The sequence below is a fragment of the Carassius auratus genome, chromosome 19 (assembly GCF_003368295.1).
Source record: "Carassius auratus strain Wakin chromosome 19, ASM336829v1, whole genome shotgun sequence".
Taxonomy (NCBI): domain Eukaryota; kingdom Metazoa; phylum Chordata; class Actinopteri; order Cypriniformes; family Cyprinidae; genus Carassius; species Carassius auratus.
The window spans coordinates 370698-514876 of NC_039261.1; the positions used below are offsets into that span (position 1 = coordinate 370698).

Here is a 144179-nt window from a genome sequence, read left to right on the forward strand (position 1 = left end):
CACATCCACCTGATCCTCATCACCAGTCTATCACCGCAGCACTATAAAAGCCACACACACACGCATCCAGACATTGTCCGGTCACGTTCACGACAAGATCATTCCTGTATGCTTACTATAAGGACTAACTCCTCTTCTACTCTCTCCAGTGATCCTCTCCGAAGACCCAGATCCCCAGTGTGCGTGTGTGTGGTTCACTAAACCAACAACATGTATGTTAGACCCTATTCCATCTAAGCTCATTAAAGAGGTGCTTCCAGAAGTCATAGATCCTCTTCTGACTATTATTAATTCCTCATTGTCTTTAGGATATGTCCCCAAAACCTTCTAACTGGCTATTAATAATCCTCTCATCAAAAAACCACAACGTGACCCCAATGAACTAGATAATTATAAACTGATCTTGAATGTCCCTTTTCTGTCCAAGATACTAGAAAAGGTAGTATCCTCACAATCATATTCCTTAGAGAAAAATGATATCTGTGAGGACTTCCAGTCAGAATTAATACCATATCATAGTACTGAGACTGCTCTCCTTAGAGCTACAAATCACCTGCTCTTATCATCTGATCGTGGTTGTATCTCTCTATTAGTGCTATTGGATCTTAGTGCTGTGTTCGACACTATTGACCACAACATTCTTTTGCATAGACTAGAACACTTTGTAGGCATTGATGGAAGTGCATTAGCATGGTTTAAATCATTCTTGACTGCCATCAATTCATAGCAGTGAATGAAGAGGTATCATATCGATCACAAGTGCAGTATGGAGTACCTCAAGGCTCAGTGCTAGGGGCGTTACTCTTCATGCTTTACATGTTACCCTTGGGAGATATCATCAAGAAACATGGTTTTAGCTTTCATTTTCATGCTGATGATACTCAGCTCTATATTTCTTCGCTGCCCGGCAAAACATACGCATTTAAAAAAATAACGGAATGCATAGTCGATATGAAAAACTGGATGACGAGTAATTTCTTAATGCTAAATTCTGAAAAAAGGAAGTGTTAATTATATGACCTAAAAAATCTGCATCTAATAACCTAGAATGCTGTCTAAGACATGATCGCTGCTCTGTCAATTCTCCGTCATCAGTTAGGAACCTAGGTGAGTGCAAGGGAACTTGGTGTCCAGTGCTCGGGTGACAGGCTGGTCGATCCGCAGCTTTCTAGAGGGACAAGAGACACAACGTTAGTTTCAGTCATCTGAAGATCCTCTCTTCCTTGTGTCACCTTCAGCCGCAGCGTTTATAGTCCTCTCCTCATCCGCTTCAGCTGGGACCGATCAGCCCGCTGTGACTGCGTGCAGGTGAATCTCCCTCGTTGCCAGGGCGATGCTGATAGGTGCCCAGGACACGGCTCACACTCCCCCCCCCCTAAGCGTCGCTCTGGTTCCTCGGGCGAGGGGGGAGGTGGGGGCTGGGGGAGGAAGAGTACCTGACAGACCTCCGAAAGCTGTCCACAGGCAGGAGAGTCCATCCGCATTGGCGTTGGCGGTTCCAGCTCGATGTCACATGTCAAAGTGGAAGTCCTGGAGTGCTAGGAACCACCGCGTCACCTGGGCATTGGTGTCCTTAGCCCGGGCCATCCACTGTAACGGGGCATGATCGGTGAAGAGGGTGAATTTCCGTCCCAATAGGTAATATTTCAGCTCCAGGACTGCCCACTTGACGGCCAGCACCTCCTTCTCCACTGCCGCGTATCGTTGCTCGGTGGTGGACAGCTTTCGGCTGATGTAGACCACCGGGGGCTCCTCACCGTCTTGCACCTGGGACAGGACGGCTCCCAACCCGGTGTCGGATGCGTCCGTCTGCAATAAGAAGGGACAGTTAAAGTCGGGAGCGCGCAACACTGGCTCAGATGTGAGCGCTGCCTTTATCCTTCTGAATGCCTCCTCTTCCGGGGTTCCCCACTTCACCTTCTCCGGCTGTCCCTTCTTAGTGAGGTCTGTCAGGGGCGTCGCTAGGGAGGAGAAGTTGGGTATAAAACATTGATAATAACCCGCCTACCCCAAGAAGGCCCGTACCTGTTTCTTGGTGGAGGGCCTCGGGGCCAAGAGAATGGCCGTCACTTTTCCCTGTTGCGGACGGATTAGGCCCCGGCCCACCTGGAAACCAAGGTACTGTGCTTCAGGTAGGGCGAGGTGGCATTTCCTGGGGTTGGCAGTGAGCCCTGCCCGCCGCAAGTCAAGAAGCACCCTCCGGAGCCGCTCCAGATGGTCCTCCCAGGTCTCCGAGTGAATGACGATATCGTCAATGTAGGCTGCAGCGTAGGCTTGATGGGGTCTCAGCACAATGTCCATCATCCTCTGGGAGGTAGCCGGAGCCCCGTGCAGCCCGAAGGGGAGAACCCGGTACTGCCAGTGGCCAGTAGGGGTGGAGAAGGCGGTCTTTGGTTTGGCGGTCTCTGTTAACGGTACCTGCCAATAGCCCTTGGTGAGATCGAGCGTGGATATGAACCGGGCTCTACCCAGCCGCTCCAGCAGCTCATCCACACGGGGCATCGGGTATCCGTCGAACTCGGAAACCTCGTTCCAGATGGACTGCACAGCCTGCCAGCCAGGCGCGATTGGGAGAGGGTGGTGGCTCCATGGGCATCGGCTCATCCTGCATGCCGGGAACCGCTGACCTGCTGACTGTGCGCTGGGTGCCCTCTGGCGTGCGTTGCTCCTGGTACACCCTCCGGGGAAATGGCGGTGCTCGCTCCCCAGCTTCTCGTCATCATCTCCCCTAGCTCCACGGCCTCGACGAGCTCTCCCACGGTGCGTGGATTCCTCATTCAGGCAGGGCGCACAAATACCGGTCCACGACGACACGGTTCGGCCACTTGGGCGGTGCTGGGGCTCCCAGCGAGCAACCAGTGATGGGCGAGGCGGTTGAGTTTGCCAGCTTGGGCGGGGGCTGGCAACCGACTATTATACTCCCAGGCTCGGAACAATTGGGCCGCGGCGATGGGGGACAAACCCACGCGCGCCAGAATTTCCTTCCGTAGTTCATCATAGGATTCCTTTTGGTGGGCTGGCATGGAAAAGTAGGCCTGTTGGGGTTCCCCGGTCAGCAACGGTGCCAGTATCCGCGCCCATTTTTCACGGGGCCAGTCCTCTCGTGCGGTGATGGATTCAAACATGCCCAGATAATGCTCTATGTCGTCGTGGGCGGTTATCTTCGGCAGGAGCTGGGTGGCTTGAGTGCGCGGGTCCGACTTCACGCTCCATTTCGCCTTGGTGAGCGGCCATGTGCTCGACGATCTGCTGCTGGCGAAGGCTTATTTCCGTCAGGTGCTTGAGAAGCTCTTCCATAGCTGGGGAGAGAGTCACCGCCTGACGAGGAAGCAGAGGGGGAAAAAAAACTTGGTGAGTCGGTAATTCTTCAGTAAGCTGCCCACATTCTCCACCAGTGTAACGGGCTGAAGAATCACACGACAGGGTTTAGTGCAAAGTGAAGCCCCGGAGGGTGTATTTATTGAACGGTGCTCTGTGTAGTGCTGAATCCTGTAGTGTCCAGTGCTCGTCCTCTGTGCCACGTGATCCTGTTTGCCGGCCGGCTGAGTGCAAGGGAACTTGGTGTCCAGCCGCAGCGTTTATAGTCCTCTCCTCATCCGCTTCAGCTGGGACCGATCAGCCCGCTGTGATTGCGTGCAGGTGAATCTCCCTCGTTGCCAGGGCGACGCTGATAGGTGCCCAGGACACGGCTCACAATATCTAAAATACGGGCCATGCTCTCAATAGCCATGTTTCCACTGTCAAGCCTAAACCGGGCGTGCTAGTGTGTGCCAGGGCCAGTCGCGTTTCCACTGTCACTTCCAGGGCTTGATCGTGCCACGCCATGGCTTCCTCAGGGCCAACGGCCAGGGTTTTTTGGTCCGACGAAAACCTTGGGCCAAAGCGGGCCAGCTGGGGCTAGAGGAGGGGGTATGAACAAAAGCGGATTTTTCATTAAAGAAAGATAACAGCTTGAACACCAGTATTAAAGACTTTTTAAAATAATTTGAGATCAAAACTCACTCTTAGTCAGCAGCGAGTGTTTAAAATAACTTGATCCGATGAATATTGTGGAATAAGTTTTATCTGGTTTCCCAGTAACACCTCTTTTGGCTTGATTGACCAATAACAAGGCATATAGTTTCAGCGGGAAAGTGTTTCTTTGTCTCAATGACAACTGATTTGCAAATTGCATGATGAACTGGTTATCTGGTAACCCAAACTATGGTACAAATAGTATGATGCATTTTAGGCTCACATAGTAGAGATATTTAGCTAAGGCAAACCAAGAGGTTTAATTAGATACCAAGAAAGATATGCAAGGAAGATAGAAACATAAAGATACATTCTAATACCTAGAATATCAAAATCAACTGCGGGCGGCAGATTCTTTTCCTATTTAGCACCTAAACTCTGGAATAACCTACCTAAAATTGTTAGGGAGACAGACACATTCTTGCAGTTTAAATCTAGTTTAAAGACCCATCTCTTTAACCTGGTTTATACATAACACACTAATATGCTTTTAATATCCAAATCCATTAAAGGATTTGTAGGCTGTATTAATTAGGTAAACCGGAACCGGGAACACTTCCCATACCACCCAATGTACTTGCTACATCATTGGAAGATTTGCATCTACGCTAATATTAGTCTGTTTCTCTCTTATTGCAAGGTCATCGTAGCCACCAGATCCAGTCTGTATCCAGATCAGAGGGTCACTGTAATCACCCGGATCCAGTACGTATCCAGACCAGATGGTGGATCAGCACCTAGAAAGGACCTCTACAGCCCTGAAAGACAGTGGAGACCAGGACAACTAGAGCCCGAGATACAGGTCCCCTGTAAAGACCTTGTCTTAGAGGACCACCAGGACAAGACCACAGGAAACAGATGATTCTTCTGCACAATCTGACTTTGCTGCAGCCTAGAATTGAACTGCTGGTTTCGTCTGGTCAGAGGAGAACTGGCCCCCCAACTGAGCCTGGTTTCTCCCAAGGTTTTTTTCTCCATTCTGTCACCGATGGAGTTTCGGTTCCTTGCCGCTGTCGCCTCTGGCTTGCTTAGTTGGGGTCACTTCATCTACAGCGATATCGTTGGTTGACCTGATTGCAAATGATTGCAAAGACACTATTTAAACTGAACTGAGATGATGACATCACTGAATTCAGTGATGAACTGCCTTTAATTGTCATTTTGCATTATTGACACATTCAATCACACACACACACGTTTTCCTAATTAATGTTGTTCAGTTGTTTTGACGCAATCTTTTTTTGTTTAAAGCGCTATATAAATAAAGGTGACATGACTTGACTTAACAGTGTTCTAAAGTGTTACTAATTATTTAACATGATATTTTTCTAAATGTCGGAGCAGCTCTGGTCTTGGAGGGCCACTGTCTCGTAGGGTTTAGCTCTAGCCCTAATAAAACTCCGCTTTTAGCTTTCTAATTATCCTAGTAATTTGGATGCAGTATTATTTGTAAAGGTTTTTATCCCACTTTGTATTCTCACTAACTCTGAGTTTCTGTATGAGACTGACCCCTAGTGTATATTTCAGTATGTGAGTTTTCAGATTTACAGACACACTTGTTTTGCACACGTCTCTAAAACACAGAACCAGGAAACTCAGTTAAAAGAAACTGAAACTGTTCTGCTGTTGAGCTGTTGTTTGTGTGTCTGTATTGCTGTAGACAGTGAAATGGCTGAAGCCAGTGTTTTTTCAGTCGAGCAGTTCAGCTGTCCAGTGTGTCTGGATCTCCTGAAGGATCCTGTGGCCATTCCCTGTGGACACAGTTACTGTATGAGCTGCATTACAGACTGCTGGGATCAAGAGGATCAGAAGAGAGTCTACAGCTGTCCTCAGTGCAGACAGACCTTCAGTCCAAGACCTGCTCTAGGTAAAAACACCATGCTGGCTGAAGTGGTGGAGAAACTGAAGAAGACCAAACTAAAAGCTGCTGTTCCTGCTGGATCTGGAGACGTGGAGTGTGACATCTGTACTGGAAGAAAACAGAAAGCTGTCAAGTCCTGTCTGGTGTGTCTGGAGTCTTACTGTAAAACTCACTTTGAGCGTCATGAAGAGTTTCGTTCTGGAAAGAGACACAAAGTGACTGATGCCACTGGACGACTGCAGCAGATGATCTGCCAGAAACATGAGAAGCTTCTGGAGGTTTTCTGTCGTACTGACCAGCAATGTGTTTGTGTACTTTGTATGACAGATGAACATAAAAACCATGAGACTGTGTCAACTGCAGCAGAGAGGACAGAGAAAGAGGTATGAGCTGAAATCACACATTTAATGCTGACCCTTCAAGTGTTTCTCCTCACTGCAGTCTCCAGCTGATCATGAGTGCATCATGTGATCTACTCTCCCATTGAGAGTTACTACATGATTCTGTGCATTAGAGCAACTTTACTCACCTTTGACACATCGCTCAAGATTTCTGTTATAACTGTACATGCATCATATTGTTTTTGTTCATTCCTTCACATGCAATCTTGATTGCAGAATAATTATGATAATAAACATATGCCCTCCTTCATATGTGAGGACTTCATGGAAACTAAATTCAATTAATTATCTTAAAACTCTGAGAAACACTGTAGAGAAGATATTATTAATCAAACAGGCACAATTTTACATGAGTTTGTGATAGCTTTGTGTGTGATTTGCTGTTTTGAATGTGTCCTCCAGAAACACTTGAAGGAGACACAGAGTGAAATCCAGCAGAGAATCCAGCAGAGACAGAAAGATCTTGAGCAGCTGAGAGACGCTGTGGAGTCTCATAAGGTGAGTTTGGAGAAGAAGAGAAGTTTGAGACTCAGTTTGACTCCTCTTTCAGTCCCACTGAAGCCGCTGTGAGGAAGCAGTAAGAGCTGATTGTGATGTGTGTCTAACAGCGCTCTGCACAGACAGCAGTGGAGGACAGTGAGAGGATCTTTACTGAGCTCATCCGCTCCATTGAGAGAAGCCGCTCTGAGGTGACACAGCGGATCAGAGATCAGGAAAAGACTGCAGTGAGTCGAGCTGAAGGACAAATGGAGCGACTGGAGCAAGAGATTGAAGATCTGAAGAAGAGAAACACTGAGCTGGAGCAGCTTTCACACACAGACGATCACATCCATTTCCTGCAGGTAACCCAACTGTAGAGCAGGTTATTGAGGACAGTGTGAGATAATCAGGTCTTTGAGTCGTGTGTGTTGTTATTCCTGCAGAGTCTTCAGTCTCTCTCAGCTCCTCCTGAATCTACAGAAAACATCTCTGACAGTTTCCTCTTTTCTTTTGATGGAGTGAGAGAATCTGTCCGTCAGCTGAGACTCAAACTGGAGGATTTCTGCAAAGAGGAGATGAAAAAGATATCTGGTAAAATATTAGAGATTCATCTGCTCTCTGTAACGAGACAAACATCATCTAATATCATAAAGAAAATGTGAGAAATGTCTAAGGAATAGATCCAGGTCTCATTTTCTCTCTGAGTGTTTACATCTGTTATTTTCTCAGTCAGTAACATTGTTCCCAGGAGCAGAGAGGACTTCCTACAATGTGAGTCACTAACAAACACAATCACACTCACTTTTAGTTCTGTTTGACAGAAGATACATTCATACTGATGTTTACTGTGAAATACTCCCTTTATTTTAATCTAAAGCTGTAATCAGATTACTTTATTAATAATAATTAACACTCATTTAACAAACCAACAAACAAATTAAAATATGATGCCCTACAGTTCAGCCACCAACAGCAGCATTACAACAACCAATCCTGTACATTTCTAAAAATACAGCTTGATATTTGTCTGTTCTGTCCATGTATCTACAGCTTTCTGTGCTTGTGTGTGAGGCCTATATGTGAATGTGTTTGCATTTCTGTTTATGCAAAAGAAAAAAAGAACGTATTACTGAATAGAATTAATCAATTTTTGATAAAAATCACTTTTTTCTTTCAATCTGAAGTGTTTTTACAGTTCAGCTACACAAAAAGATAAAAAGGGATTTTGCTTCACTGTTTTCACTGTTTTCACTGTTTGGCTTTCAACTTTCAAGAAAGTTTGGATAAACATGAAAGTAAGTTGAGAGAAGCAAAATCTGGACATGAAACACTCCAGATGCAAACTTTCAATGTGAGAACAGTTTTTGAAGTGAATTCATGAACATCATAACACAACTCTGATAGATCAAAACACTCTTTAAAAATAAATACATTATTTTAGATAAGATATGAATAAGATAGAAGCTTAACTTTTACAGTTCTTGATTGCAGTGTTTTGTTTCTTCATCAGATCGTCATCAGTTCACTCTGGATCCAAACACTGCACAGAAACGTCTCTGTCTGTCTGAAGGGAACAGATTGGTGACTTACACTCACACAGTTCAGCCGTATCCTGATCATCCAGACAGATTTGATGGTTATTATCAGGTGTTGTGTAGAGAGAGTGTGAGTGGACGCTGTTACTGGGAGCTTGAGTGGAGTGGGAGTGTTGTGAATATATCAGTGTCATATAAGAGCATCAGCAGGAAGGGATCTGGTAATGAGTGTGTGTTTGGAGGTAATGATCAGTCCTGGAGACTGTTCTGCTCTTCCTCTAGTTTCTCATTCTGGCACGATAACAAAGAGACTAAACTCCCTGTTTCCTCCAGCTGCAGGAGAATAGGAGTGTATGTGGATCACAGAGCAGGAACTCTGTCCTTCTACAGCGTCTCTGACTCAATGAACCTCATCCACACAGTCCAGACCACATTCACTCAGCCGCTATATCCTGGGTTTATTGTTTGGGATTCAGTCAAACTCTCTGATCTGACAACATAAATACAGACTGATTCTGTCTATATTGTTAGATTGACAAAATGTGAGCAGAGGTCTAATTACAAGCAGTATCTTCAATAACACACAGAAACAGTCTCGCCCCTTAAAACAGCTCGTTTTAGACAGAATAAGGTTTGAAAATAATAATTATCTACGTTTATTTATTTTTTAGCAAAACACTTTATTAACATTACTAACAGAAGTAAACCTTAAGGTACATACTGACAAAAGTGAAAAATCTCTCTTGACCCTTTAAAACAAAACTAGAGCTGAACTTCTGTCATTGATAGTAACATAAATCACACAATACTATAACTGAGCGAATACTTTTTCATCAGATTAATCTAATATTGATTGTAAAATTAGTCAAATTCTTTGTCTCTGGAATGGCTTTGTATTTTCATAATCTGATACAGCTGTGCTCTTATTACACACAAGAAGAGCTTTAATAAGATGGACTCAACATTGAAATACAGAAATCTGCATTTTAATAATTGTATTTTTAATCTCGATCATTCAGAGAAATGAGGTGCTTCTGAACTGAATTCAGTCAATGTGACACTGTTTTTCTGTTTGTTCTTTCTTTCAACACATTTGCAGTCATCACATCTGATTTTCTGTCATTATGATGTATGGAGTGTAGATTGATGTGAATGAAAAATAAAGGATTTTAGCATTAGACTGCAACATTAAATGAAGGCGTCTGAATATATTTCAGTGACAGATGCTGCTGAAGTAAAACCATCTCACTGTTTGATTTTATTCTACAGCAGGTTTAAAGTCTCCAGACTGGTTAAAAACAGCAGGCTGCTCAAGAAGACACTGTTCACACAACATACTAAACTTGATTGATTAATGAAAGTCTCTGTTTCACATTTAAGACATCAAATGCAAAAATAAGGAATAAAGAAAGAGTAATACAAATGTACCAACTGCTCATTCTCAAAAAGACAAATCAAATTCCTCCCAAACTGTGGGAAACACAAGAGGACGAAACTCTTTCACATTTCTGCTTCAGTATTCACGCTGTGAGTGTTTTGTGTGTTCAGACTCTTGTTTGTTGAGCTACAGAAGCCCCTGTCGCTTCAGATCCTCATAAGTCTTCTTGTTGACCACGTTTCCGCTGGAGTCTTCATATTCCTCCTGCAAGATCAAATATACAGATATTTTCTCTCTCTCTGAACTCACAAACATCCAGTCTGAAGATGTTTCAGCTTGAAATCTTCACTAATCACTAATCTCTCTCCAAAAGGATCAAATCAAGCCTCTGAAGCAGAGTTTAACAGCTGATGAATGTTGGTTGAAGCAGATGCTTCAGTTGGAGCAGAGCTGAATGTGACTTCACTCAGTGTAATGTGTTTGAGAAGAACTCACCTCTGTGTCCGGCTGCCAGCGCTCTAATGCTTTCTGTGACTTCAGCTTTGACCAGACTATACAGAGAACAGAGAAAAATACATTTAAGTTCAAGAACAGATACCATTAGGACCATTTTTTAGAGAACTTTTGGTGTTGATTATTAAGAGTCATCGATGTTCATTTTGTCAAAAAAATAAAATAAAATAGTATCTGTTTGTACCAACAAATAGCTAATACTGTCATGAGTTTGAGCAGAAGGATAGAAATGTCCAACTACAACAAAACTGTTGATTCTGTTAGCAGTTAAATAACAGCATGACTGGAGATGGAAGAATGCTGTGTGACAGTAACAGTAACTCATACTATACACTGCATGAACTGGGTGGTTTGTGTATATCTGTGATGAATTACTGTACTCACGGGACACTGCGTCCTCAATCTGGGTGACGTTGGCAAAGTGGGCAGTGTTAGGAATGCCCAAACAGCGCATGCCATGAGTGTGACGCCACTCCTGCAACACAAAAAACCGGGAACACCACAGCTGTTATAGGCTTTTCAATACACAAACCAGTTACACGTACTTGTTCTTTTACATTTCTGTTTATACTCTACTGTGTAAGACACTAGCAGGTATTTTATTTTACTATAAGAGTAGATCTCTCATTAAAGGTATCAGAAAACATCTGGAAACTGCAATAAAAGTCAGTAAAATCACTAAATAAATTGTAAACTGAGATCCTGCTTGATTGATACATCTGCTGGAGGAGGATCATTTTTCTTGCAAACTTCTGCAAAGTGTCTCTGGAAGGCTTTGGGTCCTCTGTATGTGTAATTCCCACAGATCTCACAGTTGTAATTGATGTTCAGGCCGTTCAGCTTGTACAGCCAGTATGGAATCGGCTAAAGACAAAAAAAGACAAGGTTAATGACACACTAGAAGTGTTTTAACACTAGAGCTGTGTGAGGTTTGAAATAGTGAAGAGTTAAAATACTAGAAAAGTTATGTACAAAGACCCAAGTCTTAATGATCACTACTGTTTATTATGTTTTTGGAGGGTCTGGTATTATCTGAATGTCTAATTTGAATTAAAAAAAAACAAAACAGTTTTCTGATTCAATCTCTGATGAACACTATAAATAACTACAACAGATCTAAATGCACCTTTCCGTCCCAGCCGAGCGGCAGGTTTTTGGGGTTGTATATGATCTCATTGTCTTCGTCTTCACTCTCGCTCTCGCTGGGCTGCTCTTCATCCTCTTCGTCTCGCTCCTCTCCTGTGCGCGCCTGCTTCCTCTGGACGTTCTCATGGGTCAGCTGCCTTTGCTCCTGCAGCACACAATGAAAACACACACACGCTTCAGCATCACTGCAGACTATTCACACCAGCGGCACCAAGCCAAAACCACTCGTTAAAAAAGACAATTAGTAGAGAAAACACTGAAATACATATTGAAGAGGATTTACTCAAAAATAACAAAAAGATCTGACACTAGATCTATTCCAACAATTCAATGTGGTTGAATTTTCTATTTCTAATGGAAAAAATAAACAATGTTTATGATTTATCACCTCCCATCAATGTTTAACATCTTTTGCAGGGTCTTTATTTTATAAGACATATCTAAATATGGATTAGAAAAGATTTACATACTTGCTTCCTAAGATATCACACCTATTTACAGATGCCATTGTAATGATATAATCAATGTTATTCACTTCATCTCTCAGTGGTTTGTAATGTTGTGAATGTGTATATATTCACTGTAAATATTTTACAAATATTATAGTATAATGTGAAATGAGAGGATACTAAACATAAAACTACAGCAGACAGACAGCTTAACGCGAAAATCTCCACATATTCATAAATCTGAGCTTCAAGAAAAGCAAATTTTATTTTATTTATTTATTTATTTTATTCCAAGTAATATCAATCAAACTGCAGTTGGGTTGCATTGATTAAATAATAACTTAAAAATTATAGGTGACTTACAAAATTAAAGTTCATTGAAAGTATGTGTTTTTATATAGCCTATCAAAAGATCAGACATCTGATTGATCTGGTCTCTCAGCTGATGAACAGAGACAAGTTTATTTATCAAATAGACAACAATACAACATGAAGCATTTATTACGGCCAATCAGATGTTATCATGATCATTTACATAAATTATGCAATGCTTGTGAACAAGGCAGAATTTACTAAAATATACAATCATGATAATAATAAGTAATCATATCAGGAATATCACCTTTTTTCTTGCTCATTGTTACTCATTGCGCATGGTACTGTGATGACATGTGTCTAATGGTAAGACTATATTTAATTGTACATCATTAGCCTTGTTTTAACACCTGCTAAATGTCTCCATGTAAATTAAAATATATCTTCTAAAGGTACTGTCAAAATAAATAACACAAAGTTCCCTCCTCATAAAGAGCATCTGTTTTGTGAGCTCAAAATGACTGAATCGTAAGTCAGTCGTAATGACGACATATTGCAGTAATAAAGATATACTCATAAAAACCGGCTGCATAGGCATGGGGCAGATGAGGTCTCAAACCCCCTCCCCTATTCAAAGGGGCTCCACCTTTACATGATTCACTTCCTTTACACCTCTTTCAAACCACCTCTCTTCTCTATCTAGTATTCTCTCTTCTTGGTCATGACAACTGTAGACTGCAGAAGACTGCCAGATCCTGCTCAGAAGAATTTATACATCTATGCTGCACCATGCGTCGATAAAGCGGATGTTGTGTTTCTACTATGTATAAATCCTCACACTCCTCACTACACTTAACAGCATAAACAGCATTACTTCTTTGATGTCTCTGGTGGGATATGTAACACACTGTCCGTATTTTCGTAGTTAATGGGAAAGTTTTGCTTTATTAAATTCCCAGAGAATGCTTAAAACAGAGTCCAGATGTTTTGTCTTTCTGTCTCTGTGATCTGATCAGCAAGTTTCTGTAAAGCTGAGCTCACATGCGCTTGCGGAGGAATGTAAACACTCACAAGAATGATTGAGTGAAACTCCTCCAACGAATAGAACAGCTTGTGCTTCTAGATCAGGACAGCACATCTTCTTTTACACAGTTACACATCTATACACCACCTTTCATTGAGGTAAAAGCTCTAAACAGCTGAAAGCCAGGCAGATGGAGCACACTGTCTGGAATGGCTTCATTCAGCCAGGTTTCCGTGAAAGACAGAACAGCAGAACTGAGAAATCCTTATTTGTCCACGAGAACAGAAGAAGTTTGTCCGTTTTGTTGGGTAGAGAGCAGTGATTTGCCAGATGGATGCTAGGCAATGCTAGGAAGCGTTCAAAATCCAAGCTTCCTGAGCTTGATGAGTGCGCCAGCTGTCTTCCCCCGTCTGCGCTTCCTGAAGCATTTGATCAGCACCACTGCTCCACCAACTACAACGTTCAGCAAAACATCAGAATAAATGAAAACTGATCGGAGATTTTGTGGCATGTTCTGCCGAATGTTCAGCAGTATTGAGTATGAAAAACAAAAACCAGGAAAAAATGACAAAAACAGCAAAACAACTGGAGAACAAAGCACCTCGGCTGCCATGTGCGGTGCCATCAGGACACTTAATCAATCTCCTCCCTTCTCTTAATCTTCACCCATGTATCGTCCACAAATCTGAAGCAGTGGCTTGGATTCGCCCCACTATACGTGGCCAAAGTTTTTGTTCCACTTCCTACATGTAGGGATCGGCCACTAAATGTGATACAGGGGGAGCAGTAACACCATCTACTCTGGCATGTGTTACACATCTAATCTCGTAATAATATGATTGCTCACTCTAGAGGTCTATTGGTCATGTGACTTTTGTGGATATATTTGCCAGAGTAACTTCCTGTTTTTATAACTGATAATGGTGTTTGGATAAACACCGAAAAATCTTTTTAAGCTTTTTTTAGTCCAGTGATTTTAATAAAAATATATATATTTTTGGAATGTTTTAACACCTAGATGGTTTAGTTTATCTACACAGACAGATGGAAATATACTGGAAAATATAATTCAATATATTAATACATTCCCATAAATGGGAAACTCATGCTTATGTTTTTCGGTATATTGCAATATATTCATTCATGTGGCTGCATATTGATACAAAACACAAATATATATATATATATATATATATATATATATATATATATATATATATATATATATATATATATATATATATATATATATATATATATATATATATATATATATATATATATATGTGTGTGTGTGTGTTTAAAAACACATATAGCAATGAATAAAATGTTTACATGTAATAGCTTTAATGAAACACTCAATTAATTTCTCAACAATTAATTAAATAATCAAAGAGTAAATACTTGATTTTATATAAAGCTGAACGGCGAGCGTGATTTCACCAAGTACAACATGTTCCTGGATCAACATTCAAATCAACCAATCAGAATTGAAATTGAACTTTTCATGAAATACCTGTTTTAGGTTTAAAACCATAGTTAGGTGCTTCTACACCTTTGTCAATCAGCTGTCATTTCCAACTGATTTTAGAAATAAATTATTGGTAGGGTTATGTTTAGGGGTAGGCACTGGGTTAAGTCTATATTTCTGGACAATAATGTTGATCCAGGATCATCAGAAGATGTTGATCCAGGAACATATCTTACTGTTTGCATAGATACACATTTGGTATATGAAAACATGTATGATGATTTATAAGAAAAGATACCTGAAAGATTTACTAAAACAAATATAAGAAGTTTTGTAATTTTAGATAATTAGATGCCTTGTTAAAGTCATGGCAACATGGTGGGTAAAAAAATGGGATTTGACATTTATAACATAATTGTGTGCTTTATGTACTATGAATAAATATAAATACATGTATGACAATATATATTTTCGTCATAACTGAGTACAAATAATTATACATACATGTTTCCATATGTGAATGTATGGTACATATAAGTTCCAATATATCTACACACACACAATACCATATTTTATTACATTTACATTACGGATGGCACGGTTCACAAAAAAAAAAAAAAAAAAAAAAAAAACCGAACCGTTAGGTTCACCACACACGGTTCGGCATGTGCTGGGACCAACTTAAATCTGACAATGCATTTGTAATATGGTTTGCTATAAATAACCTGTAAAACAACAAGGTTTCAGCTAATATATGTTTCTGTTGATGCATGCGCATCCTGGATTCCCAGACATAGAAAAACGTGGCCAAACCACGCACTCATGTTCTATGTGAATGCCTTTTGATGGAATATGAGCTGTCATTTATTCTGTCATACACAGATGAGACCTGAACAGCACACGTTGATATCTGTGTTTAAACTAAATTCATTCAACCTTTGTCAGTTTAGAGCCAGGGGACGAGAGCTTGCATGTGCAGTGTAAAGATTTGTGCATGCGCTCATCCGTAGTCCGATAACCCACCTCAGAACACGCGCAAAAATAAGCTTTGTCTGAATTATAGTGATTAATTAAAATGGACAAATTCTCACAAAAATTATGTCAAAATGCCAATTTTGGTAAGTACACTACAGCAGACATAGCCAGCTAAACATAGGCCTACTGTATCAGTGCACTGCATCAGTGCATTCTCTTAAAGGGACAGCACTTTTTTTTATATTAATCAAACAGCACTAACAAAGAAATCACTCACTGCTGTTGATTAAAAAGCTTTTGTAACGTTAATAAAGAACAATATTTAATTTATACAGTCAAATATGTGATGCTGTTTTACATTTGATTACTTTTTTCAATTTCTGTACCTAAAAACTAATGCTAGACCTCCCTAAATAAATAAAAAACTGAAAATCACTGTTTATTTTATTGGTATATTTACTGTATTGTATTTATTTGTGCTGTTGCTTGTAATTACAATAGATAGATATATAGTTTCTCCATAAACATAGCACAACCATAGCAACCATACCGAGACCGTGACTCTAAAACCGTGAAACAAACCAAAATATGAAAATGTTGAACCGTTCTACCTCTAATTTACATCTATGTTTTATGAACGATATTATTGAATATAAAATTGCATATATTTCAGTATATAAGTAAACATTGTCACATATTTTTCAATATATAAAAAGTAGCAAATCCTTATGTATTACTCTGTTGGAACATATTAACAAAAATATTATTCAGAAAATGTTCTATATGCAACAAATGATTTAATTTATTGTTTGTTATTATATGAGGAAATATTTTCTTTATGTAAGGGAAAAATGTTCTGTTTAATGCAGTTTCATGTAAACTGTCACACTGTTTTATTCACATCTCCGGTGTATAAAAGTGTCACTAATAGAAATAACTTAGCACTTTTGTCTTTAACCAAAGTTTATTCAGTATCTTCAGAATATATCATCTTTGAATGTGTTTAAATATTCAAAGTTTTAAAGATACTGTATAAAAACAGAGAAACTTGAAAGGATGGTCAGATGTGCAGCTGGCATCTCAGCTTTGTTGTTTTCACCAATAAAGTTTAATTTTGGCATCTGGAGCTCTTTGATTCGAGCAATTTATGCAAATAAGAGAATAGTTTTCTCCACACTAGGATCAGTTATTTGAAAGCTATTGATTGTTCTCAGCCTCGTAGAAGCTATCAATGACAGTATTAAGTGTGTTGCTGAATAAGCCAAGAGGTGAAATAGTGGCAACCAAAAAAAAAAGGCTTTGCCCTTTCCTTGATTTCTGTGAGTCACAGATGCCTCTCTGTAACAAAGAGGACAGCCATTGCATGACTGATAGCATGAGCCATTTCTTTGTTTGTGCAGAGGTTGAGATCCGTCTCTGAATCTAATCTCTCACCATGGTCCAGTCTTGCACCCCATGGTTCTGACCTGCCTCTGTCTTGGCCTTGCCTTCCAAACCAAATGTAACTATACAGGGCTTAAAAAGAAAGGTATCTTCCAGTTGTGCTTCTCTACTGCATCAGTTGTTTGTCGATTTGTGCCTGTGATTCTTTTTGTGACTTTTTTTTTTTTGTGCGGATATCATGGCGATGACTGTCCAACTTGTTTGCCTGGGAGGTATTGTGTCAGGTGTAGCAGAAATGAGTCAAATCAGACAAATCAAAGAGTCTATCAGAGCTGTGTGCATTGAAACATGAGCTGAATTCCTCAGGAAGTCATAAATCAGTTCTAGTGCCACAGGAACCAAACAAGATAACCAACCAACCAACTTGTTCACACAACAGCTTTCAACATTAACACCAATAGAACAATTATTGACAATTTTAATTCAAAGAAGAGATTGTCAAATTTATTGTTCGTGATTGGAATGCAACGCTGGACATCACATGTAAACCCAGGAGATCAAGTTAAATACTTGCATTGACTTCCCCCCCCAGCCAGTGAAACCAGACTGAAATTCCTAAGGGGGAAGGGCTTTAAACCTTTGTCTTCACAGAAAAGTCCTTTGCCAGAGAATGGCAAAGAAACCCTTTTTATACATTATATATGGACCAGAATGAACTCAAAAAAGACTTATGAATGAATCATTCCATTGCTTAACTCCATATTCATTTACGTGTAACCCAAACATTTGACTATCATGTATAATCACTTATTGTGTATGTCTTTTGATAACTATAGGATACCTAGTCATGTCTAGTATTCAAATAATCGCATTTTCTTGCTTGATATTGTCCTGACAATCATTTATTTGTAAAATATATCATAATCATGTTATAGGAATCATGTCCAAAATTAGACCCTGTGAGGCAAGAACCACATGCTTGGTAAGATAAACAAATGATTTATGATACCCAAGACTCAAGAACATATCTGATTGGTCAAGGCAACATTTGAGGGGTGGCCAACAGGAAGTTTTAAATACTTTGGACACGATGTAATTTTTTTTTTTTAGTCATGCCTTGCTTTTAGTCTGCTTTTTAGTTCTAGTCTAGCTGCTGCTATTAGCCATGTCGGCTTTTAGTCTGCTTTTAGTTCCAGCCTTGCTCGTGCTATCAGTCATGCCTGCTCTTAGCTTGTAGCTTTGCTACCTAGCTTTAGCTTGTAGCATCTAGCCATGTGGTTAGTCATCATGGTTCTTTGAGCGCGGTTCCAGCGTGCCTGCCTGCTGCTACTTATGCCACAATGAGAAGGAACACAACCTAGTCTCGTCAAACTTTATTTCTTTTCTTTTCCGTTTGAGAGTTTCGTGTTCTGAGTTAAGTTTTGTAACATCCATTCAACTTCAACCAGCGAACACGACTCTGCACTTTCAGCCAACGCCCAACAACCACGGGCTTCCCAAGACGTCACTTCAGAGACTGAACTTCCAGCCAATCAACGACCTCGGGATAGCCCTTTCACCGAGGCTCCTTCTTCACAGGAGATGCAAGTAACTTTACCTCCAGACTGTGACCTTTACTGGTGTATCTAATATAATTTTAACCTCATTGAGGAACTCAATGCGAGCGCTAATTACGTGATTGATGGTTGTTCATGTCTATGCAATTTAACGTATTGCTGTTAACTTGGGATTCCATATTTCCATTCTCTTAAACTCATCTTTCCCTAACTTTCGACCTTCCTGCAACTTGTGTGAATGTGTGTGTACGTGCGTTTATGTGTTAGATTAGTTTATATGTCTTAGATTTATCTAATAAAGCCTTATTCATATTGAAAGGAGAAGTATCTTGTGTTTTGTGCTTACAAGTTAATGTCTTAAACTGCCGATCTTGTTACTGTGCTAATTGATAGTGTTTTCACTATAGTTTGGATATTAGTATCCAGCGCAGATTTGATGTTAAACGGCTCGTTCACTGAACCGCAGGCGCGTCTCCGTGAACAGCCGTGAAACAGTGATTCTGTTCAAATTCCCTTTAAAATCTTAAATGATTCCCTTTGAGCTAAATTGACCTGTTTCCCTTACATTTATTATGGTGGAGAATGATTGCGGGCAGTTTAATCTAAATTGTGAGCATAAACCAAGTTATTTAATCTTTGATTTTGCTAAAGGAATGAAAGATGAGAAGCTTGCGAGACGTGTGTGTTTGAGAGTGTGACGTAAGCAGCGCGCGCCCTCCCGCTTGAATGAAAGGAGCTAGAGGAGACTTTAACTCGAGTCCGTCTCCCCTTTGTTAACAGCAGTAAGTGAACTTAAAAGTAAACATCTGAGATCGTACAATAAGGTAGAAATTGAGCGTGTTCCTCATTTGTGTAATGCCTTGTTTTATAGCTGATTTGATTTCACTGCGTGTTCCAGTGTCTCAAACGCTATCTCAGTCACTGTTTGCTGAACGGAGCTAAACTGTTAGTGTTTCAAAAGGGATATAAATCGGTGAATAAAGAATAGTTTTGAGCGGGTTCCTCAATCTATTTATCAAAGTCCCCATATTCATATTTCATATAGTTTGATTGCCAGTGCGTGTTCCACTGCCGAATCAAATTTGATATTCGACTCCCCTACGTTAACGTTAAACATTAGAGAACAATGTTTGTCCATTTGTATCCGTTCACAAAGTGAATGCAATCTCGCGTAACACTGCGTGTGTCCGAGAGTAATTTGAATGGGAGTGTTTTAAAAGCTTGATCAAGTAAATTTTAACTGTGTACCAACAGCGAAGGAAAACTTTTATGTTTGTGTCCAGAAAAACTGGCACGGAGAATCAAATTGCTGAGATTGATATAATAACTACAGCAGGAAGCTGCTATTTGAATTAAGATAAATTTAACTCTATACAAACTGAGAGTTTAAGTGCCACATCGCAAAACCAACTGAAAGGCGGTGTTGTTATTTGTACAGTGTTGAAATGAGCCGACATTTCATGTAACATGCTTAACTGTATTTGCAACAATGCAACGATTCATGTGCTGATCCACTAGAATGTGTTTTGGTTGCCATAGTGACGACCGTGACCCGGAAGCCTAACGTACTTCCGGAGCAACTCTGAACTGTGCACGCGCAGCGCACAAACTCTGCGGTGTCGCTAAGCTAACGAAACCATTGTATTTACATTGAAGTCTATACTAAAGCCACTAGCCTCAAAGGTTAGCCGTTAGCATTACCATCCAGTGGTAGAATAATGTGTGTTTGGGCAACGCTGACGTGATTTAACCATTTTCAACATCTTAACTAACACTTGTTAGTCTCTTTCTTTTTATCGCTCTGTTTTCTCACTAGACCACTTATTTTCATTTTACTAGAAAGGGAAATACTGACTCACAATTATTAATTGTCAAATTGAAATTTAATTGAAACATTAAATTTATTTGGAAGCATTTAAAATTTCCCTCTCAGATCATTTCATATGATCTTTTATTTCTAGTATTCTCTTTTGGGTCTAATTATTTTAAGAATGAATAAGCCTTGAACTTTGGAAGTTAAAGTAAACTTATTCTTCCTAATTTATTTATTACCCATCTGAATATATGCTATTCAGACATTTACTTATTTGAATGCGTTTTAACCCTCTTCCTGTTTTTGGTTATGCACTTAACCACTATTGTTTTACGTATTTATTTCCTCTTTTTAATTTCCTTTTTGCATATTTTGCCCATTTATTAATTTTTTTTAATTTTCCTATTTCTTACCATTTCTTTTGTGTATCCTAGCCTGGGAACGACAAACCTGAGCCCTAAAAGGAGACATTGTTATCCCTCACTACGAGTTCAAAAAAATTAGAAAGACAACTCTCTTTCACTTAAAGTTTATTTTGTTTGATAAGTTGTGCAGCAACTAACACAACGCTCTCCTTGTAGTTCAGATAACCGCTACTGAGACTTACCATCTCCGTCCTCTCTCTCCTTTACTTTCCTCTTCTCTTTTTACATTTGTAGGACATGTAAGAACCATCAATCAATTCTAAGTGAAGTAAATACACAATCGTGCCAAAGACGACGAATTATCCTTATGAATTTGATTGTAATCATCCTCTCATTTGTTCTTCCTAACCTCCCTACATTTGGAAACGCAATCCAAGTTTTAGCATCTCATCCATCGTTGAGATCAATTTAATAGATACGTGTTGAGCAACTGTCGCCTTCGCTGACTCCCTGGTGAGCGGTCCAACTGAAAGGTGTACGGTGTCAATCCTGTCAGACTAAGAAAAGAGATATCAGAATTATTATTGTATTCTTTTGTCCAAAGCAAGAAATATAATAATATTGTTTATGTTTTTGATAACATTTAATTGAAAAAAATAATTTTCCTCATTTGAAAAACAGAAATTTTGCTTGTCATTTGAATTTGTTTTTCACCTCTGTCTCTCTTTTCCTCTTCCTCATTAGAGTGACAAAGTCTTCGCATCTCTAGTCTACTTAGACACCCTGAGAGCAACACAGTCATCACCACATTTCACTAGTGGTTCACAATCACTGATACAACACTTAGTTGTCCCACCACACATAGGCTTTTACTCCACACAGATCTGTGTCAGTCTCTCTTCTCCCCAGCGTGCCAACATGCCGCAGACTGCAGACCCCATTGCCCATGGGGAAGATGTGAACATTTGGCTGAGAGGCATAACAGACAGCCTCACTCCAAAGACATTTGAACTGTTATTATTTTTAATAATAATCCTAATCCTGAGAAGATTCCTGACACAAGATTCAAGCCAGAACAACAACCATGAGGAGCTAGTCAAGATCACGAGCTCACTAAGCTATGCCTTCACAACCCAGCTGAAACTGAGCGACAAGCACATCACCCACCTTCAAGAGGAGCTGACACGTGCTCAACGTCGCATAGACAAGCTGGAAGTGAAAGTTCAAAATCAACTCAAAGCACCCAGCGAGAGGGAGCAGGATACAACAGAACAAGTTATGAAGCTCCAAGCAGCCCTGGCAGCAGCTCAGCTCGACCAGCAACATACAACGGCTGCTCAGAAAGACCTGGTAAACAGACTCCAGTATGCCGAACAGCTACTAGAGAAAGCCAAGATAGACATCAGAAACAAAAACTCTGAAATCAGTGCTTTGAAAGACCACCTTGAAAGGTACAGAACTGAAATGGACAATCTGACCCAACAACTAGATGATACCAACGATGAGCTCTACATGGTCAGAAAAGAACTCCAAAATGCTTACAAGCACAAACTAGAGCCAAGAAAAGAGAAACATCTCTTAGCCTCATCACTGCTGAGCAGAGCAGAGTCCCACGTCCAAGAACTGGCATGTGACGAAAGGAGCGAAGGGCCACAACCCAAAACCTCACCTGCCTTCGCCACACAACCCTTTCCTGCCAACGAAAGAAAACCTCCCGTCCAAGGCCTTGAAGCTGCACACGGGATGACAATCAAAGACCTCAACAAGCTGTCTAAAAACATCAGCAGGTTCAACCCGAACTCCACAGAAAGCCCCGACATCCAAGCTTACCTGCGAGATATCGAATTTCACCTGGAAGTGAGACCTCATGTGACTGACAGAGACTGGTTATACCTCCTTAGAGCCACGTCCAGTTCCGAGGTACGAAACTTTCTAGATCGACAGCCCAGTCAAACCAAGTCAAACTACCAGCGACTTCGTGAGGTCCTGATTAAAGAGTTTACAGACCCAGAGTCTGAACATGGACTGTTAACTGCCTTGGAAACCAAACAAGGTCGTCAAGAGACTCCACAAGCTTACTACAACCGACTCCGACAATCCTACTTTGGTGCACACAACAACTCTGACCTTGAAGAGGATGTGAACTTCAAAACCCTCTTCCTAAAGAATCTGCACCCCGGAGTCAGTCACCATCTAGGTGTCATGGCCTGTCCGAACTCCATGACCATCCAACAGTTGCGTGACCTAACACAGAAGGCCTATAACAAGCAGAAGTTGGCCTCAAAGAAAGGTAACAAAACCTCCACACTCTTGAACTCTGTCAACAAAGACTCAAGCCTTGCACTGGACGACACCCAGCGGCATCACAACACCAGAGTCTTCCATCAAGAGCACAGAGAACGTGACGCCCATATCCACGACCGCTTTCAGCCCAACTGCTGGAAAAATCCATGGGACCAGCCACGCTTCTCAAGAAACCAAAAGGATAACATCTGGAAACCTAACCAGATATCCAAAGGTAATCACCTGACTCATCCAAGAGCAACTCGTGTGGGTAAGCGACAACCAAAACCCACCTCAGCACCACTCAGACATGCACAGTGCTGAGTACTCACAAGAACATAACCGCTTACCATTAGAAGACACGGAACAAGTCATGGAACAACTAAGAGAGTTCCTTCAAGACAATTTACATGCAGGTGACCACAAAGTTGAGTCATGCTCGCTGTGACCAGCGACAGAACGGAAGGCCGGTGATCACCTGGTGCACCGCATCAGAGATGACAAGCACCTGTTCAACAACAACCCAGAATGAACAAGTCTTTCACGGCCAACTGTTGATGAAAAATCTGAGGTACTAAAGGACATCACCTCAGTCACTAACAAACTGTCAAATGAACTCCAACTCCAAGTACCACATTCCCTGTCTGTGCAACAGCAACCACCAGAGCACAGAAGGTCAGAAAGTCTGCTACAGCCAGAAGGCATCACAAGAAGAATGCAACATAGGAGACAAGTTTTGCAACTCAGCTTCACACAGCCATGCCAAACTGCCTCCGACTGTCTGCTAAAGAACTTCCTGCCTTGCTGGACTGACCCCTCATTAGACCATGGACACGCCCTCATCCAAGCCAAGGATGCTGAGAGCCAGTCTTAAGTGACATGCTAGAAAAAGGGGGAGACAACACAGACTTGAACAGATCTGACCACACATGCACTACACCAGTAATACACAACATTACCTACACCCAGAGGTAAACACATCTACTGATAACACAGTCAACAAACATATTCTTCCCACAGGTAGAATATCCAACTTTTAGCGTAACAAAGTTACACATACCCACCATGAAGAAACGTGCAGCCATCCTCACAATAGGTAGAACACCTGACACTAAGTTAAGGTTCACGACACACTAGCTGCACCTGACATCCTAGCTCAATAGTTGATGTAACCCATGCTAGGAAAACCCACAGCAGCCTTGTTTTGTTTTGTTCTTCTTTTACCTATCCTTCTCCTTCCCCTCTTTCCTGAGTAGGTGAAACGCCTAGACACCCTGCGAGGGTCGAAGGTCTGATATTAGGATTGACTCGCAACACCTAATATCCGCCAGCCACTCTAAACTGAATGGAAGCCAGAGAGCTCCATGCATGATAGGTCAATTCATTGAATTGAAAATGAAATTACTAGAAAACTAATGGTAAACATGTAAAGTAAGACAACCTAGAAGAACCAAACAAAGTTAACCACAAATTTGATTGATGAATCAAAATAAAAACAATTTCCAAGACCATCTAAACTATCCTCAATGTGCTAAACTACATTGACTAATTGAACTTAACCACGTGTACCTAAATAACCTGATGCCTGCACCAGTACAGTAACTGTCATGGAGGTGTTGTCTTGCTGTTTGCTGTGTTTGTCTGCTTCTTCTGCCTTTGTTTCTCCAGCGATCGACGATGTCTTCACCTAAACACCTCGCCGATCGAAAGGGGGATATATGTAGCAGAAATGAGTCAAATCAGACAAATCAAAGAGTCTATCAGAGCTGTGTGCATTGAAACATGAGCTGAATTCCTCAGGAAGTCATAAATCAGTTCTAGTGCCACAGGAACCAAACAAGATAACCAACCAACCAACTTGTTCACACAACAGCTTTCAACATTAACACCAATAGAACAATTATTGACAATTTTAATTCAAAGAAGAGATTGTCAAATTTATTGTTCGTGATTGGAATGCAACGCTGGACATCACATGTAAACCCAGGAGATCAAGTTAAATACTTGCATTGACTTCCCCCCCCAGCCAGTGAAACCAGACTGAAATTCCTAAGGGGGAAGGGCTTTAAACCTTTGTCTTCACAGAAAAGTCCTTTGCCAGAGAATGGCAAAGAAACCCTTTTTATACATTATATATGGACCAGAATGAACTCAAAAAAGACTTATGAATGAATCATTCCATTGCTTAACTCCATATTCATTTACGTGTAACCCAAACATTTGACTATCATGTATAATCACTTATTGTGTATGTCTTTTGATAACTATAGGATACCTAGTCATGTCTAGTATTCAAATAATCGCATTTTCTTGCTTGATATTGTCCTGACAATCATTTATTTGTAAAATATATCATAATCATGTTATAGGAATCATGTCCAAAATTAGACCCTGTGAGGCAAGAACCACATGCTTGGTAAGATAAACAAATGATTTATGATACCCAAGACTCAAGAACATATCTGATTGGTCAAGGCAACATTTGAGGGGTGGCCAACAGGAAGTTTTAAATACTTTGGACACGATGTAATTTTTTTTTTTTAGTCATGCCTTGCTTTTAGTCTGCTTTTTAGTTCTAGTCTAGCTGCTGCTATTAGCCATGTCGGCTTTTAGTCTGCTTTTAGTTCCAGCCTTGCTCGTGCTATCAGTCATGCCTGCTCTTAGCTTGTAGCTTTGCTACCTAGCTTTAGCTTGTAGCATCTAGCCATGTGGTTAGTCATCATGGTTCTTTGAGCGCGGTTCCAGCGTGCCTGCCTGCTGCTACTTATGCCACAATGAGAAGGAACACAACCTAGTCTCGTCAAACTTTATTTCTTTTCTTTTCCGTTTGAGAGTTTCGTGTTCTGAGTTAAGTTTTGTAACATCCATTCAACTTCAACCAGCGAACACGACTCTGCACTTTCAGCCAACGCCCAACAACCACGGGCTTCCCAAGACGTCACTTCAGAGACTGAACTTCCAGCCAATCAACGACCTCGGGATAGCCCTTTCACCGAGGCTCCTTCTTCACAGGAGATGCAAGTAACTTTACCTCCAGACTGTGACCTTTACTGGTGTATCTAATATAATTTTAACCTCATTGAGGAACTCAATGCGAGCGCTAATTACGTGATTGATGGTTGTTCATGTCTATGCAATTTAACGTATTGCTGTTAACTTGGGATTCCATATTTCCATTCTCTTAAACTCATCTTTCCCTAACTTTCGACCTTCCTGCAACTTGTGTGAATGTGTGTGTACGTGCGTTTATGTGTTAGATTAGTTTATATGTCTTAGATTTATCTAATAAAGCCTTATTCATATTGAAAGGAGAAGTATCTTGTGTTTTGTGCTTACAAGTTAATGTCTTAAACTGCCGATCTTGTTACTGTGCTAATTGATAGTGTTTTCACTATAGTTTGGATATTAGTATCCAGCGCAGATTTGATGTTAAACGGCTCGTTCACTGAACCGCAGGCGCGTCTCCGTGAACAGCCGTGAAACAGTGATTCTGTTCAAATTCCCTTTAAAATCTTAAATGATTCCCTTTGAGCTAAATTGACCTGTTTCCCTTACACAGGATTTCTTATAAGGTGCCAAACAGCCAATGAAGGAGTGGGAGCATGGATGCCTATTTGTTCCACCAGAGATGCACTGCTTGAGCTTTAATATGTTCAACCTTATCCATTGGACCAGCCAGATCTTGTGAGGTTGTAACCTGAACACAAGAGGAGACTGAGGAAAAGAGGTCAGCGAGGCAGGATACAGCAGCATCTTCAGCGTTGGGGAAATAGGCCACCCCTGCCGTCTATTATATTGTGCAATAAGAGATCTCTCCAGAGCAAAATGGAGAAACTTCGAGTTAACTCTAAAGCATGCTTTGAGTAGCGCACTTCCAGTCTGATGGTACTTATGGAGACATGACTGCAACAGGATATTCCTGACGCTGGGGTGGAGTTGAACGGTTTATCGCTTGTACGGATGAACAGGAGTGCGCAAGAAGGGAAAAGCAGAGCGAGTGGACTGGTTGTGTACGTGAGTAATGCCTGGTGCAAACAGTACACAATTAAAGAGACAATGTGCACCCCCGATGATGAAATTTTATGTTTAAGAATGAGGCCTTTTTATCTCCTTAGGGAGTTTGTCTGCATGGTTGTTTGTGCTGCTTGTGTCCCTCGTAGCCGCAATGCAGCAAGAGCAGCAGCCTGTATCACGGATTGTGTCCACCAACAACTACAACTTACACCAGAGGCACCTCTATTCATCTTAATCTCTGCAAGCTTGAACTTTCCTTGGCAGGGTTTGAACAATATGTGAAATGTTGACTTCCTGTTTGTTGCTGCTGCGTAATTTTTTTTCCAACTATTTAAAAACTATTCAACAATTTTTTTGACTATCTTAAAAATCTATTTTATACACCATAATTTTTGATCCTATAACGTGTGAATATATCCTCTATCGTATTCTACAACAAAAAGCAATCAGAGCATCTTGTTATCACTAGTTTTATTTTGATTTCCTGGGTCTGCTGTATGGAGTTAATTGTTATTAACAAAAGTTTGAAGCAGGGGCACGCCCCAAACAATCACCTGACTTCTAAAAAAAACCATATATACTGGGCCACGTCACACCGCACAGCTAGTCTCCTTCCCTCGAAGGACAGTTGGACTCGCCTGGTCTGGATGGCGCTCTGTTCGATTCAATATCACAGGCGATACTTGAGGTTCACCTCTCATCGTCCCGATCGCATACTTTTCCATCAAACCGCAGCGCCCCCTCTGCAGGCAAGACATAATTCCACTTGCGTTCGCTCAACCTGATCTCTCTTCTCTGTGCTCACAGTTTGCTCATAAAACTACACTCACAAACATCCTTTCATCCCAACATATTCCTACACCCTTCATTTCAGCTGATTACAGCAAATACGGCTCACAGCCCAAACCCTTACGAAAGGAAAATATATTTAGCAATATATTTCTTAAAATATATTGTGATATATTGTAATATATTATTTTCCCTTTTTATTTTCTAAAATTTTATATATTTGAATACATTTAATAATATATTGATGATACATATATTATATAATATATTACAAAATATACAAATGATTGTCGCTTTCAATATATTGCAATATATTAGAAAAAACAAATATATATAAGAATATATGCCTAATATATTACATGATATTTTCCAATATACTGCAATATATTTTTGTTTCATAAGGGAAGACAAGCAGGCTTGTTAAATTAAACTTTCTAAATGGTTCCCCCTTGAATCGTATGTATTACAGACTTGTGTACGGATGGATTTATATATTAACTGATTTTTGCCATGAAATATAGCCACATATGCTGGTATGGCTTAATAAGTAAATAAACAAACAATCATCAATACAGCTCCATGTTTTCTAATAATTCTCTATAGCTACTTCTAAATTCCAGATGCCCATTCACTGTCCCTCACACCATTCAAACTAAAGGAGTAACAAATCGTCTCGGTTACGTCTGTAACCTCGGTTCCCCGAGAAGGGAATGAGACGATGCGTCGATAACGCTTTGGAAACGCATTCTGCGTGAGTGCATCTGAAGCATCCATGTCAACTAGTCCAATGGCGAGAGTGAGCGTCAGGAGTGACGTCACGACCAGGAATTGATAAAAACCCCAACCGGAGCAACCGGTGTTAGCTTCGACAGTGCCGAAGCAAGTCGATCACAGGAACGAAGGAAGTATGGCAGGGAGACGCATCGTCTCGTTCCCTTCTCGGGGAACCGAGGTTACAGACGTAACCGAGACGTTCCCCATCGAGGGAGAGACGATGCGTCGATAACGCTTTGGGAACGAGAATACCCAAACCGCCATAATACAAGTGCCTGAGTGTCAGACAGAAAACCCAACGCCTCTAGAATTAAAAACCTGAGACCCGGGAGTAGCGTCCAGGTCTAGGCTATAAAACCTGACGAATGTGAGTGGCGAGGACCAGCCTGCCGCATCACAAACATCCTGAAGAGAGGCTCCAGATAATAAGGCTCTAGAGGCCACCATACTCCTAGTAGAATGAGCTCTGACCCCCAAAGGGCACGGTAGGTCAGAAGACTCATAGGCAAGAAGGATAGCCCCAACTATCCACTTACTAAGTGTCTGTTTAGTGGCAGGAAGATCTTAGGTGACCCGAAACAAACAAACAGCTGATCGGATTTCCGAAAAGAAGAAGTCCGATGAACATTAGTGTCCAATGCTCGCACCGGGCACAAGAGGTTGGACTTTTCCTGGTCCGATGATGCAAACGGGGGAGGACAGAAAGCCTGCAGAACAATAGGTCTCGGAACAACGGTCGGTACCTTAGGGACGTATCCCTGCTTCGGGTAGAGAAATGCTTTGACCATCCCAGGTGCAAATTCAAGGCAGGTGGGAGAAACCGAGGGAGCCTGAAGGTCTCTGACTCTTTTAAGGGACGAAATAGCAAGGAGAAAAGTAGTCTTAAACGAAAGAAACTTCTCAGAGACCGAATCTAGGGGTTCAAACGGAGCCCTAGAAAGGCCTTCTAAAACTATAGCCAGGTCCCAGGCCGGCACTCTAGAACGAGTTGCAGGTCTCAGCCTCAAGGTGCCACGAAGGAAACGAGAGATAAGAGGGTCTCGACCCAGAGATGCACCACCCACTGGGGCGTGGAAAGCCGAGATGGCCGCCACGTAAACTTTTAAGGTGGATGGACATAGACCAGAAGCGAAGCGGTCTTGTAAAAACTCAAGAACTGAGCCAACAGAGCAGTGGACGGGGTCACACTGATGTTGGTAACACCAAGAAGAAAAAACATTCAATTTGAGTCTATAAAGTTTCCTCGTAGCTGGAGCTCCGGAGCTAAGAATGGTCTCCACAACCTCAGTTGAGAGACCACTCTCTATGAGTTGTGCCCCCTCAGAGGCCACACCCAAAGCTAAGATAACATTCCCATATGAGCTCCACCACCTCCGGGTGAAGCCTCCATTCCCCTGGCCTCAGCACCTGCCTCGACAGGGTGTCTGCTCCAATATTATGAGTCCCTGGTATATACATCGCCCTCAGAGAGCGTAATTTCCCCAGAGACCACAGGAGGATCTGGTGCGCTAATTTGCAGAGTGGGCGCGAACGCAGACCCCCCTGACGGTTGATGTAAGAGACCACCGATGTATTGTCTGTGCGGACCAGCACATGATGGTCCCTCAGGTCTGGCAGGAAGTGCCTCAAAGCTTTGAAGACAGCCATCATCTCCAGGCAGTTGATGTGCCAAGAGTGATGATGGCTCTCCCACAGACCCTGAGCTGAGCGGCCTTCCATTACCGCTCCCCAGCCGGTAAGGGAAGCATCTGTCGAGATGGTAACCCGATGACAAAGAGCTCCCAATACCGGACCCTGGGACAGGAACCAGTGTTCTCTCCATATGACCAAGGGAGAACCCTCTGGTCCTGAGCCACCACTGTAAAGGTCTCATGCCCAGCAGGCCAAAGGGGATCACATTGGACGCTGCTGCCATGAGACCCAACAATCTCTCGAACTGTTTTACAGTGCGTGACTGGCCTAGCTTTAGCTCCGAAGTGGCTGCCAGGATGTTGGCTACATGAGCGGGCTCGCATCGTGACCGAATCCCATACCACCCCAAGAAAAGTGGTCCTCTGTAATGGAGATAGCACACTCTTCTTGGTATTGAGCCTCAAACCCAACTTTTGCATATGAGCGAGGACGACATCTCGATGCCGAACCGCCAACTGTTCTGATTCTGCTAAAATCAACCAGTCGTCCAGGTAATTCAGAATACGTATGCCCTGCAGCCTGAGCGGGGCCAGAGCTGCATCTACGCATTTCGTGAATGTGCGGGGTGAGAGAGCTAGACCGAAGGGAAGTACCCGATACTGGTATTCTTTGCCCCCGAAAGAAAACCTTAGGAACTTCCTGTGCTGAGGGAGGATGGAGATATGGAAGTACTCATCTTTTAGGTCTATTGTGACGAACCAGTCCTCGGATCTGATTTGAGTCACGATCTGTTTGAGTGTCAGCATCTTGAATTTTAATTTCTGAACTGTACGATTCAACAGACGAAGATCTAAAATGGGACGCAGCCCTCCATCCTTTTTTGGAACAATGAAATAACGGCTGTAAAAACCCGATGCCCTGTCGGGAGGATACACCTGCTCTATAGCATTTTTCGCTAAAAGAGATTTCACTTCTTGCTCCATGACCAGAGCCTGCTCGGGATGCACTACTGTGAGCAACACCCCGTTGTAGCGTGGGGGACGAGAACCGAACTGGATTCTGTAACCCTTCTCTACTATCTGCAGGACCCATTGAGATATATTCGGCAGACTTTCCCATTCTGTCAGACATTCTACTAAGGGAACCAGCCTCTCGAGGCTGGCCTCTGGTGTAATTTGAACAGCTAGTTCGGGGACCTGAAGCCGAAGCGCAGGAACCACCCGAGCTAACTGCTCTTGGACCCCCCTCAGAGGGAGCGAGCCTGACGCAGCGTCTGGGAGACACAGCGCCAGAGACCCGCTGGAGACCGCTGCGCCCCGAGGCACCAAGGGTGGCGGGGTTGGCAGGACGGCCCCATGAGAGCACCGAGACCGGACGGGCACCGTATACTGAGGTGTACACCGCACCGTCTCGATTGGGGCTGCCCTCACAGGTCTGACCCATTTGGCGTCAGGACCTTTTCTTCTGAGCCGAAGCTTTCTTAGCGAGAAGAACGGTCCTCAGATCCGGCTTCTGCTTAGATTGCTTTGGCTGTGAGTGCTGGCTCGGTCCCCGTGATTTTTGAGGAGGAGCGCGAGACGCAACACTCTCTTTTTGAAAAACACGATATGAGGAGCATGATGGCTGGGGCTGCCTTGCATGCCCAGCAGCATCAGGATTAGAACGGTGAGGGAGAAAACTTTTAAAAGCTTCAGATTGCTTTTTATTTTCTTGAAATCTTTCAACCACTTCATTCACAGCATCACCAAACAGACCTTCATGAGAAATGGGAGCGTCTAAAAGAAAAGATCTATCTTTATCTTTAATATCTGAAAGATTAAGCCAAAGGTGTCTTTCTGTAGAAACCAAAGCAGCCATAGATCCACCAATAGCACGTGCTGTTTCTTTAGTCGCCCTGAGAGATAAATCCGTAGCCTGACGAAGTTCGCGAATTTCGTCACGGCTGACTCCCTCACTGTTATCTAACTCCCCCAGCAGCTCAGCCTGATAAGCCTGAAGCAAAGCCATCGAGTGAAGGCAAGCTCCAACCTGACCTGCTGCTGTGTAAGCTTTACCCACTAAATTAGATGTGATCTTTAAAGGCTTCGTGGGCAAAGTCGGGTTCTTAACAGATGACGCTGAACCAGGGGAAAGATAGCTCGCGAGTGTCTGCTCCGCCCGGGGCATCGCTTCATAACCATTTTCTTTCAGCCCTCTTATATCAGAATAAATGCGCACTTGAGGGCTGAAAAGACGTGATGAATATGGCTTATTCCACGATCTAGACAGCTCACTGTGAAGATCAGGGAAAAAAGGGAGACCCCGTGATGTAGGCGATGTTTTAGAAGACAGAAAACGCTCGTCTAATTTGCTTTTAGGACGAGCGCTCTGTTTATCAGATGGCCAAGATATATGTAATTTATCTACAGCTCGTCTTAATACATCAACCAACTCCTCATATGCTGGGGAAAGAGATGGCGAATCCTCTTCCCCCCTGATTGTGTCACCTTCACTGCCCGTTACATCTAACTCCTCGGAGCTAGAGCAACGAAGCAATGGGCTCTCCCCCCGGGCGGAAGAAGCCGCAGGGCCGGCTTCCGACACCGGAGTTTGAGCTATGGATCTCCCAGGTAAGGGAAGAGAAAGAGCCCTCGGACCCGTCTCCAACCCCGCTGAGAGATCCATTTGCGAACCCCAGGAATGCATTCTCCGTTCTGCCTCGGCAGAAGCGGGTCCTGCACCCTGAGGAGCGCGAGGCTCGCCGCTCTTCTCATCAAAGAATGACAAGCAGGAGCGGAGCATGCGAAGCGAAAGCTTCTCAAAATGCGGGCAATCAGTCTCCTCGAAGGCTGATAACGCATGCTCCACTCCCGAACAAACTACACAAAGCTCGTGTGTATCCCCACCCGTTAAATAACGCGGGCAGGGAGAAGCACACGGTTTGAATAGTTGCTTAGCCATAGTATATAAACTTTGCACAAGACAACAGTAAATATGACAGACAGGTTTGACTCAGATCACTTGCTGAGGCACAGAAAGCTAACACGAGTTGCTCCGGTTGGGGTTTTTATCAATTCCTGGTCGTGACGTCACTCCTGACGCTCACTCTCGCCATTGGACTAGTTGACATGGATGCTTCAGACGCACTCACGCAGAATGCGTTCCCAAAGCGTTATCGACGCATCGTCTCTCCCTCGATGGGGAACTTGGGTATTCTCTAGTCTTTGCTCATGCAGACCAGCTGGTCTTCCTTCAACCTCCCAATTCTTTTTTCAAATCTTATTTTCATTCTCTCCCTTACAACCTCCCTCAGGTGGACGATCCCTCAGCTAACAACACCACCACCATGGCAGCCCCTCAGGTGGATCATCATTCAGCTAACAACAGCACCAACATTGCAGTGCCTCAGGTGGACCATTATTCAGCTAACAACAGCACCACCACGGCAGCGCCTCAGGTGGACCATCATTCAGCTAACAACAGCACCACCACAGCAGTGTTTCAGATGGCCATCATTCATCTAACAACACCACCACCATGGCAGCGCCTCAGGTGGATGATCCCTCAGCAAACAACAGCAACACCATGGCAGGGCCTCAGGTGGACCATCATTCAGCTAACAACAGCACCACCATGGTAGCGCCTCAGGTGGATGATCCCTCAGCAAACAACAGCACCACCATGGCAGTGTCTCCGGTGGACCATCATTCAGCTAACAACAGCACCACCACAGCAGCGCCTCAGCTGTACCATCATTCAGCTAACAACACCACCACCACAGCAGCTTCTCAGATGGCCATCATTCAGCTAACAACAGCACAACCATGGCAGCGCCTCAGGTGGACCATCATTCATCTAACAACAACACCACCATGGCAGTGCCTCAGGTGGACCATTATTCAGCTAAAAACAGCACCACCACGACAGCGCCTCAGGTGGACCATTATTCAGCTAACAACATCACCACCACGGCAGTGCCTCAGGCGGACAGTCATACAGCTACAACAGCACCATCATGGCAGCGCATCAAGTGGATGATCATACAGCTACAACAGCACATTCTATAGTATTTACTCACACAGACCAGCAAGTCTCCTTCAACCTCCAATTCTATTTCCAAACCTCTTTCCATTCTCCCCCTCCCTCCCTCCCTTCCTGCGTCTTGCAACACACCTGAACATACTCGACAGGCCACAAGCAGAAGAGGCTGAATTAAAACAACTTATCATCTCTCCATGACACTATCTTTCCAACCATTAACCATATCATAACAATCACAGAATAATAATTCACTTAGCAAGCCACAGAGCTTGGCCGGCCAAAGCTGATATCACTAAATTCCAAGTCTTGCCTATCCATCAAGAATCTGGTGAGGCTTCTGGGAAGGTGCCAATAATTCATTGTGAGCCTCATTCGTTTGCAGAAGCAGCCCTAGGACGTTGGTCTCACTTTCCGAAGCTACAAAGGATTCTTTCTCCGGAATTCAGTTCCTACAATCAACAGTCAAGAGTAGACTTAACAGCCATCCTTGGGGGTTTGAATAGTCTGAATCTACTCATCTGCTCAAACTATGCAGCAGAAGTTCAAACCATAAACAAGAGACAATTATATTTGTCAGTTATGCAATATACAGTTATGTATAGGCCCACTTAATCTACTCAACAACAGTTCCTCCTCTGAGTAACTCCTATACCAAGACTCCTCAATCTCGTTACCGACTTTTCGTCTCTTTTCCCATTTATTTTAGAATTTCAAATTTAGACTTGGCTCCGGAATAAACCTGCATCCCTCGTCGGTCATACCACAGACCAAACACCAAACAGTTTTCCCAAGAATCCAATCTTAATTGCCTTGCTCCAAGCATTATCTCTAAGATACCTTTCCGGTTGGAACTGTCCCAAAGCTTCCTTTCCAATTGACCGACCCACTGTCCATCTACAACTTAACATCTTATGCTCATTCCATCCTCAGATCCCCATGCGCATTTTAAACTTAATTGCACCTAATAACCTACTAATATACACTGGCTATAATGTCCCAGCTTCTCTCATTCTCACACATTCGTACTTCTAAAGTCTTATGAAAACAAGAACCTGTGTCAACCATCAAACTCCTGAACTAATCAGCCTCTGCATCCTCTCCGTATGATCAGGCATTCTGAGCTCACGCTTAACTCAGCTCTTCCCAGCTTTGGGGTCCTCATTGTCTGGCCTAAATATATCCTAGAGACAGTTTCCCCACTCTGAGTCTCTCTGAGCCATCAATTCAAGATGCCCTGATCCACCTGACCATCATCCCATTCTCTCGACCCCTTCATCCTCTTTCTACTCTTCCCCAGTTTCTTTGCTTGTTTGTGGCGTGGTCCTAGCTTGTGAATTAGCTTATAACCCTTTCGCATCGCCAGCATCATCACCTCAAATCCCGCTTGAATTGCTAATACTCTATTCACATACATTAATATTGCTTTACTCACTGTTACCTGCTTTAATTGCAGATGTATGTCTATAAAGTGAGCTCGAAGTGAGGAGATGGGGTGGAGGAGGGATGCTGATAAACCGTCAGTGGATAGAGGTAAGTCAGCGATATTTATACTATGGGATTGATTACTTGATTATGGTCCACCTGTGTTGGTTAGGATAAGTATCTGACGCGCTCCTCCTGAATCGTATTAATAAAATTACATTTTGAGAACGTATTATAATGTAAACGTATTATAATGTAAAACGAGCTCATTCAAATACTGAGGTGCTAAACCATTCAGGGTTTATAAGTAATAAGCAATATTTTTAAATCTCTACAATGTTTGATAGGGAACCAGTGCAGTGTTGACAGGACCGGGCTAATATGTTCATAATTCCTGGTTCTAGTAAGAACTCTTGCTGCTGCATTTTGGACTAGCTGTAGTTTGTTTACTAAGCATGCAGAACAACCACCCAATAAAGCATTACAATAATCTAACCTTGAAGTCATGAATGCATGGATTAACATTCCTGCATTTGACATTGAGAGCATAGGCCATAATTTAGATATATTTTTTAAATGGAAAAATGCAGTTTTACAAATGCTAGAAACGTGGCTTTCTAAGGAAAGATTTTGATCAAATAGCACACCTAGGTACCTATTACTCGACATCCAGTTTTTTTATATTGACTATGCATTCCATTAGTTTTTCAAATTGGTGTGTTTCACCAGGACGCGAAGTAATATAGAGCTGAGTATCATCAGCATAACAGTGAAAGCTAACACCATGTTTCCTGATGATATCTCCCAAGGGTAACATATAAAGCGTGAAGAGTAGCAGCCTTAGTACTGAGCCTTGAGGTACTCCATAGTGCACTTGTGATCGATATGATACATCTTCATTCACTGCTGCGAACTGATGGCGGTCATATAAGTACGATTTAAACCATGCTAATGCACTTCCATTAATGCCAACAAAGTGTTCAAGTCTATGCAAAAGATCGTTGTGTCAATTGTGTCAAACGCAGCACTAAGATCCAATAAAACTAATAGAGAGATACAACCACGATCAGATGATAAGAGCAGGTCATTTGTAACTCTAAGGAGAGCAGTCTCAGTACTATGATACAGTCTAAATCCTGACTAGAAATCCTCTCATATACCATTTTTCTCTCTAAGAAGGAATATAATTGTGAGGATACCACCTTTTCTAGTATCTTGGACAGAAAACGGAGATTCGATATTGGTCTATAATTAACTAGTTCTTTGGGGTCAAGTTGTGTTTTTTTTTTTTTTATGAGAGGCTTAATAACAGCCAGTTTGAAGGTTTTGGGGACATATCCTAATGACAATGAAGAATTAATAATAGTCAGAAGAGGATCTATGACTTCTGGAAGCACCTCTATTAGGAGCGTAGATGGTATAGGGTCTAACATACATGTTGTTGGTTTAGATGATGTTCCTCTTCTATAGTAGAGAATGATTGGAACTGTTCCTCAGGGGGTCTATAGTGCAAGAACAAGGTGGTCTGCAGTGAAGGCATCAGGGATGAGAAAGCTGTGCTGAGGCTTATCGGCTTGGGAAACACGGAATGACAACTTGGACCCATGAAGAACTTGAATATCTTGACGTATATTCCGTAAGGCCATGTCTTCTGGCTCTCCTTGGATGCCCAGGTGACGTGTTGCTGCTTGTAAGAGCATAGTCCTCTCTGAGCCATCGTCCAGGATAGCATAGGTGCATACAACCTTGGTGCATTGACTTAAGAAGTGCTCTGTATTGTTACAGAATGGACAGTAGGGTGCAGTTCTGTTCTTAGTGGATGGATTCAGATGTGCCAAGTTTGCTTGTAAGAGCATAGTCTTCTCTGAGCCATCGTACAGGATAGCATATGTGCTCAGAGTGTGCTTAGCATCTCTAGATCCATGTAGCATAGTAGTGGTCCACCTCTTCTTCCAAGGCTCCTGAATGACTCATATTGCAACCAATCAGAGAGATCAGTGAGAGTATAGGTTGTTCCTGGATAATGGAACTTGCTGCGCCTGAACTCAGTTCTCAGCTCTCTCAGCAACTTGCTCAGCAAGCGTGCTACGTGAGATACGCACTCATGGGAGATTTTAACATTCACGTTGATAATACAAATGATGCATTAGGACTTGGGTTTAATGACCTAATAAACTCTTTTGGAGTCAAGTTTTGGAGTAAATCCTTTTATGTTCGGCGAGACTTACCCATCTGTAGCCTCCGGGCCAGACATTTTTACCCTTCTACTCTACAGCCAGCGAGGCTTACCCATTCGATGCATGTACTCCCATTGGACGTCGGCGAGAGCATTCAGTTTAGATAACGTTATCTTTTCCTTCTTACGGTCGACGAGACTTACCCATTCGATGCGTGTGCTGCCATCGATTGCCAGCGAGAGCCTCCCGGCCACACAACTTTACCTTTCCTTCTACGCCTGGAGAGGTTTACCCATTCGATGCCATGAGTAGGAAGCTCCCATCGAATGTCGGCGAGAACCTCCTGGCTAGACAAACTTACCTTTTCCATCCTTCGGCCAGCAAAGCTTACCCATTCAATGCTTGTGCTCCCATTGGATGCCAGCGAGAGCCTCCTGGCCAGACCTTTCCTTTCCTTTTTACAGCCTCCAAGCTGACCTATCCATTTTGGGAATATCCAGCTCCCACGGGAGCCCGGTGAGAACCTAATTTTCCATTCTACAGTCGTCGAGGCTTACCCGTTCGATTCCGTGAATACAAGCTCCCATCGGCCGTCAGCGAGAGCCTCACGGCCACCCAAACTTACCTCTTCCATCCTACAGCCTGCGACGCTGACCCAGCAGATACAGCGAGCATGAAGATCCTGTTGGATGCTGGTGAAAGCTTCTTGGCCACACAACTTTACCTTTCCGTCTTAAATCCGGATAAATTTACCTGTTCGATGCCGTGAGTACAAACTCCCGTCGGACGTCGGCAAGAGTCTCCAGGCTAGACAAACTTACCTGTTCTTTTTCTATGGTCAGAGAGGCTTACCCATTCGATAGTGTGTGCTCCCGTCGGACGAGGCTTCATGGGCCCTCTCGGTCAGCCATATGCCCTTTGCCCTCTGAATAGCAGGGGCTTATCAGCCAGTAGGGCCCATATGCCAACACAGTGACTTATTCCAGTCGAGGCAACTCAGGCTATACAACCACGCTACTCCTCCTCATCGGCCGATAGGGCTCACCGTTCCAATGCTGTGAGTTCCAGTTGAGCATCGGCTCGAGCCCTACCGACCGGGCATCTCTAACCATATAGTCCAGTACCTGCAGCCAGTAGGGCCTACCCTTCCAACGCTTAAGTCACTCCCACTGGAGTAAGTAGGCTCTTCCGGCCTGCCAACGAGATGACTTCTCAGAAAAATAAAATCAGCCCCCACCAGTACTCAATGCTATTTTGGGGGCGTTCTTAATCTGGCGGCTGTCCTCTCTTCCATTTTTGGGGGGTACTCTAGGTTCGGGCCATTCCTGAGCTCGGAGCCCTTCCCAGTACGCCAAATATGCATACCATACCTCAGCTAATTATATGTAAGCGTGAACTCGTGAAATGATGTTTTAGTAACAAGATTCGGGAGGAGCGTGTCAGATACTTAGCCTAATCAACATAGGTCGACCACAATCAAGTATTCAATTCTATAGTATAAATATCACTGACTTATCTCTATCCATTGACGGTTTATCAGCATCCCTCCTCCACCCCATCTGTTCCGGGCCCAGACCCTTCCCCCAGGACAGCATGCCAAAATATGCTAACTATTTGCTATCAAATTAGATGTAAGGGTGAACTTGTGACTCTAGATTAAAAACACATCTTTTTCACCAAGCATTCGAATAATGCATCTCATATTTTTTAACTGCAGTTGTATCTGATCAAATGTGCATTATTATTCTTTAGCTTTGGTTAAACTGATTTATTTTACTTTGTTGGAACAGCAGCTACGCTAATTATGTCTCTATTTGTTTCTCTCCCTTATGAAACAAAAATATATTGCAGTATATTGGAAAATGTAATGTAATATATTAGGAATATATTCTTATATATATTTATTTTTTCCAATATATTGCAATATATTGAAAGCGGCAATCATTTGTATATTTTGCAATATATTATATAATATATGTATCATCAATATATTATTAAATGTATTCAAATATATAAAATATTAGAAAATAAAAAGGGAAAATAATATATTACAATATATCACAATATATTTTAAGAAATATATTGGTAAATATATTTTCCTTTCGTAAGGGCTGTTTTGCCACGGGATATAACTAGGATTTAATTATGCGGCCAGATCTAAACCAGCTTTGGCCAGTGCTGAACATAATACCATTTACCTCATTCCTACATATAAAACCATGATCAAACGTAGCAAACCAATAGTAAAAAAATATAAAATTGTGGTCAGATGGGCTATAGAAAGACTAAAAGGTCTTTTAATATGCACAGACTTGTTATGTTTTTAATAACATGCACATTGATGAGACTACGGAGACTATTACAGACTACATAAACTTCTGTGTGGATAATGTATTAACCAAAAAGATTGTTTTCATATATCCAAACAATAAGCTGTATATAACTAAGGAGCTGAAGGATTGCATTAATCTGAAAAAAAAAAACAGCATTTAAAAACAAAGATTATGTTGAGTTGATAATCATACAAAAAAGCTCAGTTGTCAATTAAGGCAAGCTAGAGGACGACAGAAAGATATGAATGAGTATAAATTTACCACCTTAAACTTTAAAAATATGTGGAAACTCTAAAAACATTTTTTTACAAGTATGGAACCAAGTAAACCACGTAAATGTGAAATGGATGAGGTTTCTTTAGCAAATGAGCTATGCGATTTTTGCCTTCGGTTTGAAACGCAGGATTTTTCAGATCAGTGCAATCTAATTGTCTTTTAAAAACTTGTGCGGTAGAACTTTTTAAAAAATAGAACACAACAGGTTTGCCTTACGAAAGGAAAATATATTTACCAATATATTTCTTAAAATATATTGAGATATATTGTAATATATTATTTTCCCTTTTTATTTTCTAGTATTTTATGTATTTGAATACATTTAATAATATATTGATGATACATATATTATATAATATATTGCAAAATATACAAATGATTGCCGCTTTCAATATATTGCAATATATTGGAAAAAATAAATATATATAAGAATATATGCCTACTATAATACATGATATTTTCCAATATACTGCAATATATTTTTGTTTCATAAGGGTTAGGTAAATAGTACAATATTGGATTCCAAATTCATTAGAACCAGTGCCCCAAGAGGATGTTGAACTTCCCCGTCCTCTTCACATACACAAATGGTTGTGTGAGGGAAACCACAAACTATGTTGTAAAATTCAGTGATGACAGCAATACTTAGTTTGTTATACAAAGACCAAGATATATCAAGATCTTATCATGGTGAAATTAAACAATTTGTGGAAAGGTGTGATGTACACCATCTTATAGTCACTGTGAAGAAAACCGAGGAGATGATCTTTGAGATTACAGTCCAGTTTTTTTCCCATGATGTTCCTATTATCAAGGTGTACTATTACAAATACCTTTGTATTCACATGTTCCAAGATATAACAGAGCCTGTATTTCTTGAGAAGGGTGAGACTCTATGGTGTTAACAGTAAGATCGGGTAGTTGTTCTGTCAAGCTGTGCTGGAGAATGTTATTCGATATGGAATGAATATGTGGTTTGGTAACTTTTTACAGTGCAGTTTAAGAATAAGCTCAAACAGCTTTGAAGATTGTGAGCATGAAACAGCATTCTTAGCTCCAGACCCTGTAATAACATAGCTGGGTTATGGGCATGAGCCAAATAAGGTTTCTTCCAGGATCTCAACACCTCATATCTGGATCTCACCAGGATCTCATGGCATTAGCATCCTTTCAATTTCACTCCTAAAGGAACATATTTAATAGATAAACTAGCTTGTGAGTGAAAAAGTTTCAAACCCTGCGCGTGTAAAATGTCCATGTGCAAGTTACATTCATGTATTACTGTAGTTTTATTTTGTAAAGGTGTTTATCCCATTTTGTGTTATCTCACTAACTCTGAGTTTCTGTATAAGACTGACACCTAGTGGACATTTCAGTATGTTTTCAGATTTACAGACACACTTGTTTTGCACACGTCTCTCAAACACAGAACCAGGAAACTCAGTTAAAAGAAACTGAAACTGTTCTTCTGTTGAGCTGTTGTTTGTGTCTGTATTGCTGTAGACAGTGAAATGGCTGAAGCCAGTGTTTTTTCAGTGGAGCAGTTCAGCTGTCCAGTGTGTCTGGATCTCCTGAAGGATCCTGTGGCCATTCCCTGTGGACACAGTTACTGTATGAGCTGCATTACAGACTGCTGGGATCAAGAGGATCAGAAGAGAGTCTACAGCTGTCCTCAGTGCAGACAGACCTTCAGTCCAAGACCTGCTTTAGCTAAAAACACCATGCTGGCTGAAGTGGTGGAGAAACTGAAGAAGACCAAACTAAAAGCTGCTGTTCCTGCTGAATCTGGAGACGTGGAGTGTGACATCTGTACTGGAAGAAAACACAAAGCTGTCAAGTCCTGTCTGGTGTGTCTGGAGTCTTACTGTCAAACTCACTTTGAGCGTCATGAAGAGTTTCGTTCAGGAAAGAGACACAAAGTGACTGATGCCACTGGACGACTGCAGCAGATGATCTGCCAGAAACATGAGAAGCTTCTGGAGGTTTTCTGTCGTACTGACCAGCAATGTGTTTGCATGCTGTGTGCAATGGATGAACATAAAAACCATGAGACTGTGTCAACTGCAGCAGAAAGGACAGAGAAAGAGGTATGAGCTGAAATCACACATTTAATGCTGACCCTTCAAGTGTTTCTCCTCACTGCAGTCTCCAGCTGATCATGAGTGCATCATGTGATCTACTCTCCCATTGAGAGTTACTACATGACTCTGTGCATTAGAGCATGAGCTCAACTTTACTCACCTCTGACACATCGCTCAAGATTTCTGCTATAACTGTACATGCATCATATTGTTTTTGTCCATTCCTTCACATTAATTCTTGATCACAGAATAATGATGACAATAAACATATGTACTGCTTTAAATGTGAGGTCTTCATGGAAACTAAATTCAATTAATGATCTTAAAACTCTGAGAAACTCTGTAGAGAAGATATTTTTTATCAAACAGGCACAATTTTATATGAGTTTGTGATAGCTTTGTATGTGATTTGCTGTTTTGAATGTGTCCTCCAGAAACACTTGAAGGAGACACAGAGTGAAATCCAGCAGAGAATCCAGCAGAGACAGAAAGATCTTGAGCAGCTGAGAGACGCTGTGGAGTCTCATAAGGTGAGTTTGGAGAAGAAGAGAAGTTTGAGACTCAGTTTGACTCCTCTTTCAGTCCCACTGAAGCCGCTGTGAGGAAGCAGTAAGAGCTGATTGTGATGTGTGTCTAACAGCGCTCTGCACAGACAGCAGTGGAGGACAGTGAGAGGATCTTTACTGAGCTCATCCGCTCCATTGAGAGAAGCCGCTCTGAGGTGACACAGCGGATCAGAGATCAGGAAAAGACTGCAGTGAGTCGAGCTGAAGGACAAATGGAGCGACTGGAGCAAGAGATTGAAGATCTGAAGAAGAGAAACACTGAGCTGGAGCAGCTTTCACACACAGACGATCACATCCATTTCCTGCAGGTAACCCAACTGTAGAGCAGGTTATTGAGGACAGTGTGAGATAATCAGGTCTTTGAGTCGTGTGTGTTGTTATTCCTGCAGAGTCTTCAGTCTCTCTCAGCTCCTCCTGAATCTACAGAAAACATCTCTGTCAGTTTCCTCTTTTCTTTTGATGGAGTGAGAGAATCTGTCCGTCAGCTGAGACTCAAACTGGAGGATTTCTGCAAAGAGGAGATGAAAAAGATATCTGGTAAAATATTAGAGATTCATCTGCTCTCTGTAACGACACAAACATCATCTAATATCATAAAGAAAATGTGAGAAATGTCTAAGGAATAGATCCAGGTCTCATTTTCTCTCTGAGTGTTTATATCTGTTATTTTCTCAGTCAGTAACATTGTTCCCAGGAGCAGAGAGGACTTCCTACAATGTAAGTCACTAACAAACACAATCACACTCACTTTAGTTCTGCAATACATTCATACTGATGTTTACTGTGAATTTTTGATAAAAGCACATTTTTTCAATCCGGACAAATATTTTTTTAAAGTTCAGCTACACAAAAAATAAAATAAAAAGGGATTTGGCTTAAATGCTAAAGAAAGTTTGGATAAAAATGAAAGTAAGTTGAGAGAAGCAAAATCTGGTCATGAAACACTCCAGATGTAAACTTTCAATGTGAGAACAGTTTTTGAAGTGAATTCATGAACATCATAACACAACTCTGATAGATCAAAACACTCTTTAAAAATAAATACATTATTTTAGATAAGATATGAATAAGATAGAAGCCTAACTTTTACAACTCTTGATTACAGTGTTTTGTTTCTTCATCAGATCGTCATCAGTTCACTCTGGATCCAAACACTGCACAGAAACATCTCTGTCTGTCTGAAGGGAACAGATTGGTGACTTACACTCACACAGCTCAGCCGTATCCTGATCATCCAGACAGATTTGATTATTATCCTCAGGTGTTGTGTAGAGAGAGTGTGAGTGGACGCTGTTACTGGGAGCTTGAGTGGAGTGGGAGTGATGTGAATATATCAGTGTCATATAAGAGCATCAGCAGGAAGGGATCTGGTAATGAGTGTCTGTTTGGAGCTAATGATCAGTCCTGGAGACTGTTCTGCTCTTCCTCTAGCGTCTCATTCTGGCACGATAACAAACAGACTAAACTCCCTGTTCCCTCCAGCTGCAGGAGAATAGGAGTGTATGTGGATCACAGAGCAGGAACTCTGTCCTTCTACAGCGTCTCTGACTCAATGAACCTCATCCACACAGTCCAGACCACATTCACTCAGCCGCTATATCCTGGGTTTATGGTTTGGGATTCAGTCAAACTCTCTGATCTGACAACATAAATACAGACTGATTCTGTCTATATTGTTTGATTCACAAAATGTGAGCAGAGGTCTAATTACAAGCAGTATCTTTAATAACACACAGAAACAGTCTCGCCCCTTAAAACAGCTTGTTTTAGACAGAATAAGGTTTGAAAATAATAATTATCTACGTTTATTTATTTTTTAGCAAAACACTTTATTAACATTACTAACAGAAGTAAACCTTAAGGTACATACTGACAAAAGTAAAAAATCTCTCTTGACCCCTTTATAACAAAACTAGAGCTGAACTTAACATAAATTATACAATACTATATAACTGAGCGAATACTTTTTCATCAGATTAATCTAATATTGATTGTAAAATTAGTCAAATTCTTTGTCTCTGGAATGGCTTTGTATTTTCATAATCTGATACAGCTGTGCTCTTATTACACACAAGAGGAGCTTTAATAAGATGAACTCAACCTTGAAATACAGAAATCTGCATTTTAATAATTGTATTTTAAATCTCGATGATGATTCAGAGAAATGAGGTGCTTCTGAACTGAATTCAGTCAATGTGACACTGTTTTTCTGTTTGTTCTTTCTTTCAACACATTTGCAGTCATCACATCTGATTTTCTGTCATTATGATGTATGGAGTGTAGATTGATGTGAATGAAAAATAAATGATTTTAGCATTAGACTGCAACATTAAATGAAGGGGTCTGAATATATTTCAGTGACAGATGTCTGCTGAAGTAAAACCATCTCACTGTTTGATTTTATTCTACAGCAGGTTTAAAGTCTCCAGACTGGTTAAAAACAGCAGGCTGCTCAAGAAAACACTGTTCACACAACATACTAAACTTGATTGATTAATGAAAGTCTCTGTTTCACATTTAAGACATCAAATGCAAAAATAAGGAATAATGAAAGAGTAATACAAAAGTACAAACTGCTCATTCTCAAAAAGACAAATCAAATTCCTCCCAAACTGTGGGAAACACAAGAGGACGAAACTCTTTCACATTTCTGCTTCAGTATTCACGCTGTGAGTGTTTTGTGTGTTCAGACTCTTGTTTGTTGAGCTACAGAAGCCCCTGTCGCTTCAGATCCTCATAAGTCTTCTTGTTGACCACGTTTCCGCTGGAGTCTTCATATTCCTCCTGCAAGATCAAATATACAGATATTTTCTCTCTCTCTGAACTCACAAACATCCAGTCTGAAGATGTTTCAGCTTGAAATCTTCACTAATCTCTCTCCAAAAGGATCAAATCAAGCCTCTGAAGCAGAGTTTAACAGCTGATGAATGTTGGTTAAAGCAGATGCTTCAGTTGGAGCAGAGCTGAATGTGACTTCACTCAGTGTAATGTGTTTGAGAAGAACTCACCTCTGTGTCCGGCTGCCAGCGCTCTAATGCTTTCTGTGACTTCAGCTTTGACCAGACTATACAGAGAACAGAGAAAAATACATTTAAGTTCAAGAACAGATACCATTAGGACCATTTTTTAGAGAACTTTTGGTGTTGATTATTAAGAGTCATCGATGTTCATTTTGTCAAAAAAATAAAATAGTATCTGTTTGTACCAACAAATAGCTAATACTGCCATGAGTTTGATCAGAAGGATAGAAATGTCCAACTACAACAAAACTGTTGATTCTGTTAGCAGTTAAATAACAGCATGACTGGAGATGGAAGAATGCTGTGTGATCATTTATTAACAGTAACTCATACTATACACTGCATGAACTGGGTGGTTTGTGTATATCTGTGATGAATTACTGTACTCACGGGACACTGCGTCCTCAATCTGGGTGACGTTGGCAAAGTGGGCAGTGTTAGGAATGCCCAAACAGCGCATGCCATGAGCGTGACGCCACTCCTGCAACACAGAAAACCGGGAACACCACAGCTGTTATAGGCTTTTCAATACACCAAACCAGTTACACGTACTTGTTCTTTTACATTTCTGTCTATACTCTACTGTGTAAGACACTAGCTGTTCTAAATTCCCTTTGCATGTTCATGGTGGAAGAACTATTATTATGAATGTGTGCCGCTAGTTGATGTGAGTTCATCATTCATCACCATTTCATCAGGTGTTAATGTGTGTGATTGAATGTAAGTTTATTTAATCATTCCTGATCATAGGTCAGCTATGTTTACTTCGTTGTGTTTAAATATTCAGCTTGTGTAATCGAAATTTACATTGTTTATAATGTTGTTATATTTAAGATATACCGTGATTCAAATGTGTATGCTCGCTATTGTTAATCCTCTCATGATGATTCATATATAATGTGACAGTAGCAAGTTTTAGTTCATTACATGTCTGTAATTTACATTTAGCAGATGTAAACTGATGATTGTTTATTCTGTTTATTTCAGAAAGACCACATTTAACACTTTGTGGCCATAATTTGTACAATATCCAGTCTTACTGGAGTAATGTTGTGCCATCTGCTGTGAACCCTAAAATACATTAGATAAAGAGTTGAACAGTGCCCTGTCTCCTGTCACACTTCTTACCGGAGTCCCGTGGTGGATTAGCATCAACACCCCTACCGATCTATTAGTCCTGTTAATTTTGGTCCTTCGAGCCAGATGCTAGATTCACTTTGGTGATATGGAGCAACAGAGCCTGCTACATTCCCCTGATACGACAAACGGTGTTCGCACACATGCGAGAGCACGTCAGCTTTCCACACGTCTGCAAGCTTATGATGTAGCCTTGCCGAAGTCTCTCATACCAGACCCTGTTCTTCATGACAGTTCATACAACTTACCAAGGACTGATTCTCCAGCAGCGCCGTTTGACCTCAGTGGACAGGCCGAGCCAGTCTCGACTGTGGAGCAGCTGCCCATGGGTGATCTATCGCTGGTGCTGTATGAAGAAGTTTCCACTATGAGTCATCAGTTGGATGTTGAGAGATCTGTGGGTCATCCTAGCTCTTTAGTAGATCCTCCAGGGTATCACGGCGCATCAGAGTGTGATTCATTCAACAGTGGTGCTGCATCACCCATGTTCCAGGTAGATGTTCAAGCCCAAACTATATCACCACCTGTAGTCAGACCGAAGGCTACTGCAGTCTCATCTGTCCCGTTTCCGCATTTAGGCCAGTAATTTCAAGCTCAAACATCCCACATTGATATTTCTCAGCAGTCAGATTTGTGGCATGTAACACAAGGCACCCTTCTTGCTGCATATGGTACTACTTCAACATACCATGGTGCTCCCCCCCTATCTGCGCCACATGTAACGCCACAGCAGGGGATTCTATTCAGCACAGCAGATTCTACATGTCAGCTTGCCTCCTCACTGCTACATACCGTTACTTCAGTTATATATATCAGTTACATATATATCAGTTGTATATCAGTTAAAGGCGCACATGCTGAGCCAAGCCACGCGACAGTCGTTCTCAGTGTCCGACCCGTATCGCCCTCCACTACAGACCGCTGGGTATCACCCTGCTCAGCCTCCTCTCTACACTCCTGTGCAGCCTGGGTATCCCCCTTCAGTGGTTCGCCAGCCACCACCTCCTTTTCTGGTTTACCAGCCTTTGTCAATTACAGTATTGTTCAAAATAATAGCAGTACAATGTGACTAACCAGAATAATCAAGGTTTTTAGTATATTTTTTATTGCTACGTGGCAAACAAGTTACCAGTAGGTTCAGTAGATTGTCAGAAAACAAACAAGACCCAGCATTCATGATATGCACGCTCTTAAGGCTGTGCAATTGGGCAATTAGTTGAAAGGGGTGTGTTCAAAAAAATAGCAGTGTCTACCTTTGACTGTACAAACTCAAAACTATTTTGTACAAACATTTTTTTTTCTGGGATTTAGCAATCCTGTGAATCACTAAACTAATATTTAGTTGTATGACCACAGTTTTTTAAAACTGCTTGACATCTGTGTGGCATGGAGTCAACCAACTTGTGGCACCTCTCAGCTGTTATTCCACTCCATGATTCTTTAACAACATTCCACAATTCATTCACATTTCTTGGTTTTGCTTCAGAAACAGCATTTTTGATATCACCCCACAAGTTCTCAATTGGATTAAGGTCTGGAGATTGGGCTGGCCACTCCATAACATTAATTTTGTTGGTTTGGAACCAAGACTTTGCCCGTTTACTAGTGTGTTTTGGGTCATTGTCTTGTTGAAACAACCATTTCAAGGGCATGTCCTCTTCAGCATAGGGCAACATGACCTCTTCAAGTATTTTAACATATGCAAACTGATCCATGATCCCTGGTATGCGATAAATAGGCCCAACACCATAGTAGTAGAAACATGCCCATATCATGATGCTTGCACCTCCATGCTTCACTATCTTCACTGTGTACTGTGGCTTGAATTCAGAATTTGGGGGTCGTCTCACAAACTGCCTGTGGCCCTTGGACCCAAAAAGAACAATTTTACTCTCATCAGTCCACAAAATGTTCCTCCATTTCTCTTTAGGCCAGTTGATGTGTTCTTTGGCAAACTGTAACCTCTTCTGCACATGCCTTTTTTTTAACAGAGGGACTTTGCGGGGGATTCTTGAAAATAGATTAGCTTCACACAGACGTCTTCTAACTGTCACAGTACTTACAGGTAACTCCAGACTGTCTTTGATCATCCTGGAGGTGATCATTGGCTGAGCCTTTGCCATTCTGGTTATTCTTCTATCCATTTTGATGGTTGTCTTCCGTTTTCTTCCACGTCTCTCTGGTTTTGCTCTCCATTTTAAGGCATTGGAGATCATTTTAGCTGAACAGCCTATCATTTTTTGCACCTCTTTATAGGTTTTCCCCTCTCTAATCAACTTTTTAATCAAAGTACGCTGTTCTTCTGAACAATGTCTTGAACGACCCATTTTCCTCAGCTTTCAAATGCATGTTCAACAAGTGTTGGCTTCATCCTTAAATAGGGGCCACCTGATTCACACCTGTTTCTTCACAAAATTGATGACCTCAGTGATTGAATGCCACACTGCTATTTTTTTGAACACACCCCTTTCAACTAATTCAACTAATTGCCCAATTGCACAGCCTTAAGAGCGTGCATATCATGAATGCTGGGTCTCATTTGTTTTCTGAGAATCTACTGAACCTACTGGTAACTTGTTTGCCACGTAACAATAAAAAAATATACGAAAAACCTTGATTATTCTGGTTAGTCACATTGTACTGCTATTATTTTGAACAATACTGTACACCCCAGCTACAACCAGTTCCCATTCCAGCCTTGCCTAAGCTTGTTAACAATAGAGAGGGAGTTCACAGACCTGAAGATGGCCTTGGATACTCTTCTCAATCCTCACACAGAGCTTACAGAGCACTATAAATACAGGGTACTGATGGAGCAGTTGGTTCTTGAGGAAGCTAGGCTGGTTGCACAAGCATGTCGGCATCATCCTGCGCCTTATAAGGCAGCTATGATAGCATTGCAACGGCAGTATGGCCAGCCTCATCAACTGGCACAAAGCGAGATCACACCCTGCTGAACTCACCTGATATTAGAGTTGGGGATGCAAAGGCCTTTCAGAGTTTTGCACTAAATGTTGACTTGCTAGTTGGTATGCTGATGTCACTCGAGGGGCCACAGGGAGGAGAGCTATCTTGTACAGGGCATGTCAATAGATTACCCAGTAAATTGCCCAAACTCTACCAAGACAACTTTATAGAGCATTCACAATTGCGAGGTCGATTGCACACTGACAGCCTCAATCCATATAACCTGCATGACCTTGCTGACTGGTTGAAGGTCAAGGCAGAAGCAAAGCGTTTATCTACCAAGATGGTGCAGCGCTACAAGCCAGAGAGAGTACATGTCTCACGTAAGGACCGCCAGTCTGTACCCAAGCCCCAGACTCGATCCACTGCAGTCTATCATGGCAGTGAACAGCCCATGGAAGCTGGCACAGGACAGTCTATCCATACCAATGCTGCTAATGCTCAATAATCAGCCAGGAGACTGAAGCGTTTGTGTCTGTTCTGTAACAGTCAGGAGCATTACCTGTCACAGTGTAGCAAAATCACTGAGTGCTCACCTGATCAGATTCTGAAGTGGATAAAGGATGTATCGGAGTATCATCCTTCCTGCAGCAGTCCAGCAGCTTGGAATTGAGGGAGGAGAAGAGATTATGGCCCTTCGCACCATCCGACATGACATCAGAGAATTGAAGGGGCAGTCGATATGTTCCACCAAGTGAGACTCCGATCAGAGGATAGACCCCTTCTGAGGTTAATCTGGAGGAATATGCAGAAAGGACCTGCTGGACATCTATGAATGGCAAGTCTTGCCTTTGGGGACGACCTGCAGCCCCTGCTGTGCCACCTTTGTGCTGCAGATGCACGTTCGCTGCCAACAGTTCAGGAATGAAGAAGTGTTGCAGTCCATAGAGCAGAGCTTCTACGTGGAAAACTGCCTACAGAGCCTTCCCACTACTGAGGAAGCCAAGCGACTAATTGACAAGATGAGACCTCTCTTAGCCTCCGAGGGCTTTGAATTCAGACAGTGGGCTACTAATATCCCTTCAGTTGTCCAGCACCTCCCATCTAAGGCTCGTTCAGAGAGAATCTAATTGTGGTTACGGCAAAATCATTCAGACCCATTGGAGCCGGCTCTTGGCTTAATGTGGCACTGCCTAGAAGACAGCCTGGGTTACAAGCATTGTACACTAGCAGAGAATCACCCCACCATGAGGTATTTTTATAAGGTCTTGGCAACACAATATGACCCTCTAGGATCCTCCATTGCTTTCACCATACGAGCCAAAGTTCTCGTTCTGAGACTCTGGACCAAACTGATGGATTGGGACAATCCGAATCTTCCTGCAGACCTGCTGGAGAAGTGGAACATATGGGAGAATGGGCTGCCTGATCTCTGTAAGATCAAGCTTCCAAGGTGCTATCTTCCTGTCAACTTTGATGTGGAGAAATCAAGTTTAAGCCTTTATGTGTTTGGCTACTTGTCTGAGGTTGCTTATGGATCGGTGGCTTATCTCCGTGCCGAGCTGCAAGGTAAGATCCACACCACCTTTCTCATGGCTCACTCTAGGGTAGCCCCCAAGCGTCAGCTATCAATGCCACGTCTCGAGCTCTGTGCAGCATTGACTAGTGCTTAGCTTGCACAGTTTCTCAGACAGGAGCTAACTCAACTATGGTGCTCCCCTGGATACAGTCTGAGTCATGTAGATACAAGGTGTTCGTTGGGACAATGGTGGCAGAAATACAATAGTTGACTGAGCTCCACTCTTGGTGATACATTGACTCTTCGAATAACCCGGCGGACGATATTACCAGAGAGAAGATGCTCATGGAGCTGGCGAACTCTGACATCTGGAGTCGAGGCCCAGAATTCCTCCGTGAACCACCAGACTGTTGGCCAGTCAAGCCCCTTGTAGAGGCCAGAGAAGATACCTCAGAAACAAGGAAAGTCGTATTCTGTGGATGCAAATCAGTATACCTCTTGGAGTGCCTTAGTCAACGCGACCTACCGGTCCCTCCATGGGGTGGCCACCCAAGATACTAGTAAAGCATCCTTAGAATACAGGCGTGCAGAAGCTCTCATCTTGAGTCAATGTCAGGAGGAATCCTTCTCAGAGGAATTCAAGGCTTTAAAATCAGGGAACCAGGTGCCCGCAGCCAGCCGTCTCAACACACTTGCACCCGAGTTTGACCCTGAGTTCTGTCCAGTTTGTGTGGGAGGTAGGCTACAGCGATCGATGTCTTCAGCAAAACCGAGATACACCCAGTGGTTCTAGATCCCCATCACCAGGTGACTAAACTCATTGTTAAGCACTTTGATGAGCATTTACTCCATCCAGGACCTGATAGGGTCTTCTCAGAGCTACGTCGCCATTTCTGGATCCTAAGGGGCAGGCAAGTCATCAAACGACACCAGAGAGAGTGTGTAAAGTGTCAGAATTGGAAAGCTAAGCCGACTCTACCTATTATGGCTGACTTAACCACAGCTGAGAGAAGCTTTCAAGGAGATGGAGCCCAGACTGCAGGAGCAGCTGGCTAGCTATCAAATTACTTTTAGGATGAATCCTCCCACCGCACCCCACTTCAGAGACACATGGGAAAGGGAGATCCAATTTGCAAAGTCTGCACTACGAGTAGTCATCAGGAGTCAGTCTGTGCCCGAAGATGTCTTGCAGACTGATCTGATCGAAGTAGAGGGTATCCTGAACAGCAAGCCCTTGGGATAACGTCTCATCTGAGGTGGCAGACTTGGATCCAATTAACCCAAATATGCAAATATGCTTGTCCAAGCGTCGTTGGTGTCATTTCCAGACTATCATCGATCATTTCTGGTCTTACTTTACACTACACTACCTACCGGGTTTCCAGACTCACCAGAAATGGCAGCGGGTAACTCAAGATCTAGCTGGGAACACAGTGGTCATGATAATCGACCCGCAGCTTCCCAGAAGTTTCACTTTCACTAGCCGCTTGCACCACCATTTCATCAGGTGTTAATGTGCGTGATTGAATATAAGTTTATTTAATCATTCCTGATTATAGGTCAGCTATGTTTACTTTGTTGTTTTTTAAATATTCGGCTTGTGTAATCAAAATTTACATTGTTTATAATGTTGTTTAAGATATACCATGATCCAAATGTGTATGCTCGCTATTGTTAATCCTCTCATGATGATTCATATATAATGTGACAGTAGCAAGTTTTAGTTCATTACATGTTTGTAATTTACATTTAGCAGATGTAAACTGATTTTTGTTTATTCAGTTTATTTCAGAAAGACCACATTTAACACTGTGTGGCCATAATTTGTACAATATCCAGTCTAATTGGAGTAATGTTGTGCCATCTGCTGTAAACCCTAAAATACTTTAGATAAAGATTTGAACAGTGCCCTGTCTCCTGTCACACTTCTTACCGGAGTCCCGTGGTGGATTAGCATCAACACCCCTACCGATCTATTAGTCCTGTTCACTAGCAGGTATTTTATTTCATGATAAGAGTAGATCTCTCATTAGCGCACGATTAGACCCGAGTAAAGGTGCCAGAAAACATCTGGAAACTTCATTAAATGTCAGTAAAATCACTGACTTAATTGTAAACTGAGATCCTGCTTGATTGATACATCTGCTGGAGGAGGATCATTTTTCTTGCAAACTTACTGCAAAGTGTCTCTGGAAGGCTTTGGGTCCTCTGTACGTGTAATTCCCACAGATCTCACAGTTGTAATTGATGTTCAGGCCGTGCAGCTTGTACAGCCAGTATGGAATCGGCTAAAGACAAACAAAAAGACAAGGTTAATGACACACTAGAAGTGTTTTAACACTAGAGCTGTGTGAGGTTTGAAATAGTGAATAGGGAGTTAAAATACTAGAAACGTTATGTACAAAGACCCAAGTCTTAATGATCACTACTGTTTATTATGTTTTTGGAGGGTCTGGTATTATCTGAATGTCTAATTTGAATTTAAAAAAACAAAACAGTTTTCTGATTCAATCTCTGATGAACACTATAAATAACTACAACAGATCTAAATGCACCTTTCCGTCCCAGCCGAGCGGCAGGTTTTTGGGGTTGTATATGATCTCATTGTCTTCGTCTTCACTCTCGCTCTCGCTGGGCTGCTCTTCATCCTCTTCGTCTCGCTCCTCTCCTGTGCGCGCCTGCTTCCTCTGGACGTTCTCATGGGTCAGCTGCCTTTGCTCCTGCAGCACACAATGAAAACACACACACGCTTCAGCATCACTGCAGACTATTCACACTAGTGTTGGGCGATATGGTTATTTTTCAAATCGTCATATCGTCAGCCCGTGAGATCGACGATACACAATATTATCGTGCCTGGGTGGAGCAAGAGAGAGACTCTTTGTTCCTATTATAGCATAACTATTTGGTGTTTTAAACCTCGCAGGTGCACGAGAGAGCGCCTACGGAATCATCAATAATAAAAAAAAATATACTTTCAAACATACTGATAAACTAACGTTAAATATAAAAATACTGTATTTAAAACAGCTAGTTCATTTATGGTCGGACGCAACTGTCATATCGCGCCCTGTGACAAATCTGCTGCAGCTGCGCACAGAAGTTATCAGTCTAAATGTTCTATAAAGTCTGTAAACGGTGAAAATCAATAGTAGATTTCATTTAAAGTCCAGCAGATTAACATTAATATTGGGCATAAATGAACACATTAAATATAAAGTATTTAAAACAAGTAAGTTCATATGTTTGGAGTAAGTTGAATTGAACTGATGCATCAGTCATACAGCTCTCCGGATCACGCGCCTCATGACGAGACAGACGCACCGCCACAGAAACAAGATGAGATGGGTTCTAACATAACGGTGGCATTAAACTCAGTTAGTGAGGGCTCGTTTAAAATATTGCACATATATTGGCCGTTCAGATTACTTGTTAAAGTGCAATGAAATATCTTATATCTGGAGACAATGTACGTCTGTTTGTGGATGGAGACTTTGTAATGCATCACATTATAGTTTGGAGTGCATGAAAATAATAAGGCGGCAGAGCAAATTTATCATCCATAGTGGTTCTCACATAGTCCCTCTACATCATCAACACATAGTGAGTGTTATAAGTGATCAGTCTTTAAGAGAAGGACTACGTGAGAACCACTATGGATGATAAATTCGCTCTGCCGCCTTGTTAATATTTTGTTTTTCCTTTATTTGTAACGCCAAGAAAGAGTTAATCTCTCATGTTTGAGAAGAGCGCGATGCCGTGTAGCAGCCATTAAATGTGTGGGACACCAACTCCTCCTTTTCTGTCTCTATCATTTCATGGATTTAACGAGTTATCCGGGACAACTTCAGTGACTACAGGCTCTAATCCTCCAGCGCTCACGGTGTGTGTGTGTGTGTGTGCGTGTGAAAAGCGGGGATGAAGTGAAATAGCTGGGCAGTTTGATAGCTGAATTATAATAAGCAGCCTAATAAAAATAAAAGTTATTATTATTATTATTATTATTATCTAATACATTAATAGGAGAATGAGCCTAATATCGTCTTGATTATCGACAGAGAAATCTGCTTATGTCGATATCTCTGACTATCGTCGATACATGATACAATCGTCTATCAGCACAACCCTAATTCACACCAGTGGTTAAAAAAGACAGTTAGTAGAGAAAACACTGAAATACATACCGAAGAGGATTTACTTAAAAATGACAACAAAAAGGGCACTAGATCTGAAAACACAGTGCATGAGATACAGTTTCCCAAAATTTAATGTGCTTGAATTGTTTATTTCTAATGGAACAAATAAACAGAAGGTTTACGATTTATCACCTGACATTAACGTTTAACATCTCTTGCAGGGTCATTATTTGATAGGACATATGTAAATACGGATAAAAAATTATTTATATACTTGCTGTCTAATATATCACAGTCCTTTACAGATGCCATTATAAAAGATATAATCAATGTTATTATTCACTTCATCTCTCAGCGGTTTTAAAGGGGTCATATGATGTTGCTAAAAAGATAATTATTTTGTGTGTTTGGTGTAATGCAATGTGTTTATGCCACATACTGTGCATTATTGTGTCTCCTCTAAACCCTGCCTTTCTGAATCGTGTTGATTTTACAAAGCTCATCGGTCTGAAAAGTGAGGTGTGCTCTGATTGGCCAGCTATCAAGAGCATTGTGATTGGTCGGATGCCTGAAGCGTGTGACGGAAATATTACGCCCCTCACCATACTGTGATGTGTGTCCCAGCAGCACAAGACTCGGTCTGTAAAGGATCTTGTGTAGAGACGGTGTGAAGAATGTTATTTGTTTTCCCTTATAAGGATTCACGCTTCAGGCAACCCCCTAATTCCATCCGCCCATGTGAACCATTTCAAATGATTCAGTTTGATTTGGGGAACTTGTTCAGCCAAAGAAGATCCAGGTTAAATAGAAATCGGTATGCAGAAATCAGTCGAGACAAAACCAATAAAACTCATTACAAACGAGGGATTTGTTGCATCCAGTGGGGACATAATTGCTGGTTATAATGACTTATACTGCCCTTTCAAGCATTGTGTTGCGCTGTGTAAACATGAAACCATGTCTGCATTTGTGACCCGAGAAACAACAAACAAGTCTTCTCTACACTCCTCAAAACTCACGTTTGAATCATCATTGGCAAATTATTTAAATATAAATAAAGTACTTAAAGACTTTAAGTCAGAAAATGCAGCACACATCTGAATATTTGGGTTGGACTGTTCTGGAACAGTGTTGAAATTCAACTCATCTGATTTCTAGTTGTGTCCTCTTTTGGAAAACAGGAGCTTGTAACACTCCAAAGAGAAAGGAGAAATTGTAAATCGCATCATATGACCCCTTTAATGTTGTGGTGGTGTATATATTCAGTAGAAATATTTTGCTAATATTATAGTATCATGTTAAATGAGAAGAGACTAAATGTAAAACTACAGCAGGCAGACGGCTTACCCCCAAAATCTCCACATATTCATAAATCTGAGCTTCAAGAAAAGCAGATTCCTTGTTGCGCTCCGAGTCTCTGCAGATACAGGACGAGACAAAAGAACAAATGAAGAGTTTGTTTGTAGATGTTCACACACAATACAGAGCTTTTCCCTCACCTCTGTAACGAGCTGCTTTTGCAAGTTTCCAGGAAAAAAAAAAAATCATCTTTTATTTTCCTTTTATGCCCTGAAGAACACGGGGTCATGAAGTTCATCTAAATTATCCATCCTCGATCACTTTTAGTCAGCTTTTACTAAACTTCTCTCAGCTAGTGGGTCTTTTCAAAGTGAAAGGGTTAGTTCACCCAAAAATGAACATTAGCCTGTGTTTTACTCATCCTCGAGGCATCCTAGGTGTATGTGACTTTCTCCTTTCAGACGAATCCAATAGGATATTAAAATGGTCCTCGCTCTGCCAAGCCTTTCAATGGGGTAAGCGGGTGTTTGTTGTCAACAGAAATGTCCAGAAAACATAAAATAAAGTGCACACATCTGTATAAAACTTGCTTCAAACAGCTACGAGGGGTGAATAAAGGCCCCCAGTAGTGAATCCATGTTTATTTGTAAGAAAAATATCCATGTTTCAAACGTAATAAACACTTTTCTCTCCTTTCTGCTGACTGTGAAGTCATTGCGGCGGATGACGTAAGTTGACGTACATCTAAAATATTTTAGTCTCGCGAGTTTGTTTACAGGATCAAAGGAAGTCTCCTCTTGGCTTAATCAAAATCCTCCGACATTTTTCTTTACAAATCTTTGTTTTGCATTTCTAATTCATAACAGGCGTTTTGTTTTGTACTCACTTTTTTTTTGGTCTTGTTATGCGCATGCTTTATTTCATGTCTTCTGGACTGTGACAAAAAACACCCTCTTACCCCCATTATAAGGCTTGGAGAGGCCAGGACAATTTTTAATATAACTGGATATGACTCGATTCATCTGGATGCCTTGAGGGGGAGTAAAACACAGGCTCATTTGAATTTTTGGGTGAACTAATCCTGGAATGGCAGCCTTGTCATTTGACCTGAATACAGCGCACTGAAGCTAAAATGGACTTATCGCTTCTGTTCACAAACATCAAGAGCCACATTTCCACTGTCGGGCCAGTGCGAGCCAGGGATTAAAACGGGCCGGGCGGGGCTCATAGTCTTAGGCCAGTAGCACCGAGGCCAGAATAGGGCAGGGTTTCCTGGAGCTCCGCTGCGCGCCACTAAAAAACATCACAAAACCCCATTATTTCACCAACAAAGAGAAGTTATCAGAAAACTATGAAATATGTCACTGGAACATGCGCGATCACAAAACGAATATGATAAAAGTGACCGTTTGTTTGCATGCTTTGTTATACATTCAAATTCAAAAGCATCAATGTTTTAACTATAGAATAAGTGATACAGTGATCATATTGATTGAATTTATCAGGACTCAGAATTAATGACGCATAAATACACATTTCTATTTTATTTATTTATTTTTAACACTTATGAAAATACCCTGCTTATTCAGTCGAGTCTGTTTCTGTTTATTTGTAGCCAGTAGCCTATACCTCACATTTAGAATGAATCTCTATTTTTATAAAAGCTCCAGAACATAAAACATTATTATATTTTTTTTTATGATAGGCAACGTGAGCTAAACTCTCGAGACGAGGCTTATTGTGACAGATAATATAAGTTACTTAATAAATACACGATTGTGATAGAGAATAAGAAGCTGACATCTGATTTCTTCAAGCGGTCATATTTACCATCTTTACTATGGTAATGTTGATGCCCAGCGTGTTTTACATCGCTTATAAATATTTCTGCCTTGCATGGTGATTATAATCCACATTGGATCAAGTTATTTCAAACACTCTCTGCTGACTGAAAGTGAGTTTTGAGCTCGACTTATTTAAAGAAGTGTTTAATGCTGGTGTTAAAGCTGTTATCTTTCTGAAATGATCCTCAGCACATACTCTCTATTTTTATAAAAGCTCCCGAACAAAAATCATTATTATATTTTGAGGATTTGCAACGTGGAGCTAAACTCTTGAAATGGGACGACAGATAAATATTACTTAATAAATACACAAGTGTGATAGAGAATAAGAAGCTGACGTCTGATTTCTCCAAGCGGTCATATTTATCATGGTAATGTTAATGTTTATCGTGCATAGTCTTTTACATCACTTATACATATTTCTGCCTTGTTTAGTGATTATAATCCACATCGGATCAAGTTATTTCAACACTTGCTGCTGACTAAGAGTGAGTTTTGAGCTCAACTTATTTTAAAAAGTCTTTAATGCTGGTGTTAAAGCGGTTATCTTTCTGAAATGATCCGCGCTGACGCTCTCCAGATGCGGAGAAACTCCTCTTTGTTCATAGCCCCTCCTCTAGCCCCAGCTGGCCCGCTTTGGCCCAAGGATTTCGTCGGGCCAAAAAACCATGGCCATTTGCCCTGAGGAAGCCCCGGCGAGGCACGATCAAGCCCCGGAAGTGACAGTGGAAACGCGACTGGCCCTGGCATGTACTAGCACGGCCGGTTTAAGCTCGATAGTGGAAACGCGGTTAAGCACGCTGGTTGGTTTCTGTAAAACATGAACTCGCGATGCCTTGACAATACCGCCTTTTTTGACAAAACGTGTTTAGGGTTCAGATCGTGCTACATGTAGAGGATTATTCACGCCACTCAAAAAAACAGCATAATATTTTGTCAAAAGGAACTCTTCAAATATTTACTCAGACAAAACCAATAAAATAGATAAATGGATAAATAAAGCTAAGTAACTTAGTAGGGCTCCATCACTTCAACGTAAATATTTTGTAAACGAGTCACTTGTTTCAGACCTAATTTAAAACCGAATGCATTGTATTATACGGTTTATCAATTTAAAATAGGCTTACTTCTTTGGTCCTTTGGCTTTTGGGTTTTTGGCAAACAGTGATGTGTCCAGAGACTCCAGAGATTTGCCTTTAGTGCTGAACAGACGCTGGGCTCTCTCTTCTAGTGTGCTGCAAACAAAACACACAAAAACAACACGTTTGGGCATCACGAACAGACTCGAGAATCAGGGACTGCCAGTGCTATGAATGCTTTATTTGTGAACCAGTTAAATGTCACAGTACAGTGAAACACGAGCAGGACTGCGTTCACACTCACCCTCCGCATTTGAGACCCAAGGCCATGAGAGCAGACTTCAATCTGTCCAGACCCAGAGACGCCAGCTCCTGCAGAGATCACACACAACATTACTGATCTGCCATCAGAAACATGCATGTGTGTGTGTGACTAATGAAAACATGCACATTTTTAACAGACGAGAGCAAGTCAAACTAACCTCCCAGGAAGAGAAGGCAGACAGATCCAGATGGGCTCCAGCGTGAGTCAGAGCACTACTCGTCTCTTTCTGTAACACACACACATTTATAAAACACCTCGATTCATTCCTCATGTGCTCACATGCTTTAACAGAATACTTACTTCTATGCTAACTTCCACTGATGAACATTAACCTCAGTGAATGGTAATACATTGACATGTTTGGAAGAATGCAGTCAGTTCTGAAAGCAAAACTCTCAAACACGTGATGATAATATCTGCAGAACTCATTAATGTCGTCTCTTAAACACAAACCCACCGGCCAGCCTGGAAACATCCCACTCTCCCACTTCTTCTCAAACTCTGCCAAGATCTTCTCTCTATTTTTATAAAAGCTCCCGAACAAAAATCATTATTATATTTTGAGGATTTGCAACGTGGAGCTAAACTCTTGAAATGGGACGACAGATAAATATTACTTAATAAATACACAAGTGTGATAGAGAATAAGAAGCTGACGTCTGATTTCTCCAAGCGGTCATATTTATCATGGTAATGTTAATGTTTATCGTGCATAGTCTTTTACATCACTTATACATATTTCTGCCTTGTTTAGTGATTATAATCCACATCGGATCAAGTTATTTCAACACTTGCTGCTGACTAAGAGTGAGTTTTGAGCTCAACTTATTTTAAAAAGTCTTTAATGCTGGTGTTAAAGCGGTTATCTTTCTGAAATGATCCGCGCTGACGCTCTCCAGATGCGGAGAAACTCCTCTTTGTTCATAGCCCCTCCTCTAGCCCCAGCTGGCCCGCTTTGGCCCAAGGATTTCGTCGGGCCAAAAAACCATGGCCATTTGCCCTGAGGAAGCCCCGGCGAGGCACGATCAAGCCCCGGAAGTGACAGTGGAAACGCGACTGGCCCTGGCATGTACTAGCACGGCCGGTTTAAGCTCGATAGTGGAAACGCGGTTAAGCACGCTGGTTGGTTTCTGTAAAACATGAACTCGCGATGCCTTGACAATACCGCCTTTTTTGACAAAACGTGTTTAGGGTTCAGATCGTGCTACATGTAGAGGATTATTCACGCCACTCAAAAAAACAGCATAATATTTTGTCAAAAGGAACTCTTCAAATATTTACTCAGACAAAACCAATAAAATAGATAAATGGATAAATAAAGCTAAGTAACTTAGTAGGGCTCCATCACTTCAACGTAAATATTTTGTAAACGAGTCACTTGTTTCAGACCTAATTTAAAACCGAATGCATTGTATTATACGGTTTATCAATTTAAAATAGGCTTACTTCTTTGGTCCTTTGGCTTTTGGGTTTTTGGCAAACAGTGATGTGTCCAGAGACTCCAGAGATTTGCCTTTAGTGCTGAACAGACGCTGGGCTCTCTCTTCTAGTGTGCTGCAAACAAAACACACAAAAACAACACGTTTGGGCATCACGAACAGACTCGAGAATCAGGGACTGCCAGTGCTATGAATGCTTTATTTGTGAACCAGTTAAATGTCACAGTACAGTGAAACACGAGCAGGACTGCGTTCACACTCACCCTCCGCATTTGAGACCCAAGGCCATGAGAGCAGACTTCAATCTGTCCAGACCCAGAGACGCCAGCTCCTGCAGAGATCACACACAACATTACTGATCTGCCATCAGAAACATGCATGTGTGTGTGTGACTAATGAAAACATGCACATTTTTAACAGACGAGAGCAAGTCAAACTAACCTCCCAGGAAGAGAAGGCAGACAGATCCAGATGGGCTCCAGCGTGAGTCAGAGCACTACTCGTCTCTTTCTGTAACACACACACATTTATAAAACACCTCGATTCATTCCTCATGTGCTCACATGCTTTAACAGAATACAGCAGGACAATGAAGATGTAATAATGAAAGAAGCATCTTCTAATACTTCTATGCTAACTTCCACTGATGAACATTACCCTCAATGAATGGTAATACATTGACATGTTTGGAAGAATGCAGTCAGTGCTGAAAGCAAAACTCTCAAACACGTGATGATAATATCTGCAGAACTCATTAATGTCGTCTCTTAAACACAAACCCACCGGCCAGCCTGGAAACATCCCACTCTCCCACTTCTTCTCAAACTCTGCCAAGATCTTTCCGTAGAGCTCGTTCTGATCCAGCAGAGGCTTGACCCGATCCGTGTATTCCTGCAGGTACTCCAGCAACATCTCCAGATACCTGCGAGAGCACAGGCCAGAAACAACATGCATCCGTATCAAAGAGCATTCTACAACAACAACAAACTACCAACTACACCACACAAAACAGGGCTTTTGTTCAAGGGCTGCTCAAAAACTCGCATCATGTTGTATTTAACATGACCACCTTTCACCTACTTCTTATACTCTGCGTTCTTCCTGTCTTTAGAGATGTCAAAGAGCTGATCGAACGTTGACAGATAAGTGACATACTCCAGTTTCTAGAAGAGAGCAACAGACAGAAGTATAACAGTCTTTTCTTCTTTTATTCAAAGGCATGGAAATCAAATAAGTGGTCAGACAGTACCTCGACTCCTTTGAGATTGGTGTACTTCAGGTAGCAGTCGTGGAGATCCAGGTAGCGTCCGTATCCCTCTTCATCAGTGAACTCCACCAGATCTGTGATCAGCATTGAGAGAGTTACACATCACATTACCGACGCCTGCCTCATCAAACAGACTCGTGTGACTTACTCTGTGCCTCCTCGCTGGGGTTGTCTTTGGCTTTCATGAGCTCCTCAAACTCCACTGACATGGGCACACAGATCTGAATCAACACACAGAGCAAGCGGAGTGAATATTTCAGTCTGAGACAGCAGCGTGTCGTTCAGAGGGACACATCACCTCATTCGGGTGCTTCCTGTGGAACTCCTTGATCAGTTTGAGTCGGTTGTAAAACTCGGCGAACTCGTTCGGTCCTGAGATCGCGTTCAGCTCATCCTTCCTCATACTGAAGAACAGACACACAGCCGTGAGACCAAAACAAACACGGCTGATAGATTTCAGATGTCCTTGAGAATGTCTTACCCGTCTTTGTCTTCATACAAGTCTCTGAGGTTTGCGCTCACTTCCATGTACCTCTGCAAGCATCAGATCACACAAACACAGCAGCTTGATGAGTTCACACAGACCACACGATTATGAATTTGAGAATTATTAGGAAATCAATCAAGGCAACTACAGTAAAGAAAGGAGCTTACATCCAGCATAGCTCTCACTCGATGATCAGAGTTGATCTGGTCTCTCAGCTGATGAACAGAGAAAACAGACGTTGTGCAGAACATATGATAAATGACTCCATGTAGATTTAAATGTAACTTTCGAAGGTACTTCAAAAAAAACCTTGGCATGGTCAAAATCAGAAACACAAAGTGCATCTCTCAAATAGAGCAACTGTGAGGTCAAAGCGAACACACGGTTACTCAATCACAACTATATTTTAGTTGTAACGTTAGATACTTTGTTTGATTTAGTTATGCACCGTTTCACTTTATTATTTAATCTCTGTTTGTGTGCACTGATGAATGTTTTTTTGCAAGACCCATGTGAGTTTGCTCTTGTAAAAGAGATTTTTTTTTTTTAATCTCGAGATGCTTTTCCTGGTAAACACACACACACACACACACACACACATATATATATATATATATATATATATACAAATAGCTTTGGTGCGTAACATTATACCTTGCGTAACATAATAACATTATAAAGAACTACAATTTAATGTTGTGTTTTATACAATATAAGTTACAGTATACCATCATACAACTATGTGCTGTGAATTAAAGTGTCATAACTTGTCATTTTTATCACTATATGTGTGACAAATTGAAAGTGCTCAATTTAGTTGAGAGATTGTTTATAAATGTGTGTTAGCATCATTTTAAACTCATTCAGAGATCAGTGAAGTTACCGTGGGTTTTTTCGTGAGCATCTCCTTCGTTTTGGCGTCCATAAGTCTCTCTTTCTCCTCATGATATCGACGCTGTTGCTCTAAAATCGTTTCCATTGTAATTTATTTATTTCAAGATATCTGGTTTATTCAATCGTTGTTTGCGTACTCGCGTTTAACGTACCGTACAGGAACGTTAAACGTCCCGTGTTTGTTTCACTCGACCGGAAACATGAACGAGAGAATAAAGGTTCCGACTCCACACCTCTTTCTTTCTGACTTATTTGTTTTATATTTGATGTATATCTAAATATATAATTTCCGAATAAAATGTAAAATCTTTATTTTATTATTATTATTATTGTTTTATTTATCTTTTTTGTTTTGCTTAGCATATATATTCATTTCCATACAGACCATAGATTGTGATAAATACTGACTAACCAAGAACTAACGTTAGCTAAGGGAACAAAAAGCTTAGCTAACGTAACCCTAAACGTTCAGAGAACCAAGAATTGTAATCTGCAATGCAATCATTAATCCATTTTTTACACTAATTAAATACACGAAATATTTTTGATGAGTGTTTAAATATTGAGTTAATATCTTTTTAGTTCTGGCTTAAGTTATATGCTCTGAATATACGTAGTTTTTTGTCCATCTCCAACACAGGACTATATGTATACTAAGCATTGAGATACCAAAGCATCTAGTATGTGTGGCCACTGTTTTACATTGTTTTTAAACAGATTCGTCCAGAAGATGTCATCAGCGTTTCAAAACACAGTCCATTTGCTAAGCATTTGATTCAATTGATTCAAAGAGGCATGAAGGCTTGTTTCTTCTATCATTAGCTAGTATAGTAAGATGTGTTGTAGTTTTAGACTCATTCTCCTGGCCTCTTCTTGCTGGTTCATCTGTCTACATACAGAGTCGTTGACAAGAGTCAACTCTTTTTACTGTATCAATGTTTCATTTGTTGAAAGCCATCTGAGCTTGATGTTATGACCTTTAGCAGACCTGTAAAGATTGTACAGCATTTTCAGACAAAATGCAACTTTTAATTTCCCAAATAAAATTCAGACTTTTAGAAGCGCCCCTGAAATTAGTCTCTTAAAAATTATATATTTAATCAATAGCACAGTAAAACAGTAATATTGAGATATATTATTACAATATGAAATATGCCTAACTTGTTTTTAGTTTTTAAAATATTATTTATTTATTTGATGGCAAAGCTGAATTATTTATTTTATTTATTCATTGCTGACTAAGAATACTTTCTTGTTGTTATCTAGGCCTAGGCCTATGTTGAAACAGCTGCTTTTTTCTTTTAGTTTTTGAATACTATAGATGCAATTAGTATATTATTTGATTCTATCACTTATAACTAATAATAACCTGTGGACTTCAATGACCTTAGATGTGTGTGTGTGTGTGTGTGTGTGTGTGTGTGTGTGTTTGGTCTTTAAAGGGGGGGTGAAATGCTCGTTTTTCACTCAATATCCTGTTAATCTTGAATACCTATAGAGCAGTACTGCATCCTTCATAACTCCAAAAAGTCTTTAGTTTTATTATATTCATAAGAGAAAGATAGTCTGTACCGATTTTTTTCTGAAAAACACGACCGGCTGGAGGCGTGACGTGTGGGCGGAGCTAAAGAATCACAAGCACGAATAGGCTTTCGCTTTGAGAGCATGTGGAAGCTGTGACATTACCGTGAGAAAAAAACATCATCCAAAACAAACCATGGCTAACAGTCAGATTCAGCCGTTTATTTATGATCCAGAATCAGATCTCGAGGCTGAAACTGAACGAGAGCAGCAGCAGCAACCACTACAACAGCGTCTCTATGTGGTATGTATTGAAACTGGATATATTTGCTTATGTAACCCCTCTCTCCCGGGTCCTTTCTGACGCTCCTCGGGCTCGAACCCGGGTCTCCTCTAACAAGGAGGCTAAATGGCTACAGCCACTAGCGTCTGTTACTAGTGCATCTCTTGATATAGGGGAGGTTTACCTGCACAGGACTACTCGCTGGCCTCTGTTACACTTAGCGGTTTTGGAAAATGACTAAATTCCACTTTATGTCGTCTTTTTTTTTTTCTTTAAAGGTGTACAAGGTTTACTTGATGTGCTAACGCGCCGATAGCTAAGTTAACAACACAGAGATATTTTAAGCAGTTTTACTCACCGCCTGCGTTTCCAACACACTATCGTGACCCTTTTTCGTTGGGACTGCATTATCTTTAAGAAATAAACGATGTGCAAATCCGGCATCAAACTGGGCCTTGTTTGTAAAACAAGCATCTTCGAAATGCAGGGAACAAACACAAACACTTGCATAACTCCGTTGATGCTCTGTAAAAATAAACTCCATCCACTGGTCCCTTGATGTTTTTTTTTTTTTTTTTTTTTTGGTAATCTGTGTAGGGTTGTCTTGCCCTGGCAACCAAAAACACACGTCTTTTGTGACAATTCGGTCTTTCGCTCTGATCAGTGAATCGCTCTGATCAGTGAAATGTCTGTGCTCAGCCTCGCTGTACGGGAGCACGCGCTCTTCCATATAAGGAAATGCCACTCCATCTAACGTCACACAGAGCCATACTCGAAAAAAAAGTTCAAGTTAATTAAGTTTAAAACTTAATTTTTGAAACTTTGTCCATGTTTAGCATGGGAATCCAACTCTTTAACAGTGTAAAAAACTCAGTATGCATGAAATAGCATTTCAGCCAGGTGAGTTTGTTCTGTGTCAGGACGTCAATGCCACCCAATACGTGAATATCAACACTTGTCTCTTTACTTTGCAGTGGGAGAACAATGTCCGAGAATCACATGAGCACTCAGGAGGTAACGAGGTCTATAGGAGCATTGGTAGTGCCACGAGAGTTCTGGAGACAAGAGAACAAAGACACACAGGTTAACTGCCAAATATGAGTATTCTTTACGACTGGTGCTTTGTCGAGAAGATGCGGTGAGTTGGAGACAGTTTCAGAGGGTGACTTATAGTGCCGGGGTAATGGAGATCAGGTGCTGGTGATTACCCAGACATCAAGCAGTTTCGGCCCAGATCCGGCCCACATTTGGCCTGGGTGAAGTCCATGAAGGCCAGATGTGGGCCAGATCTAGGCCGAAACTGCTTGCTATCTGGGTATTATTCAGGGGAGTGTGAGCACTGATGATTGGCTGGGACCGGGTCTGCCCGATCCCTGACACAACACACCCAACCCAACGACGCCGGGAGGCTAGGATTTCCTTAACCGTGTAGATAGGCTCCGTGTTGATGGATGGTAATAGGGTTTCGTCACCAGGGTCCGGGTCTGCATAGGAAACAGAAACAGGTAAGTGATGGGGTTTCAACGTGAAAGGTATTTAGTCATTTAGCAGATGCTTTTATACAAAGTGACTGATGAGGACAAATGAGGACAATAAAAGCTATCAAAATCAACAAAAGAGCAATGATATATAAGTGCTATAACAAGTGTCAGTTAGTTTAATGCAGTACACATAGCAAGGGCTTTTAAATAATAAATAAAAAGAAAACAGAATAGAAAAAGAATAGAGCAAGTAAGTGTTAGAGGTCTTTTTTTGCTTTTGTTAATGGTATGCTAAATAATAAAAACAGATAGAATACTAGTAAGTTTTCTTTTTTAAAGAAAACAAGCAGCAAATGAATAGAGCGCTAGTCTTAAAGTGACAAGTGTTTTTTTTTTTAATTATTTTTTAAGAATATAACTCTGGCAAAACATCCTACCCCAAGTCTCTCTGACGTCACGGTCACTAGGTATGAATCAGTGGGATTTTTCTGTGAGTGTAAGTTAAAGGTGACATATGATGTGATTTAAATGTTTCCTTTCTCTTTGGAGTGTTACAAGCTCTTGGTGCATAAAGAAGATCTGTAAAGTTGCAAAGACTAAAGTCTCAAACCCAAAGAGATATTCTTTATCAAAGTTAAGACTCTGTCACGACCCTCTAAAACAGCTCAATCAAACACGCCCCCACATGTCTACATCACTGTGGAAATATTTGCTAAATGCCGCCCAAATGTTCACGCAAAGAGATGAAGGCGTGGTTTCAGTAACACAGTTAGTGTTGCAGCAGTCATGTCAGGGAGATGCTGTGTGTATCAAAGAGAAAACAAAAGCATTATTTGTTCTTCTGAAAGTAGATGCATTTAGGAATCTTTAAAATTACTTACAACAGAACAGCAATGCATTTTATGGACGACCGTTTCGTGAAACTAGGAGAGGAGGTAATTCTGACTTTGCTCCGACAATCTGGCGCTTCTGAATCAGTGACTGTTTGTATGTATGTTTTGTTATTAGTTTAAGTATATTTTATTGACTATTCAAATGCAGAGTTTTGTGCTTCGTGTGTGTGTGTGTGTGGGGGGGGGGGGGGTCACACAGAGGAGTCAGCTGTCTTAACCCTCCGCGTCTTGTGTACTGCAAACACATACGAGCTTCATCACCATGTCTGTCACGTTACTCTTTCAAGCTTGAACTGATGGTAAAACTAAGGACATTAATAAACTGTCTTTAAATTTTTTTTTTAAAGATGACGCTCGTGATTATGGAAAGGGGCATTATATTTCCAACAATGCTTGCGGTGTTCGACCAATCAGAGCAGACTGTTCTTGTCTGAAGGAGGGACTTTGTAGAAAAGAGGCGGGGCATAGAGGACCTAAAATAATGTACAGTATTTGAAAAATAATGAGTTTTTTTACATTAAAGCATGTCAACATATTCCTTTACACTAAATACACTAAATAATGATATAAAAAAAAAAAACATCATATGACCCCTTTAAGAGTGTAAGTTTTGTAACATCTTTCAAAAGCTTTCTTGTGTTTGTTTATTTAAAAAACTACTTAATCTGAGTTTTCAAGATTTGTTCATGTTTTTGGAAGAAGTCTCTTATGCTCAACATGGCAGCACTTTTTGATTAAAAACTGTAAAACACTTTTATTATTTATATATGATGATTTGATGGTCAAGAAACATTTATTATTACCATTTTGTTAAAAAAAAACTAAACAATTAAAAACATATATATATATATATATATATATATATATATATATATATATATATATATATATATATATATATATATATATATATATATATTGTTATTTTATTTATTTAAATTTTTTTAGGAGCCATGATATTTTTTTCAGGTTTCTTTAAAGTTGAAATTCTTTAAAGTTGTGATGTATGCATCACATACTGACTTAAAACTGTTCATCTAGCATTGAAAAATATTTGAACAGTATGAAAGCTATCTGCACTGATTTATTGTATAGGTTACATTTTGTTCCTTGGTGCAGTTGCTCAGGAGATGAGTCCTTGAGTGCGTAAAAACAAGAAACTGTAATGTAATCTTGTTAAAATAGATTTAATCAAATTGGCATCGAAAAAAGTTTCATTCAGTTACTGGTGAATACTGAATTATATTTCTGAATAATACCTAGCCTGAAGTATAACAGATCAGTAAGGGAGGGAAACCTGACAGGAAATGATGGTTCAAGCAACAATTTCTGACAGATTCCTCCTCCAGTGCACTTGCTCAAAACTCCATCGTAATGTACAGTATGTGTTACTGTATATTTCTCATTAGTTTTGATGAACTGCAGCATAGTTTGAAATCAAATTTCCATGGCTAAAGTTGCTAAAGTTGCATTTATGTTCTTTAAAATCTGTGTCTGTTTACCAGAGCGATAGGGAAGAAGTGTTGAGAGGCTGGTGGAAGGGCAAATTGATGGAAGATCTCTGTGACTAATGTTTGGAAGCAGCCATGCAAGTGTCAACATGTATCTGCGCCTCTCCGCTCACATTAATAGTGTGTGTGTGTGTGTGTGCGTGTGTGATATTCACCTGCTTCTATTCACATCCAGCTGCCTCCAGCTCAGCGTGCAGGAAAAGTTGTACACGGCACACATTTTATTAAAAAGGGACGCGAGTTGGGCTGCCAATTTCACAGCCCATAAATTCACCATTTGAAACTTTTCTTCACTGCCAGACAGTAATTTGACACACTTTTATAACTCCCCATCAGAGCTTGAAATAAACATGCCATGTCTAATGAGAGCCTCATAATTACATAATGATGTTGGGATAAAAACATTCCTAAAATATTATTCAGTCTGGTTGTACAGTTTGTCATCAGACAGTCAGAATGCATCACAAAGCAGATTTTGGAGAATGTGCATTTAAAGGAATAGTCCACTCAATGAAGTCTACATTATTTTAACCCTCATTACTTTTTCTGAAAAGTAGATGTTTAGCACAATACTCATGCTGCTATTTTCATTCAATGAAAGCTTATAGAGCTTTATGTGCAAAAGCTTAATAAAAGCACTAGTAAAGAAATGCATGCTGCTTGTGTGATGCAACGTCGCATGATAGCTTTGATCACTTCTACGAAGTTAATGGGGGAAAATCATATGCATGTCATTTTTTCTGCAGGTGTGGAACCTTTTCCAGGTTTCCTTAATGAACATGTTTTAGCTGTGTAATCAGTGCAGTGGAAATTGAATGTCAAATAGTTGTGCACTTCATTAGTGGGACTGAATTATTCATGTCCGAGCTGAAGATCGGAACAAAAGGTTTTTGCATATGAAGACGCACAGAACAATCTTTATTTAAAGTGTTCTTTTACAGAGTGAAAATTATATATAAAGAATTTTTTAGTGCGTAAGATTTTATTACACATTCCTCTATGTCAGTAATGAATTCATTTTGCTGATGTAAGTCCTGTAAATGCTGTCCGTGAACTCCACTAACCGTTCAACCGAACCGAACAAACACTGTCATCCTCAAATTTAATTCTCGGTAAGATTAGAAAATGTGTTTTCTAGATCTCCGTCAGCATAAGTGTAAGTTTAAATGAAATGATTGTTTGAATGAAAACATCATCCTCTTGCTGTAATGATTTCTGACACCATGCTGCAGTGTAATTGATTGAATGTGACAGCGGTGCTGGAAAAGGCACATGGCAGATGCAGTATGCTGCTTTCATCTGCACTTTACTGTTATTTAATTACCATATCCTTTCATAACAATCCAGCTCACATTTAGACCTGAATCCCTCAGCTGTCAACAGAAAACAGTGTTGGATCTCGAGGTAACCTTGTCAGCCAAGCTTTCTACTCCAACAATACTTTAGTTATTCCTATTGCTTGGCTGTTTGGGATACTTGATTACTATTGGTCAGACTGTGCACTGAGCAGTCGAATATTTTTGTTTCATGATGGCTAAACTGTGTGTGGCCCTTAGATCATGCCAAGCTCTGTCTATTTATGTGCAAGCTAAAGCCTAATGTGCAAGTTCTTAGCAATTTTATTACTAATAAAAAAAATACGTTTTGATATATTTACAGTAGGAAATGTACGAAATGTCTTCATATAACACAATCTTTACTTTTTACACAATTCTTGAAATCAGACAAGCAGAAGCACACACTAAATCTGCAAAAGCGTATGCTAATTCTTGGCCTTTGACTAAGTTTACAATTTCATAAAACACTTTTTACAAAACACATCACACAATTCAAGTTCAAGTTCATGATCAACATTTATTTAGTCATTTCAACATTACGGTTGATAGGAATTTGTCTTGGTATGATCATACATACAACTTAATACAAACTCTGATAATACACTGACAGAACAACACATTCCAAAATATATACCTCACATATACCCCCCAAAACAACCAATACACAGACATGAACAACACATATAACACATTAAGTGTGTCAGCCGGTTGTGAACCAGTCCATAAGTAAAAGGGACTGGTGGGGTGGAAAACATCCAACTAGTTCATGAACTTAATTTAATATAAGCATTCAATGTTCTAACAGCAGACCATGTTTAAATAACGTATGGCTTGGGGGTACTATCTCTGAAGCGTGATGTTCTACTGATGATGCTTCTGTACCTCTTCCCTGAGGGCAGTAACATGAACAAGTAATGGGCTGGCTGATAGGGGTCAGTGATGATGTTTTTTTCACCTTCTTAATAATTTTGGAGTCATAGTGCGAGGCAATGGTTCTTCTCACTAATTTCTTTAGCTGTTGCTTACCCTGACTGGTAGCATTACTGTACCAGGACACAATAGAGAAGGTCAGCACACCTTCTACGGTGCCTCGGTAGAAAAGAGTAATGCCATTCTGACTAAACCCAAATATCCTCAACTCAGCTGTCTCTGGTGGGCTTTGCTTACAATGAGACTGATATTCAGGTTCCATACAATTATCTGTGCAATGCACACATATCTAACAGGAATTCACATTATGGCAAAGGTGTTTGCAAATGTTTGCTTTTGAGATGTGTTTGTGATATTTTGAATGCAGTGCTTCAGTTTTCAAGAGATGTGAGGCATTTTGCATTGTGTTTGCAATTCTTTTATTTTTGAGGCAAATTTGTAAATGTGTGTAAGTTGTAATTTGTGTAATGGATTGTTGATTATCGGTACAAATATACCTGTGCTACTTATGATTGCCTTTGTATGCTGCTTGAAAGAGTGTGTGCTCTGATGTAAACTAACAGGCATGGAAATATGGCGTTATATTTTAGTCAAAAGTTATGAGCGTGTAAGAGATGCTAACGAGCACATTATGTTATTTCACACGCGCAAAAATGAACCTTCAGCTGGCATTATAAAAGTACTCGCGCACAAATTCAACAACCGAGAGGTGTACATGTAGCTGCGAGCGAGCGCCTGGCATACTCGCATAGGTTAACTCTGCTTGTGAAGTGGAATCCTGCTCGTGCGCAGCGGGCTTCTGCTCGCGGAGTGCTGTTTTGCTCGCGCAGTGGATTTCTGCTCGCTCAGCTGATTTCTGCTCGCTCGAGTCTACATGACTTTTCACAATTTGGGGGCGGAAACCAAGGAGGGCACTGACCCTCTTATGATTGGTCACTTTCACACAGGGACATCCTTGTGCCTTGATTGACAGCTCTCATTACAGGAAGCACGGAGTTGGGTTAAGTTACCACCGAAGAAGAGTGGGAATGAATTAGAATGAGTTTTCTAATATACATTAAATGTCTCTGCACGTATAAAATGCTGCACAGATCATAGTTAAATCAGTTACCATCGATGTATATATTTGCAAACGATGAAGCCTACATTTTGTTAAGTAAGTTAACATTGACGTTACATATTTTTGAGCAACAAGTAACGTAACTAAGTAACGCCTTAGTAAACACTTGTGATGCTGATCGCCAGACACTCATTTTAAAACTTTTAATCTTTAAAAACTGCTTCCTAGACAACTAACTTTAGGCTAACTGAATCATAACATAATTGTTTTCACATGTAAAAGTACATGTGAAATCAATTATGTTATGATTAATTTAGGAAATATGTAACGTTAATGTTAACTTTCTTAACAAAACGTAGGCTTCATCGTTCGCTAATACACTCTAAAAATGGCTGAGTTAAAAATAACCCAATTGGCAACCCAGGGCTGGGTAAATATTAGACAGAACAGCATGCTGGGTTATTGAGAAAACCCAAGATTGCAATTTTTAACCTTTGTGTGTTTGCATTTTTATGATTCTGGGTTATTCTTGCTGGGTTATTCTCATAATTTCACTTTTGCTTAACAAAGCAATCATGGATTAATAAATAATGAAGAATACTGGTTATTTAGACTGTTAAAAATAATTTTAATGGAATCTGACATTCACAAATTTGTACCAATGACAAACAACATGCAATTTCCCCTTTTTATTTTTTTGTTTCCAGCAAATCCAAAAAAAAAATAAAAAATACAGTTGCAATAAATAAGAAAATTATTTCTGAATGACCGGTGTCAAGCTGTTTTAACTATTACATTTTTACATGTTTAGCTATTTAAATACACAGTGAAATGACATTGAAAATTAATTTTTTTTACATTTAAATGTAAAATCATTTAAAGATGTCCTAAAATGTATATTATAAATTTATATCATGTCGTTATGAACCCGTAAGACCTTCGTTCATCTTCAGAACACAAGTTAAGATATTTTCGATGAATTTCGAGAGCTTTCAGACCAGGGTGAATAATTAATGACAATTTTCATTTTGGGGTGTACTATTGTCAAACACTTAAGATTTGAAGCAAAGATCTACACCTGAGAGCAGTATACTCTGTTATAGAGCCTGTCTATGGAAGGACAATTTTCAAAAGGAATAGCAAATTATATTATCAATTGCGTTTTCCACATGTGACACATTGTGACAAGCCAGAAACAATCTTAAACAAAAACACTGTTTCAAAAACACTGAACAAAAATTACTGTTTCAGTTTTCATGAATGCACAGGGACTGCCAAATTTCAAGTGGAAAAGCAAAGTCTGTTTGCAGCTGTATTTTCCATTTATTATGACTAATAAGCCTGTCATATTAAACAAATACTGCATCATAGCAGCTTTACAATATTAAATAGGAAAATAGTGTGTAATAATGCATAGGGACAAACAGTAAACACTCAATTTTCAGTTAAAGTCAGTTCATCATTGATTCAGTGATGTATCGTCCCTCTGTGCAATCAAGTCAATGATATCGCTTGATATTAATTGTCTCCAACTAAGGAAAACCAAGGAACCAAAACTCCATCGGTGACAGAATGGAGAAAAAAACCTTGGGAGAAACCAGGCTCAGTTGGGGGGTCAGTTCTCCTCTGACCAGACGAAACCAGTAGTTCAATTCCAGGCTGCAGCAAAGTCAGATTGTGCAGAAGAATCATCTGTTTCCTGTGGTCTTGTCCTGGTGCTCCTCTGAGACAAGGTCTTTACAGGGGATCTGTATCTGGGGCTCTAGTTGTCCTGGTCTCCACTTTCTTTCAGGGCAGTAGAGGTCCTTTCTAGGAGCTGATCCACCGTCTGATCTGGATACGTACTGGATCCGGGTGACTGCAGTGACCCTCTGATCTGGATACAGACTGGATCTGGTGGCACGTTACCTGCCAAAACTCAAATGGAATTGCAATTACTTTAGCATCTGAGTTTCCAATACCTCACATTGAAAGCTGTCAATTTTTGTCAGAGGTGGGACCATACTATGGAGAGTGTTTGTATTGGGAGGCGATGTCACTCAAAGACAATTGTGAAAAATGCTTTTCACCTGATGAATAAAATATAGGTTAAGATGCAAATAGATAAATCAGAGTAGAACTGCAATGTTGCTTTGCTGACGTGCATCAGAGTGGAAACAGTGAGAGATTTGGGGTAAAAACTACAAAATATCTCCCAATACAAACATGCCTCATAGTCCCACCCTTGACACAAATTGACAGCGTTCTGTGTAATGCATCTGAAATTCAAATGCGTTTCTATTGCGTTTGGACTGTCACAATGTGTGCGTCCACATGTGGAAAAATGCAATTAAATATACAATTTGCAATTCCTTTTGATAATAGTCGAGAATATCCTTACCTGTCCTTTAATTATGATCAATGCCTAAGAGATCTGCTGGCATTTTTAAATCGCCACAACAATTGTATGGGGTTTTGTGGACTCTGCTCGGTTAAAGAATTCCATGTTTGTTCCAACCTATAAGATAAAGTAAAAGAAAATACAAAGTGTTTTAATTTGTTAACTGTTAATAACAGTGATTCAGTTCAATTAACTGTGTGAAGTGCATCATGAAATTGAGTCCATCATGTTTATGAATTAAATTCACCTATGAGTTGGTCTACAGAAGCAGAATATGCTCTAGTGGTTGGCTGAAAGGTGTGCTTTCAAACTCTCTAATTAATGGGATGTTCCAGTCATTATAAATCACAGTTTTATGTTAATATCCTGGCTTTATCAAACACACAGTCACTGGCACAGTGAGGGAGATCACACTGAATGCGCGCATGCAGACATTTCTATGACAAGTCACGCAGGTACTGGGTTACTCTCCAGCTTTAAAACAGTCCATATACACTTATAGGTGTACCAAAGTGATAAGGACAAGTAAAAAACACGATCTGGAAAATGGGTATATGAAGTTTACGCTCAAAAATGATGTAATCTGAACATAAAGTTACATAAAGTGCAGCTTTATGCACAAAATAAAAATGTATGTGCGTTTAAGTTAAGTGAGGGTTAAAGTTAGTTGATTATAACAGACAAACAATTATGTAAAATGTATAATAAACAAGAACTTACCATTAGACGCCTCAATAAGACTGAGCTCGAAGAGTTTTTCTCTCACAAGTGTATCCATGTGCTTTTCTGAAAGGAAAGAACACCATTTTGAATTATAACTTGTATGTAAAAAGTCTTTATAAACCACACAAGCATTAAATCACCTCACTTTATCCACACTCCATTTCAGAAGGTGGCGGTAATGCACACTTAAAAGTCTTCAATTTAAAAAAAAGAAGAAGAAGAAGAAGAATCACCTCACTAACTCGGCCTATGTCCACTGTGCGTGCGCCACTTTGAAATGCCCTGAGACGTCGATTCTGACGAATTACTGAACCGGTGTTCGGTTTATTTGAACCGGATCGTCGGTTCTTTTAGACCTGCGGTCTGACTATATTGTACGTAATTTGTATGATTTACATGTTGATATGGACAACTGCAGGCGTTTACATTAGAGCAGATAGTCGTATTCACTTATTTGAACTCATTTGACTCACTTAAATGTTAAATTCGCTTTTCAGTGTCAGAAACAACTCCTCTATTTTAACAGATATTCGCATATTTCAGCCATTCGTCACTGTCTGAAACTTAATAAAACTGTATTAATCTGTCGTCTTAGATACCTTAGCACGATTATGTGAGTAACGTTACGTAGGTTGCCGTTTGAGGTAAACTGTTCATAATTCGTTAAATAACCCAGCGCTGACCTGAAACAACCCAGCGACACAACCCAGCAGGTTTAACCCAACACTTGGTAAATTTGAAACTACCCAAAAGTGTTTAAAAAGAAATAAAATAACCCAACAAAATGACCCAACCGTTTCTAGAGTGTATATACATCGATGGTAACTGATTTATCTATGATCTGCGCAGCATTTTATACGTGCACAGACATTTAATGTATATTAGAAAACTCATTCTAATTCATTCCCACTCTTCTTCGGTGGTAACTTAACCCAACTCCGTGCTTCCTGTAATGAGAGCTGTCAATCAAGGTACAAGGATGTCCCTGTGTGAAAGTGACCAATCATAAGAGGGTCAGTGCCCTCCTTGGTTTCCGCCCCCAAATTGTCAAAAGTCATGTAGACTCGAGCGAGCAGAAATCAGCTGAGCGAGCAGAAATCCACTGCGCGAGCAAAACAGCACTCCGCGAGCAGAAGCCCGCTGCGCGCGAGCAGGATTCCACTGCACAAGCAGAGTTAACCTATGCGAGTATGCCAGGCGCTCGCTCGCAGCTACATGTACACCTCTCGTTTGTTGAATTTGTGCGCGAGTACTTTTATCATGTCAGCTGAAGGTTCATTTTTGCGCGTGTGAAATAACATAATGTGCTCGTGAGCATGTCTTAAACGCTCATAACTTTTGACTAAAAAATAACGCCATATGGAAAGCACATGGAGAAACACATGAGAGGAGCTGAATGAAAGCACATTCACTCTCTGACAGCAGATGGCACTAAACTGCAGAAAATGCAGTCTTTCCCTGAAACCCAATAAAATAAAGCAGTTGCACTACTTTCTAAAACATATTTAAATAATTTTAAATAGCCATTCAGATTTGTGTATTCGCTATGATGTCCATCACAGTGCCAAATACTTAAATATTTAGACTTAATAGACTATTTATTTTCAACCTTTTTTTTTCATTTTAATCTGGACTACAACTTGCCCTAGATATTGTTTGAAAGTGTTTAATTCACACTTCACATTAGAGTTTCATTAGTTAACATTAGTTAATTCATTAGTAAACCTAAACTGGCAATGAAAAATTATTCTGAACATTCATTAATCTTATGTATTTCAATATTTAATAACACGTTGTTAAAATCTAAAGTTGCAACTGTATTATTAGTGAGCTAACATGAACTAAGACTTTTTTTAACAAAGATAAATAACTTCTGTAGCAAATGTAGTTATTGCTTATTGTGAATGTCAACGGTTAAAACAATTAGGTCTTATTGTAAAATGATACCTACGGGTCTTTATAGTTATTTTGCACTTTAATCTGTGTGTAAGGAATCCTTAACTGGACTGCTGTTTTCCTCCTGGTCGGCAGGTGGCGTTTCTCACCAGACTCCTGCTGAACACTACCACTCATTATGCCTGAAGCATCACACTTGTGTCTTGCCCTATTTAAGTGTGTTTGTGCCATGCCTTATTGTTCAGTCTTGAGCCTATGTTACCTGTTGCAAGCTACGTCTGTTAAAGTTTGAGTTTAAGTCTTTGGACCCTTGTGTCTATTTTTCTTTGTACTGTTTTTTGGAAGCACAGCTTCTCTTGTTTTGTTGCACCTTTTATTAGCAAAGTTTTGTCTTGTTGAAGACCCATGACTCCTGGCCATTTGATCATCCATGATCTTGGATTCATTTAGTGGGGAGCTAGCTCAATCCATTAACTCAGTGACTTTGTTTTATATATTCTTATATTTTATAGATATATACACGAGATGCAGGAGTGAACGTAAACCAGTGATTGCCGTTTATTTCAACACTCAAAATCTACAGTGTTGATGTAGAATAATCATGTAATGTAGGAGGGTATAAGGAAACACAGAAAGGTCACTTTGCATTTCGTAAATACACAACATATTCCTCCCTCCTAAATTTGTAGTAGAGAAAAAAAAAACATTACTTCAACTGGAACATTTTCTCTTAACATCAGATGCATACAATATCCAGAAGGATCTTTTTTTTTTCTTTTTTTTCTTTTTAAACGAACTAGAGAAAGAGGGTAGACTACCTCTATTCCCGGACATAACCCTGGGGATTATTCTGCCCCATTGTTGTGGGCTTGTCACTAACTAGAGTGTCAGTCTATTTGGATATGGCCGAACGGCAGTCTCTTTCGCATGGGTTTGGTTTGACAAGGGCACTGACTGACTTGTACCAGGAACAGTCTCTTTCGCCTGACTTGGTAGAGTCTCAGTCTGTGCATTCCCGAGGGTTGGTGTGGAAGAATTCTCAGACAGATCATGGTATTCTGAAGCAATTTCCAGGTAAGGATCTATCGTCCCCTGTTCTCCCAAGTTGTCACATGAATGTGCAGCTAATAACTGGTCTACATGCCTTTTCCAGATGAGATGACCATTAGCCAGTTCAACCGTGTAAGACACTGGTCCTGTTTGTGCAATCACTACAGCTGGTAGCCATTTGACACCTTTCCCATAGTTACGAGCTAGCACTTTGTCTCCAGGTCTGAAACAACGATGTTTTGCTTTTAGACGCCGTTCCATTTAAAGGTGTTGTTGTGCTTGAATCGTCTGTTTTGTTTTCAGGGGTTTCAACAAATCCAGACATGTGCGAAGTTGTCTTTTGAACACAGCGGTGGCAGGAGACACTTTGGTGCTGGCATGTGGGGTGTTTCTGTAAGAAAGTAGAAAAGTGTTAAGGCGTTGATTCAACGATCCTTTACCCTGTGTCGACTTAAGAGCTTGCTTCATTGTCTGGACAAACCGCTCAGCAAGACCGTTAGCGGACGGGTGATATGGTGCTGATCGAATGTGTTGAATACCGTTTGCCTTCATAAAAGCCTCGAACTCCTCCGAGACCAGTTGAGGCCCATTGTCACTGACAAGTTGTTGTGGCAAGCCAAACCAAAAATTGTACGAAGGGCTTCCACAGTTTTCATTGATGATATGCATTTCATTACCTCAACCTCTGGCCATTTGCTGTGGGCATCAAGAAGAACTAAAAAGATATGGTCTTCCAATGGTCTTGCAAAATCAATATGGACTCGCAGCCATGGTTCCTCGGGCCATTGTCAGGGGTGTAACGGGGCACATTTTTGCTTTTTCTTCAATCTCAGAGTCCACACCTGGCCACCAAAGGTAGCTACGGGCAATCTCCTTCATCCGAACAACTCCACAGTGTCCAGAATGAAGTTCCTCCAGTACTCGTTGTCTCAATGGTGGTGGAATATTGACCCTTGAGCCCCACAGTAGACATCCAGATTCAACTGTAAGCTCATTTCTCCTGATCACATAAGGCCTTAGGAGTGGAGACATTTCTCCCACATCCCCTCTGAGCACAAGGTCCAAAACCTTGGACATCACTGGGTCAGTACGTGTGTGCTTTTTTACCTGAGCTGCCGATACAGGGGAATGGGCTAGTTGCATATCTCCGCCATCTTGGATTTCCGGTCTTGCGAGTGTGTGCGTAGATATTTCCTGTTGTGCTTAAAGTCAGTGCAGAGAACCAGAGAAGTCCAAATATTACCTTCTATATGTTTACATGATTTATAATATCACTTCATATGCAAATAAGATATACACTGCTATTATTACTATACTATAAATGTTAACTGAGCCAGGGGATTGTCTGGTGAATGAATTAAATACACAAATGTTCACTACTGTTCACGAAATTAAAGTTGATCTCATGGTGTGTATACACAGCTATATCATGTATTTTATCTGACCAAATATGTAAATGCACAAATTACTTATCTCTCGAAATTTTTTGCATTATTATTATATTTTTTTTATATTAAATATTTACCTTGTGAGACAAGGGCTGCGATTTATGTTCAGAAGTACCCATTTCTCAATTGTACACATACATCAGTCTGTTTCATCGTTATTTTCACAACATATTTTATTATTTTACACAGTAAAAAATACGTGATTAATTTTAATATCTGTTTAATCTGATAATTAATGCACAACAATAACAATATACATGGCTGCTCATAGACAGATAATGATTTATGCTGCAGATCTTTCACAAAACAAATAAACAGATAAAAACACACATGAATGCAAACAGCGATCTTTTATTTAAGGCAAACCTACCTTAATTATATTACGTTTAATTGTATTAGTTAGTTATAAATTATGTTATCAAATAAAGTTAATAAAACATGCTTTATCAGAAATCTCTGTGAGTGTTGTTTGACAGTCAGAAACATTTATCTTACATAACAGAACAAAACCAGCTCTACGAAAATGAAAAGTATTGCATATTTGAGTGGTTTGTGTTTGAGAGAAGAAATCCCTGTGGACCTGACCTGACGCTGATCCGCATAATCAACAGAAGAATAAAGCAATCTCTGCGTTGTATCTTGATGAATTTTCACTCAGAGGTGCGCAAAATATAGGGAGGATGTTTCCCCATGTTTTTGATATACCACTATCGGCTGTTTAATTTGAAAATCATTAATTATATACATCTAGCCAAGTTTCGTATGTAAGTTTCCGTTACAGTCAATGCGAGCGTCGCAACACCGGAAATAAGTATGCACACACTCGCGTTGCTGAAGCTCACCGGCACCATCTTGTGCACCTAGCCCATTGTCTACCTCTTTGAAGTAGAAAATTTCTGCATTTGCTGGTTCTGGATGTGTAGTAGGCAATGGCAGTCGGGAGAGCCCGTCAGCATTAGCATGATGTTCCAATCTTCTGTACTTGATATCATACTGATGCGCAGACAGAAGAAGGGCCCAATGCTGCATTCTTGTGGCAGCAAGTGAAAGAATACCTGAATGTGGGCCAAAGATGGAGGTGAGAGGTCTGTGATCAGTTAAGAGTGTAAATCTTCTACCAAACAAGAATTTATGAAATTTCTTCACCCCAAAGACAATAGCAAGTGCCTCACGTTCAATTTGGGCATAGTTAGATTCTGCCTTGCTCAAAGTTCGTAATGCAAAAGCGATGGGTTTTTCCTCACCCGATGGCATGATGTGTGACACCACCGCCCCAACGCCATAGGGCGATGCGTCACATGCCAGCTGCACTGGCAGAGCGGGGTTGAAATGACTGAGAGCTTCAGACTGGGCTAAGGCTGTTTTCACCTCATTAAAAGATTCTTCACATGGTTTAGTCCATTCCAACTTTTTGGATTTGTTCAGTAGCTGGTGCAACGGTTTCAGTCTGTTAGCTAAATTCGGCACAAATTTTGCATAATAAGTCAACAACCCCAAAAAAGATAGAAACTGACTGACGTTTTGTGGAGATGGCGCTTCCACTATTGCCTTTACTTTCGAGGGTGCCTTATGAAGTCCCGAACTATCAATCATGTGGCCAAAATACTCAACAGAAGGGCAGACAAACTCACAATTGTCCTTCCTGACTCTCAGTCCAAAACTTTGCAGTCTCTGCAAGGTGGCTTCTAGGTTACTCAAGTGTTCAGCCTCATCAAGGTAACACTGCACCCTGGTCAGCCCACTGAGAATCTGGTCCATTGCTCTTTGGAACAGGGCCAGCGCCGAGGTATCCCAAAAGGAAGCCGCTGATATTGGTACATCCCCTTAGTCACAATGGTAAGAAGATCCTCAATATGAGGCAGTGGATACTGCTCTGGGGTCAGAACCGGATTCACAGTCACCTTAAAATTATGACGGGCACAATTGGTGTGGCCCACTCACTCGTGTGTACTGGTCGCAGAACTCCAGCCTTTACTAGTTTCTCTAATTCAGCTTCAACCTTGGGTTTAATTGCGTAGGCCAACGGTCTGGCTTTTAAACACTTTGGTTGACTGTTTGGTTTTACCGTCAGTTTCACCGCAATGTCCTTCATACTTCCTAGTTCGTCACTGAACACATCCGAATATTTATTTATTTAGAGTTTTTACTGACCAGATGGACCTCTTGCCAATCCAACTTAATCCTCTCCAGCCAAGTCCTTCCTAGCAAAGCTGGGTGATTGCCTTCAATAATGTACAGTGGAAGTTTCTTTTTTTGCATATTTAGTTCAACTGTCAGTTCAATTAACCCTTTAACAGGAACGATCTCACCTGTATAGGTCTTCAGGGTAATGTTTGATGGCTGAGGTGTGAGGTGTGGCAACTTTTCATTGAATGTTGTCACTGACACCAGTGATACCGCAGCTCCTGTGTCCACCTGCATCCGTACTGGTTTCCCATCTAGAAGAGGAGTCACCCAATAGCCCTGCTTATCTCCTGAAACAGATAAAACACACAAGTCATCCTCTTCCTCAGATCCAGAATCACTCTGTGTGTGCCGGGCATTTTCCATTTGGTTCACATGCTTTTGTTTAAATTTTTGGTAACTTTTGTTTTTAGGTCCAGCATTTTTGCTTGGTTGTGTCTTTTTGTTTTTGCAGGCACGTTCAATGTGGCCTTTCTTACCACAATTTCTACAGTTCATGTCCTTACAACCAACAATCTTCAGGCTGGTGGCCCACTTTTCCACAGCGGTAACATGGTTTATCTGAGTTTGACTTGTTCTTTGAATCAGCATACACTATGTGAACCTGGGTGGATGCACTTAATTGTTGTGCCTCTTTTGCTGCCATTTCCAATGTCCAATCGTTTCACAGCCACAAATTGTGAGATGGATTCACCATTCTGCTGACTTCTATTATGGAAGCGAAATTTCTCTGAGATAATCAGTGGTTTGGGTGAATAGTGATCCTTGAGTAAGCCCACTATTTCCTCATATGATTTGTCGCCTGGTACTGCGCACACCCATGACATTTAGAAATGTTGGCACAATTGTTTTATCTTTTATTTCGTTTGCCAGCACAAAGTAGTCCAAACATTCGGTATAAGCACTCCACTGCTCTACTGATTCATCAAACGGTCCAATACAACCAATTAATCCAGCCATTTTTTTTTTACTCACTCCCCTCTTGTTTCAGTTCATCAGCTGTTGTGATTCCTTCCCTTTTCTTTCTGATCCGCATTGCGTCGTCAATTTCTTTTCCCTGTCTTTCACTCCTGTCCTTCCAGCAAAGACAACTCGTTCCGTTCCGACTGTCGCGGCTCTCCCTCGTGGAGAATGGCATGATCGGGGTGTGGAATCTGCGTCACGAACATCTTTAGCCTTGAAACTGTGACTAACGTTCAAAATAACAAAACTTAACGTGGTACGAAGGATCCTCGTCACCAAAATATGTTATATATTCTTATATTTTATAGATATATACACCATCACAGCTCTCTAGGGCAGACCTCTGGGGTCTGGACAGGTTAGTCACTGCACTTCGTTTATTCAGTTTGAAATTGGGGGTCACAAGGAACTAATACAGTTTTTTCTTATCCAGTTACCAGAACTCCCCTTAGTTCTTGGAGTTCCATGACTAACTTGTCACAACCCAAATATTGACTGGTGTAGAGGTGTAGTTAAATGTTGGGAAACTAACTGTTGTGTTTCTGCTCTTTCTTTTTGCCGTTCTACTGAGAAACTGGAGGTATACCCAGAGCTAATGTCGACACTATCCAGGTGCCCTGCCAATCTCAATCCATACAGGTCTGATACTCAAGAGCTACCTGTATCTCAGTTTAAATCTGCCACCACGAAGTGCCCAGCATTTCACCCTGAGTCGCCTCAAGTTCCCAAGGCCACGGATGCACTGCAGCTTCCCATTTCGAAGACCCAGAGTATTACGCCTCCTGTATGTCTCCCTGATCTGTCCAGAATTCCTACAGAGTATGCTGACCTCAAGTAAATCTTCAGCAAGTCCCGAGCCACCTCCCTCCCCCCCACAGACCATATGACTGTGCCATAGACTTGGTTCCTGGAGCATGCCCACTGCGGGGTAGGCTTTACTCTCTCTCTCTGACCCTGAGATGACCGCTATGGAGAAGTACCCCAAGGAAGCCTTGGATAATGGTTTTATTCGTACTTCAACCTCACCTGCTGGAGCAGGGTTTTTCTTTTTTGAGAAGAAGGATGGTGACCTCAGGCCTTGCATCGACTACAGGGGTCTCAACCGCATCACCATTAAGAATCACTACCCCCTGCCCCTGATGACCTCTGCATTTGAGATCCTGCAAGGTGCCACCATATTCACTAAATTAGATCTCCGAAATGCCTACCATCTGGTCAGGATTCGAGAAAGGGACGAGTGGAAGACTGCTTTCAACACCCTGATGGGCCACTATGACTACAGGGTAATGCCCTTTGGCCTGGTCAATGCCCCAGCTGACTTCCAGGCGCTGATTAATGATGTCTTGCGGGAGATGCTGAACAAGTTCGTTTTTGTCTACCATGACAATATGCTTATTTTCTCACGCAACTACCAAGAACACATTCAACATGTTCGACAGGTCCTGTCCCAGTTACTTAAACACAGTCTCTTCATCAAGTTAGAAAAGAGTGAATTTCATGTGTCTTCAACCCCATTTCTTGGCTTCATCATTTCCAAGGACAACATCCAGATGGATCCTGGCAAGGTGCAAGCAGTGCAGGAATGGCCTCAGCCTAATTCCGTGAAGCAGGTACAACATTTTCTTGGGTTTGCAATCTTTTATAGAAGATTTATTAGAAACTTCAACTCTGTTGCAGAACCTCTCTCCGCACTCACCAAGAAGTCTGCCCAATCATTCATGTGGACTGAGAAGGCCAATCAAGCTTTTAACAAGCTGAAGAGACTCTTTACATCTGCCCCTATATTAACCTCTTCCAGACCCAGAGTTGCCCTTTGTGGTGGAGGTTGATGCTTTTGATGTAGGGGTAGGAGCAGTCTTGTCTCAGAGAGCCAGGGTCGACAACAGGCTTCACCCATACGCCTATCTGTCTCGTCGACTAACTGCAGCAGAGAAGAATTATGATATTGGAAATCGAGAGCTTTTGGCAGTAAAGGTGGCATTGGAGGAGTGGAAGCATTGGTTGGAAGGGGCCAAGCACCCATTCCTCATCTGGACAGACCACAGAAACCTAACCTACATTCAGGAGGCCAAGAGACTGAATTCCCGCCAAGCACGCTGGGCACTGTTTTTTAACCGGTTTAACTTTGTTCATTCTTACCGCCCAGGTTCCAAGAATTTAAAACCAGATGCACTTTCGAGGCCGTTTGAATCCCCAGAAGAGGAGGCCAGACCAGAACCCATCCTTCCCACCACCAAAATAATAGCAGCTATCCAGTGGGGCATTGAGGCTGTCAGTCAGTCAGATCCAGGTAATGGTCCACCAGGACGTCTTTTTGTCCCTAACCGCCTACGTTCTGATGTGTTGCAGAGGGGACGTGCATCCCTCCCCTCTGGTCATTCAGGGTCCTCTAGAACTTGCAAGCTCATCCAGAGGAGATTTTGGTGGCCAGAGTTGCAAAGGGACGTCCGTGATTTTGTCGCAGCTTGCACGGTGTGTGCCCAGAACAAAGAGCTCAGAACCCACCCTCAAGGACTACTGCATCCTCTACCTATCCCTAAACATCCTTGGTCTCACATATCTCTGGACTATGTCACAGGTCTGCTTGAATCCCAAGGTAATACTGTCATTCTTGTTGTGGTGGATAGATTTTCTAAAGCCTGTTACCTCCTGCCATTACCCAAACTTCCCACAGCTTGCCAGACTGCAGAGCTCCTAATGCAGCATGTGTTCAGGATTCATGGCTTCCCCCAGGATATTGTTTCCAATAGAGGTTCCCAGTTCACCTCCCGGTTCTGGAAGGCTTTTGGCTGTCTCATTGGATCTGACTTCAGTCTGTCATCTGGTTTTCACCCCCAGTCTAATGGGCAGACAGAGAGGGTGAATCAGGAGATAGAGAAGACTTTGAGTTCTGTTTGGGAGCAGACAATCAGTCCACTTGGGGCTCTCGATTAATCTGGGCAGAGTTTGCACATAATACTCTTTAGCATTCTTCCTTAGGTATGTCCCCTTTTGAGTGGCAGTACAGTTTCCCTCCCATTTTGCATGTGTCCCTGCTGCTGCTCAACTAGTTCGCCCTTGTCAACAGGCTTGGAAGAATGCCAGGGCAGCTTTACTGAAGGCCACTCAACAACAGCGGAGGCAGGCGAACCGGCATCAGAGGTTGGGACCAGTGCTTCGTCCGAGTCAGAGGGTATGGCTCGCAACCAGAGATCTGCCTCTGCTGGTGGAATCTCGCAAACTGGCTCCATGTTATATTGGTCCTTTTAAGATCCTCAGGAAGATAAATCCAGTAGCTTACCGCCTACAGCTGCCCAGGTCCATGAGGATTCACCCAACGTTTCATGTCTCTCGGCTAAAGCCTGTTGTTTGTTCTTCTCTGTCCCCAGCTCACAAGACTGCCCCAGCTGCCCGTATGGTTGATGGACAACCAGCTTACACTGTGCGCAGGTTGGTGGATTCTTGTCAGGTCCAAGGAGAAGTACAGTATTTGGTCGACTGGGAGGGTTACGGCCCAGAGGAGCGCTCATGGGTGCCTGCTCGAGACATTTTGGACCATACACTAATTACAGATTTTCGTCGCACCCAAAGACTCCACCAAGTGAACGTCAAGAGCGTTATCAGAGGGGGGACTCCTGTAAGGAATCCTTAACTGAACTGCTATTTTCCTCTTGGTCGGTAGGTGGCGTCTCTCACCAGACTCCTGCTGAACACTACCACTCATTATGCCTGATGCATCACACCTGTGTCTTGCCCTATTTAAGTGTGTTTGTGCCATGCCTTATTGTTCAGTCTTGAGCCTATGTTACCTGTTGCAAGCTAAGTCTGTTAAAGTTTAAGTTTAAGTCTTTGGACCCTTGTGTCTATTTTTCTTTGTACTGTTTTTTTGGAAGCACGGCTTCTCTTGTTTTGTTGCACCTTTTAGTAGTAAAGTTTTGTCTTGTTGAATACCCACAACTCCTGGCCATTTGATCATCCCTGCTCTTGGATTCATTTAGTGGGGAGTTAGCTCAATCCATAAGCTCAGTGACTTTGGACAGTCCTGGGTTCAATCCCCACCTAGAACAGCCTTGTAACACTGTGTAAAACTTTTAACTTTAAAGCAATACAGAAAAATATATATTGTATATAAATGTTCAGGTTTTTTTTTTTTTTTTTTTTTTTTTTTTGTTATAAGAAAAATGTTATTAAACCTGTTATACTTTATTATGACCACTTTTATTGGAAACTAAATTTCAATAACATGATAATACCGTATACCCTGATAAAAGCATTGTTCATTTAGAAGAAAAGGGAACCAGTAAACACGGAGAACTTAAAACAGGTGACGTTACATTGCAGATAAACATGTATATATCCAGAATAATAAGAATCTATAAATTAATATTCTTGTTGGTTTTTCAAGGATATTACTTTATTCTGTGAAAAAGTCTCTGCTTATTTAAAAGATAAAAGTAAAGCAGTAATATTGTGAAATAGTATTGAAATATTAAATATATTTACAATTGTCATAATATCTGCTGCTTTCTATTTTAATATATTTTAAAACATAATATTACTGTGATCAAAGCTGTATTTTCAACATCATTACTCCAGTCTTCAGTGTCATATGATTCTTCAGAAATCATAATAATAATATGATGTGATACTCAAGAAAGACTCAATTATAATTAATAATGTCAAAAGCAATTCAAAACTGTATAGCGCTTGTTTAACCCCAAACCATAACCAAATATGACACTTTAGGCTTGATACCAAATGTCTTTATTTCTCATAACCAGTTGCACTGACTGTGCTATACGTTCGATTGTGATTATTAACTTTTGAGTAAACTAACCGTTTTGAAGCATGAGAGCTGGTGCTGGTGTGGTGCTGTAGATGACACAGATGTGGAGTAAATGGGGCTAAAGAGGACAACAGGAAGTCAAAGCTCAGCGATGTGACCGCATCATGTCTGTCTGTCTCTCGCACTTTCCCCGTGCTGTTAATCTGCAAATAAACATGCACATCTTAAATACATTTTATATATATATATTTATATTTCATATAAAATGCATTTTATCCACTTTTATAGTTGAGCATGTCTTTGGATGTCCTACTGAGGGCAAATGTATTCTGTTTTATCATTTAACTAACTAAATAAACAGACACACACACTTGAGCTGTTGTCATCTGAGGTCAATATCAGAATGAAATCAGCTCTACACATCATGTGTGTGTGAGGGTTTGTGTAGATAAGCAAAGGTGTCATGCAAGCTAGGTAATGCATTACAACAATTCTTGCGAGTTACATAAACATAATACTTTTTAAGTAACTAGTGAAGTAATGCATTGCTTTTTAATTTAGAAGGAAATATCTGAGTTACTTTTTCAAAAAAGTAACTCTAGTAACTTTGTTTTCCATGTACTGACAAACAGCTCTCGTGTTGAGATATGAGCATATTTAGTCAAGTGAAGGGATATAGTGCAGATATCCCCTGTTTGGTGTTTAGGTAGCAGTAAATGCTGCAAAAGGACCCTGTGAACTGGACACGGCTTATGACTAAAATCAGCAAACGCAGGTGTTTCAAAGCAGCCGCTGACAGACCGAAGCCTCTTCTCAGTGGCAGACTGCTGATCCCTGTGTAATTGTCTCAGCAGGTGTCCAGGTGTGAGCTGTGTTTCCAGCGCGCTTGAATTCTTAATGTGACCTTTTCATTGAACTGTCGCCCTTAAACCTGCTGTTAAAGGCATATTATTTGCTTTGATCCCTCACGCACTTTATAAGCAGCAAAAATATGAATGTGGTTTTAACAGAAGCTGATGGCTGTGTGGAAATGAGCTTCCCACGAGCAGTTCTGTAGTCTGCATGTGTCAGGACACATCTGCCTAACTTTGTGTTTGTGAATGAGTGTGTACACTTCATCAGCTCTGTGTAAATAAACACAACCTTACTCAGCACATCTAGTCGCCATAAGTGTTACACGTTTGGTTTTTCATGAGAAGGCTGATCTCTGTGTGATTGTGTACACATTCATGGTGTGTTTGCATAAGAATGCTACACTTGTATAAAACAGACGATTTGGTGAATAATTGATTGAACTCTTAAGCTCAAACAGAGACAGAGACATATTAGATTGGACACATAGATGTGTATTTGTGGGATTTATTTGGAAAAAAAGGAAAAAGTAAATCAAAATGATTGCCTGACACTGATGTCACTAGATGGGTGAACTAATTTCCCCTGTCATAGCACAATTAATAACAGAGTGAAATAGAGCAGAACACTGAACTCCCATCATTTCAAGCTCTGCTAATAATTGTCAGCTGTCCTCTAGTGATATGAAAAGTTTTTATTTTCATTTTTCACAGAGATTGATAGGTCTGTTAGTAAACTCTGTTGACTTTAGCTGTCTTTGTTGCATTATGTGCCACTGGTGAGCATTCAAAAATGGAAAAGAGCACTTTAAGTTTTTTTCCAAAGTTTGCATGCCTGTAACTCAAGAAGTGTTAAAGATATTTTAATATCCTTTTAGATTTGGGGGTCTTAACAGACTTTCCCTTTTGGCATCTTCGTTTTTTAAAGCTCTATATGGTTCGGTTCACTTGGGGTCTAAACAGGGCTTCACTGCTGTGTGTGTGTGTGTGTGTGTGTGTGTGTGTGTGTGTGTGTGTGTGTGTGTGTGTGTGTGTGTGTGTGTGTGTGTCAGACTGTTTTCCTGAGTTTCACTTCAGTCACTGTGCTCAGGTAACTTGTCTCAATTTAGTGCCCAATAACCTTCTAACTTGTTGTGTTGGTTTTTAATGGTGTTTGTCCAATGGGTGACGTACTTGTCTTCCTCCGTGTTGATGATTTGAGTGGGCCGAATGGTTGAGAGTGTGTGTAAGTCCTGAGGCTCTCTCTCTCTCTCTCTCTCTCTCTCTCTCTCTCTCAAGTGTTCAGATGAAAGTGTAATGTGTTTTCTCTGTCTCTAATGGATTTCAGATCAGATCCATGAAATATTTTCAGAAAGACTTTAGATCTCTCTAGAGTGCAGATCACTGAAACAAGCCATTTAACCTCATTACACTCTGTAACTGCTGTCACGGGAGGAGCACAAGACAGACACAGTGGGCGTGGCGTCAGGCCTCGGAGAGGCTTTTATTAACAGAAATCATAAAACAAAGGGAATAAAAGTGTCCAAAGGGGGGAAAGTGTCCAAAATAACAGGGAATCTGGTGTCCTCGTCGTGCTGCGGGATTTGTGTAGGTCGGGCAGTGTTCATCAAGGAAGGGTCCAGGCAAGGGGCGGAGTCCGGCGGCCGCACGCGCTCCCCTCCTTGGTCCGGGGCGCGAGGGGCGGCGGCTTCTCCTAGCGGCCGCGTCTCTCTCGTTGGCCGCGGCGCTGGTAGGGGATCGACGGCCCGGCATCCTGGCCCGTCGGCCGTGTATACGGGTGCGGTTCCCATCCGGATCGCGGGTCCGGCAGCTCACGTCTTGGTGGCGCGGGAGTCCCTCAACGCACCCTTCCTGGACCCACGAGGACACCAGTGTGCATGCACGGGGAAGAGACCGGTCTCCTGAGGAGAGGCGCGTTGGGCTTTTAAACAGCGGCGGTAATGAGGCTCCACTTCCTTCAGGTGTGCCCCATCACACGCCGCCAGCCCTGACTCGTCCAGCGCCCCTCCTCTCACACACCCACTCCAGTCGGGAGCCTGGTGAAGGGCGGCGATTTAGGACGGGGTGCCGGTGATAATCAGGGAGGAGGCAGCTGACTCGTCACATTCCCCCTCCCAAGCGACATCCCCGTCATCAGGGCGCCGCCCACACGGGAGTGCTACCATCCTCAACCAGGCTCCAAACGGTCGGAGTGGGCGGGGCTTCCTCTCCGGGCGGTCCTCCCTCTCGCAGCGCACCAGAACAGGGACAGAGAAACCGGGTTTTAGTGACAGCCTCAACCAACCACAGGGTAAAATGACAATGGAAAAGTCACTTACCCCTTGTGTGGCTGGGAGGCTGTCCCCAGTTTTCCTCCGTCCCAGTCTGGGTTCTCACGAACGTTTGCAAGCGAGAGGGAGTGACGTCACCAGACGTTTCCCAACTGCGCTGTCTAGGCTCCGCCTGCCCGCATTCTCCACCAGTGTCACGGGAGGAGCACAAGACAGACACAGTGGGCGTGGCGTCAGGCCTCGGAGAGGCTTTTATTAACAGAAATCATAAAAGCAGCTCACGTCTTGGTGGCGCGGGAGTCCCTCAACGCACCCTTCCTGGACCCACGAGGACACCAGTGTGCATGCACGGGGAAGAGACCGGTCTCCTGAGGAGAGGCGCGTTGGGCTTTTAAACAGCGGCGGTAATGAGGCTCCACTTCCTTCAGGTGTGCCCCATCACACGCCGCCAGCCCTGACTCGTCCAGCGCCCCTCCTCTCACACACCCACTCCAGTCGGGAGCCTGGTGAAGGGCGGCGATTTAGGACAGGGTGCCGGTGATAATCAGGGAGGAGGCAGCTGACTCGTCACACTGCGCAGAAGAAGATAACTGAAGCGTCTATGGGAATGCACTAGAGAGGAACCTGTTTGGATTGTGCTTTGGTGTCTATTGCAAGCCTTTTTATTTATTGAATCAGAGCCCAGTGAAGAAGCAGAAGCTCTCAGCTGTTAAGACTGCATCACTCTGTTTATAACGAAGACACATGGTGAAAGGATTGGCAGGAAGCAAGTGCGAGTTAGTGATTTTTAATGAAGTAAATAGACAAGGTACATGAAGATAGGAAAACAGGTGATACTTGGTGGGGAATACACAGTCCAGGAAGATGCAGGTGTGCAGAGGATCCGGAGTGCGGTGGTGAGTTGGCAGCAGGAGAGGGTGGAACAGGAAATGTGGGTATCCAGTTAGTATCCAGCGGTGAAATGAGATGAGTGGATGGGGTTCCGGGGAGACAAGACAAAGTCTTCCCAGACAGGCCTACCTGCTGATTGTAATCATCAATCAGGGCGTGATCCAGTATGTCCCTAGCAGGTACCCAACTCCTCTAGTCCGGACAGTAACCTTCCCAGTCCACCAAGTACTGGAATCCTCGTCCCCTTCTTCTCGAGTCCAGAATTCGATTAACCGAATAAGTCGGCTCTCCATTTACGAGACGCGGCGGTGGGGCAACAGGGGTAGGCGGATTAATGCGCGAATAAAACACAGGCTTAATTTTGGACACATGGAAGGTGGGATGAATCCTCCTGTACAACGGAGGTAGTTTGAGGCGGACTGTCACTGGACTAATGATCTTCATGACAGGAAACGGGCCTATAATTTTGGAGCTAATTTATTAGAAACGGAGCAGAGTGGAATGTTGTTAGTAGAAAGCCACACTTTTTGACCCACGATGTATACGGGAGGCTTCGACCGGTGGCGATCGGCCTTGGCCTTAGTGTGCTCCCTCATTTGGAGCGGAGTCTTGCGGGCTCTGGTCCTAGTGCGGTGGCACTGCTGCACAAATGCATGAGCGGAGGGGACTGCAACTTCAGATTCCAGATTAGGAAAAACTGGTGGCTGGTAACCTATGCTACACTGAAATGGAGAGAGGCCCGTAGCTGACACTGGTAACGAGTTATGAGCGTACTCAACCATAGAGAGTTGTTGGTTCCAGGAAGAAGGATTCTTGGAGACAAAAAATCGCAACGTTCTCTCTAAATCCTGGTTGGCTCGCTCAGATGGTTGGATGCGTCTAGCTCAGGGATTCCTGTACATTGTTCGGTTTTGGAAACAGAGCCCCTGCAGCAGGGCAACCGGGTGACGGTGAGGCAGCGTAGTCGTGGGTCAAAACACCGCTCTTCTGTTCCGAACAAAACATTAAACAGGTTCTCCCCACTCAGTGATGCACCCACTGAGAAACCTGATGAAAGTGCTCTAGTTATTGTTGATTCTATCAATTCAATTAAATAAATTTATTGCCATGTCAACAAGTTGATAGGAATTTGTCTTGGTACAACTCTCAGACGTAAATAACCCAAAAGACAAACATCAAGACAAAAATCAGACAATGTTCACCAACAATACCCAGCAACCAGTAAGACATTAGACCAACACCCCGCAGAGAAAAAGAAAATACCCCTCGGCAGAAAAAAAGTGCACAGTGCATACCGTTAATAAAGTGCTGCTAGCAGTCAGTGCAGGTTCGGAACATATATATAGAGATATAGAGACACCAGCCACCATAGTCAAATGTTTACCGGGAGCCAGAGCGCCTGAGATCTTGGCAAATTTATAAGTGCTGGCTTATACTAAACATAAATACAGTAAGATTGTTATTCATGCTGGCGATAATGATGTTCGACTTCGCCAGTCGGAGATCACTAACAATAACATTAAAGAGGTGTGTGAACTTGCAAGCACGATGTCAGACACTGTAATATGCTCTGGTGCCCTCTCTGCTTACCGTGGTGACGAGATGCATAGCAGATTGTCATCACTCAATAGCTGGATGTCTAGGTGGTGCCATCAAAATAACATAGGTTTCATAGACAATTGGAGGAGCTTTTGGGGCAGACCTGACCTGTTTAAAAGAGATGGTCTTCATCCCTCCTGGGGTGGTGCCACTCTTCTCTCTAGAAATATGGCAAATAGTCTTAGAGTTTATACTTGTCTAACTGGGGCCCAGGTCAGGAAGCAGACAGACTGGCTAAACCGACCGTCTGCTAGCTGCCTCCCGTCACAGAGGTCAGTTAATTCTCAGCACATAGAGACTCTTTCACCTAGATATCACACTATAGAGACTGTGTCTGTTCCCCGAACTAGAAAATACTAAAAACGTCTAAACCAAGTTAAGATTAACAATTTAATTGAGGTTCAACAAATAAAAAACAGATGCAATATGGATAAACAAATTATAAAGCTTGGCTTATTGAATATCAGATCCCTTTCTACGAAAACACTTTTTATAAATAATATGATCACTGATCATAATATAGATGTACTCTGTTTGACAGAAACCTGGCTAAAACCTGATGATTACATTATTTTAAATGAGTCCACCCTCCAAGATTACTGTTATAAACATGAGCCGCGTCTAAAAGGCAAAGGGGGAGGAGTTGCTTCAATTTATAACAACGTTTTCAGGATTTCTCAGAGGGTAGGCTTCAAGTAAAACTCGTTTGAAGTACTGGTGCTACATATAACATTATCCAGAGGAACAAATATTAATGATAAATCCCCTGTTATGTTTGTACTGGCTACTGAATTACGGCCACCAGGGCACCATACAGACTTTATTAAAGAGTTGGATGATTTTACATCCGAGTTAGTTCTGGCTGCAGATAAAGTTTTAATAGTTGGCAATTGTAATATCCATGTCAATAATGAAAAAGATGCATTAGGATCAGCATTTATAGACATTCTGAACTCTATTGGTGTTAGACAACACGTTTCAGGACCTACTCATTGTCGAAATCATACTCTAGATTTAATACTGTCACATGGAATTGATGTTGATAGTGTTGAAATAATTCAGCCAAGTGATGATATCTCAGATCATTGTTCAGTTCTGTGCATACTTCATATAGCCAAAATTGTAAATTCTACTTCTTGTTACAAGTATGGAAGAACCATCACTTCTACCACAAAAGACTGCTTTTTAAGTTATCTTCCTGATGTATCCAAATTCCTTAGCATATCCAAAACCTAAGAGCAACTTGATGATGTAACAGAAACTATGGACTCTCTCTTTTCTAGCACTTTAAATAAATTTGCTCCTTTACGCTTAAGGAAAGTTAAGGAAAACAGTTTGAAATCATGGTATAAAGAGCATACTCGCACCCTAAAGAGAGCAGCCCGAAAAATAGAGCGCAGCTGGAGGAAAACAAAACTAGAGGTATTTCGTATTGCCTGGCGGAAAAATAACCTATCCTACAGAAAGGCATTAAAAACTGCTAGATCCGATTACTTTTCTTCTCTTTTAGAAGAAAACAAACATAACCCCAGGTATTTATTCAATACAGTGGCTAAATTAACAAAAAATATAGCCTCAACAAGTGTTGACATTTCCCAACACCAAAGCAGTAATGACTTTATGAACTACTTTACTTCTAAAATTGATACTATTAGAGATAAAATTGCAACCATTCAGCTGTCAGCTACAGTATCACATCAGACAGTGCACTATAGACCCCCTGAGGAACAGTTCCACTCATTCTCTACTATAGGAGAGGAAGAATTGTATAAACTTGTTAAATCATCTAAACCAACAACATGTATGTTAGACCCTATACCATCTAAGCTCCTTAAAGAGGTGCTTCCAGAAGTCATAGATCCTCTTCTGACTATTATTAATTCCTCATTGTCATTAGGATATGTCCCCAAAACCTTAAAATTGACTGTTATTCAGTCTCTCATCAAAAAAACACAACTTGACCCCAAAGAACTAGTTAATTATAGACCAATCTCGAATCTCCCTTTTCTGTCCAAGATACTAGAAAATGTGGTATCCTCACAGTTATATTCCTTCTTAGAGGAAAATGGTATATGTGAGGATTTCCAGTCAGGATTTAGACCGTATCATAGTACTGAGACTGCTCTCCTTAGAGTTACAAATGATCTGCTCTTATCATCTGATCGTGGGTGTATCTCTCTGTTCGTTTTATTGGATCTTAGTGCTGCGTTTGACACAATTGACCACAACATTCTTTTGCATAGACTTGAACACTTTGTTGGCATCAATGGAAGTGCATTAGCATGGTTTAAATCGTACTTATATGACCGCCATCAGTTTGTAGCAGTGAATGAAGATGTATCATATCGATCACAAGTACAGTATGGAGTACCTCAAGGCTCAGTACTAGGGCCGCTACTCTTCATGCTTTATATGTTACCCTTGGGAGATATCATCAGGAAACATGGTGTTAGCTTTCACTGTTAATGTTGATGATACTCAGCTCTATATTACTTTGCGGCCCGGTGAAACACACCAATTTGAAAAACTAATGGAATGCATAGTCGATATAAAAAACTAGCGTTTCTAGCATTTGTAAAACTGCATTTTTCCATCTCAAAAATATATCTAAATTATGGCCTATGCTCTCAATGTCAAATGCAGAAATGTTAATCCATGCATTTATGACCTCAAGGTTAGATTATTGTAATGCTTTATTGGGTGGTTGTTCTGCACGCTTTGTAAACAAACTACAGCTAGTCCAAAATGCAGCAGCAAGAGTTCTTTCTAGAACCAGGAAGTATGACCATATTAGCCTGGTCCTGTTAACACTGCACTGGCTCCCTTTCAAACATCGTATAGATTTTAAAATATTGCTTATTACTTATAAAGCCCTGAATGGTTTTGCACCTCAGTATTTGAACGAGCTCCTTTTACATTATAATCCTCTATGTACGCTACGTTCTCAAAACTCAGGCAATTTGATAATACCTAGAATATCAAAATCAACTGTGGGCGGCAGATCCTTTTCCTAATTGGCGCCTAAACTCTGGAATAACCTACCTAACATTGTTCGGGAGGCAGACACTCTTGCAGTTTAAATCTAGATTTAAAAACCCATCTCTTTAACCTGGCTTACACATAACATACTAATATGGGTTTAATATTCAAATACGTTAAAGGATTTTTAGGCTGCATTAATTAGGTAAACCTGAACCAGAAACACTTCCCATAACACCCTATGTACTTGCTACATCATCATGAAGAATGGCATCTACGCTAATATTTGTCTGTTTCTCTATTATTCCGAGGTCACCGTAGCCACCAGATCCAGTCTGTATCCAGAACAGAGGGTCACTGCAGTCACCCGGATCCAGTACGTATCCAGACCAGATGGTGGATCAGCACCTAGAAAGGACCTCTACTGCCCTGAAAGACAGCCGAGACCAGGACAACTAGAGCCGCAGATATAGATCCCCTGTAAAGATCTTGTCTCGCAGGAGCACCAGGACAAGACCACAGGAAACATGATTCTTAGGAAACATGAACGCAACTCTTCCAGCACAAATAAATGATTCGGTGGGCATCCGGGCGGAGGACGTTCTTGTGATCTTGTCTGAGGCAGCACGTTGAGAAAGAACTGCACCTACTCCCACCTCTGATGCGTCAACCTCCACCACAAACTGCTGTGTGGGATCAGGGGCCACAAGGATGGGAGCCGTGATGAAGTGGCCCTTGAGGTTGGTAAATACAGTTTCAGCTGTATTAGACCACCTGAATGGGGTACTGGGGGAGGTCAGAGATGAGACTAGTTGGCTGAAATTACGAATAAAACTTCGATAAAAATTGGCGAACCCCAGAAACCGCTGTAGGGCCTCATGGGAATCTGGACTTGGCCAATCTATCCTTAACCTTGTCAGGATCCAAACGTATTCCCTCAGATGAGACGATATATCCTCGGAAGGGAATACGCATTTCTCCGCCTTGACAAAAAGACCATTCTCAAGTAATCGTTGGAGCACTCATCTGATGTGTTCCTGGAGAGATGAAGAAAAGATCAGCATGTCATCCAGGTAAACATATATAAACTGATCTGTCATGTCTCTCAACACGTCATTAACAAGTGCTTGGAAAACCCCTGGTGAGTTGGAGAGCCCGAACGGCATCAACAAATATTCAAAGTGCCCTCTAGGGGTGTTTAAGGTGGTTTTCCACTCAACCCCCTTCCTGATGCTGACCAAATGATATATATTACGTAAATCCAGTTTTGTGAATATGGATGCTCCCTGTAACCTCTCAAAAGCTGAAGACATCTATGGTAAAGGATAGGTAGTCTTTACCGTGATGTTGTTCAGCTCTAGGTAGTCAATAGAAGGTCGCAGAAAACCATCCTTCTTACCCACAAAAAAGAATCCCGCCCCCGCTGGAGAAGAGTAAGGGCGGATGAACCTCGATGCCAAGGAATCAGAAATGTATTTCTCCATGGCCTCCCTCTCTGGAATAGAAAATGAGTAAAGCTTGCCCTTAGGTGGAGACTTACCTGGAACTAAGTCTATGGCACAGTCATAGGGACGATGCGGAGGAAGAGAAGCAGTGCGGGACTTACTGAACACTTCCTTCAGGTCCAGGTACTCTGCGGGCACTTTTGATAAAAACATGGTCTCCTCCTGAAAGACAGAAACAGACAGCAGGACAAGCAGAAACCAGACAAGACTCATGACAACTTTCACTCCACAAGGTGACGGTGTTGGAACCCCAGTCCACTCGTGGATTGTGTTTGACCAACCAGGGATGACCTAAAACAATGGGAGATCAGCCTCAAACTTACTACCGGGCTGGCTCTTTTACCGCAATGTAAACATAGTCCTCGGGACCTCCGCCTCTCTCTCTCCTCCCAGGATAGTCGAGCTCTACCCACCTGCATGGGTTCGTGATCGTAGATGGGACCGACCGTGTTCTCTCTAATTGAGTTACACCGTTTTGGAGAGTTGTGAAGGCGTGAATGACTGGTCTGTTTACCAAGACGATTAATCCGGGCGTCCACATGGAGCGCCAAGTCGATGAGACCATTGAGACTTGTGGGTAAGTCGAGGAGTTAGATCTCCTTATGAACACGGTCGGCCAGCCCATGCAGGAATCAATCCCACTGCGCCTCCTCGTTCCACTGGCACGCGGCCGCCAAGGTGCGGAACTGGATGGAATAGTCCACCACCGAGAGTTCCTCTTGTCAGAGGTCTGCTAGCTGACGAGTGGCTTCCTTGCTTGCCGCGGCCTGGTCGAAGACCCTCTTCATCTCCTCGGAGAGGGAATGGAACGAGGTGCAACACGGATGGTGATTCTCCCACACCGCTGTCCCCCATAACGCGGCCCTGCCAGAGAGCAAAGTGAGAGCAAATGCGACCTTGGACTCATCTGTCGCGAAGGTGCGGGGTTGTAATGCAAGGTGCATGGAACACTTGTTAAGGTAAGTTCTGCAAAAGTCGGAAGTCGCGGTTCAGGGCGGAAGTGGTCATGGGAGATGTCCAGGGGGGCGGGCGGTGCAGGGGGTTCGGGTGGCGCAGCGGGAGAGGTCAGCTGGTGGATCTGCTGGGTGAGCTCGGACACCTGTGTCACCAGCGCTTGTTGACAATACTCTCCTGCTGCTGATCAATGCGGGTGATGCTGTGGTGGATGAACTCAGAGAGAGAAGTGGTGTTCGCTGCTTCCATGATGGTCAGAGCATTCTGTAACAGCTGGTGAAAGGATTGGCAGGAAGCAAGTGCGAGTTAGTAATTTTTAATGAAGTAAATAGACAAGTCACTTGAAGACAGGAAACAGGTGATACTTGGGGGGAATACACAGTCCGGGGAAGATGCCGGTGTGCAGAAGATCCGGAGTGTGGTGGTGAGTTGGCAGCAGGAGAGGGTGACACAGGAACTGCTGGGAAGCGAGCCGAGAAGGTAAGTGGAATATCCAGCAGTGAGATGAGATGAGTGGATGGGGTTTCGGGGAGACAAGACAATCCAACGCAAAAAACACAAGGAGGGCAGAACATGAGACACAGAACTGAAACAACGCTCTGACAAACACAAGACGATAGACATGGCAATATATAGGGAGAAGTATTGAGTGACAGCTGCTGCTGATAACAATTAGCGTAGACGCCCACATGAAACAATCAGTGCTGACGCGAAACACACAAACTTCACCCACATAGTGAAAAACCCCGAGATCACGGTTTACCAACCGTGACAACACATCGGGCCAGGATGCAGACTCTGATTACTGAGTTTTATTAGCTCGTTTTGCTGTGTTTCACAGAAGTACATACATGTTGTATTTAGTGTCTCTCCCTCAATGCTGGAATCACTCATTCTACCAGACTAAATGAGGTTTACCAAATACTTTTTTCACAAAATGTAGCATCTAGTAAGCCAAGAATCCCAGAAAGTGTGATCTCAAATATTTCTAGACCATAAAAAAGAAACCAGGCAGAGTTAATTTTGTTTTGCATGGCATTTAGAGGTTAATCAAAATGATAGAAGGATGTGAGAAAAAAGGGAAATTAAATAATGCACACAGACATGTGCTCAATATTCAGTATGACTATACAACAATAATAATAATAATAATAATACAAAAACATTCCACTTATTCCACATTTAACTTAAGTCTTATATATATATATATAATGTGACGAGTCAGCTGCCTCCTCCCAGATTGTCACCGGCACCCCGTCCTAAATCGCCGCCCTTCACCAGGCTCCCGACTGGAGTGAGTGTGTGAGAGGAGGGGCGCTGGACGAGTCAGGGCTGGCGGCGTGTGATGTGGCACACCTGAAGGAAATGAAGCCTCATCACTGCCGCTGTTTAAAATCTCTCCTCAGGAGACCGGTCTCTTCCCCGTGCATGCACACTGGTGTCCTCATGGGTCCAGGAAGGGTGCATTGAGGGACTCCCGTGCCACAAGAGACGTGAGCTGCCTGACCCGCGATCCGGAGGAGAACCGCACCCGTTTACACGGCCGATGGGCCAGGATGCCGGGCCGTCCATCCCCTACCAGCGCCGCGGCCACCGAGAGAGATACGGCCGGTAGAGGAAGCCGCCGCCCCTCGTGCCCTGGACCAAGGAGGGGAGCGCGTGCGGCAGCCGGACTCCGCCCCTTACCTGGACCCTTCCTCCATGAACACTGCCCGACCCACACGAACCCTGCAGCACGACGAGGACACCAGATTCCCTGTTATTTTGTACTTTCCCCCTTTGGCCACTTTTATTCCCTTTATTTTATGATTTCTGTTAATAAAAGCCTCTCCGAGGCCTGACGCCACGCCCACTGTGTCTGTCTTGTGTCCGTCCCGTGACACTGGTGGAGAATGCGGGAAAGACGGAGCCTAGGCAGCGCAGTTGGGAAACATCTGGTGACATCACTCCCTCTCGCTTGCAAACGTTCATGAGAACCCGGACTGGGACGGAGGAAAACTGGGGACAGCCTCGCAGCCACAAAAGGGGTAAGTGACTTCCGTTATTGTCATTTTACCCTGTGGTTGGTTGAGGCTGTCACTAAAACACGGTTTCTCTGTCCCTGTTCCGGTGCGCTGCGAGAGGGAGGACCGCCCGGAGAGGAATCTCCGCCCACTCCGACTGTTTGGAGCCTGGTTTAGGATGGTAGCACTCCCGTGTGGGCGGCGCCCTGATGACGGGGATGTCGCTTGGGAGGGGGAATGTGACGAGTCAGCTGCCTCCTCCCAGATTGTCACCGGCACCCCGTCCTAAAACGCCGTCCTTCACCAGGCTCCCGACTGGAGTGGGTGTGTGAGAGGAGGGGCGCTGGACGAGTCAGGGCTGGCGGCGTGTGATGGGGCACACCTGAAGGAAATGAAGCCTCATCACCGCCGCTGTTTAAAAGCCCAACGCGCCTCTCCTCAGGAGACCGGTCTCTTCCCCGTGCATGCACACTGGTGTCCTATATATATATAAGTTTATTGTTGTTGTTTTCGAATAATTGAATAATTGAATCTGTTGACAGTTCTTGTCCGGTCTTGTATCTGTCAATGGTTTTTCTGCCGTGTGTCTCCTGCTGCAGATCCCATCTTCCTCTGTTTTTCCGAACAGCAGCAGAATTCCCATCCCATCATGTCGGAATTGCTGTGGTTTCCATGGAAACCGTCCCCTGCAGTGAAACAGGGGTTTCTCATCCTCCTGGCAGCGGTTGCTAGGCAGCGACGGCTGAACCGATGGGGACTCGTCACAGTTCGTTTGAGCTCATGGAAAGGTCAGAGGATGAGTGACGTTCACCAGGGTCACAGAAAACTGAACATGAGCTGAACACAGTCGACTATAGCCTTTTGGGACAGCCACAAAGCACTGAAAGACCTTTAATTTCTAGACTTCTATTGCCTTGTAGAAATCTGTTGAGTTCTTTAAACTCGGGCTCAGGCTGCAAAGTCTGCTACATCGGTCTTGTGTGTATTATTTTTTTTTATTTAATTTAAAAACAAAGAATAAAACATTAATGGCAAATAGCTCAAACTGATTACAGTAAATTCTGTTTTGTAGTTACGGTATGCATGCATTCTATTCACATTTATTTCTTTTCACATTCATTTATTAATTAAAATAGGGTCAATCAATCAATTAGTAATATTTTTGATTTGACTGCATTGACAACATCAGATGAGAACAAAACGTGAACTGAATTGAACTTGACACTTTGTCTTTTTCATAGTTTAATCAAACTATGCTTCATAATTGAAGAATTGTATGACATTGACACTTTTATAAAACAGATTTGAATCAATACTGAACTGACTTAAGCTTTAATTTTAACTTTATTGAACTGAACCCAGACAGCAAGAAGTTTTGGCCCAGAACTGGCCCACATGTTTTTAACGCGGGCCAGATAAGGGCCGGATCAGAATAATGACAATATTTTCTTGTTAGAGCTATTTTACAGCAGATTTTGGGCTTTGGGAAAATAAATCTGTATTATATAAAGTGCTATTTAAATGTAAATAGCACTTTATATAATACTGTTTTGTGCACACTGAGGCTCACACTCTTGGCCCTCAGGTCAAACAACAAGATTTAATAGTCAGATGCAAGCATTATTTTCAACTTTCCTTTGCCACTGGATTTTTGTATGTGGACATTACACTTCCATGCTGAAAAAAACAGCATCTATTGGTTAGGTATGTTTTAAAGCATGGCTACTGGTTTAAGATGGTCCTTAACTGGCCCTAAGCAACTAGCTCCTGCTCATGACCAGTTTAAACCAGCTCATAACTAGCTAAGGACCAGCTTAAAGAAGAAGCCATCAAGAAGAAAAGCTGACTTTGAAGCAGCAATGTTTCAAAACACACCTAACCAGCATGTCCTGGATTTTTCAACAGGGTTAAGCCTAAAAAAACTATAAAGGCTCCAGATCCCCAGTTAAGCCCAGTGTTGGCCTCAGAGTCCATTCCAGCGTGTCTCTCAGTTATAATGGACATGGGGCTAGCCCCAGGGTTCTCGACATCATCCTCACAAGGGCATTTCCTGAGCCTCCATCTCCTGAGTCTCCTTCGCCTCCACTGGTCCCATCCAGCCCTCCATCGTCTCCTGAACATAGGTGACTTGACATCATTAAATTATTCTTGAAACAAATAAAATAAAATCTCAGTAATTTTAACATTGGCAAAGGCTATTGGACTACTTTTTAAACTTTGTCACCCAGACAAGGCCATGCAGGGCCTAGTTTAGTGTCTGTGTGTGTTAATTATTGTGTCTGGTGTGAGGTGAACTCATAAAGGGCTTCATTCTATTCTTGTGTTAGTTGTCACACACATTCTTTCACTTTCTCCTGTTTTTATAGACTCTCTCTCTCTCTCTCTCTCTCTCTCTCTCTCTCTGTATCTTTTACATGTGAGCACTGTTAGCTGTGCTTATATTCCTCCCACTCACATAACCTGTGTGTAATAATTCTCTCTCATTTAGCATATGCAGTGTGACACACAGAAGTGTCATTTCTATTCACACCGAGGCATGTGCCTTCTCAAATTTTGAGCCAAATTGATTTTAAATGCTTACAATATGTTTTCTCTCTCTCTCTCTTTTCTCATGTCTAAATCTGGTCTTCCCAGGGGTGTGTCACATTTCACAGATCAATTGCTGTGAACTGAAACTGATCAGATCATTGCTAATCCTTAAAACCGTAAGCACTCAAACAGAACAACTGATGATGAGGAGGAAATCCTTTCTGACACTTCCTGTCTGCACACACACTGAAGCGGAGGAACGCATTGAACACAATGGCTGCCGCTAATATTTCCTGTTTCACTGTTTTTGATCCTCTTGATGTAGCCTGGTAATACCAGACTCTGCTACTTCACTTTGCTTCGTAGACAGAGTCTGGAACGGCATAATAGAGAAGTGTTTTCTCTCTCGCTAGGGGGCGCTTGTCTGAAGTTTAAAATCATTGGTTACCCGTAAGCCAATCAGATATGTTTAGTTATGACGTATGTTATTCGCCTGTACAGCCACATCGAAGCACAGACATCATGCATTGAACTCAAATCTATGATTGAACTTCCACTGTAAACCTGTTGTAAACACATGATGATGCGAGCGAAATACCGGAGTGAACATGGCTGTAAACGACTTTTGCAGTTTGAAAAAGAGTTGAATGTTCTCCATAACAGAGCGAATTGCATCCCGTGTCTCGTTTCCCATTTCCGCGGCCGTTTCGGTTTTCGATTTCTCTAACCTACAATGTAAAACTCGGCGCTTAGCATCTACGTCACGGCTCTCAGCCCACCCTCTGTTCGTTGATTGGCCCGGCTGTTTCCAGACCGGTGGCAAACAGAAAGCTCCGACGCTGTATCAGACTGAGTACAGAAGCGAAATTAAATTGAGCGGAAGTAGGAAGTCTGACGTAGTCAGGCTACTCTTGATGTGCGTCTATGGACAGAAATATATCTGGAGAGGGGTTTGTGAACAGACAACAGAGGTTGATCAGTCAGTCTCTGGTTTGTTGTGTTGTCATATATTTATGTAGATCTCCAGGAAATTACCTTGTTTTGTGCGCACTGAGGCTCACACTCTTGGCCCTCAGGTCAAACAACAAGATTTAATAGTCAGATGCAAGCATTATTTTCAACTTTACTTTGCCAGCGGATTTTTGTATGTGGACATTACACTTCCATGCTGAAAAAAACAGCATCTATTGGTTAGGTATGTTTTGAAGCATACTACTGGTTTAAGATGGTCCTTAACTGGCCCTAAGCAACTAGCTCCTGCTCATGACCAGTTTAAACCAGCTCATAACTAGCTAAGGACCAGCTTAAAGAAGAAGCCATCAAGAAGAAGAGCTGACTTTGAAGCAGCAATGTTTCAAAACATACCTAATCAGCATGTCCTGGATTTTTCAACAGGGTTAAGCCTAAAAAAACTATAAAGGCTCCAGATCCCCAGTTAAGCCCAGTGTTGGCTCCAGCCTCAGAGTCCATTCCAGCGTGTCTCTCAGTAATAATGGACATGGGGCTAGCCCCAGGGTTCTCGACATCATCCTCACAGGGGCATTTCCTGAGCCTCCATCTCCTTAGTCTCCTTCGCCTCCGCTGGTCCCATCCAGCCCTCCATCGTCTCCTGAACATCCAATGTTAGCCACCTCCACTCCTCCAGAGCGCCCACCTGGATTCCTAGATTTCCCCAATAATGTTTTTTTTTTTTGGTGGGGGGCATATACCCGTGGCAAAGCCAGCAAAGGCCATGAAGTATCCACTGTGGCCGCCTGAGTCTCCTGATCCACCGTGGCCGCCTGAGTCTCCTGATCCACCGTGGATGCCTGAGTCTCCAGATCCACCGTGGCCGCCTGAGTCTCCTGATCCACCGTGGCTGCCTGAGTCTCCTGATCCACCGTGGATGCCTGAGTCTCCAGATCCACCGTGGCCGCCTGAGTCTCCTGAACCACCGTGGATGCCTGAGTCTCCAGATCCACCGTGGCCGCCTGAGTCTCCTGATCCACCGTGGCCGCCTGAGTCTCCAGATCCACCGTGGATGCCTGAGTCTCCAGATCCACCGTGGCCGCCTGAGTCTCCTGATCCACCGTGGCCGCCTCAGTCTCCTGATCCAACCGTGGATGCCTGAGTCTCCAGATCCACCGTGGCCGCCTGAGTCTCCTGATCCACCGTGGCCGCCTTAGTCTCCTGATCCACCGTGGCCGCCTGAGTCTCCTGATCCACCGTGGCCGCCTCAGTCTCCTGATCCACCGTGGCCGCCTCAGTCTCCTGATCCACCGTGACCGCCTCAGTCTCCTGATCCACCGTGGCCGCCTGAGTCTCCTGATCCACCGTGGCCGCCTGAGTCTCCTGATCCACCGTGGATGCCTGAGTCTCCTGATCCACCGTGGCCGCCTGAGTCTCCTGATCCACCGTGGATGCCTGAGTCTCCTGATCCACCGTGGCCGCCTGAGTCTCCTGATCCACCGTGGCCGCCTCAGTCTCCTGATCCACCGTGGCCGCCTCAGTCTCCTGATCCACCGTGACCGCCTCAGTCTCCTGATCCACCGTGGATGCCTGAGTCTCCTGATCCACCGTGGCCGCCTGAGTCTCCTGATCCACCGTGGCCGCCTCAGTCTCCTGATCCACCGTGGCCGCCTCAGTCTCCTGATCCACCGTGACCGCCTCAGTCTCCTGATCCACTGTGGCCGCCTGAGTCTCCTGATCCACCGTGGCCGCCTCAGTCTCCTGATCCACCGTGGCCGCCTGAGTCTCCTGATCCACCGTGACCGCCTCAGTCTCCTGATCCACCGTGGCCGCCTGAGTCTCCTGATCCACCGTGGCCGCCTGAGTCTCCTGATCCACCGTGGATGCCTGAGTCTCCTGATCCACCGTGGCCGCCTGAGTCTCCTGATCCACCGTGGCCGCCTCAGTCTCCTGATCCACCGTGGATGCCTGAGTCTCCTGATCCACCGTGGCCGCCTGAGTCTCCTGATCCACCGTGGCCGCCTCAGTCTCCTGATCCACCGTGGCCGCCTCAGTCTCCTGATCCACCGTGACCGCCTCAGTCTCCTGATCCACCGTGGCCGCCTGAGTCTCCTGATCCACCGTGGATGCCTGAGTCTCTTGATCCACCGTGGCCGCCTGAGTCTCCTGATCCACCGTGGCCGCCTCAGTCTCCTGATCCACCGTGGCCGCCTGAGTCTCCTGATCCACCGTGACCGCCTCAGTCTCCTGATCCACCGTGGATGCCTGAGTCTCCTGGTCCACCGTGGCCGCCTCAGTCTCCTGATCCACCGTGACCGCCTCAGTCTCCTGATCCACCGTGGCCGCCTGAGTCTCCTGATCCACCGTGGATGCCTGAGTCTCCTGATCCACCGTGGCCGCCTGAGTCTCCTGATCCACCGTGGCCACCTCAGTCTCCTGGTCCACCGTGGCCGCCTCAGTCTCCTGATCGACCGTGGCCGCCTGAGGTGGTGCTGGCGCAGTGGATAAGACACATGCCTTTGGTGTGAGAGACCCGGGTTCAAATCCACTGTGAGACACCAATGTCCCTGAGCAAGACATGTAACCCCTTGTTGCTCCAGAGGCATGTGACCTCAGACATGTATAGCAATTGTAAGTTGCTTTGGATAAAAGCGCTGGCTAAGTGAATAAATGTAAATGATCCACCGTGGAAGCCTTGTTCTATTTTCTCTGTTTTCAGTTTCCCTGTGACCTAGTTTTACTCCTAATTATTTTGTTCACCTGTGTTGGATTAACTTTTAGTTATTTTGTTTGCTCCCCTTCAAATAGTCTGTTTTCCCTTAGTCTGTGTATGTTCTACTTGACGTTGAGTTGTGTATGTCTTGTGGTTCTTTGAATTAAAATATGATTATTGGTTTTGCAACGTTTGCCTTCATCTACCTTCCTTTGACATGACTGTAACAAATGGATTGCTAATTGAATTTCTGTCATATTTGGAAGAAATCCTAAAATGCTAAAATATGAATCCTCTAAGAATAGAATAAAAGCCAACTGGATAAACTGACATTCTGACAAAATAAATATATAAATTTCTAAAGATCCAGTATGATCTTGTTAATGTTTGCTCACACTGGGATTGGCTCCGCATTTTAATATAAATTCCTTAAGGCTTTTTGATGATCCATATATGAACCTGAACTCAGTCCCAGCATGCTCTGGGTAGCCAGATATCCTGGAATTACCCGTATCACACATGGTGGTGTCTGTCAGTTTTGGGCCACAAATACACATTTTCAGCTCGCATTTAGGATTACATAATCTGTATGTTTTTTATGAATTCGTCTAATGTTTCAGTGCATCTCCTCTCTTCTGCATTGACCTGGTTGTGTGTTTGGTCCTAAAGGAGAAAAGATGAACAAATGGATATCCTCTGTCCTGGCTCCTCCAGGTTCAGTGTATGTCTAGACACCGCTTTCAAACCAGACTCGCACCATTAAGGTCATAGCTCGCTTTCTGACTCTTAAGGCTGTCATTGTTAGAGTTAGAGTCCTTTTAATCTGTTTTTTTCTTTAGAGTGCAAGTTAATGAAATCTCTCAGTGAAAGCATGAGAGCTATTGGGTGCCATGAAAGTATAGCATAGAAGTAATAGGAAGCAATATAAAAGGGACAGACTGCAAGAAACCAGAGACAATTTACAAGAGACATGCCACTTCCTCAATCCTCAATACAACTATATAAGGAAAACCCGTAATGGCAAAGATGGCGGTTGTAGGCACATGTATATGCTGACGGTATCCCTAACGTCAATAAGCACAGCATTTCTTCAAGGGTTTTTTAAAAATAATTTGTTTTACAGAACACATAACGTTATACAATGAGATTCCAAAAAATGATGTGATATCAGGGCTAGACAACGAAAAAGTGTGACACAAGAAGAACAAGACACATGAAAATAATAATTCAAAATATTGTACTGTACACTTATAAAACAAATGACATTGAGCATTTGTTTAAGTGCTTGGAACAACACCGGCATTCTGCATAGAGAGATAAATGAAGTGAACTCTTGCGCATGCGTAGTAAAAGTATAACCTGTGGGGAAAAAGGCGTTTTAAACCTTATTTTTGGGCAAAGTCATCAAACTTTTTCAGCAATTTTTATCATATTTTACTGCTCTATACATGCAGTTTGTATGTCCCGGTGACCAGTGAAAGTGCAGTTCTGATTTTCTGCCCCTTCATTTAGATAGGAGCCTGGTCTCGTTGGTCTGAAATAGCTGCCTGGAGGCGTTGCCAAGATGGCGGCCAAGTGGCATGACTTGCCTGAAAGGACTTTGAAGAAATTGACATTTGAGAAACTCTTACCTTGCTGGAGAAACTCTATAAAGGAAGTCATGTTTAGAAAGACCTAAGGGTGAGTAAAAGATGACACAATGTTAATTTATTTTTGGGTGAACTATGTCTTTAAGTTATTACATTTATTCTTGACAATTTTTGTCTTGCTGTATAAGGATCTTGAACCTAATTTTAATAATGGATGTCAACATTACATGAAAAACCTTGTACGTTGTGTCATTGCAAGTTATTTATACAATGATCTATTAAAACCTGAATTACACATTTTTAAAAATCTCTGTGAAATTATTTATATTGCAGTTGTTCTTGTTTATACAACTGCATTAAGAATCCTTTATATTTCTGCACTATGTTACCTTTGATTCATATTCAGAAATTAAAATGGAATTAAAAAGGTATTTTAAATTCAGTTCTGAATGAATTCTGGAAAATGTTTGATTGTGAGTGGAAGATGCATTCAACACATAAGAAAAGCCACTTTATGTAAGCTGGAAGCCCCTATAGTTTCTTTAGCTATTCTCCCTGCTGAACTATTTCTGAAGACAAAATAGATATGTCTTGTTATAGGCATGACAGCCAGTTAAACTACTTAAGAGATAGTTTTTCAAGAAACCTGGTTTTAGTATCCAGAAGTTAGAAAAAGACAAACTAATTCAGTCATTAAAGACTTGACATACTGATAATGGTCCAAAAGAGAGCTTGACCTTAGATCAGTAAACTCCCCACTTAATTCACCTGGACAGAAAGATGGACTTTCATTTGTGTGGCCATAAAAAACTAATTCAAGAGAGCATGTGAGAAGAGTGAGGGGGAGTTGTGTGATTTAATGAGAGATAATGAACAGATAATGTAGAGATGATGACATGACACAGAAAGTGTTGTAGGCTGATTCTACAACACTCAAAGATGATCTGCTTCACCAAACATACGGAAATGTTCAGAATCTAAATGTTTGCTCAGTAAATTGACAGAACATTGCTTTGATTCATCACTAAACATTTCAATATACATTCAGGATTGATACACAAATTCATTATGTTACATCCTCCTTTCGCTAGAACATTACTTTTGGATTTTTTAAAGCCCTGTGAGACATCCTATGATATTTATATCTCTGAAATATTCAGCTGTCTTCAACAAGCCCTGCACTAGATGATATATTATCTGACCAGTCAAAATCCAGGATGAGAAGTAAGTATTTCTATGTAGAAAAGCATTTACCTGGGTGAAATTAACAGTTAATAATGGCATCAAACCAAAGATGTAGCATAATGACTCAAGACAAGAAAGACAACCCTTGTGTTTTGTGTTTTGGGCTCCTTGTTGGACTTTTAGTTTGTCATCCATTTACACTAAAAAAATAATAATAATAAAAATAAAAGATTCATTGAATTTACTAAATAAAATTTAAGGTAAGTGGTGCATTCAATCAAAAAATTTAGTTGACTAACTTTCAAAAAAAGTTAAAAAAAACTTTTCTTTTTTTTTTTTTAAATATAGGTAAAATAAAATGTCTGCAATTTTTTTTTTTCAGTTAAGTTCCTGTGATTCCTTCATTGTATTTGATTGTTCTTGTGTCGTGTTACGCTTTTTCGTTTCTGTGTATTTAAGCCCTTGTGTCCACACTTCCCAATATTTTTTTGTCAGTTCTTGTCTGTCTGTGGTGTATTTTGTGGGTTTATTCTGTTCCCTGGTTTTGTTCGACAGCAGAGCAGTTACAGGTGTGAGCGTCGATACAGCCGCCTCAAGCTCATGTATGAAACTGCACACATCTTTCTGTTCATCTCGGTCTTCAGCTGAACCTATGGTTCTGAATAAATGTTGCCCTTTAGATTTAGGAAATAAAGGTATGGCTTTTACAGATATTTAGATTTGAAACCACTATCATGTCTGTCTACCTAGATTATCCTCTTGTTACAAAAGCTGTGGCTGAACTGCATAATCATTTTTGATTTACTACTGTGGTATTTCTGAAGTTGTAGTGTTGCCTCTGTCCCTTTGAGTTGATTAATATTGACCCATCTTCCCAGACAAAAAGCAGCTTCGGCCCAGATCCGGCCCTTATCTGGTGTGAAAACCATGTGGGCCAGATGTGGGCCAGTTCTGGGCCGAAACTTCTTGCTGTCTGGGTTCTGTCATGGTCACTGTTTGAACTTGATGTACATTTAGAAACCACAAGCTTAAAGTCTTAAACTCAGTTCTGTTGTTTCAGTTTCTCTTAATGATAGGACATTATAAATGTTTGTCAAGGTTAATTTTTCCCTTTTTAATATAGCTAGCACTTTAAGAGAAGGTTTGCAGTGCTGTTGGCATTTCTTCAAGCCAAACCACTCGCTAAACACTAAGTAGATTTACTATTTGTTTCTATTTTTATTTTCATTTTGTTCAGATTATGTACTGATGTATCTCATGGTGAAGTTGTCTGTTATATCTCTGAACATAAACCCAGTGCTCATTTTCACTCCATTAATATGAGCAAGGTCATCGAGCAGCAGGAAACATAAGCAATCATGCATTATTTTGCATATTTAAGTGTAATTATACCACAGATTCCCCATTATTGCTGATCTCACTGCTGCTAAATGAGCTAGATTAAAGCTGTAATCGCTATAGTCCTTCCTGCAAATGTCATGTTTTCAAAAATCCAGGGTTTTCTGCTTGTTGCCTCCAATAATTGAGTTTGACACCCCAATGTCTAGTGTGTGTGGACTTCTGACCAAAAACAAACTAAATTTAAAAGACCGGCTGTGTTTTAATTTGGTTTGTGTTCGTTTGTTTTTGGTCAGATGTCTGATTCCTTGAAGCAATGAAATCAACGTTTTGGGTGAATTAAAAAAACAAAAAACAAAAACAAAACATGATGTTTGCCTTATACTTCATACCATCATACTAAAGCAAAAATAAATGTTTTACTTGTTGTTATTAAGTCTCTTGAATTTTATTTAATTAAATTAACATTGGGCAAACTGCATTAGTGTAATAACTTAACCAAATTAGTTTGTGCTTAATTGTAATTAAAACTATGAACACACACAAACTTTAAATGACCCTTAAAATCATAAGTTTAATGCAAAATGTAACTTGTATTAAGAATTTGATGTTCCTCTATGAGATTTGCTTTATGAAGCAGGCCTAGTTTTTGTATAATTGTTTCTCTTCGTTTGCCTCTTGTGAGATGTTGATGGCCGAAAGTACACCTGCTCTTCTGATGAAATCCTGTCTGAGCTTGAATAAGGTTTGTTGCTCACTGAACCAGAGCCAGTTGATTGTAAGTGAACCGTTCATATTCTAATAAGCAACAGAATGGCTCGAAGTGTTTTTAGTGTTTGACTGCTATCAGTATTGATCAGCTTGTGTTATATTTGCTGGTAATTACCACAGCTACTACTTTCCTTCAGAAAATGAATGGTTCACCACATGGCTAACCAGACTTTATTCTTGTGAATGCTACTCTGTGGCTTGCTAATATTTTCCGTCCACCTTTCAGTATGACAGACATCAAAACCACAGCACTACAGTTATGAGCAGCCTTATGAATGTTGCTCATGACCTCATATGGTCTGTAATATCATCATTGCAGGAAAATTACACTGAACTTAAGTCACACAGTAATAGTTTTTATTTTAGTATTGAGCTTCTGTTTATTTACTTGTATTTGATCACAGATCCAGATTCTTATTATTTGATCACCAGTTACTGGTCTCTCATCACCATTTCTTTTCAGCCAGTTATTATAGAAAAAAAAAAAAAAATATATATATATATATATATATATATATATATATATATATAGAATTTTTAAAAACATTTAAAGCAGGCAGGGTAACAATACAGAAGTACTCAACACTGATTACTGTCAGACTTTCTTAATCCTTCTTCACCTGAACTAACATTATAATAATTTTATTTTAAAGCACAGCCACTTTAAGATAATTTTGAGGTAAAATATGGGTTTGAAATCATAAGTTTAATAACTATGATATTTATTTTTGAAATCCAATATTTGCATTGCTACGAAAAATATACTCTTAAAAATAAAGCATGTGCATAAATTATATAGGAATTAAAATATAAATTGAATAAGCTTGTGTCCTATTGTGTCTCCTAAATTCCTTAAATATTAGTGTCTCATATTTAGAGCAGTCACTGCAGTTTGGGAAAGAAATCTGTTTGTTTGTGTGTGTGTGTGTGTGTGTGTGTGTACCTACTTAACCATATTTTGAGACAAATTTGTACCCAAAAGTGAGCTAAACCTTACAATATCTCCAAAAAAAACTCCCTTTGGGGATGTCCTTATTTGTAAAACTTCTTTAAAATAATGTAAAAAAAAAAAAAAAATTAAACCTGGCTTACACATAACATGCTTTTAATATCCAAATCTGTTAACGGATTTTTAGGCTGCATTAATTAGGTAAACCGGAACCAGAAACACTTCACATAACACCCGATTTACTTGCTACATCATTAGAGGAATGGCATCTACGCTAATATTAGTCTGTTTCTCTCTTGTTCCGAGGTCACCGAAGCCACCAGATCCAGTCTGTATCCAGATCAGAGGGTCACTGCAGTCACCCGGATCCAGTACGTATCCAGACCAGATGGTGGATCAGCACCTAGAAAGGACCTCTACTGCCCCGAAAGACAGCGGAGACCAGGACAACTAGAGCCCCAGATACAGATCCCCTGTAAAGACCTTGTCTCAGAGGACCAACAGGACAAGACCACAGGAAACAGATGATTCTTCTGCACAATCTGACTTTGCATGCAGCCTGGAAATGAACTACTGGTTTCGTCTGGTCAGAGGAGAACTGGCCCCCAACTGAGCCTGGTTTCTCCCAAGGTTTTTTTCTCCATTCTGTCACCGATGGAGTTTTGGTTCCTTGCCGCTGTCGCCTCTGGCTTGCTTAGTTGGGGTCACTTCATCTACAGCGATATCATTGACTTGATTGAAAATAAAAACAGACACTATTTTCAACTGAACAGAGATGACATCACTGAATTCAATGATGAACTGCCTTTAACTACCATTTTGCATTATTGACACACTGTTTTCCTAATGAATGTTGTTCAGTGCTTTGACGCAATGTATTTTTTTTTTAAAGCGCTAAATAAAGGTGACTTGGGTTAAGGGATAGAAAATATTGTTTGGTCGGTGTAAAAGTAATAGAACTCTATGGAAAGTGTCCACAATCCACAGAAAAAAAACGTGTGTGTGTGTGTGTGTGTGTGTGAATATATCTAAATGTAATCCCCTTTGTAATCATTAAAATTTTCATAAGTAACTAATTTTATTAAGTAAACGACATTTTTTCTCAGTAACTGTCACAGAATACATTTATATATAAAAATATGAATATTTTTAGGTGTCCTTGTTACAGTGTAAGTATACATTTAATTAACTACACATGTACTTACTATATGGCTAGGGTTTAGCTCTGGGTTACTTGACTGTAATTGACATAGCACATGTAACAAGGACACCTTAAAATAATGTGTTACCTTATTCTGTATTCAGTGTATTGTAAACTATATGTTTGCATTTAGATGACTGTATTTATCAGCGATGTGCACGTCCTCCCTTCTCTCCAGGGTCCACAGAATCACAACAACATTTCTGAATGGAAATGAAAGAGATGTGCATGTGGAGCATCAGTTGAGTGTTGTCTGCAAGCAAGCAGCAGTCAAACTATCTGCCCACATCAATACAACTCAGATCAGATTATTTTCTGCACGCTTCCCTGCATGCCACATGACACTCGGCCTCAGAGCCTAAAGCACACAGACAGGAAGTAAATCGGCTCACCTTCCTCTTTCTCTGAGTGTGTGTTTCTGCAAAGACCTGAGATGGAAGAACAGGGGGTTTCCTATAAAACAGGCCACATGAGGTGGGAGATGATCATGCCACAACCGTCATCGAAAGAAGAAGGAAGCAACTTGACCGCATGTTTACATCACAATCATGACCCTCTCGTCTTCTCATGACACCAGACAGGCTGAGCTTTTCTCACAGCCTTCAATAAGCACTTCCCAAAAGACCAAGAATGAGTTGCAGGTCTCTTCTGGTGGTCACCAATGACAGAGAAAAACAACAGAGCTTATCATCATGCATCGGGGGAGCAGAATAAACAGGCTTATAATCTTTCATAAGGGAAGTAGAGCTCTTCCGTATCTGTTGTTGATGGCACAGACTGTGTCCAGATCTACAGCTTCACTGCTGGCCAGAATAAATCAGGGTTTTGTGTTTTAGCTACTGAACTTTTGACTGCTAGGAGCATGAAATTACTCATTCGAGAGACGGTTAGAAACCACAGTCATTTTTCTTTTAAGCCTTCATTAAGAATTTTGCTTATTTGTTTTTTTTTGGTAAGAGGAATACAATTCAATTATAATTTTAGAAGTACACTATTAAAAATAAAGGTGCTTAAAAGGTTCTTAAAGAACCATTTTTGGTTTCACAAAGAACCATTCAGTCAAAGGTTCTTTAAAGAACCGTCTCTTTTTTAACTTTTTATAGAATCTGAAGAACCTTCTTTTGACACAAAGAGCCTTTTGTGAAACTGAAATGTTCTTCAGATGTTAAGCACCTAAAGGTGTAGCACCTTTTTTTTTTAAGATCGTATGATACCGTGTTAAACAGTCACTTGATATGTTTATGCAGTTCACTGTGGATACTGTATTCTTTAAAGTAGATCAGAAAACAGATTCATTTATTTATTTATGGGAAAAGCCATCAAGTCGTATCTAAAACTCTACACAAGTATGAAAGTGACCCACTAGTTTTCTTGTTAGTGTGTAATTTATACATTACGTTTTCCTCCATTTCTAAAAACACTTGGAAAACAGCTTTAACAGCAAATCCAGTGTGTGCACAAAACCATAAGGGTCCATCTTTTGAAATTGAGATTTATGCATCATCTGAAAGCTGGTTGATGTCTGGTTGAGGTGTTTCCGTTGGTGTATGGTTTGTTAGGCCGAGATACAACTATTTGAAAATCTGGTATCGAAGAATGTGTAAAAAAAAAAAATAGCTCGTTGCCCAAATGAAGTTCTTAGCAATGCATATTACTAATCACTAAAATAAGTTTTATGTATTTACGGTATTGACTAAATGTGTTTATTTATGGTAGGAAATGTACTAAATGTCTTTATGGAACATGATCTTTACTTAATATCCTAATGGTTTTGGCATAAAAGAAAGCCTTTATTAAGATTATGGCACTAAAACAGTATCTCTCTTTCTCTGTGTGTGTGTGTGTGTGTGTGTGTTTGTGAAGACATCCATAGGAATCCACTGTCCTTTTGTGCCAGAAAACTTCAGTTAGTCTAATTTTTATTTTTTTTCCACCTTAATTAATAATTAGCTTAATTATCAAACGTTATTCCCTTTATTGTACTGTTGTTGTATTTAACAAGTCTTTTCACCCTGACAGTTTCATTTATTGCCTAATATTACTCGTTTATTTACTCTTATTCTTCTTTATAGGCATCAATTTACACAGTACCTTTTTATTCTCCTCCAAGGTGCAGAAGTAATAATAATAAACTTTAAAAAAAAACTTATGCGCTTAAATACACGCATAAATACATTTAAACATAAAAATCTTAATGTTTACAAAATAGATGGGAAGAGTGGACGTCTAGCTTCTAAATAGAGTGGACGTGTAGAGTGCATAATAACGTTAGAAAGCTGTTAATTTGGGCTATATGAAGCATGATGCTCCACATGTGTCTGTTAACTGTCCACGGACACTCAAACTCTTCAAGAAGCGTTTTGTGCTGATATTACGTGTTTTAACGACGCTTGAGTGTGTGCGCGCGCGCGCGGTGTGCGTGTCTGCAGCAGCACTTCCGCTCTGAGAGACACGCGCGTCCACGGACACACACCGACACAAAGAGAGGTACACAAGCCTTCAAACCTTACAATATATCTCCTATTTCTGTTATATTACCCCCAGCGGTGCTTTAGGATGCCTTTGTTCTCGTCTGTACGCAACGGCACCGATACATTTCTCCGTCGACGGTAAATGAAGACAACAACTGCAAGCCTCGAGAGCTGACGACACCTTCACCGTGTTTTTACCACGTCCTTTCACCGCGTCTGTGGGCTGGAGTGAAGTTTGAGTTTGTTGAACGCGACACCGAGGCGTGTTTGTGCTCCGCTTCCTTCGGTTTAATCGCTTGTCATTGATCGCTCGTGAACGGATTCCGTTCGATCGGGATCAGCGTTACATTGGTGTAACGGATTGGCGTTCAGAGCTTGTTTCACGGTTATTTCGAGTCGGAATGCGTTGTTGTCTCACGCTGTGTTGTCGATCTGGAGTTAAAAGTCAAACACATCGCTTGATACAACGGTTACATTGTTGCACGCTCTGCGTCGTTACAGCTGAACGGTGTTACGTGCGCACGTCGATATGTTACATTCACACAGTGTTTCACATCAGTGTGTGTGTGTGTGTGTTTCTGCTAGATCGGGATGTCGGATGAGGACTCGCGTGCCAGCTCTAGTTCATCCTCCTCTTCTTCCTCTTCCTCCACCCATCAGCAGCAGGAGAAGGACACATCTGGGAAAAAGAGAGACAGCAAAGCCAACATGAGCAAGACCTCCAAACTCCTCTCCACCAGCGCCAAGAGGTGAGGACCCCCGAAAGCATCTTGAGCTCGGGTACAGCGCAGACCCACTGAACCCAGTGGAGCTGTGATCACCTTAGGTTTACCATGATTTGGGGAAGAGCAGCCCTGGGCCGTGCACCAAAGTCAACAGCAGGTTTTATAGATCCAGACAGAATTCAGTGGCTCTGAAGCAGCGAGCCTTAAACAGATATTTAATGACTGCAGTGATCGTTTCAAAATTGAAATGAAAGCTGTGATTAAGAAAACTAAGTGATTTTGTTCTTAAAACTGCTCTATCAGACAAGGACCAAACCGATTTTTGGGAGGGGTAGATAATAATGGTCCTTTTTTAATTAAAATAAATAAAAAAGGAAAGGAAAAAAACTACCTAAAATAGTCATAGTATATTGTAAAATCTACTTTATTTGCAAATCAAAAAAAAAAAAAAAAACTTGAATTATTTGCCTGATATGTTTAAAAACAACTCTGGTAATGTTTCTTGTTACTTCACACAATTTACTTTAAAGCCTATATTTTTGATTTGAAATTAAGAAATTTGCTTTAAAAAGCAAAAAGGCTGAGTGGTTTGCATCTCTGGAGATTACAGTTGTTTGTTGAACAAGTCCATTGTAAACCGTTAACACACATTAAATGTTTTACTACCTACTCCACACTTTTTCATTGTTAAAATCGAAGCATCACGCTGAGTTCATGCTCTGCTTCGGTAAACGGTAAATTGATTTGATTGGCCATCTCAGTTGTGTTCATATTAACAAGCACTATTAGCTTGCTGAAAATAACTTTGAAAATGTTTGGTCAGAGCCGTCCTTTAAGTATTGAGAGGAACAATACGGCCTTATCTTATTATTGCTGGTTGCTAGCCTGTCATCAGATGACCTTTCCTCGACCACAGAACCGCACACACAGGATTGTGGGATATCCTGCATTCGAAGACTGATCTTAGACGGGATGTTGCATTTGTAAACGACTTTGTTGCATACCGTACAGTGTTGTTTCCTTTCTTTATTTTGAGGCTTCGGACAACAGCTTTCACTTTGAAAGAGCTGAACTCCAGAAATCATATCTGATATGATCAAATACACAACAAACGTGCTCTTCTAGAATAATTTGCGTGCCTGGAAATGCTGTTTAGGTAAGCAGCTTGCCAGGTTTTAGACGATGCCACAGTGCTTTATTTGGATGTGCGAGTTCAGAGATGTTCACGGGAATCATGTGTCTTCTTTCAGGATTCAGAAGGAGCTGGCGGACATCATGTTGGACCCGCCGCCGAACTGCAGGTGAGGAAAAGATCTGCAGCTCTCTGAGGTTCTCTGCTTGCATTAGTGGGTCTCAGTGTTTGGATGGTAAAGAACCAGACAGAAACAAGCTGCATGTGGGATCTCATGCCTTCAGCAAAAAAGCTGCCGTCACATTAGCGAAATTTAGTGTTATTAACAGGCAAAAGTCAGTAGTGTAGACTTAAGTACCTGTCAACCTTCAGTGTTGTTCTGCACTGTCCCTGTTAAATAAATACATCCAGAGAGGTCAAAGTTCAGCTGGTGTTCTCAGCAGTGAGGGATTACTCTTATTTTGTCTAAAGTTAGAATATGAAGAATGCCAGGGTTTGATATGTTTGTGGGTTCTGAAGAAGTGCACAAATCCTCTCTTTTGGCTGCAGCTGTCATATTTACGCGTGTGTTCATGAATGTAAATCTCAGTTGTATGGTGATATTGATATGATGTTGGCAGTGTTGTAAGTGCAGGGGCTGTTCAGGGGGATTCCCCAGTGTTTTGGTGTTAGTATGGATATAAATGGTCATCATCTGCAGCACACACAAGCTTCATTGCTGTAAAACAAAGACAAACATTTGTTCGTTTTGTGTCCTAGGTAAATATCCAAAAATATCTATTCGGTTACTGTTTCGGAGTGTGTGAGTGAGCTGTCAGAATGGATCGAACTGCTTCATGAATCTTGATGCAAACCCAATTGACCAAATTGGATCAGAAGTGTGGTTTATTTATAATCTGACACGTCTTGTTCAGATTTTAATAAGCTGATAAAGCATGCACACATTATAAATGACTCATTCTCAGGTCAGTATTCGATTATCTCTAATAGAGGATTGATCTTATTATAATATAATACTGGAACACATCCCCCTGCTCAAAAAACAATAGAACCACCGCAGAAATACCAAATAACATTACAAACCATCAGCTTTTAATCATTAAAGCTAGGGATGCACCATATTGGATTTTTTTTGCTACTGATATACTTCCTTAGTTTCCATTAAAACCAGTAAAACCATTACAAAATCTGTGATGGTGTCTGTTTTTTTTTTCTTCTCCCTACCATCAGACAATTAATTTTCCTGTTTCTTCTGCTGAAGTTTCTAAGAAGCAGCGAAAACAACTGCATTTCATTGTTTCCGTGGTTAGAAAGATCCCCTACAGAAAACCCTTTGAGTCATAAATGAAATCGGATCATTTTTGACTGGAGTGTTTGTCTGTTATTTGAAATGTTTCCTTTTGGTGTGTATGTGGAGATTGCGGTAAACCATCCCGATCTTGCGTATGGTTATCGATCGTGTCTGTGTCAGAACGTCCAGACCTCACTGATCTCAGAAACTCAAGCTTTATCAGCTTCATGTCTGTACGCTGTAAAGTGTGTTTTTGTGACCGTATCTGAAGGTAATTGTACCTGACTCAGAATCGCACAGCTGACAGACCTCGTCTTGAAAAGCGCTCGTCACCTTTAGCATCTGTTTACACGCTTCAGCTCTTTCCTTCTCGCATGTGTCTGCATTTATGCAAGCACGTCTTTTATCTTGAGACGTAAGAGTCGCATCTCTTCCCCTGCCAGTGCTTTCTTCTCTCTTATCTTGATTTATTAGCAGTGTTTGCTAAAGCCAAACACATGCAACACCACTAAGGCTTGTGTTGGCTTTCGTATTTGAAGTCTTGACCAAAGCGGTCCAGGTTGTAGTCAACTCACAACTGAAGTGATGACACTCATCTAGTGCACAAGCTTGTGAGACGCTGCAACAGATTTTGAATTCCTCTGAAAGTTGATATTTGCCTGATGGCTGAACAGCTCTTGCTAGATGTTTGTTAGGATGTTCTGTGTGGTTCACTCAAGCCTGTTCACTCCAACACAATTGAGTTGTTTGAATCACATTTTCAGTATGATTCTGGAGCATTTTAACAGTGTTTTGTGTGTTATCATTAGTGCTGAAGGTCTGCTGCACAGGATCACACCACACACACACACACACACACACTGTGAATGCTGTGACCTGCTAATGTGTGCACCAAAATAAACATGCACTGCATGCGGTGTAAAACCAGCTTATGATTTACGCAACCGTACTCTTAAATGAAGCACAGTAGAATTCAGAGCCTTTTGCTGGTAGAAAGTCGTATTTTAATTATAATAATAATAATAATTTTAAAAAATGTGATTGAACAGCTTGTGTTTTTATTCATATCTACAGTTGAAGATGACTGATGACCAATTCAACACACAAACACACTTTAATTCAAATGTTTGGAGTTGATAAGATTTTTTTTTTTTTGATGGCGATATTTTGAAATTGATTTATTATTATTCTGTGTATCAATAATTTAAAATAACTTTTATATACAATTTAGATTTTCCACTCTAATTCATTACTCGTTATTGTCACTTCGTTCTAATATCCTTTCGGATTCTTTAATGAATTGAAAGTAAAAAAAAAAAAAAAAAACATTCTAAATTATTAACATTCTTTTGTAACATTCTAAATGTTTTTGTACCCATTTAAAACATTATTGCTGTATAAGTGTTTATTTCTTAAAAAAAAAATCATACTAATCACAAACCTTTGAGCTGCAGTATTATAAATCATGTCATTTGAAATTCCCCCATTCCACTATTGTTTTCTAGAAATGAGAAGTGAGAATGAAGTCTCTTATCATGGCCCCAGCTCCTCTGGAGTAATGTGTATTGTGAGCTGTTTATCTGTGCAGAAAAGCCCCCTGTGTTACTGAACTGAATGGCAGTAGCAGCAGTGTGCCGGACCCCTGACACGTCCAAACACTGCGTGTGTTCACACAGTGCCTCCTGTGTGCGCCTGTATTCAGCTGTTGTGAAGCATAAATCCGGGTAGAAATGACACGGGGCGGTTTGATGCACTCATCTCATGGCTGTTACGCTCCGACGCTGACACAGGAAGGACTTGTCTATCTTTGCTGCCAAGTACGGTCGCCCGAGGGGCGGGAATTTTTCCTCCTGGGATATACATTTAGGTCAGATTATTTGTGCTGCTCTGAAAACACAGATGGGCAGCAGGTATGTTTTGGCCAAATTTCATACAAGCAGTGAATAAAGTTCCCGCTGTGCAGTTTCAGATCAGTAATTTAACCTTTAAAAATACCACCGTCTTTCAACTGTGTTTTGCACCTGTGTTGAGATTCTCTTTCTCCAAAAGCAAATGACTTGGTTCCCCCTATTCTGTGCATGATTGTCTCTTTTATAAGAGATACTGTAAGCACATTCTCACTGTTATATAGCAGCTCTTCTCTGAAAACAGGCCAGTTACTGGCATTACTTCATTCCTACAAGCAGGTGCAATGCCTTTTATATATAATAAAAAACAGAAGGGTTGGGAACCAGAAACCACCTGCATTCTTCCTCCAAAATGGATTAATACCATTTTCAAGAAGTATGTTTTACTGGAAGTAAGGTTATGATCTCAGCAGTGGAATTTCACAATTCTTTATTAGGCTGCTTTCACTTTAAGACCTAATGCACCCCTTCAGTATATTGACACACTTCAGATTCCTGAAGAGATGTTCATTTGGGAATCAAGTAGACATGGTCAGATCCACAGTATACAGTTGTCAATTTTTTTTTTGTGTTTGTTTTTTTTTCTTGATTTTCAGCTAGACAGGAAGTTTCTAGATTTTATATTCTTGTTTGCAGTTTTGGAGAAAGTAACTTTTAAAAGTAATGCGTTACAATATTGCGTTACTCCCTTAATAATACCTAACTGCCTTAGTTACTTTTCATAGCATGTAATGTTATGTTACTTTTGTATTACCTGTTCTCATCTCAACTGAGCTTGCTTGTCTGCTCTTTCCATGCAAATAATGTGTTATCTTGTCATTTAGAAGACAACCAAAGATGAGTGTTTGCAGCTTTTCGTGTTTGCACTGTTATACACTCGGGGGTGCTATAACAAATCTTCTGAACGTGAACGGGACGGAGAAACGAGCGGTCTCATGTAAACAGATGCATATGATAAATAATGTGATCAGCAATAGACAGCATATAAATGAAAACTGCATAATGTTACAGAGTAAAATGTTGATCCAGGCAGTGGTATAGGTCTGTGGAAGCTTTGGATGTGTTGATGAAGCGACTTACTGGATTTATGCTTTGATAAACATACTGATGTAGTTTTTGATAAAAATGTGATTTCTCACCTCTTTGCTCAAAACTTTACATTTTTATTAGGTGTGCACCGATCACGATCGGCTGATCGTTATGCGCATCTCGTCAGTAAAGCCGGTTCTCTAATCAGCGGTAAATGGGCTAGTTGCATATCTCCGCCATCTTGGATTTCCGGTCTTGCGAGTGTGTGCGTAGGTATTTCCGGCTGTGCTTAAAGTCAGTGCAGAGAACCAGAGAAGTCCAAATATTACCTTCTATATGTTTACAGGATTTATAATATCACTTCATATGCAAATAAGATATACACTGCTATTATCACTATACTACAAATGTTAACTGAGCCAGTGGATTTGAAACCTGTGTATGTTTCGGTCCTGTTGAATTAAATACACTAATGTTCACTATTGTTCACGAGATGAAAGTTGATCTCATGGTGTGTATACACAGCTATATAATGTATTTTATCTTACCAAATATGTAAATGTAAAAAATACTTATTTCTCGAAGATGTTTGCATTGTTATTATTATTTTTATATTAAATATTTACCTCGTGAGACGTGGGCTGCGATTTATCTTCAGAAGTATCCATTTCTCAATTGTACACATACATCAGTCCGTTTTATCGTTATTTTCACAAGATTATTTTACACAGTAAAAAATACGTGACTTTTAATATCTGTTTAATCTGATAATTAATGCAAAACAATAACAATGGCTACTTGTAGACAGATAATGATTTATGCTGCAGATCTTTCACAAAACAAATAAACAGATAAAAACACACATGAATGCAAACAGCGATCTTTTATTTAAGGCAAACCTACCATAATTATATTACGTTTAATTGTACAGTTAGTTATAAATTATGTTATCAAATAAAGTTAATAAAACGCTTTATCAGAAATCAAAATATAGGGAGGATGTTTCCCCATGTTTTTGATATACCACTATGGGCTGTTAAATTTGAAAATCTTTAATTATATACATCTAGCCAAGTTTCGTATGTAAGTTTCCCTTACAGTCAATGCGAGCGTCGCAAGACCGGAAATAAGTACGCACACACTCGCGTCGCTGAAGCTCACCGGCGCCATCTTGTGCAACTAGCCCATTCCCTCAGGTGTGTGATTTCACATAGAGCAGCTGCTACTACACAGAGCCGTTGTTAACTGAGAAGATGTGCAAAAATGCTGAAACTTAATGTGGATTTGCGCATCTTCTCAGTTAACAACGACTCTGTTTAGTAGCAGCTGCTCTGTGAAATCACGTTTACACAGCGCACACAGCTTCTCTGCACTTACTCTTGATTTATCTCAACATGAGCACAGGAGAGCTGTCAGTCAATACATGAAAAACAACGTAACCGACATATACTTATTTGAAAAGGTAACTGCGATATTTTCTTGTGAATTAAAAATGAATGCATTACTTCACTAATTAACCTGAAAAAAAGTAATCTGTTTATGCAAATTGCGTTACCCCCAGCACTGCTTGTCTGTCAGTATAGAGGCCAGTAACAGTCATTTGAGGACACGAATGCTTTCTGACTGTTATCTGCTTGTCCTCCAACAGCTTGCTTCCTCTGTGTGTTTGTGTACGTGGTTCAAGCCAATGCATTCAGAAATATTGCATTGGTTCTCCACTCTGTCATACAGATATGTGGATGATTTTGGGTTGTTTCAGTCACATGGACTGGTTGGAGGTGTAAGAGTTAGTCAGTGCTTTACTGAAATCAGCCTTAGTCTTATCACTGTGTGTGTGCGTTAATGATGTCAATTACATTTATCTGTGAAAGGATCATATTAACAAAACTTCAAGATGCATTTAATACTAATTTAAAGGAATAGGTCATCCAAAAATGAAAATAAGTTGTTAAAACCTGTATGAATTTCTTTGTTTTGATGAACACACAAGATGATATGATACTGATTTTTTTTCTTTTTTTTACTTAAGTAAATCTTTTTATACCTTTTTATAAAAATTCAAAAAAATCATTGCCAGTGAGATTATCTACACCTCTTCAGGTTACAAGGTCATATCGGGTTAAATAGAAATGTATTGTATCTTCTGCTGATGTAAATTACTTCTGTGGTGTTTGTTCGGAGTAAAAATGGTCCTCTCTGTGTTGTTGTCAGTGCGGGTCCTAAAGGAGACAACATCTACGAGTGGAGGTCCACTATCCTGGGTCCTCCAGGTTCAGTGTATGAGGGAGGAGTGTTCTTCCTGGACATCGCTTTCACTCCAGACTACCCCTTCAAACCACCCAAGGTCAGAGTTTGCTTCATGATAGTCACAGTTAGTGTCTGGGATGGACAGCCAAATTCACTTAGAAACTACCATTCAGAGGTCTGGGAACTGTAAGATTTTTTTTTTTAAGGAATTAATACATTTAGGCATTACATAGAGGCATTAAATCTATCAAAAGTGACAGTGAGGACATTTAGAAGACTGGAGTATATAATCAAGCTTTGATCACAGCAATAAATAACATTTTAACATACAGGTGCATCTCCATAAATTAGAATGTTGTGGAAAAGTTCATTATATCAGTAATTAAACTCAAATTGTGAAACTTGTGTATTAAACTCAATGCACACAGACTGAAGTAGTTAAAGTCTTTGATTCTTTTAATTGTGATGATTTTGGCTCACATTTATCAAGAACCCACCAATTCACCATCTCAACAAATTAGAATATGATGGAATGCCAATCAGTTAATCAACTCAAAACACCTGCAAATGTTTCCTGAGTCTTTAAAATGGTCTCTCAGTTTGGTTCACTAGGCTACACAATCATGAAGAAGACTGTTGATCTGACAGTTGTCCAGAAGACAATCTTTGACACCCTTCACAAGGAGGGTAAGCCACAAACATTCATTGCCAAAGAAGCTGACTGTTCACAGAGTGCTGTATCCAAGCATGTTATCAGAAAGTGGAGTAGAAGGAAAAGATGCACAACCAACAGCGAGAAGCGCAGCCTTATGAGGATTGTCAAGCAAAATCTTCAGTGAAATTCACTAGGAATGGACTGAGGCTGGGGTAAAGACATCAAGAGCCACCACACACAGACGTGTCAAGAAATTAGCTGAACCACAGAAAACATCAGAGGCGTTTTACCTGGGCTAAGGAGAAGAAGCACTGGACTGTTGCCCAGTGGTCCAAAGTCCTCTTTTCAGATGAGAGCAAGTTTTGTATTTAATTTGGAAACAAAGGTCCTAGATTCTGGAGGAAGGTTGGAGATTCTCATAACCCAGATTGCTTAAAGTCCAGTGTTAATTTTCCACAGTCTGTTGTGATTTGGGGTGTAATGCCATCTGCTGGTGTTGGTCCATTGTGTTTTCTGAAAACCAAAGTCAATTCAGCCGTTTTCCAAGAAATTTTGTAGCACTTCACGCTTCCTTCTTCTGACCAGCTTTTAGAAGATGCTGATTTCATTTTCCAGCAGGATTTGGCTCCTGCCCACACTGCCCAATAGCACCAAAAGTTGGTGTTGGTGTGCTTGACTGGCCAGCAAACTCACCAGACCTGAACCCAAGAGAGAATCTATGGGCTATGGCAGAGAAGGAAAATGAGAAACAAGAGACCAAACAATGCAGATGAGCTGAAGGCCACTCAAAGAAACCTGGGCTGCCATACCTCCTCAGCAGTGCCACAAACTGATAACCTCCATGCTATGCCAACAATACACTAAAAATGTCTTATGAAGTATTCTAATTTGTGGAGATGGTGAATTGGTGGATGTTTTGTTAAATGTGAGCCAAAATCATCACAATTAAAAGAACCAAAGACTTGAACTAATTCAGTCAGTGTGTATTGGATTTATTTTAATACGCGAGTTTCACAATTAGTTGAATTACTGAAATGAACTTTTACATGACATTCTAATTTAATGAGATGCACCTGTGTATATTCACATGGAAAACAGCTGTTTTATATTATTATTTCTATAATGACTACGATACTTTCATTTTTGGTACTGGCAGATTCCAGTTATTGATACCTGTATTTTAATTGCTTGTGTCATTTTTTTTTTTTTTTTTATAAAGTTGTATAAAGAAATCAAAAGAATATGAATGGACTAACAGTTGGTCTAATTGGTAACACTTTAGTATAGGGACCAGTTATCACTGTTAACTAGTTGCTTGTTATCATGCCTATTATTAACATATCAGCTGTTTATTAGTACTTATAAAGCACACATTCTGCATGGCCATATTTTATATCCCTTATCCTAAACTTAACTTACTAACTATTCATAAGCAACAAATTAGGAGTATGACACAGAAGTCGTAATTAATCGTTTAATAGCAAGAATTGGACCTTAAAGTAAAATGTGACTCATCTAATTTGTTTAGCAAGGTTCTTTTCACTCTTCATCATGCCTGGTAAACTGTACACGCGTCTGTTACTTTCACTGTTCATTCTGTTGCTTAGTCATCATTCAGTTACAGCACTTTTACAGCACACAACACACAGCTTCAGTATAGGACTGATATTGAATATACTACATGCCAGGTGTGGCTCTCAGACTGCCCTGTTCGTGAAACATCAAACAGAAATAGCAGACAGGCTGTGACTCATAATCTTTCAGATTTCTGATTCGATGACTTTGATTATTAAATGGTTAAATCGCCAAGTTAATGAATCGGAATTAAAAAATAGAATAAACTTATAATTAGATGAGCTGAGGCTTTTCAGTGTTCACTTGTTATCTTTAATCGTCTGTTTTGTGCAGACTTTATAATAAGAAAAGCCTGTGGTTTAAAGCGAACGAGAATAAAGCAAACAGTTTGCCAATAAACAAGGTGAAATAAGAGTAACTAATTACTTTCAGTACGAAGACTACCTCAACATCTGTGTTAGTGGACACAAGAGCTTCTTAAAGGAGGAGTTCACCCAAAAATGAATATCCTGTCATGAATGAAACCCTCATGTCGTTTCAAACCCGTTAGACCTTTCATCTTCAGAGCACAAATACAGATATTTTTGATTAAATCGGAGAGCTCTCTGATCTTCTATAGACGGTAAGGATCCTTACATGATCGAGGTCCAGAAACGTAGCAAGAAGATCGTTAAAATATTTCATGTGACATCAGGGGTTCAATCGTAATTTTACAAAGTTACAAGAATATTTTTTTTTTGTATAAAAAAAAAACATAAAGACTTTATACAACCATTATTTTTCTCCACGTCACCCTATAGTGCCATTTTGGAGAGTATCACATATGTGAACATATGTACGTGGATGCGTTGTTTACAGATCAAAGTGGACACGGCGTATCAGCGTACAGTGCTGGTGACAGAACAGCATACATTATGCATGTGATGCTCTCCAAAATGGCCCTATAGGGTGACGTGGACAAGAATTGTTGAATAAGAAGTTTTTGTTTTCAACTGTCTAAGCTTCTCCTAACGACTCTTGCTCTGTCCTGGTGTGTTCAGGTGACGTTTCGCACGAGAATCTACCACTGCAACATCAACAGTCAGGGAGTGATCTGTCTGGACATCCTGAAGGACAACTGGAGCCCGGCGCTCACCATCTCCAAAGTGCTGCTGTCCATCTGCTCTCTGCTCACAGACTGTAACCCAGGTAAGAGTCGGGTGTGATCGAGCCGGTCTTGGGCTGGAGCTCCAGTGTCTGTCAGTGTGCTGGAGCTCCACCTGTGTGACCGAGACCAAAGCAGAGCAGTTACAGGTGTGAGCATCGATACAGCCGCCTCGTGCTCATGTATGATACTGCACACATCTTTCTCTTCATCTCGGTTCTCAGCTATTTGAATTCCTTTATATCTAAAATGATTTCTCTCTGAGCCCTGAATACATGCGATTACTGTATTTTGCAGGAAATAAGTTGCACCTAAGGCTATGTTTATACTAGTGCATTTTAGTTTTAAAGTGCCACTATTATGTTATGAAAGATTAATATATTGGTTTTGGGAGTCCCCAACAACAGATTGGCATGCATGAAAGGTCAAGAAACAGTTTCATTGTCTTTTATTTTTACCTTATTCAACTCCCAAACTATTCGCTCAACTATTCATTTTTCCAAACCCCTCCTGTGCTGCTTTGTGTACAGCGGGGAAACTGCTAGTTTTTTAGTTTCAAAAGTGGCACCTAGTGGCAAAGAATGAATTATCATTTTCATTCAGACCAACACTAACAGGCCATCAGGTGGGCAATGAGCTAATGTTTCATGTTGACATCATGAAACCGCTTGAGATTCATTTTAAAAACGACTCGTTTCAATGATTCAGTCTACTCTCTTTTGAGAGACAATCACTTAATACATGGTGCACTTTCAGACGTAAAACTTTACGTTATGTTTTCATTCACTTAGATCTGTTACACTGCATTAAAGGGATCATGTCCTCCACTTTAATACCACGTTCAGGACGTAATAAACATGGACATCTAAAGACATTTAAAAGAGAGTACAACTCTTGCTGAAATCGTATCCTGTTAATATAAATTACCAGCTTGTCAAGTTTACTTCAGAAAAAGAAAACCTGTTCTGTGACCAAAAACTCATTAGTCAATAATCAGCTAGAAAAATGAACTCTAGAGAAGAGAATTTAGCTAAATATATGCACCTTATAGCATATTCATTATTTTTACTGTTCTTTAATATTTAATTTGTTTGAAAAAATATATATTTATATTTCAAAAATGTAATTATTTAAAGTTACAGTATTCTGAACCGAACCGGGATGAAGGATATTAGCATAAAACAGATTATCCTGGCATTCATTTTAAACAACATTCATAAAAACGAACAACAAAAACAACAACAAAACGGCAAGCCTAAACCAATTTATTGAAAGTGAAAGTACTGTTTTGTGGGAAATGCGCTATCAAATGAAACTTGTGCTCCTGTACCTCACTGGTTTGGCACAGATCAACATGCGTGCTTTGCATGTTTCGAATGCTTGACTGAAATCACATTATGTAAGTCACAGGATGCTTCGCATGAGAAAGAAATGCAACTTATATTCTGGAAAATACATCTCATTCATTGCAGAAAGGGTGGCTTCAAATTCAATATATATTTCATATGGATATTCACCCAAAAGTGTTTTGTGATCATTGTTGCAGTATTGTGTATTTAAATTAGAAACGTTCCTAGTGTGAGTGTTAGCTGGGGTCTGCTTAGTCTCTAATGTTGCACATAAGCTCAAAGTAAACTTAGTATACAGCTGAACAAAACCTTGGAAGTAGTTTGAAGCCCTTAAAACACTTAATTTAGATGTTTTAAGTTTTATATTCAGCTCAGTGAAGCACTTTAAGCATCAACACTTTTTCAGTAAGTTACCTTCTTGTAGAATTGTGCTTCAAATAAAGAACTTTGTTGACCAGATTTTTAGTTAATCATTTAGGCTACAAGTCAATATTGTTTATATGGACAGTTAAAAAATGGAACTTGTTAAATGGACTAGAAACTTGGGTAGAAATATTCAGCACAGCATCGTCTTTTAGTTTATATTTTTCATCAAATCCTGCATCAAATTGTGCTTGTTTGTAAACAAATCCATGGTATAATGAAGTGAGTTCTTACTGACGACAAGTTTATCCACTCTTTCCTAATGTTGGGAAAGAAGGCAATGCAAAGAACTTGGCACTGACTGCACAGCATCTTGTCTTTGGAGCAAGATTATCATTTAATTAGTGACTCTCCTCTCTCGTAAACACTACATGTGAGAATCTGTGGGTTGTGCTAAACTGGCAGTGACTTCGAATAAGTGGGCGGGGCTAAACTGGCAGTGATGAATCTTAGAGGGGCTTAACTGGTAGTGATAAGGAATCTGTGGGCGGGGCTAAACTGGCAGTGATGTAGAATCAGGCATTGATCATCTTCTGTGGAGGCGGAGCTTATCCACACTATTACATCATAGAGTGGAAAATTCTACAAGCTGTGGTTTGGGCAGACTGCCTTCAATACAAACAAAGTTTTGAGTTCTGAAACATACAGGATGTTTTTATAGTACAGTGACCTCTTATATGTCAAAAGATCAAAGGAATTTTGGTTTCTCCGTCCATGACCCCTTCAACATTGTGTCTGTGTTGACTGTAGATAGCAGCTGATTGTGTTTTTGACCTGTCTTCTTCTGCAGCTGATCCTCTGGTAGGAAGCATCGCCACGCAGTACACAACCAACAGACCTGAGCACGACAGGATAGCCAAACAGTGGACCAAACGCTACGCCACATAATTCCTCCGGCCGCTGCCTGCCGGACGTCTGTGGGGTGGGGCGGGGGGCTTTGGGAGGGATGGGGGGATGGGGACACATAGGGTAGAGATACAGGGTGAATTTTATGATGGAATTTAAATTCACATTTCAATTGTTTTTTCTTTCCCTGCATATTTTTTGTTGTTGTTGTTTCCCTTGGCTCAAGTAGCATCATGATTTGACAAAAATGAATCTTAATGTGTATCTTCTTTGCCTTCCTGTTGTAAATTGGTTTTATTTGGAGCTTCCTCATTCTTGTCAAATGAAGTCACAGCATGAGCCTCTGGCAGGATTGTTCCGTGTATGTATTTCCTCACCAATATTAAAGTTGACGTTGTTGTACAGAGTCCAGAGTATCTTTCAGTGCAAGCATTCAGAGGTTATTTAACACTGATGTTATATTTCTGGTAAAAGCCTGTCAGGAACATCTGAAGAAAATATATTAAGGACTTTCCTGCTTTGTAATATCTCATTCATTAAAGTAATGCAAATAAAACATTAAATTAAGAATGTATGCATCACGGTAGTATTTGTTTTGCTGTTTTAATTTAAGCTGATTATAACAAGAATGGAATTTCTTATGTTAAGAAAATATAAGTTGATTTCTTTAGATTGTGGAATGAAATATGGCAAGTTTTGTGAAGAAAAGTATAAACTGATATCATATCAAGACTCTTGCACAGTATTACAGCATGTTACTGTAAAGTATTGATAGCAACAAACAGAAAAGTCAACGGTCCATCCGGTCAATAAACATTTATTCGGTTAAATCTGCCGTTACACTGTAAGTAAACAGTGTGTCTTTGTTTAAATATCTTTCATATAAAGTATAACACGCTACTAAGAAAAGGATTTCACAACGGCCGTTGATAACTGCTGCAGTTTTCCTCTGAACTAGAGCTCAGGCTTCATCTCAATGACTACACGGTTATATCTTTGGGTTTCTAACACTTCGAGAAGAAATGGAAAGAACAGCTGATCTGCGATTATAGATATAATGCTGGAAGACATCAACATACACTTTATGACTTCAACATAACCGTGTTGCTGTATTTTTTATTAACTGGCATTTTAATGTGCTTCGTGTCAGTTGTTGACTGAAGGAGAGAAGCACTTCAATGGTCAGCTCCTCTCGACTCCACCATTATATCATTTTAGATAAATGCAACTACTGATTCTCATGTCCAGGTCATTCCATCGCAAAATAAATGATTTTATAAAACAGAAATTATATTTGCCTATAATGTAAAAATTCTTAGATTTCTATAACATTTCAGTTGTAAAATACAGTGTTTTTATTGAATTGATGAGAAGCATAATAATAGTTACTAAAATCAAACTGTGCTAATGAGAATAAATCTTTTGCTTTAGAGTTTCATGCACTAAAAAATATCCCAACTGTCCAAAACAGGTAAAAAAAATACTTACTTAGTCTCTTAATACGTAATACTTTTGATGAATTGTCTGATTAGTCATTCACTGTGGCCTGATGGCAAAAAAATAAAATAAAAAATCATCTTCTGTGATTGACTGACTATAGTGAGCACAAATACAACTAAAGAAATGATTAGTGCATTTATTTCAGATGTATTATTATTTTTTTTTTTAACATTACATATTATCTATCTATATACAGTACTTGTCAAACGTTTGGAAACATGATTAAATGTAATGAAGTGTTTTATGCTCATAAGGCTGCATTTATTTGATCAAAATACAATAAAACAGCAATATTATGAAACATTACAATCTGAAATAACGTTTCTATTTTAATACATCTTGCATGATCTTTCAGAAAAATAATTATATTATGCTGATTTGCTGCTTGTTACTGTCAAAAACAAGGTTAGGATTCTGCTGCATGATTAACATTTAACAGTTTTCTGTATTCTCTGATGAACAAAGTCGAGAAGAACAGCTTCTTTGAAATAAAATCTTCTGAAACCTTTTGATCAATTTAATGCATGTTTGCTGAATAAAAACATGAATTTATTTTCAGTTCAATGTTCAGCATCATTCCTCCAGTCTTCTGTGTCGCGTGATCCTTCAGAAATCATTTTAATATGCTGATTTGTTGTTCAAGAAACATTTATTATTATTTTTCTAAATTTAAATCAGTTGAGTAAAACTTTTTCAGGATTCTTCAATGACTTGAATTTTTTCTGCAATAAAAAGCTTTTGTAACATTATACACAACACCATTGAAAAGCCTGGCGTCAGTATCATGTTAGTGTTTGATAAATCCATCCCTCTCCTGTCTCTGCACCTGACACCAGACAGACACTAGTTATTGTTTTATGAATGAAGCACGAGCCAGGGTCGTTTATAATAAATGACAATCTGACTCTGACTAATAAATGCATGATCCATAAAATCTGAACAACGCATTCAAACGACGCGCCAGTGTCAGGCAGAAATAAATATTTTATATAAATTATATCTTTATATTTTTTATTAACCACAGCAACCCATGCATGTTGAAAGGAATATGATACGATGTATAAATTTGAAGTATGCATTTATGCACTGACAAACATTTATTTATTATTAACATAAATGAATATTCAGTATATTACAAATGTATTTCTAATTGTAAACAAACAAAAAGATATATGCAAAATTATGTGTACAGCAGTGTTCTAATGATAATAGAAAAAAAAAACATACATCGAATACGAATATTATATTAATAATTACAGAACTTGACAAAAATGTTCTCCAGCTAGATAAAGAGCATCTTTCAGAGTTTGCTTACAAAATAGTTCGCATTATAAGTATTACACATTTATCAAAGTGAGTTTGAGTATTTGAATGATTATTTGTAGATTTAATTGACAAAACATCGCAGATGTTAAGGTCCAAGAACTTTTTTTTTTATTATTATTTTTCCAATTTAAAATATGTAATATAAACTTGAACTTAAATTTACACTCGTTTGAGAAAAAAAAAAAAACACGCTCGCATTTAAAACAGTACAAACTCACATCATATCCAGTAAAAAAATAATAATAATAATTACAGGGGCTGACAAAATAACATAAGTGCTTCAAGCGTGTTTAAGAACATAGGACTGTAAACTCAAAGAGCAAGAGACTCTGACTCTGTTTCATATAACTAATTTATGGACTGGTTTTCTTCCGATAACACCTTTATAGATGCTATATAATTTTTAATTTCATTCTTAAAACAGTTTATGTTGGGCTTGCTGTTATTCCACTTATTTTTGTGTATATGATACTTTCCCATAATGAAAATAATGTTCACCATTTTAGATACCTTTCTTGACATAAGGTCCAAGACTTTTACACGCCATTTTACATACAGCAATGTATTTACAATTAAATTAAATAACTGAATAATCTGCATGTAATGCTTAGTTTAGTGTTTGTTACTTTATGTGATGACTGTTCAGAACAAATATTAATGAGCTGACCAGACATTCATTCATTCGTGACAGGAAACAGATGATTCTTCTGCACAATCTGACTTTGCTGCAGCCTGGGATTGAACTACTGGTTTCGTCTGGTCAGAGGAGAACTGACCCCCCAACTGAGCCTGGTTTCTCCCAAGGTTTTTTTCTCCATTCTGTCACCGATGGAGTTTCGGTTCCTTGCCGCTGTCGCCTCTGGCTTGCTTAGTTGGGGTCACTTCATCTACAGTGATATTATTGACTTGATTGCAAATAAATGCACAGACACTATTTAACTGAACAGAGATGACATCACTGAATTCAATGATGAACTGCCTTTAACTATCATTTTGCATTATTGACACACTGTTTTCCTGATGAATGTTGTTCAGTTGCTTTGACGCAATGTATTTTGTTTTAAGCGCTATATAAATAAAGGTGACTTTGACTTTGTTATATAAAACTCAATTTAGGCGAACTGACGGACAATAAACATCTGATCGACCGAGCTGATCACTGATCAAACTGATGAAAGGCTCTTTATAATGCCATCATGTTTGCTTGAGGTGTTTTCAAATATCACTTCCGGGAGACAAACCCTCACTTCTTCTTCTTCTCCGTCTCTGAGTCTGATAAGAGAAGAACAAAAGTATATGATTAAGTCTGAAGTTTAAGAAGAAATATGTCTAAACACAGTGTATGTAGTTGGTTAAATACATTTCGTAGGTACAAACTACGTTTCCCAGAAATCTTTGACAACCGGAACCGGAAATACGATTGAAGGAACGGCCTCATAAAGCATTATGGGTAATTTTTCTCTCCCTTTCCGGTTAGTACGCCATCAAGTAAGCGAGACCCTCTATTTTTTTCTGAATGTAGAATCCATTAAAAATCTTAATCCGTGTAATGTCATCCGAATCACGCAATTAGTGTGTTTTGTGCATAATGTCTATGAGTTCCTCTCCGACCGTTATTTCCCGCCGTGATTATGTCGTAGGTGTATTTTAAAGCGGATTTGAGGAGCGTAGCGCTGCGGATGTCACGCCGGGGTTTAAACCGTTTCTGTCAAAACTGAACTAACGTTACTCTTCATTTATTATCAGAAGTCATTCTTGGGAATTACATTTCTTAAACTTACTTTAATCATTGTCCGTGGCTTAAGCGTTAAATTGTTTAGACGTTGATATCTGTATCATGCCCAAACTAACAACACACATCGCTTGCTGGGCTACTAGTACTTAAGAGTTACTCCTCAAGTTCTCCTAAAGCTGTTTAGTCCGAGATATCAAACCTTATGACGTTACTCATTCTAAAATTAATTTCTACACACTTGTTAGAAGTCAGATCTGTGACCTGCTGTGTTATTGTTGTTGATTAAAAAAAAGCTACACGGACATCAAGAGTCGAGTTCAGATGTATCTGACGGTTAAGATGACGTGCAGAACCTATTCAAACGTAAATAAATAAACGAACAGTCTCGTGATTGGTAGTTCAAAAAATATAGACGTTCCATGTGGTCTTAAAACTAATTTATGGTCATAAATAACAGTAACATTATACTTACAACCCTACAGATTTTTAGTTTTTTTATTCTATTCATAACGTTTTGTGGTCTATATATGTATTCATATATTATTTGTGTGGTGTTGTCTCTGTATTGGAAGCTTGTGACACTAAAACCGATTACTTGTACGTGTAAACGTGCTTTGTAATGAAGCTCTTTCTCTTTCTGCTATATCTGCCACATGCACTTTAAATAAGAGTAAATGCAGTGTGTTGTAGTTTTAGATGCATCATCAGTGTCATCTGTAAACACATGTAATGTGTGTCTGCTGTGCTCATGTAGTTGTGTTGGTGTGGTGCTGCAGGTGAGGCATCATGGGAGCGTACAAGTACATGCAGGAGCTCTGGAGGAAGAAGCAGTCGGACGTGATGAGGTTCCTGCTGCGTGTGAGATGCTGGCAGTACCGTCAGCTGTCGGCCCTCCACCGGGCCCCGAGGCCCACCCGACCCGATAAAGCCCGCCGGCTGGGATACAAGGCCAAGCAAGGTGAGCGACCGGAGATTCAGATTGAACTTGTGCACACAACTGGAATATCACATACACGTCCTGATAAACTGGCATTAATATCACTAAGAAAACTAGAAGAAGCCACGTAGTATAGTAGTTTTCATATGTGATGAATTACTTGTGCCTCGAAGCAAGCAGATGAAACGGAGTAAAGTTTTGGAGCTGGATACTGCTGTTTGGGAACACAGTCGTGTAAGACAGTTATACAGAAATAATGACCATAACAGCAGAAGATGAGGAACACGATCGGTCCGCTGGTTAAAGTTATCCCGTCCCACTGTGCAGAGGCACATGAGAGAGCCAACTTACTGAAATGCTATTTAAACTTATTCTTCTTCTGAGACTAACATTTCTGACTGCAACTCTTTAACTACAAGCTTCAAACTCTTCAGACTGATTTGACTCGAGATGCTTTATCTTTTCAGACTGATCCGACTTATGGTGTTCCTAAAAATTAAGATAAAAAATATTTTTTCAATGTTTTTCTAATAGACTTTTATTCAGAATCTAGCATTAATAGTCTATTAATCTCTCAGCTTCATTTAAACTATTTCACGCTGAAAACAATCAAACTTTTAAACACTTTCTGGTCTTGCTTTCTCAAGCCGACTTCAAGTTTGTCTCGACAAGCTTTTTTTAATCTAGATTTATTTTATTTTTTTTATGCGTAAAGTGGAATTTATTAAAAAAATGTTTCCATTTTTAAAATTTATGTGTAACTTGGCATTTCAGTCCAAATGTGTTTTTTAAGCCGTATTCAAAAATGCACAAAAATAGGTGAATGGGACATAGTTTGTCACACAAAGCAGTTTTTTTTTTAGATTAAGGTCTAAGTGTTTAAGTTGTTTAGTTGATACTCAGTTGACCGTTCTCTCTCTCTCATTAGTTCATCTTCTCTTGAGTTTGTGTATCTAAACTTATCTAAACTCTGTTTTTGTGCAAACAGGCTACGTCATCTACCGCATACGTGTGCGCCGTGGAGGCCGCAAGCGCCCCGTGCCTAAAGGAGCCACCTACGGCAAACCCGTGCACCACGGCGTCAACCAGATCAAGTTTGCACGCAGCCTGCAGTCAGTAGCTGAGGTACGTGAGCGGCGTCTCGGCCTGAGAGGGCGTCTGCAGCCAGACACACTGATGCTTTAACGCACACAGATTAGTTAAAACCTGCACTGCTGCACATACTTTTAAGTCAGGTTTTTATATGCACAATGGTTACAGGTCAACAGGTTTTTTACTGTATAATCACCAAGTAGTCTTATTGACCAGAAGAGCTCTGAACCACGCTCAGATGTATTTGTCCATTGAGACGCCAGGCACTTCAAAGCTGTGCTTTCTTGATTGATGGAGACTTCTTTGCAGAATCATGGTTACAGTAAAAAAAATTTCTAGCAAAAATTAAAAAAAATTGAGGTTATATATAATTTAAAAAAAAGTTAGTGATGTGGTCTGTTGGCTTTAACAAAAGCACAAACCATCAGTTAACACGGCTTAAGGTTCTCCGGCACCGTGCTGGATTTCCAGTGTGCAGCGTTTGGCTGAGGAAAAAGAGCGACAAAAAGCTGTGAGGCACAATGGTCAAAGATGTCCATCTAGTGCATATTTACATAGAAAAGCCAATTATAAAGCAGCAGAGCTTTGTACACCGCTCAGACTCGGAGTAATCATCTCATCTCCATAAGAATATGATCAAGAACAAATTTACCGGGATTTTTGAAAAGGTTCTGTTCACACATGATCTCTTAATGGTAAATCATCGGTAATTTACCAGTGTAGACTGTATTTGTGAAAGGGGCTAAACTCTTTCTCTGTATATGCTCTGAATTTGAATTGCTTGACGTTCATCTGGGAAAACAGTGTGCATTCTCACTAGATTTGTAACGTAAATCATTTATAAATCTTTGCCAACACAGAATACATCAATCTGTTTTTAAATATGCCATTTATTGTACGTCACGTTTTCAAAATAAACATGTCTGCATGTGGTCAAATATTAAAATGTAATGGATTTAAACATTAGTCACGCATTAAAGTGAGATGTCACCAGGCCTTTGGTGCCCTCTTCAGGTATTTGTTTAAATAATGTAATATGTATAAGCATATTATGTTATGAATTTTAAGTGTTGTTCAATACAATGTAATTTCTTGGTTTTTGATATTTTATTTAAGCCAATTATTATGGCCTCATCGTTGGTTTATTTCATACTAATAGTCGGACTATAGTTTGGTTTTCACTAGGGTCAGTTTGTGTTTCTGAATGTCAGATTTGTTTCTGATGTGTGTTTTAGGAGCGTGCGGGCCGTCACTGTGGAGGTCTGCGGGTGCTCAGCTCATACTGGGTGGGTGAAGACTCCACATACAAGTTCTTCGAAGTGGTCCTCGTCGACACCTTCCACAAGGCCATCAGACGCAACCCCGACACACAATGGATCACCAAGGCTGTGCACAAGCACAGGGAGATGCGCGGGCTCACGTCAGCCGGCAAGAAGAGCCGTGGTTTGGGCAAGGGTCACAAGTTCCACCTCACCATCGGCGGCTCTCGGCGCGCGGCCTGGAAGAGACGCAACACCCTGCAGCTGCACCGTTACCGCTAGACGACGCCGGCTACAACTGTACATTTGCCCAAATAAAGTACCTTTGTATCCAAACATGGTGTGTCTTTATTGAGAGCAGGAAGTCTGTTACAAAAGGCATGTATTTATTCACCACCTGGGAAGAGCAGCATATGTGTTATGATATACAACATCCCTGGTTCTCTTTGGGCTTTGAGATTGAGATGTTTAGACTGTGTTTATACTTTACTACATGCTTTACGGGACAGTTTGTGTGTTAGGTGATGCATGCTCCACTCATTTCTGGGGCTGAAGATGAACTGTGTATTCTTGGTAGTTTTGCCAGTATTTGCCTCTAAAAATGTCTTTTCACCGAGCAGGTTGGTGATTTATATGCAGCGGGAGACTCATTCATAACAATGGCACTTTTGTGTTATTTATGCCTTTAAACATTATTTCTATAACTTTAACATAATGCATTTTAATATTTGGAAGGCTGCACAGTCAATCAAATTCCACCAGAGTTATAAAAATAACTATCCCAATTAGGTTTTCAATGATTTGTGTAACGGCTACACACACACACAAAAGAAAAGGGTTCCACCCATGCTTGTTTTATTGGGCCATCTGAGTCCCCATAAATGAGAAATGACATCCACACGAGGAGAACAGGGCCATGTTCTTGAAGCTTCTAAGAATCATCTTCGCCCTTTAATTTGTTTTAAACATTTCTAACTAGGAGTCTTATCTTAAGAGTGATTCAGGACCAATCTGAGTGAAGAAAATCAAATACTTTCATCCTAGTGAGAAGGTGGGGCTGACCCTGTTGCTAGGTATGAAAGCCCTTTGAAGACTGGTGGTCAAAGAAGAAAAAAAAGTGCATTTAACAAGTTGACTTACCTGCTTACCGTGGTGATGAGATGCATAGCAAATTATCACTCCATGGCTGGATGTATTAGTGGTGCCTACAGAATAACATACAGCTGCTGGTCATAGAATTAGAATATCATAAAAGTTTATTTCACTAATTCCATTTAAAAAGTGAAGCTTATATATTATTTTCATTTCTTACACACAGACTGATATATTTCAAATGATTATTTCTTTAAATTTTGATGATTATAACTGAAACTAGGGAAAATCCTAAATTCAGTATCAGAAAATTTGAATATTACTTAAGACCAATGCAAAGAAATTGTTTTTTTAGAAATCTTGGCCAACTGAAAAGTATGAACATGAAAAGTATGAGCATGTACAGCACTCAATACTTAGTTGCGGCTCCTTTTGTCTGAATTACTGCAGCGTGGCATGGAGTCGATCCGTCCGTGGCACTGCTCAGGTGTTATGAGAGCCCAGGTCGCTCTGATAGTGGCCTTCAGCTCTTCTGCATTCTTGGGTCTGACATATCGCATCTTCCTCTTCACAATACCCCACAGATTTTCTATGGGGTTAAGGTCAGGTGAGTTTGCTAGCCAATTAAGAACAGGGACACCATGGTCCTTAAACCAGCTACTGGAAGCTTTGGCACTGTGACTGTCTGCAGGTCCTGCTGGAAAATGAAATCTTTATCTCTATAAAGTTGGTCAGCAGCAGGAAGCATGAAGTGCTCTAAAACTTCCTGGTATACGGCTGTGTTGACCTTGGACCTCAGAAAACACAGTGGACCAACACCAGCAGATGACATGGCACCCCAAACCATCACTGACAGTGGAAACTTTACACTGGACCTCAAGCAACGAGGATTGTGTGCTTCTCCTCTCTTTCTCCAGATGATGGGACCCTGATTTCTAAAGTAAATGAAAAATTTACTTTCATCAGAGAACATAACTGTGGACCACTCAGCAGCAGTGCAGTCCTTTATTGAAGTGAGACGCTTCTGACACTGTCTGTTGTTCAAGAGTGGCTTGACACAAGGAGTGCGAAGCTGAAACCCATGTCTTGCATACGTCTGCGTGTAGTGGTTCTTGAAGCACTGACTCCAGCTGCAGTCCACTCTTTGTGATTCTCCCCCACATTTTTTAATTGGTTTTGTTTCACAATCCTCTCCAGGGTGCGGTTATCCCTATTGCTTGTACACTTTTTTTCTTCCACATCTTTTCCTTCCCTTCACCTCTCTATTAATGTGCTTGGACACAGAGGTCTGTGAACAGCCAGCCTCTTTTGCAATGACCTTTTGTGTCTTGCCCTCAATTTGCAAGGTGTCAATGGTCGTCTTTTGGACAACAGTCAAGTCAGCAGTCTTCCCCATGATTGTGTAGCCTACAGAACTAGACTGAGAGACCATTTAAAGGCTTTGCAGGTGTTTTGACTTAATTAGCTGATTAGAGTGTGGCACCAGGTGTCTTCAATATTGAACCTTTTCACAATAGTCTAATTCACAATACTAATAATTTTCTGAGATAATGAATTTGGGATTTTCCTTAATTGTCCGTTATAAACATCAAAATTAAAAGAAAAAAACATTTGAAATATATCAGTCTGTGTGTAATGAATGAATATAATATACAAGTTTCACTTTTTGAATGGAATTAGTGAAATAAACTTTTTTTATGATATTCTAACTATATGTGAGATGAAATTCAGCCAAGTATGGTGACCCATACTCAGAATTTGTAATCTGCATTTAACCCATCCAAAGTGCACACACAGAGCTGTGAACACACACACACACACACACACACACACACCTGGAGCAGTGGGCAGCCAATTATGCCGCGGCGCCCGGGGAGCAGTTGGGGGTTCGATGCCTTGCTCAAAGTCACCTAAGTCGTGGTATTGAGGGTGGAGAGAGCACTGTACATGCACTCCCCCCTCCCACAATTCCTGCCGGCCCGAGACTAGAACTCACAACCCTTCAATTGCGAGTCCGGCTCTCTAACCATTAGGCCACGACTTCTCCATTATAATTATATGACCAGCACCTGTAGGTTTTATAGTAAAATTGGACGAGCTTTTGGGGCAGACCTGACCTGTTGAAAAGAGATGGTCTACATCCCTCCTGGGGTGGTGCCGCTCTTCTCTCTAGAAATATGGCAAATAGTCTTAGTGTTTATACTTGACTAACTGGGGCCCAGGACAGGAAGAGGACAGACTGGCTAAACCGACCGTCTGCTAGCTGCCTCCCGTCACAGAGGTCAGCTAATTCTCAGCACATAGAGACTCTTTCACCTAGATATCACACTATAGAGACTGTGTCTGTTCCCCGAACTAGAAAATACAAAAAACATCCAAACAAATTTAAGAGTAACAATTTAATTGAGGTTCAACAAATAAAAACAGATGCAATATGGATAAACAAATGATAAAGCTTGGCTTATTGAATATCAGATCACTTTGGCTCCCTATCAAACATCGTATAGATTTAAAAATATTGCTTATTACTTGAATGGTTTAGCACCTCAGTATTTGAATGAGCTCCTTTTACATTATAATCCTCTACGTCCGCTATGTTCTCAAAACTCGGGCAATTTGATAATACCTAGAATATCAAAACAACTGCGGGCGGCAGATCCTTTTCCTATTTGGCACCTAAACTCTGGAATAACCTACCTAACATTGTTCGGGAGGCAGACACACTCTTGCAGTTTAAATCTAGATTAAAGACTCATCTCTTTAACCTGGCTTACACATAACATACTAATATGCTTTTAATATCCAAATCCGTTAAAGGATTTTTAGGCTGCATTAATTAGGTAAACTGGAACCAGAACACTTCACATAACACCGTACTTTCTACATCATTAGAAGAATGGCATCTACGCTAATATTTGTCTGTTTCTCTCTTGTTCCGAGGTCACCGTAGCCACCAGATCCAGTCTGTATCCAGATCAGAGGGTCACTGCAGTCACCCGGATCCAGTACGTATCCAGACCAGATGGTGGATCAGCACCTAGAAAGGACCTCTACTGCCCTGAAAGACAGCGGAGACCAGGACAACTAGAGCCCCAGATACAGATCCCCTGTAAAGACCTTGTCTCAGAGGAGCACCAGGACAAGACCACAGGAAACAGATGATTCTTCTGCACAATCTGACTTTGCTGCAGTCTGGAATTGAACTACTGGTTTCGTCTGGTCAGGGGAGAACTGGCCCCCATCTGAGCCTGGTTTCTCCCAAGGTTTTTTTCTCCATTATGTCACCGATGGAGTTTCGGTTCCTTGCCGCTGTCACCTCTGGCTTGCTTAGTTGGGGTCACTTCA

At 41.0% G+C, this 144179-nt stretch overlaps 5 protein-coding genes and 2 long non-coding RNA genes across 7 annotated transcripts; 5 read left to right on the plus strand and 2 right to left on the minus strand.

Annotated features, from left to right (window-relative positions):
- Positions 1-5607: 5607 nt before the first annotated feature.
- On the plus strand, positions 5608-9021 carry LOC113119082 (tripartite motif-containing protein 16-like). Its single transcript, XM_026288274.1, has 6 exons — positions 5608-6258; positions 6679-6774; positions 6885-7118; positions 7200-7347; positions 7486-7527; positions 8267-9021. Exons 1-6 carry the CDS (start codon positions 5683-5685, stop codon positions 8791-8793), a joined length of 1623 nt encoding a protein of 540 aa, XP_026144059.1. The 5' UTR covers positions 5608-5682; the 3' UTR covers positions 8794-9021.
- On the minus strand, positions 8932-10676 carry LOC113119083 (uncharacterized). The gene is made up of 3 exons (XR_003294414.1): positions 10567-10676; positions 10165-10220; positions 8932-9933 (listed from the first exon to the last, which is right to left on the minus strand). It is a non-coding gene; the product is annotated as an uncharacterized LOC113119083 (long non-coding RNA).
- A 15857-nt stretch (positions 10677-26533) lies between these two features.
- Positions 26534-35683, plus strand: LOC113119086 (uncharacterized). The gene is made up of 3 exons (XR_003294415.1): positions 26534-26976; positions 33464-34216; positions 35645-35683. It is a non-coding gene; the product is annotated as an uncharacterized LOC113119086 (long non-coding RNA).
- A 5231-nt stretch (positions 35684-40914) lies between these two features.
- On the plus strand, positions 40915-44818 carry LOC113119084 (tripartite motif-containing protein 16-like). Its single transcript, XM_026288275.1, has 6 exons — positions 40915-42486; positions 42915-43010; positions 43121-43354; positions 43436-43583; positions 43722-43763; positions 44171-44818. The coding sequence occupies exons 1-6, from the start codon at positions 41911-41913 to the stop codon at positions 44695-44697; spliced, it is 1623 nt and encodes a 540-aa protein (XP_026144060.1). The 5' UTR covers positions 40915-41910; the 3' UTR covers positions 44698-44818.
- Positions 44819-45148: 330 nt separating this feature from the next.
- LOC113119085 (splicing factor 3A subunit 3) lies at positions 45149-64584 on the minus strand. Its single transcript, XM_026288276.1, has 17 exons — positions 64389-64584; positions 63673-63720; positions 63500-63552; positions 63317-63422; positions 63167-63239; positions 63001-63092; positions 62832-62914; positions 62535-62673; positions 62193-62261; positions 62015-62082; positions 61759-61866; positions 57113-57182; positions 54185-54349; positions 53807-53917; positions 46457-46547; positions 46055-46110; positions 45149-45830 (listed from the first exon to the last, which is right to left on the minus strand). Exons 1-17 carry the CDS (start codon positions 64482-64484, stop codon positions 45753-45755), a joined length of 1506 nt encoding a protein of 501 aa, XP_026144061.1. The 5' UTR covers positions 64485-64584; the 3' UTR covers positions 45149-45752.
- A 52891-nt stretch (positions 64585-117475) lies between these two features.
- Positions 117476-132465, plus strand: LOC113119091 (ubiquitin-conjugating enzyme E2 E1). The gene is made up of 6 exons (XM_026288281.1): positions 117476-117586; positions 118156-118319; positions 119546-119596; positions 125866-125998; positions 129172-129319; positions 131838-132465. Exons 2-6 carry the CDS (start codon positions 118162-118164, stop codon positions 131933-131935), a joined length of 588 nt encoding a protein of 195 aa, XP_026144066.1. The 5' UTR covers positions 117476-117586; positions 118156-118161; the 3' UTR covers positions 131936-132465.
- A 4743-nt stretch (positions 132466-137208) lies between these two features.
- On the plus strand, positions 137209-140078 carry LOC113119090 (60S ribosomal protein L15). Its single transcript, XM_026288280.1, has 3 exons — positions 137209-137412; positions 138380-138516; positions 139719-140078. Exons 1-3 carry the CDS (start codon positions 137241-137243, stop codon positions 140022-140024), a joined length of 615 nt encoding a protein of 204 aa, XP_026144065.1. The 5' UTR covers positions 137209-137240; the 3' UTR covers positions 140025-140078.
- Positions 140079-144179: the final 4101 nt, after the last annotated feature.

Coding starts and splice junctions, on each gene's coding strand:
- LOC113119082 (XM_026288274.1), top strand. CDS start 5,683: ATGGCTGAAGCCAGTGTTTTTTCAGTCGAGCAGTTCAGCTGTCCAGTG. Junction 6,259..6,678: donor CAGAGAGGACAGAGAAAGAG/GTATGAGCTGAA, acceptor TGTGTCCTCCAG/AAACACTTGAAGGAGACACA. Junction 6,775..6,884: donor ACGCTGTGGAGTCTCATAAG/GTGAGTTTGGAG, acceptor TGTGTCTAACAG/CGCTCTGCACAGACAGCAGT.
- LOC113119085 (XM_026288276.1), bottom strand. CDS start 64,484: ATGGAAACGATTTTAGAGCAACAGCGTCGATATCATGAGGAGAAAGAG. Junction 61,867..62,014: donor TTGGGTCTCAAATGCGGAGG/GTGAGTGTGAAC, acceptor TTTTGTTTGCAG/CACACTAGAAGAGAGAGCCC. Junction 46,548..53,806: donor CCTTCCAGAGACACTTTGCA/GTAAGTTTGCAA, acceptor TCTGTGTTGCAG/GAGTGGCGTCACGCTCATGG.
- LOC113119091 (XM_026288281.1), top strand. CDS start 118,162: ATGTCGGATGAGGACTCGCGTGCCAGCTCTAGTTCATCCTCCTCTTCT. Junction 119,597..125,865: donor GACCCGCCGCCGAACTGCAG/GTGAGGAAAAGA, acceptor TGTTGTTGTCAG/TGCGGGTCCTAAAGGAGACA. Junction 129,320..131,837: donor GCTCACAGACTGTAACCCAG/GTAAGAGTCGGG, acceptor CTTCTTCTGCAG/CTGATCCTCTGGTAGGAAGC.
- LOC113119084 (XM_026288275.1), top strand. CDS start 41,911: ATGGCTGAAGCCAGTGTTTTTTCAGTGGAGCAGTTCAGCTGTCCAGTG. Junction 43,584..43,721: donor GGAGATGAAAAAGATATCTG/GTAAAATATTAG, acceptor TTATTTTCTCAG/TCAGTAACATTGTTCCCAGG. Junction 43,764..44,170: donor CAGAGAGGACTTCCTACAAT/GTAAGTCACTAA, acceptor TTTCTTCATCAG/ATCGTCATCAGTTCACTCTG.
- LOC113119090 (XM_026288280.1), top strand. CDS start 137,241: ATGGGAGCGTACAAGTACATGCAGGAGCTCTGGAGGAAGAAGCAGTCG. Junction 137,413..138,379: donor GGGATACAAGGCCAAGCAAG/GTGAGCGACCGG, acceptor TTGTGCAAACAG/GCTACGTCATCTACCGCATA. Junction 138,517..139,718: donor GCCTGCAGTCAGTAGCTGAG/GTACGTGAGCGG, acceptor TGTGTGTTTTAG/GAGCGTGCGGGCCGTCACTG.